A 123,576-nucleotide genomic window follows, 5' to 3' on the forward strand; every position below is an offset into this window, starting at 1 on the left:
GTTCACATCTAAGCTCCGCCCCTACACTATCACATGACTTTAGCTCACTTGTTCAAAACACACGTGGGAGACAAGAAAAAGCGACGATAATATGAGAGTTTGACTTTAACACGCCTATTGCATTCTTTAAAATCTATGTTTAGGGCGGGAGTATGGGCATGTCCAATTGAAACTAGGCAATCTACAAAGGTAACCAATCAAGCGCATCCAATCACTTTCGTCATTATAGAGTTACCCAATCGGCGAAGGGGAGATATTAACTCTTTTGACGAAAGTTATTCCAGCTAGCTGAAGAGGTGGTGAAGCGGTCTCACATCGATGAGATCGTCCATTCTGTTACTCATGCCTGTGTTCAAACTGTAGCTGGTGCGTATTTCCTTGTTCTGTGCATCGCAACGAACTGACTCTAAGCAACTGTGGATCCAACGGAACCGTTTTAAACTATTGCACCTAAACGGCGGTTGAAAGTCTTCCCGCATGGCTTCCCGATGATAAGCTTTAGTCGGTTTGATTGCCAGTTGGGGGACCGGAACTTTGTTCTTTTCCAATGCTGCAGGTGATCGGTTTACTCCTCACTGGTCTAGGATGGAGCCTGGAGCTGCTGGTGTTTTTGCTGGACTTGAATTACTGGCTCATGTCTTTCCTCTTCTCGCATTTGTTCTGGACCATCCGCTTTATTGTAAACTTGCCAGGTACAGTTACCATGGGGCTGCTTCACTTCTGGCAAGGTCTCCTAGGCCACATGGCCAGGATGGGGGATTCCTTCTGCAGTGTGTTGCTGGGTACATTGCAGGCAGTAAGCAGCGTTGTGAGGGGAGGCCTGCCTGGCTTAGATTGCCTTCAGCTGGTGTGGAATTTGGTTTGCCACACACTCCTTAGAAGTAAGGAAATGATGCAGCGAGGACTATTCAACATTGCACTTTCTGGACAGACGCTTCACCGCCTGTTTTGGGACGCCCTGAGCATTGCCGGTAGCTTGGTCGCCTACCTAGTGAACAGTTTGGTGAATGTATGCCTTATTGCAATACAAAATGTTTTATCATCCTTTCTTGCCCTTTGGATCTCCTTGGTTAATGTCATCACAGTTTTGCTCTCTCAAATCTCCAGCAATGCTGTGGCCATAGCGTTTTTATTGTGGAATCCGTGTCAACTGGTTCTAGATGGCGTGGCGTTGCTTAGCTGGGAACTGGGAGCAATATTCTTCAGGAATCTTTATAAAGTCATTCTGCTGCTTCTCCTCATGTGGGTTTGCCGGTCCCTCATCAGGCCTACTACTCCAGTTTTCCTTCAGTTACGTGTGAGAATCATCCGGTTATACCATACGGTAAATGTGTTTATTCTTGCTGTGATTTATTCAGAGGTTTGGAGCCAGGCCGCTGCTAAGTGTCTTCAACTTATAAGAATGTACAGAGGGGCTTGGGAGAGAGACTGGAACTGGAGGAGAACTAGGCCACAGAACATACCTGTGAGACCTAATACAGCACAAAACCCTCCCTCGCAGTCTATCTGGGTGCAGAACAGAGTACCTCTTAGACTGCATAACCCTCCAGTCAGACCTGCTTTAGGTCAGGATCTGGAACCTGTTGGAGTCCAGAACCGTGAACCAGGACCAGCTTCAAGTCTGTGCAATCCAGCTTCCCCCGCAGAGGCAGGCCGTGTATCAGAAGATCCTTGGAAGCTTCTGAAACAACAAGAAGAGAGCAAAAAGTGTGTGATATGTCAGGATGAGACCAAAACTGTTCTTCTGCTACCCTGCCGTCATCTGTGTCTCTGCGCTCCCTGCACCCAAATACTCTTGCAGCAGCCTATCCTTCAGCGTAATTGTCCACTTTGCCGGAAGATGATCTTGCAGACCTTGAACGTCTATATCTAATAAGCCATTCTACTGAGTTTATGCACTATTGAGACTATGCTGCGCATTGCGGACCGGTGTTGTTTGTTTCATTTATCTATTTAAAAAAAAAAAAAAAAAGTTCGTTGACCTTGTTTGTAAGAAACCATTTCATTTTTTTTACGTCGGAAGCAATTTTTGAGGCTGTTAAGTCAAGCTGTGAAAGGGGTCAAGGTGCGTTATATGAACTTGGGAATAACCTCACTGTGAGAAGGACACTTGCCAAGAATCTGTATTGTATGTAACTGCATTGTGTGAATTGCAGCGTTTCATTTTTTCTGAACAGCTGTTAATATCATTAAATCCGCAGTTCTGTTTTAGGTTCCTTTAAAAATTACATGTCGTTGGCCTTCAACGTAGATAGTAGATTATTTCTTTATTTCTGGGGTGTCAATGAAATACTTTAGGCAAGCTCTTAAGGCTTGAATTCGAACATCATCTGTTCTTGCCACACGTGAATCCTCTTACAACAAAAATACAAAAAGAAAATCATAGCCACATAATTATTAATGGTAGCCATAAAACACGCACACATTTAATATTTGCTATGTATTTTTTGGCACAACTTCTGTTCAGTCAGGAAACCAACTCTAATTTGAAGAACGCCATTAGAGAATTTATCAGTGTGGCCTTTGTAAAGTTAATGTCATGGCCTGGTTATTATATACCATTGTATGTTCTGACTTCCCAAACTGGGCTAAACGTGGCTTACAACCCCCTCTTCAAATTTTACTTTGCTGAGAGTTAGATAAGTGAAACATAAACCCAGTTAAAGTGGCAGATGTTAAAACAGTATGGAAGTTTGAACATGCATGGGATAGGCATAAAGCTATCCTGACTCTTAGGACCAATTAAGGTTTGAGTCTTACATCAGGAAAAATAGGCAGACTAGAATGTTCTTATCTGCTGTCAAATTATGTTTCTATGTATAATTTTTGTGTCTTTCGCAAGACCTGAACTTGGAAAAAAAAAACAGTTTGGACATGCTTATCTAATACCAAAACCTTATAGCCAATACTTTCTGTGTCAAAAAACAAACAAAAAACATGTACCATTAGGAACTAGACACAATTAATTTGTGTGATATAATAGACGAGGGGTTATGTCAGACAGGTGGATATAAGAGGAAAGGTCAGCTTTTTATTTTTAACCCTTTTTTTACAGTTTCACAATCAAGAGGTTCTTTTGCTTTATGGAAGAAAAATGGTGAGAAAACACCTTAGAACTAGCATATCTTTTTGGTCCTTCTGATCCTCATCAACCTTACAAAGGCAGACAGCAGTTACAGAAGAGACAAATAATTAACGCAGAAGAAATACCTTAAATTGAGAAATTGAAGTTTTCACAGAAAGTTACCAGGGCTGCTCCCAATGGGCAAATGTTTGGGGATGTATGTATATGTTTACATGGTCAAGAAAAAGTGACAAGGGTACAAGTGAAAACAATATGGTGAATTATTATGTAGACGTGACTCTTAGTGAATAATCTATCAACAAATTATAAAAAAGAAACGATACTTCCCCTACTGCACAGCTGCCACCCTAGAACAGCATTCGTTAGATGCTGATATCAAAAAACACCCTTCCACTTAGGGGCTCTCCTGTAAATTAGTGTAGCCAAAAATAAGATATAATTTCTCAATCAGTGGTAAATATTGCGCTCACGATATTTCTGTGATATTCAGGCTCTTCTCCAAAATTTTCACATCTAAAAATGGGAATGAAGAGAGAAAGGGAAAATATTGCGCAGTATGTCACCCAGATATAGAGGAAATAAAAGTTGATTACGCTTACAAGAAGTTGATCACATTCAAACATGTGCTAATGCGTCTTACAACTGTGTTCTCCAACAATCCTGGTTGATCCTAATTGGAATGATGATCTTCAAGTGTTTTCAGGTTCTCAAAGTGCTATAGTGCTTCGTTGTAGAAAAAGTGCCAAAATAAATCATATATGAATCAATGAACCAAAAGGGAAGAATCACAAAAAAGTGCATGAGCGGCTGCTGCTTGGCTCGTGATGCTGATTGCCTGCTTACCTTCCTCAGAAGAAGACTTAATGTTTAGTGCATTATTCTGATGGTGCATGGGTTCTTGTTGCTATGGTAATAGATGCTGTGTTGGTGGGATTAAAGCGCCAACATGCTGCCAGCGGATATATTGTGACATTAGGTACTGGCATACTAGTAAAATATATCCCATCACACCCCTTAAATAGTTAAGAAAACACTATAATTTAAAAACAACAAAAATACAAAAATTTTATGGTTGTTATAATCTAACGGTAGCAAAACAAGGAGAATTGACCTGGCCTTCCAAGATAAAAAATATACCCTGACCCCCAGCCAGTGTTCATGGCTCTAGCCTCTAGTCTATTTAGTATTTAACACAAGCTTTTAGGATCCTGTAGGCCCTTCTTCAGGTCCACTTAAATGAAGAAACAAATAATAAACAAGGGGCAAAAAAAGTTTGGCACCAACTTAAAAAAGGAACAGGTGAAAGCTCATTGGTTAAAAAAAACCCCCTGTGGCACGATTGATATTTTTTTTGATGATAGCGAGTGTCTGTGTAATGAATGATTGATAATGAATTCCTGATATCAATGTGCCAACCAAACAATCTCACAATCGATTAACTGGCAGCTTGCTGGCCCTTTATTCCATCCAATACGGCGTCTAGTGCTATGGTAGCAAGCAACCATATTAAGCTCTGTGTGAGACTTCCTCTAGTGGGGAAGTAAGATAGCTAGTCAGCTCTGTTGCTTGTAGCAATTACACACTGGGGATCCTACGGTGCAGAGGACTATATCAGTACGGGACCTGTCAAAACACTTGCAGGTGTGGGCGGTATTCCATTGCAAATTAAATTCTCTGGGATTTCCGTAGTTCCTGGTGAAAGGGACTATTGCACCTAGCTTTAATAGCCAAGCTGCAAAAGAATTTTCTTCTACATAAATTCTAGGTAGAATTACCTTCAAGCTTTACTGCATTTTAAACAGTTTTAGCAGTTGAAACTCTGTTGCCATGTTTAATTTTGGTGCTACTTTAGCTTTAAAAAGTTGTTACACCCTTTAACAAGCAGTTCAGTTTAAAAACAATGCAATGACATACTATTACACAGTTACCCAAGTCTGTCTTATTACAGTGATTGTAACTTTTCTTTTTTAAATAAAAATGCAAACGCATATCTGAGCTGCAGTCCAACAACGCGATTATACGAAAAATGAAACAAAGAAAGAAAAAAGAAAAGAAAACATAAATTATGATTGTCCTGATTGATAGACCATTGAATTTAATATGGAGTTTCATAGACAAATGGTACAAAGAAATGTTATAACAGTGTGAAGTGACAAAATACAGGAGATGGGTACAATTCTAAACAATCTCAAAAGTTAAACATGTCATCAAGTGCCCTAACTAAATTTAAAAGCAAAACTGTAGTAGGTGTACTACAAGTCTGCTAAAAAGTGTAAAACACAACAAAACCAGAAAGGAAAGTGAAGAAAATAAATTGTATGTGAAGCAGGTTACTCAGATCATACAAGCTGGCTAGAAGTAAAATGTACCACTCCAAATTGGTTTTGTCCAATGAAAGAATGGACTTTTCAATTTTAAGAAGGGAGTTTCTATTTTGCAGGTCACAACCTGCCTAGTCAAGGAAATTGTCACTGCCTGCTTGCAGACTGTCAGCTACTTGCCTACTTCACTCACTGCAGTGAGTGGGTGTGATTTTTTACCTAGATCAGGTGAGTGGATTCTAACTAGATCACTTCTATTGCTTGGGAGCCAAAAAAGCAATCCTCATTGCATGAACAGCGAGAGAAGATTGCTCCATTAGCATCTGTCAGACAGCTACAGAAAATGAGATGTATGTCGTTAGATTCACCTTATTTCCTGAAAATTCCAAAAGGAAATGAATGATAACTTAGAGATCAGGAGATTTCAAAGGACTAAATACAGGGTGTGGATCCCAGTCAGAGTATATGAGAAATCCAGTAAAGACACTGTCTGTTCCATCACTTGCATAAAGCCCTGGATAATCTCCTAGCTGGACCCACACTTCATCTCCAGGCTCCAGATGCAAAGCAGCACCTCCACACAGGCTTCCTGGCCTGGTTCCATCACCTGGCTGGAAAAATGAGGCCTGTGGGTGCCCATTCTTCATTAGTTGCAAATGCAGTGATCCACGGTAGACAGTGCCATGGAGGGAAAAGTAATAAAGACCAGGCACAACACAGATGAAACGGCCGGTTTCTGGATTGTAATGTCCTTGTTCATTTGCCAAGACTTTACCAAATGGTACTGGTTGTCCAGGAATAGGGGGGCTGCGGGATGCAGAAAGTTTAGCACTGAAAGCTGAACGTGGAGGAACAGCACAGTCTCCTTGCTCACCCTTATTGCCTTGTGCACCACTAGGACCAGTAGCACCCAGCAGACCACGAGCACCTGACATGCCTAGGTGGATGAAAAAAAATTATTAAACGTCTTCCTTGTCACTCAGAATGAGGAACACAATCTTCATAACTTCCCACAATCACTGATCAAATTAACGACTAAGTTGAAAGTACATAATGATATTCATCATATCCTGCATAATGACTGAGATATGAACGGATAACTGTGGTACACAATAGGTATGAAATAGGTATGTAATCTCATCAAGGGTGCCCAACAATTACAACAGATTACCAGGGTCTACTCTACAAAGATACCAATATGATCCTGTGCAGCACTGTTCCATGATAAAGAGCAATGGTGAAAAAAGTAAAAAAACATAATAATAAAATCAAAAGTTTTAAAAAGTAAAAAATAGTGCAAGACACTCATAACCATTCATACCTCTCACAGTAGAATTATACGTTTATTTTTTTTTTTTAAAACACCCTTTGCTGTCCACCAACCTAAATGTATTGCAAATTAATAAAAATAGCATAGTATGTAAGAGACTTTCTAGACTACAAAAAGACAAATGAAATGTCGGGCATTTCTTTACTACAGGATGTTGTTAAACATTTTCAAACCAAAGCCCCACTTGTCCAGAAAAAACAATATTTAATTTGCATGGGTACATTAAATTAGAAAGAGGGAAATCAGGGTTGAAGAAATAAAGCAAAATAAAATTGTTTGCTCCTATATGTATACAATAGCCTTGATCCTTTTGAGAAATGTATACATTGTGTTTTATTACTGAGTTTTCAAAAGACTATTGAACTATTTTCTTATTTAGTTTTCTCAGTACTATAATGCTCTTACGCATAGGAATATAGATTTGATAGCAGATAAGAACATATCAGTGTGCTAGACTGCTTTTTTTACCTGGCTCTCCAGAGTCGCCCTTTGATCCACTTGCACCTGGGGATCCATCCCTTCCATCCCTTCCATCTCTCCCTGGGCCCCCTATGGTGCCATGTGTTCCGGGAACCCCTGGGATTCCAGGAGCCCCACAGCAAGAGGTGAGTATCTGGTTATCTTCTCTCTGACAGGAAGATGATGCAAGAATAAGGAGGGTAAAGAACAGCATCATCCTATGAGACAGGTGAAAAAAATATATAGAATGAACCGGAGAAGACAAATCATTTTTACAGAGGTTATGAACAGTGAAAGGTTTAACATTGTGATGATCTTTCATTAGGTATAATGAGCTCATTAATAAACAATGTGCTTGTGCTACCTACCATCTTATACCAAGATCCAATGGAGGGTTGGTAAGGGAGACAATTACTCCCTGTGCTGCTCTGGTGTCAGTATCACAGACGTTTCCAAGCTCAGCACACAGCCACCAGGGACTTTGGACTGGACTTGTGCACAGGAAGCAAAATCGATCCCGCCAAAAATTCCGTTTCATTTTTGTGGCTTTAATTTTTGGGCAAAGTATTTTGTTTCCCAGCCGTTAGGCTCGGACAAAATTCGGGGACATTTTTTGATTTGGAAACAATCCTCCTAATGGAGAGATCCTCGACACCTTCTGGACTCACCTTTCACCTACAGCAGCCCCTCCCCAAGGTTAAGGAAGAGATCCACATTCACTTTTGCACGGCAGGACCACCAGCAACAGCAGCTTGATGCCAGTGGATACACACATCCAGCAGCAGGCTATGGGACTCAATTTCTCCAAAAACTGGACCAGCCGGATAAACTGATCCCTCAGAGTAAGGAAGGGGATATGGCAGCAGCAGGAGTAGTAGCAGTGGACTGGGAGTAGGTAGACACTGGCACATATACAGTCCCACCATACAGGATACTGAATGCCCACCAAAATTAGAAGAATATTTATCTCTTACAGTAAAGAAGTAAATTGAGCTGCAGTAGCAGAGGCAGGGCAGGCACTGGCAGACACATCCAATTCCAAGACTGTCCCATAATAGAAAAAAAATAATTTATCCCCCAAAAAAAGGAAGGTGAGAAGAAAGCAGCAGTGGTAGTAGTAGGCAGGCACTGGCAGATAATAGGCACATACAGCCCCTAGGAGCAGGACTGAATTTCCCTAATATTAGATATCATATATAGCTTATAACAGGGGCGTCCAACATGCGGCCCGCGGGCCAAATGCGGCCCGGCCCGCGAGACCTCGAGGTGCGGCCCGCGTAAGATCGGCAGCCAGGGCAACCGATCTTACGCGAGCCGTACCTCAAGCCCTGCTACTTACTTGTGGGAGGGTCTTCTGGACTGCACAGAAGAAGCGGAGTTCACGTGACATCCTACTTCCTCTGTACTTTAGCAGAGAAGGCAGAGGGAGGCCGCGCCCCCTGCTGAAGTCTGTGAGCGGCATCGGTGAGCTGCAGTGCAGGTAAGGGGGTGGGGAGGGTGTTTGAATGAGTGTGTGTGATTGAGGGAATGAATCTGTGAATGAATGATTATATGAATAAATGAGTGTGTGTGTGTGATAGCATGGATGTGTAAGTGCTGGAACCTAGGCATGATGGGACTGTGATTGCTGTTAGCAATCACACTCCTATCATGCCAAGTCAGCCAGTACATGCTGAAACCTGGCCAGCTGCCCCCCTTGTGTAGTGATGCTGCCAGCAGTATGGGGTCTGCACTTACAGCCACCCTGTACCAGCATGTACTGGCTGACTTGGCATGATAGGAGTGTGATTGCTAACAGCAATCACAGTCCCATAATGCCTAGGTTCCAGCATTTACTGGATGGATGTGTAAGTGCTGGAACCTAGGCATGATGGGACTGTGATTGCTGTTAGCAATCACACTCCTATCATGCCAAGTCAGCCAGTACATGCTGAAACCTGGCTAGCTGCCCCCCTTGTGTATTGAGGCTGCCAGCAGTATGGGGTCTGCACATCACTTACAGCCACCCTGTACCAGCGTGTATTGGCTGACTTGGCATGATAGGAGTGTGATTGCTAACAGCAATCACAGTCCCATCATGCCTAGGTTCCAGCATTTACTGGATGGATGTGTAAGTGCTGGAACCTAGGCATGATGGGACTGTGACTACTGTTAGCAATCACACTCCTATCATGCCAAGTCAGCCAGTACATGCTGAAACCTAGCTAGCTGCCCCCCTTGTGTAGTGATGCTGCCAGCAGTATGGGGTCTGCACATCACTTACAGCCACCCTGTACCAGCACGTACTGGCTGACTTGGCATGATAGGAGTGTGATTGCTAACAGCAATCACAGCGAGCACAGTCCCATCATGCCTAGGTACCAGCATTTACTGGTTGCCTGGGTATGATAGGAGTGTGATTGCTGTTAGCAATCACACTCCTATCATGCCAAGTCATATTGCTAATTTTGTCCAATTGTGTGTTACCTACTTTTATTAAAAATGTGAGTTTTTATTATTATTTTTAAAGGTGGGGGTCATTTTCAGTTTTGGCTAAGTGAACCCTGAATGTTTTGGTCCAGAATTTTCATTTTAGTTCATCCCTAGAATAAATCTAGGGAATCCTGAATTTGTAGTCGCAAAACTTTCTAGGCCCAGAAATCAGTGAGAGGAAGAGTAAAGGTTTTGTGTCATTTTACTTTATTTTAATCTGCATATTTTATTAAAGGCCATATTTTTTGTCACAGTGAAAAATGAGTGCGGCCCGCGCACGTATACAATTCTGATGAAGTGGCCCACTGCAGAAAAAACTTGGACACCCCTGGATTATAACATGCCCCCCAATTGTCTCGATTTGGGCCCAGTCTCCTTACTTACCCCGGGGAATCAATAATGTTTGGCAATCATGTAGCTGGAAGTGCCTGTCTTCCAGTGCCTAACCTCTGCCCTGTCTCTGCAACTCAATGGCGGCCAATTCTTGTTCTTTTTTTCTAACATGGGGGAGGGAATTAAAATATTGGGGAAAATGTGGTCTTATATTATCCTGTACAATCTAGATGTTTCTGTCAACCCGTGCCTGCCCTGTGCTCTGCCATGCCTCTGCTGCTGCAGCTCAATGTCCTTCCTTACTCTAAGGGAACTGTTCTTTAAACATTTTTCTACTTTGGGGGAAATTTGCGGCTGCTTTATCACCTACCTTACTTTGAGGGATCAATTCACCAAATGGTCCAATGTTTTGAGAAATTGAGTCCCAAAGCATGCTGCTGGATGTGTGTATCCATGGGTGTATTGCTGCTATTGCTGGTCCTGCAATGCAAAGTCGAGTCTGAGAAGTTTAATAGTAGTCAGGAAATTGTTGTGCAAGAATAAACAGTGGGAAATTATTCTGAAACCGAAGGAAAAATGAAAGTTTTGGAATCAGTGAAGACAGCTGCCTCCTTCCACAAATAATCATTCCATACTGCCCCTCCCTACACCCTTCTAATTAGACAAAGAAACAATACGTTTTAAACCAGGTGCCCTGTACACTTCCCTGGTATTTACTTATTATCTTTCATGGAACAGATCTATTTTATTTATTTTAATTGTTTTCTGTCATATAGTTTGTCTTTATGAGATATGTTACTTGGTATCCCTAGTCCCCTTCTTATCTGCCAGTTAGACTAATTGATACACAATCAAATGTTTCATTGATCTTATCCTACTCTCTGTTTACATGCAGTTTGTATTTCAATGTTTATTTTGATTAATGATATATTGTTTTTGATAAATACTCTGTTTCAGTCCATACTTACGCTATTCGATTGTCCATCTTGGGCTTCTCGTGTCTGCCTACTTTTTTCTGCTATGACGTTCTCCCCCATTCCCCTCCTTCATGAGTCAAACTATTTGATTAGGGAGCCAAAAACCACAAGGGAAAATATCTGCAGAACAGAAGGGGGGGGGGTTGAGAGGGGAAGGTGAGAGAGTAAGAAAGTAAGAGAGTAATTTTAAATAAGCAGTAAAAAAAAGAGCTTGGAGGGTAGATATGAGAAAATAGAGATAAAGATGAGATACACTAACACAGAGCTAAAAAGAGGAGAAAAACACTTTTCTTCCATTTTCTTTATTATACAGCAAGACTGCACAAAAATCAATGATTTTTTTTTAAATTTTATTAGTTCCACAAAAAGAAAAGGCATAAACCACCAAAAACAATCAGACATTCACCTATAGGCAAGGCTACTATATACAATAGTAGTTCTGATGATTTTGACCTCAACCTGGTCACCATATCACACAGAACAGGAAAAGGAAAAAACATAGAAGTTGCCCCCAAAGCACTTACTGGGAACCTTTAGAAAACATTGGCCAACAAACCACAAAAAAAGAAAACCAACCCCAAAGAAAAAAATAGTTTTTTTGTCCTCATTCTTGTAAGTAAACAAAAATCCGTGGATAGGCTACGTCTTTGCCCCTTCGCGGAAGTGACCAAAAGGCCAGAATATTGGCTATGTGCACACACTCTGCCCCTATTGGAGGAATAAGGCTCCGCCCTGTTGCGGAAGAACTACACCAGGCTAGGACAATGCAGAACAGAAATAAATGAAACCGCGTGCCAAAAAGGTATAGAATAAGTGAATAGTGAAATGGAAAGATAAATACTTCCCTTGATTTTGATCGGATTTTACAGCAGCAACCCTATAAACATCCTCCACGGAATGTTGAAAATATGGAACAAGAAAGACTTCTGTCTAGGGGCGCTTGTAACTCGCGATCTTAATAGCTCAAACAAAAATACGGAAAAAAATATAGTGTAGTTAAGTAAAAACACTAGGGAACTTCAGGAACACAACTTCAATGGTTACACTCACAATGTGTATGAACCTTTTAAGCCTCCAAAAGCAACTCCTTGGTGTGTGTGAAAATTCTTCACTCTCACGGACATAAGGAAAGAGAAATATACCATAGGATGATATCTTTCTAAATCAATGTACACGCAATAATAGAATGCACTCACATTTAAGTAGATGAACCGCGCTTATCAGATGTAAATCTTGGAGTTGTGATGGTATTGGATGAAGTTCTGGATCAGGACAATGCAGACCCATCTGTAGAGAAAGAGAAGCGTTTCTGCACCTTTCTTTCTCTCCGGGTACGTCTGCATTATTCTGGCCTCTTGGGTTACTTCCGCCAAAAAAGGATGGTGCCATGGCAATTGACAGTTAATAAGTTCAAAGTTTTGCTTAATTGACCTCCTTAAACGAAGGAAAGTCATGTAAAATATAATCCATTAGGCACATTTTACCCATTCTGTTTCCAGAAATGGCAGCAGACACATAGATTTGCTTTATATTACAGACCATATTGGTACTAATGAAACAAAAATGTGTACAGTTCCTATATATGTATTCCTCCTGCTACGGGGGACAGTTCTTACAGGATTGTAATTGATGGCCCCTATTGACCTGGGGAATCCATTTCTCTTGAGGAACACCTGTGTGTCTCTATCCCACTCCTGTGTGTCTCTATCCCACTCCTGCATGTCCCTATCCCTGCTGGATGCTAGAAAAGTAGATGTATCACTGTCTCTTTACATAGCTTTAACTACTTTAGTTGTGGCTCTGGAAGATGTGGAGTAGGATATCTCAGACAGATCTTTCTCAGTGGATCAGAAAGATGGAGATGCCATGAAATGTATGACATCGTTTTTTAAATCCCAGAGATGTTATGGTTTCTCTCAGCTTCTTGATCTAGGTCCTCCCATTGAACCTTGTATAGCTGGAGAATGTTTTGTTTGTGACCTATTACCTTATCCTCTACCATGCAGAACATAGAAACATATGTCCTATATAAAGATTTTGCCTGTTTGCATTTGGTCTGGAGCTAATATCGTATTACGTACAGCTGGCATCTTTAACATCTGGACAGCAGGCTCGGCCACAATAGGTGGTGCAGCGGCTGCATCTTCACAGGCACTGGACTGAGATGGTGTTATCTTACCTGAGGCCAAGTTTTGGACAGCTGGTTGAGTTTGAATGCTATCTATACCTGTGATAAATATTATTGTTGCATTTCTTTAACATGCTTTGTGAAGTTACTCACTTCAGGTCTCTTACGTCACCACAGGGAACACAGTGCCGTTTGTATTTTGCGGGTGTTTCAAAGATGGAGTTATGTGTTGCTGGTGATTGTAGATACCTGCCCTGTGTGGATATGATGTTGTTAACAGTGGGAAATAATGCATTGGTATGTCATTGATACTGTATGTTGATGATATATGTGTCCAGATAAATCCATATGCATTAGATGGTAAGGGCATGTAAACACTGAAATGTGGTGTGTCCATTTGGAGAATGCAGTGATAGTGTCATGGCTTATTTTTTTTATTGTAAAGTACATTTGTACATTAAAAGAGAGCATTGCATTGACAATTGTATACCTTTTTCACATGTGCATGGTGTTAATTTTCATAATTACATTGTATGTATAAGATGTTTATAGTCCACAATTCTCAGGTTGTCATATGCTAGTACAGTAAACCAAGGATAGCGGTATCGCAATATGGCCCATGAGGACGGGGCATGCTTTTGCAAGCTAACAAGGGAGATGGGGTCGGATGGTGCAGAGCTGCAAGGCCTCTGTGAACTGGTTGCAAATCCCCCCCCCGTAGTCAATATAATTAAGCAGTCGATGAAATACAATGTAAATGATGAAAGACCAGTATGTATAAACCTATTACAGCACTAGTGACCTCTATAAATAAGTGTGAATAAATTAACTAAAAAACTAAACAAATGATGATGAAGTTTAAAATATATACTATCTAAAAAACATGTTTTCCAGCTTGCGTAGTTGCTGTAAAATTGATTATTAAATATTAATCATAAGTGACTAATTAAATGAAAGGTTAGAGACCCTTGTTTTAAAGCATGTTGGGATCCTGCTCCTCCATTATGTTCTTTTGTATTAGCATGCCTTCTTTTTGACTGTTATCTTGTGGTATCACATAGTGTGGTTAATTACTCATTGAATTTGAGATTATTTTCCATCAGATTTATTTAGCTGTATGTGCAGTTGAATGTATTCTCTAAAGACCTATAGTTTGAAGTGGCTGTTGCTGTTATTTTTTTTTTCATTCAGGGGATTAAGGAATGACTACTGCATCAGAGTTTAATAATTTCCCTTGTATGGTAGAACATGATTGTGAACACATTTTTGTCCTCCTAGTTATCTCCTCTCCGGTGTTTCTTCCTTCTTCCCCCAGCTATTTATTCCCAGCTCTGCTTTAGTAACTTTCTCACTCCATTAGCCATTCTCTGCTCCATATTTCCACCCCTCCTCTCCCCTTTTAGCTTTATTTCTTGTTCCTCTTCGAGAATAAGTTTGTAGCAAGATGTGCTACAAGGGCCTTGAAATAAATTGGAGAATGTTAGAATAATAGTCAAACGTGAAGATGGTCTGTTAGCTTATTTGGTAAATGCATAGTATTAGTAACACTTTAGTAAGAGGTGTTAGCCTTGTGCATGACACTTTTTAAGGCTTCATTGGTTTAGTGGATATAGTGGATAACTGTAAGAAATAAATAAGTAAGATGCCAAATTCTGTTTCTGTGTTTAAACATGGTAAAAATCAATTTGGTTAGCATGGTAATAGCTGCTTATGATTAAGCACTTCCTGTGCCTGTCTATGTACCTCTTGTTTTGATTTTATGGTCTATGGACTTGATAAAATTTTGATATATTTTACAGTGGATGCTTCCTCTCTATTCCTTGGTGTCAGCTGGCAACCTGTGATCCTTAGCATGACAAAATGAAAAGCATGCATATATTTAACACGAGGAATCAAATATTTATTGACATCAAAGTTTTGCTGAATTTACCTTCTTAAACACTTGTAGTAGGTGCTCATGCCAAACCATATGACTAAACATTGTATATATCTGCAGATGGAGGCTAGTAGCAATGAAAGGATTACAACTAGCACCCAATGGATCGAGAACTACTGAAATGCTAAAAAATAAAGATTATGTTGTCAATCTGTGGGGTTTCAAATAGGTAACAAAAAATACAGGTCCTCTTAGGGGATGACACAGTCAGGTTGTTGGATCCGTGTAGGAAATAGGTCACAGTTAAAGGACCAGGGCAACCCTAGCTGATGAAGCTGGGCCACACAGAGGTATTCTGCATTAAGACAGACAGATCGGCATGGCTGTAGAGCACCCCCATCTGCTGAGCAACTTGGAACCAAAAGAGCACAGAAAAATGGCCGCAGAGCTGGGAAGCACGGCAGCTCCTGAAGGATCTGTCAGGAGAAAAAGATAAGTGTGAGTTGATGTCTAATTGAAGGTAATTTGCGTGTTGTGTCACAACCCACGGGAATTAAAGGTCCGTATCTGCAGCTCTCCAGTTGGACTTCATTGGTTGATGGCAGATGAGCCCCCTGCTGGTGACCAATAGAATCACTCGTACATCCTGGTGCCGAAACTCGGCCGAATGGTCTCCCTGCTCCAGGAGTTAAAGGTCCATACGAGCGGCCAATAGAGTCGCTTGTACGAACCTTTAACTCCTGACAGCAAAACTCCGCCTGGGGAGACCATTGGTCATTCGCTCCAGGAGTTAATGTTCCGTACGAGCGACCATTAGAGTTTCCCCAGGCGGAGTTTCGCTGTCAGGAGTTAAAGGTCAATAAGAGCGACTCTATTGGTTGCCGGCAGGGGCCTCCTCTAGCATCAACCAACATGGAGATTCTTTGTGTTGTATGTCTTCATCTTCGTGTACATTTTGCCACCGCCATGTTCGTTTCTTTGGTATTTGGGAAGAACAACGAAAACACACCCTTTGTGTGCGTTTTCATGTTCGCCCGAATACGAATGCACAAGTCTAATATTGGCATCTTTAATCATTCAGATCAGTTAAGGAGCAAAACTCCTTGCTCTGGAGGCTCAAAACACCTGCACACGGGGCTAGCCTTTTTTTGAGTGTTCCTGTGATGTGTCCTATACAGGTTTCTCTTTGTAATGGATATGGTTTCTAAAGATGATCTATATCATACAGACAACATCACAATAAAGCTTGTACTGAGGATGTTGGTTACTGACCAAATATCCAAGTAAATTAACCAATGGTAACCAGGGCTGGTGAGACTTCAACCATGGGTTAATCATTCAACTGTAAAGAAACATGTGACAAAAAAGATCCAGAACTCTTGCAGATGGCTAGGCCAAGATGGCCACTGAGTTTTCTGGGGCGCCTGCCCGGGACTTAAATTAAAGTGAGATGGGGCAGAGGGGGATCAGTGAAATGGGGCAGGGGGCAGTGAGATGGGGCAGAGGGGGGGCAGTGATAAAGGGGGAGAAGGGATAGATAGTAAGAGTTTTGTGAGGGGAGTTTTTTTTTTCCTTTCTTTTTTTGGGATGGGGGCGCCAGAGGAGTAGTCCGCACAGGGCGCCAGAACACCAAAGGCCGGCTCTGATTGTATGATTGTCATGAGTAGCTTTTATTTCTAATGTAGCTAAATATTTATCTAACTGTAAACTGTAAATTGTAACTAACCTTTTTGATATATTGCTTTAACATTTAGAAGTTTAAGTAAAGTATACCACTCTATGTTACAACCGTCTTTGTATTTTATTACTCATATATTCCACCAATATACCTTATTTAATTTAAACAATATTATCGTAGTGGCACAATTAGTGATCTGCGAACAATACTCTTGTTTGAACTTAGGACAAAGTGATCATCAGCAATATGTGGCATTGACCATCCTTAATATAACATATACCTTGTATCCTTTCAGTAGCTCATTTGCTGCTGGTTGATCATGGAGTGACATCCAAAGATTGGGGAACACAGTGAGAGTATAGGAGAAGCCTTTACAAAGAGGAACACGGAGGGGCTGGCATGGAGTAGCTAGAGGAGGAATGGGAAGAAAAAGGAAATTTAAAAGTCTCACCATGCCAGTGTTAGGTTTGTTTAGATAAAATCAGATTTGACTTCCACATCTAATGACTTCAAAGCTCCTGATGTCAAAATTCTAACCTGCCTCTGGATCCTGTCTATCTGGACAATCCAGCTCATCTTTCCCATCTGGGCAGTCCACCCAGCCATCACAGACCAGCTGCATAGACAGACACTGACCACCACCACACCTTAGCTCATTGGAGTCACATTCATCTGCAGAATAATACAGAACATAGTGAGTTGTTTTAGAACAATTATAAGAATGCAGTCACTTAGGAAGCTAAGTAGTTGGAAGGGCTGATCAAACATGTATTTATGCAAGATAAAATATTGCAGAGATCATAGTGGTAAATTATAGTCTAAGTGGAATACAACGCAACTCACTTGCTGAAGCATTGATAGATTCATATGTGGCATAGAATCCTAGACCTGATACTTCTTCATCTGCCACAAACAATATAGACATCTGTGACCCAGAGGAAGTTAGAATGGGTGGTAGCTGAGAGCCACAGAATCTGGAGACAAAGAAAAGTGTGTTTTTACTTAATGCATTAATACATCAAAGTACTTTGGTGTACTTTGTTTTACTGACCTTCCCATGATATTGGTAGTTCCGAGACCAGCACCGTCATGGATCTCCACATAGTCAAATTTGCAACCCCTCTCCATCTCCAGGCTAAAGTTGTGAAACTGAATCCGAATGAAGAACCCGTCCGGGACAGTAAGAAGCCACCGACAGACCACCTTTCCTGGGTACTGTTCAGGATGATTTGGAGAGTAAAAAGCCCCTTGAAAGCCACTTAGGGATCCACCACAATCTGAGTACAAAAACAGTATTTTGTCCCTCTCTTTCTGTCTATAGTACATTTGCCCATGCCTCATCATTGCTGTTATCTGATATATTTTGTGACCCTCTTTCTAAAGGCTGGTTTTGCCCCTGGTTCATTTACTTTTACCCTTTAGTAAATGTCCCTTTTCTATTGTTGTGTTTACCCCTATATCTACGTGTCCCTCCCTGTGGTACCCCACTGTTTTTGGCTGCAGTTCTTTTCATCCATCTGATCTGTACAGTCTGGTATTCCATCACACAGTGCTGGCAGCAGAAGGCAACGACGTTCATCACACAGAAACTCATCCCATGAACAGCTACCTGCGTATGGTTACAGATTAGTTCAACCAAATTATTCTAAATCTATTCCCACAATCCCCACTATCATAAACCTTACCTTGACTTGGTACTATCATCCGGTATGTAGCTAGGAAGCCCATAGCACTTATGCTGTCGTCGGATACAAAGCTGACCTCTAGCCAGTGTGAGTTTGATATAAAAGTGGTAGGAGCAACAGATCCACAGAACCTGTTATATATCATAAATAAGATATAAGAATAAAACGGCACCAATACATATTATACAAATAACATTTATTTTATTTAGACTTCTTGATTTTCTTTCATGATTTGTTATGGGAAAAACAACCTGCAGCTCTCCAGTTTTTGCCATCCAACACCCAGTTTCAATAAGAGTGGGGTGGATATTTGCGGTATTATAACATGCTCAGGTCTGATTTACCATTAAAATAACAACTTTACTCTGATAGCACAATATAGTGGTGAATTGCGTAAAGTAGCTTCACGTTCAAAGCTTTAGCTGTGAAATAATTGTTGTCAATCACAATAAGCTAGTGTGATTTTATTGTTGTAAGCCAAATTGAATATGTCTTTTCTGATAGGGTGTAATATTATACCGGTACTTATTAGAATAGTTACCAACCCCATCTCACTTATTCATTTATGTAAAATCCTAACAACTACACATTTGACCTTGATAGTGGATCTGCAATTGAGATTTTACCGGTTTGTGGTATTCCCATCCTTTAACTCCAGCCAATCTAGGAGGCAATTACCATGCCCCTCTACATCCAACACCACAATCTTCAGCTGGACAAGATGCCCCTCTCCTGCCTCCAGCACCCATGCGCAATGAGATTTGGGTGGATACAAATGGGGATAATTTGGAGAACTGAAGGATCCTTGTGAATCGTTCAACAGCCCGCCACAACCTGGGACAAGCAGTTGATAAAAACAAAGTTTTATTTACAGCTTAAATATTTTGTATATTCGTTAAAAGGTTTTTGTGCTAATAAGTGATACGCCCTCTCATAATGCACATTTTTTCCGTATAATGGATAAACAAACAACATAACGCCTTCTGTAAATGCAAAGTAATGTAATTTTCATCACTTACTGGAAGAGGCTGTTTCTGTAAATCCCAAAGTAATATCATTTATTCCATGGTAAGGAGATGTGAGGTTTCCTTGGGATGCAGCAGCTTGGCTTAGATCTGTTTTATGTTCTAGTCAAAGACAGAAAAACTTACAATAAAAATAGGATTTATTAAGAACAAAGTGACTTCATCTTAAAATACATGCTTATTGGTGTAAATCAATCTATGATTTCATCATTTACTATCGATCAGGACATATTCGGCATTAGACTTGTGCACAGTGAGCAAAATTGATTCAGACACATTTTTGTTTCATTTTTTTTAGTTTCCTGACCTTTTAGTTCAGGCAAAATTCTGAGGAGTTTTTAATTTCAAAACAAGCTTTGGTGAAATATTTTTCATGAAGCCATCTCTGCCACCTTCTGGACATTTCAACCATATTTACTTCAAGCAGCAGCATCTTAGGGCATCAACTTGTTTAAGATGTTGTGAGACAGCTGTGTCTCTGCCTTTGTTCTGAAATGCATTACATTTTATTTGCGTCATACTGCCTCAGAACATCTTAAACAATAGATGCAGATATTTAACCCTCTTCCTTTTCTCTCTCTCTCCCTTTCCTCTTTTTCCACCCTCTCTCCCATCTTCAACTCACCTATAATCTCCTTACCTATATTCTTTATATTTATTTCCCTCACATCATCCTTCCTCCCCAATGTAATCACTTGGAACCTGGCCCACAGTGTCTAGGACGTCATCCAATAGTCAATTACTACATTTTACATTTTATGACTGGAAAATCTGGGCCCGGTTCCAAGCGATTAAGTTAAGGAGAGGAAGGATGAGGAATAAATAAATGAGCAACAAGTGGGTTTCTCGTTCATATGTTTCGTTGGAGGTCCCTCTGTGTTTTCAGAGATTTGTATGAGTGCTTAAATTAGGCAAAATTTGTTAAAAAAAATATTTTGTATAAATATGAATGCTTCAGTGATGAAGCTGTCAGGTTAAATGGTTAATTCCACTAAAAATTTCCACAAAATGTTTAATTCAACAGTACTCAAGTTTAATACCCCGCTTTACACACTTGGATTACCTATTTACTGGGCAGATAGGGAGTCTAAGCCCCACAACCTGTGTGCAGGAATGTAGGGGCATATCGATATATATCGACAAGGTTGTTTAGCTACAATATTCTTTGGAAACAAGGTGTTAAGTATTTAAATTGTGCCAGTGATGCCCAATTCTTTACCCCATACCATATACAAGCCTATTCCTTATTTGTTTTTTTCATCCATTTTTATTTTGGGGATCTTTAACCAAAATAAATAACAGCAATGCAATTTATCAGGATTCTCATTGAATAATTTGAATTAAGAAATTGTGTGTTTATGTGTATGTGAGCATAAAGGCAAAAATTATAGGCAAGGCATTTGGATGGATTTTGTTGATTCTATAAATGCTGACTGAGCTTAAGACATTTTATTTTCTTTTTTTAACACCCACTGAAGAGCAAGATTCCCAGAGTGAGGCTAAAAACCAGGACCAGAAACAGGACAGTGATGATGATGATGGTTACACGTCTTGTCCGGATTCTCCAGAAAGGATAACTTCTACTCTGTAAAGAAACTGATTGACAAAGAAAATAAATTTTAACTCAATTCTATTCAAATACACCAGATATAACATTTACTGACAGTGTTTTACTTCTGAATTTAAATGTTTTAAAACATTCTTTTTCATTGGTGGAAAAATAAAATAACATTAATACTGACATTATCAATAACATACTGGTACATAAATATTACAGGGCTCTCTTCTTGCCAGCTTATGATCTATTAGGAGGTTGAGGGAGAATAAGGGAGAGAGGGTGAAAAACTGCTTGGAGAGAATGATTTAATTGCAGTTAGGATACAATTTAAAAAACACAAGATGCATACAAAATATTGCTGTTTAGATAAATTTAATGTAAAAATACAGATTGCAAACGTATTAATGCTTAATACATAGTAAAAAGTTTGCCCAATTGCAAGATGCCTCAATTTTCTGGTAGTCTTTGTTGCCTTTTTTAAATTTTAGATGTCAATTGAATGTAGTTAGCGTTGTGTGGATTAGCCTGTGGCCTGGAGATCTCAAAGGACTAAAGGATTAAAAGTATAGACAGTGTGCATGAACCAGTGGGGTTTTCATGATACGGATGATAGGGAAAAAAAAGATTAGCTCATCACAGGAACATATCTAGAGTATTAGACACCTGAGGCGGATCTCCTTTAAGCAAGGATAGGACATCTTAACTGGGACATAGGGAGAGGAGAGAGGTACCGAAATCCTCACATGATTCAGGGAAAGGAGGGCAAAGGTACATAAGAGACAGACAAACATAAATACAGGAACTAGCCTAGGACTATAGGATAACAATTGGAGATTCCGTCACATCATATGGCCATAGTATGCTTAGCCCACCACTACGCCAAAGTACTCCAATATTCGGTGGGTCCTAACGCTAAACCCTGCTTACTCAATTACTAATAAACATTGAATCCAAACACAGAACCGAGAAGGACATACCTTTAGACTGCAGACTGAGACAAACAGAACACACGGGTGGGGCACACCTTATAAAGGAAACAGAGCTGAAGCAAAGAGCAAGACTGGAATCCAGGAATCACAAGTTCAGGACAGAGCATATGGAAATCCAGGAATGGATTACAGCAAAACAGCAGCCTGGATGGACCCTGACAGAAGGTGGCACTCACAATCTGTTTAGGGCTAAGGTGGAACTGTGGGACACGTTGCTTGGTGAAGTTGGGGGGGCCTGTTTTTGCACCAGGGCCATGTGGTTTCTAGTTAGGCCCCTACAAGGAGTATTCTTGGTAGGCACTGTGTTTTGCCAACCACATCTCCTGCAAGCTAAGGAGCTAGGTTATGTGGAGAAAGGCAAACGCATAAAGGGGGTTCTGCAGATTCTCTCCATGCTTTTGCAGGGGGGTTATTATTAAAAGGGATCATTCAGCTATCATATGCATTAAAGTGGATTTAATGTCTGGAGTGTCCCTTTAAGTTTTAGTATGTTTGTATCATGAAGTCCAAGATTGATTTAAATCTGCAGGCAAGTTTCCTTTTTTCTAGAAACCACTGCTAGTTATGCCTCTCGCTCTTACCTGTGCTTGCCTGGCATGATTCTGAAATGCAATCTGTGTCTGTAGGAGATCCTAGATGTAATAGCTCAGATATAGGATCAACAATCAGGTTGCAGAACTTTACCTTTAAAAAGAGAATGGTTACAATGCAGTGATAACAATGGTGGAAACTTTTGTGATGAGTTAATGAAGTTACTTTGAAAGACTACTCATTCAATGTGAACTGAACTAGAATGTGACGTAATTATGCCTTCAAAAAAATCCCTTTCCTGCCCAGCATTACAATTACTGTTACCCTCTCTGCCCCGACCTGCCCCTCTAGTCTGACCTCTAGTATAGTCATCACCTTTTTACATCAACATGTCTAATTAAAAAGGGGGGGGTAGAAAAAATAGGTGGAGGCAGAAGGGAGAGAAAAAAGAAGGAAGATGAAAGAGTAGTGGACAAAAGGATAGCAATGGAAGAAAGAGGGATAGAGAGAGTAAAAAGAGAAAGAGGAAGAGGTAATGAGAAGAAAAACAAAAAGGAAGAACGAAGGAATGAAGAAAGAGTGAAGAAAAAAGAGGCAATGAAAGAAGACAAACTGAGATAAGAAAGAAGATTAAGAGAGAGGAAAGAGGGAGATAAAGAAAGGATGAAAGGAAAAAGGAGAGATGGGACAGAAGGAGGGACAGTAAGAATAAAAAAGAGAGTGAAATAGAGATGGAGAAAGAAAGAAAGAAAGAAAGAAAGAAAGAGGGAGAGAGAAGAAATAGTGCACATAATTTTAATGACAGGTGTATATACTAAAATAAGCAAGTATATCTAAATCATGCTTAAAGGAACCTAGAGCTTACATATGCACTTTAGACAGATGCAATATTACCAAATCAAACAGTAATAATGTATGTGGGATTTGGGTACAGACAGAAAACCTGGCTTGTTGAACAATAAGCAGGAATGAAAAGTATCTCATGAAAAGACGAAGCAATTAATTATATTTTAAATGCGATACGTCATATTTATAGAAGATCTGAGTCCATTTGTGTTTAAACAATGCTTTCTTTGCTTTATTAAAGGAGATATACATGTTGTCCAACTGTTTGTATTGGATATCCTATTTTTCGTCTTTTTATTTGCCAACTCATGATTTCCATATATACTTATCCTAAATAACCCTGATGGTACCAGCATCCCATCTTTTAGTACCATCCTTTTTGCCTCCAATTTCTATTCTTCCTTTTACACTGTTCAGTGAATTTTTTTAAAATAAAAAATAAGAAGTGTGTGGGTTTTTTTTTTTAAATACTTCTAATAATTACATTTTTTTATTTAAAAATATTATATTGGGTTTCCTTTTCAGAATACAGGAGGGTGAGCAAGACCATGGGCTTGACATGTCAGACCACTGTTCACTTTCATAGTAACGTAGAAGAGTACGGCCTGCACTTTTGTACTCTTGACAATCCAGGCCAAGGCAGACATTGGCACACTGAGCTAGTATTAAAGACAAAGCAAACGTTTCTTTGCGCAACATAATTCATGTATAAAGCATTACTTAAAGGTTTTGATAACAAGCAAGTTTGTGTTTAGTGTGTTTTTTTTTCTCTTTTTTTGCCCATGACCTCCACTGTAAATGTTAAGCACTGCCTCTTACCACATCTTCAGAACCCTCATGGAGAGACACTTTTATAGTTTCACACTTTTTCTCCTCTTGCTCATCTCTAGACTCACTATTAATTGACTCAGAGTTTAAGGGGTGCAGAGATGCCCAGCCTTGAATGTGGCGTGTTATTGCCATTGTGGGTTACAAAGCTCCTGCAAGACAAACACATTTTAGGCTAGGAACTTTTTACCAAATTTACTGACTTATAGCCATAAAGAAAAGTATCTAAACTGCTGTTTATGGCACAGTCAACATCTTGACTTAGCAAAAATGCAAGCACATGCAGAGAAATTATTTTTAATCACTAGTTCTCAGTACAGGAAAGGCTTTAATGCAAGGTAAGAGAGGATAAGCTTAGGTCCCCCCAGTATTAGAAGGATCCTGCGATGGAGGTGGGGGTCAGTGCAGCAGTTGGCCAGCAGACAGGTTAGACCTTTCCCTTAGTAATTCCACGATCGTGGCCTGTGCCCCATCTGACGTTAAGCCCCCGTGCTCTATAACATCGGATGGTGGGCAACCTGCAAAGAAGGGATGACCACCACCCGATGTTACAGAGCGTGGGGGTTTAACACCAGATGGGGCACAGGCCATGACGGAGAAATTGCTAAGGGAGTAGTCTGTGCTGACTGCTACACAGACCTCCATCATACTGTTGCAAATATGATTGAGAGGATCAGTAGAAGAGGGTGCCCACCAGTGATGGCCTGTCTAGGACCCTATTATTAAATATATATATAAATGAACAATATACAAATTGACAATAAGGTTAACCACTGTTAGGAAATATTGCCTGCTCTTGCAACCTTTTGCTCATAACATCCCATAAAGGGAACAAGAACCTGCTTTACTGCCTATACACACTTAACTTAATGACTTGTACAACAACCTACTGTTGCAAAATATATTAACATGAGATAAAGATCATTTTTTATTATCTATTGATTGAGAAAATATAATAGAACAAAGTAACATAGTAATTTAGGTTGGAAGAATACCTAAGTTGTGTATAAAAGTATCTAACACTAACGGATACTGAGTGCCCTGAGTGCTAACTTGTGCTGTGTGTAAAAAATGCTTATCTAATCATGACCAAGAACTCTTAATTTTATTTCTATATCAAATAATATATCACCATTAGTTAGACAGCAAGGTATCGAAACATATACATCTAGATAAAGCAGCACAAATGTCATGTGTCATCAGAAAGATTTTTGGAGCTATGACTACCTTTTTAAGGTAAAATCAAATAGTGCGTGTGATGGATAAACAAAACATAGTTTTAGATTTGACATATATAACCAAATAATCAGCTTGTAAATCTTGAATAATGATACTTATAGAATGTCCCTGTTTAATTGGTTTGAAGCTCACTGTACAGTATTGGGTGTACTTTACTCTCAATACAGCTAAACAGTCAACAAATATTCTGTAAAGCCCCCACATTTTTTCAATACAAACAGACAAAAATAACAAGAATAAACATACTACCAGTTTTGGATTCCAGTTTCCTCAAACCTTGTTTAAACGTTTCTTAGTTCAGATTGCCAGAACAGTGAGGGGGCTACTAAGAGAAAATCCAGACAACCTAATCCCAGTCAGGTGAGTGCCTATATCCCTCCCTCAATTACTGAGGAATCTGCCACCAAAGCAACATTAGTACATAACAAACTACAGTGGTCATATTAAACGAACGTAGAGCAGAGCCAAGGCTCCATCCTATCCTGAAACATTATGCATAAGACATGTTTCTACACCACTTACATTAATTAATTCCCCCAAAAACTGGCTGCTGATCTGAATGAAGTCCTCAGAATGTAAACAAAATGTTATAGAAATACACTGAAACCACCATGTGGGAGGTAAATATGATTATAACTACAAACCTATTCGACAGGAGAATACACAAGCAAGTAATCCAGTTATCTCAGTACTTTATTGTCCAAAGTGAGGAAAATGTATATGAGCGCTCCCCAAAAAAGGTAGCTCTCTTTTTTATTAAGCTTATGAAACTCTAGTAATAATATTAAGGAATCAGGGCAAATTCCAGACTTGGACTGGCCATAGGAAACTAGACACTAGAAAAATGTTACAACTGGGTATTTATGAGACCTACTTTAACTGCATGTAAGGTTGTACTATAATAGGGACAACATACTACCTCTGGCACATATCTCTGTCACTCGCTCCCCTGCATTGGTGCGCAGTACACAGAGCTTGCATAAAATGTCATATCCTGAACAACTGTGCTGTGGAGTTATGCCAGAAAAGGCACGAATTTTGCAGTCACCCTGGTGGACCACCACCGTTAGCCCCCTATGCAAGACAAATGTGAAGAGGTCTCATAATAAAAAGCACAATTCTCTGATTTTTTGTTGTTGTTTGGTGCACTGGTGAATGCTGCCTGAAGTAAAGACATTTTATTAATGACTGTACCAGTGCTACTTATTTTGTTTTGCCTTGTTCTCACCTTTTTCGAAATAAACATACACTAACCTCAACCAAAATTTGGGCGGGACAGTCCTGATTTTGGGACTCTGTCCCGCGTTCCAGCCTATCACCTTGGGCACAGCCGCCCAATCAGCAGCTGCAGCCTGCAGGCCTTGTGGGGGACATCACAAAACCCCTCTAACCTCAGACCTTGGCTTCCGTGCTCCCTCATTACTACTCGCCAGCAATTGATGCCGAGCGCCGGGATATGACATCGTACCCCGCGCTCTGCATCAATAGCCAGCGCATAGTCATGAGGGAGCACGGAAGCTGACGTCTGAAGTGACAGACCCCGCGCTCCAACCACAGGATGGTGTAAGAGGTAAGAGAAAGAGGTGTAATGTCAGAGTATGTGTATATATGTGTGTGTTTGTAAGCTTGTGTGTGTGTATGAGAAGGTGTGTGTAAGAGCAGTGTAGGCATTTGTAAGCGGGTGTGTATGGGCAGTGTGTGTGTAAAGGCATTATAAGGCTATTTCCAAACAATTTAAAGTCTATTATTCTACAGTGAGAACAATTATTGAAAAAGTGGAAAACATTCAAGACAGCTGCCAATCTTCCCAGGAGTGGACACCCCAGCAAATTCAACCCAAGGTCAGACTGTGCAATGCTCAGAAAAATTGCAAAAAAAAAAGAGAGTTACATCTACAGGCTTCAGTTAGCATGTTAATTGTTAAAGTTCATGACAGTACAATTAGAAAAAGACTGAACGAGTATGGTTTGGAAGAAAGCCTCTCTACAAAAAAACACGTCAGTACAGCTTTGGTTTACAAAGTTGCATCTGAACCAGTAGCGTACCTAGCGGGGGGGGCGGTCCGCACCGGGTGCCGCTCATCAGGGGGGTGCCAACTTGCCGGCATCCCTCCAGAGACGGACAGCAATGTCCGCCGCTGGAGGAGCAGGCTCGCAAGGGAGTGGTATCGGAGGTCTTTAACAGACCACCGGCTCCCTTGAGTGATTTTAAGCCGGTTCAAGGATCTCCCTTGAACCCGGCTTAAAATCACTCAAGGGAGCCGGGGGTCTGTTAAAGATCTCCGATACCGCTCCCTTGCGATCCGCGCGGCAACAGCTGTTGTGCGCCGGGGTTTGTTGTCAGATCCCGGCGCACAACACTGAAGCCACGCCCACCGCTGTCCGTGCCCTCTGAACCCCGTGAAGACAGAAGAACTGAAGAAGAAGAGGAGCGAAGAGCAGGAAAAGGAGCTGTAAGGAGAAAAGAGGAAAGGTAGGAAAGCATACAGTGAGAGTGGATTGGTGTTTGTGTGTGTGGATTGGTATGTGTGTGGATTGGTGTATGTGTGTGGATTGGTGTATGTGTGTGGATTGGTATGTGTGTGGATTGGTATGTGTGTGTGGATTGGTATGTGTGTGTGGATTGGTATGTGTGTGTGGATTGGTGTATGTGTGTGGATTGGTGTATGTGTGTGGATTGGTGTATGTGTGTGGATTGGTATGTGTGTGGATTGGTATGTGTGTGGATTGGTGTATGTGTGTGGATTGGTATGTGTGTGGATTGGTATGTGTGTGTGGATTGGTATGTGTGTGTGGATTGGTATGTGTGTGTGGATTGGTGTATGTGTGTGGATTGGTGTATGTGTGTGGATTGGTATGTGTGTGGATTGGTATGTGTGTGTGGATTGGTATGTGTGTGTGGATTGGTATGTGTGTGTGGATTGGTGTATGTGTGTGGATTGGTGTATGTGTGTGGATTGGTGTATGTGTGTGGATTGGTATGTGTGTGGATTGGTATGTGTGTGGATTAGTATATGTGTGGATTGGTATGTGTGTGGATTGGTATGTGTGTGTGGATTGGTATGTGTGTGTGGATTGGTATGCGTGTGGATTGGTATGCGTGTGGATTGGTATGCGTGTGCATTGGTATGCGTGTGAGAGTGATGGGTGTTATGCTGTACCATTTCCAATGTATTTTTCATTATATAATTATGCTCTAAAGTACATCATAACTCCCATCACTCTATACTGTTCCATACAGTGGCAGAGCTGGGAGACAGAGGCCTTGCACCCCCACCGCAGGACTCCTGAAAGGTAAGTGAACTTCAAAGAGGGAGAGGGTAGATAGTTAGGAGGGGTAGATAGGGAGAAGGGAGTGAGAAGGGGTAGATAGGGTAGAAGGGAGCAAGAAGGGGTAGATAGGGCAATCATACTCCTATCATGCCAAGTCTCCTCCTGGAATCTGGGGATGCCTGGGCATGATAGGAATGTGATTGCTGTTAACAATTATATATATATATATATATATATATATATATATATATATATATTGTTATTTAATTGTTTTGTCCTATTTTGGTGTGTTACTTACTTTAAATAAAAGTGTTAGATTTTTTTATGGTGTGTGTGGGGGGGTCATATTCAGTTTCGGCCAGGTAGTTTTAAAGTGTGTGTGTGTGTGTGGGGGGGGTGCCACATACAGGATCCGCCCCGGGTGCCAAATACTCTAGGTACGCCCCTGATCTGAACAAACCTCTTTTGGAACATTGTCCTTTAGAAGGACAAGACCAAAGTGGAGATGTTTGGCCATAATGCACAGAGCTACGTTTGGCGAAAACCAAACACAGCATATGAGCACAAACACCTCATACCAACTGTCATGCACTGTGGTGGAGGGGATATCATTTGTTTTGCAGCCTGGGAACAATGCAGTCATTGAGTCTATGATGAACTCCTGTATACCAAAGAATTCTAGTGTCCAATGTGTGGCCATCTGTCTGACAGCTAAAGCTTGGCCAAAATTGGGTCATGTCGCAGGACAATGATCCCAAGCATACCAGCAAATCTACAACAGAATGGCTGAAAAAGAATCGAGGTGTTGCAACGGGCCAGTTAAAGTCCAGACCTCAACCTGATTGAAATGCTGTGGCAGGACCTTAAGAGAAGTGTGCATAAACTAATGCCCGTGAACTGAAGCAATGTTGTAAAGAAGAGTAGGTCAAAATTCCTCTACAACAATAGTGAGAAGGGAGGGAGAAGAGGGTAGATTTGTGTAAATAAGTGAGAGAATAAATGATTGTGTAAATTAATTATGTGAATGAAACTGTGAATTAGTGAGTGACTGTAAAAGTGTTTGTGTGTATCATAGATGTATAATTGATTTGTGGAAAGGAAAAGATGGCACAGGCAGGGTGTTTATGGGACAAAGATGGCATAGGACGGGCTGTTTGGGGACAAAGTTGACTCATGCTGGGCTGTTTCGGGACAAAGATGGCAAGTCCTATGTGTGTTATCTGGGTGCTGGCCAGGTTCTATGTTGGCAATGTGGATGCCAGGGCTGGCTTTGGGTTATGCAACCTGGGATCTATTCCTGTAATTTAGGGGGTTTTATCTATACCTTAAATGCTGAGTTTTTATTTGAATTCCAATTGATCTATACCTGCAAAGCTGGGGTTGTGTGTTATTCTGTTGATCCATATCTGCTATGCCGTTTCCATGTGTTTATTTGATCTATTGAGTTTACATGTGATTTTCAGTTGATCTATACCTGAAATGCTATGTTTCCATACACTATTGTATACCTGCAAATACAGGATTTGTATGTTTGATTCTACGCCTTCAGTGCTGAGTTCACATTTAAATTTGTGTGTTTATTTGTTGATCTATACCTACTATACTATGTTTCCATACATTATTTATGTATAGCTGCAAATATAAGGTTTGTATGTCTTATTCGGTAGATCTATACATGCAAGTGCTGTTTTATGCGTTGTTTATTTGATCTATACCTATTTTTTGGTGCGGGAGCAAAGGGAGTGATTGCATGCTAGGGAGTGTGGAGCGGAGCCCAAGGAAATGCTTGCGTAGGGTCCAATTTATTCAATATAAAATGTATTGGCAGCAGGGTCTAATAGTAATATATATCGGCAGCAGGGGCTAATATTAAAGAAACTGCCAGTTCAGCTGTTATTTTGAAATCATATTTCAATCACGGTCAAGAGATAAGTACATATTATGTACATATTATGTAGTTAAAAATGCATGTCTAACGCATATATATATATATATATATATATATATATATATACACCACACCGACACGCAAACACACACACTAGAACAGGCTCTGCCACACGACACCCAAACACACACACCAGGACACGTTCTTCCACGCCAACACCCAAACACACACACCAGGACAGGTTCTGCCACACCGACACTCAATCACACGCACCAGGACAGGCTCTGCCACACCGACACCCAAACACACACCAGGACAGGCTTTGCCACACCAACATCCAGACACACATACCATGACAGGCTCTGTCACACCAACATCCAGACACACACACACCAGGAGAGGCTGAGCCACACCGACACCCAAACACACACCAGGTCAGGCTCTGCCACACCGACACCCAGACACACATACTAGGACGGCTCTGCCATACTGATGCCCGCATCAAGACGGGCTAAGCTACAATACTAATATTTTTAAAAAAAAATTGACAGCCCCTTTTGTGTTTAAGCCCCCTTGTGTATCGTCCCCGGCCAGCACTATGTGTATTTATGCCCCAGCCTGCCCCTCCCTTTAGTACTGATTTAAGTAATTGCCCCAGCTGCCCCTTTGTGTATTGATACCACCAGCCCAGATAAAATGCTGTCCTGCAGAATAGGGGATGTATATCTAATTGGTTCCCTTCCATGAGTCCATACATCCCCTATACTACAGGGCAGCATTTTATCTGGGCTGGTCAGCAATATGTAAAAGTTATATGCGTCCTGGAAAACATGGCCGATGTGGTCGCCCTAATGCCCTTGTGTATTGTCCCCAACTAGCTCCATTTTGTATATTTATCCAACCACCCTCTCCCCCCTTTTAGTATTGATTTATGTGATGCTCCCAGCCAGCACCCCTTATGCCCTTGCATACCCCCCTTTAGTATCATGTCAGCCCTGGCATCCAGAGGACCTACCCAAGCACAGGACTTGCCCAGTTTGCTTCCAAACAACCTGCCTGTGGCATCCTAGCCTCAAACAGCCTCCCTGTACCATGCCCCCAACCACTTACACATCCATGCTATCACACACATATTCTTTCATTTACTGAATGCCCTCACCCCACTATTCCGGGTAAGGTTACTGCCACCCCAGAGTTTGATACATTCATGGTAACTTACATGAATAAGTTCACAGAACTCCCCCCTAGACCCAGGCCTGGTCAAAGATCAGGTACAGCAGGGCTTATGCCTGTTAGGCAATGCCAATGTGGCAATATCAGCTGAAGTTGGCAAGGCAGCACTGTTACGAATAGACTCTCGTCTGGCTGATATGGCTTATAAGGAATTAGGCCCCTTAGCTGAGGGCAAACTTTTTGAGGCTGCTTTCATATCCGAATTGCGCAAACATGCTGGTAACTATACAACAATAAAGTGGCGACTTCCCTAAAAAGAGTCTTTCAGACACAAGTTGTTTTTCACAGGGCCGGCGGATAGCGGGGCCGTGCTGCCAGCCGTAGATCATTTAAAGGCTCCAGATACAACTTTAACTATGGGCCTAGTCCTTCAATCCAATACAATCCCACCTTCCGGACCCCATTTCCGGCTTCCAGAGGGTTCCAAGCAAGGGTGGACGAGGACAAACAAGATTCTCATCAGGTAAGTCCTCCAATACCGTTTAATTTCTTGGGCTCTTGTGGCTCGTCTCACATTCTTTTCCCATTGCTGGCACCTCATCACTTAAGATAGCAGGGGTTTATCATAGACTTCATGACTATTCCAATTCAATCACACCCTTTTGGGTCTCTCTGTCGACCACTAAGGCTCATCGATCAGGAAATATCCCTTCTCAGGGACAAGGGTGCAATTCAAAGAGCTTCGGGACCTCCAGGGTTTATCAGCAATGTGTTCCTGGTTCGCAAAAAATCTGGGGAACGACTTCCAGTTATAAAGCTGGACACTTTTAACGAATACGTGGTCTACAGCCGCTTCAAGGAGGGAATCCATTTCCTTCGAGACCTTCTAAAAGATGGGGATTGGTTCACCAGACTAGATCTGAAGGAGGCGGTCTTACAGAGTTGGAGTTAGATGTACTAGGACTGTTGTTTCCGATTGGTTGATTGGTTTACATGTTTTTTTTCTCCTTTGCTGCTATGAGGTTCAGTAAAGAAAGATGTGCAAGATATTCTCCTCCTGTCTTTAATAAAATTCCAAATATTCGGTCACTATATTTTCCAGCATAATAAATCCACAGATACAGCGGTATAAACACTGTCTAATACACATAAATAACTTTAAAAACACCAGTGAACCCCCAATTAGTGCAAAATACCAACCAGGAGGATGATTAATTAGAATCCCAACTAGAAATCAGTGTGTAATATATATATATATATATATATAAATATAAATAAAACTGCTTGTCCTGGAAGAAACAACCCCTTAAAAATAGAAGAGTCTATAGCAGTGCCCCTCAACCCTCTCCTTAAGGCACACCTAACAGTCCAGGATTTAGGTATTACTCAGGTATGTCTAAGGCGTTTTTGTTTTTTAAATTTGCAACACCTTAAACTATACCTAAATCCTGGACTGTTACATGTGACTGGAGGAGAGGGTTGCGGAGCACTGGTCTATAGGAAACTAATAACTCGCTGCACAGCGATATCCAGTGATTTATTTAAATGTTTCAAATGTGTATGTATATATGATAGATATATATATGATAGAGATAGATATAGATAGAGATAGATATAGATATATAAATTTATTCAAATAACCACAGTATTCCACTTGCTGCTGTTGACAAAAAGTGGTATTATTATAAACTTCTGTTTGGATAAATATGTATTTATTTGAAACAAATACTCAAACTGCAGAGAACAATTAAACATTGCGTACAGGCATGCAATGTATGGAGTGAGGGTGAAGCACCCTTTAGTGAAGTATTTTTGCTTTGTTACAAATGACATAGCATAGGACCCACATTTTAGGATTAGGGCAAGCACATTTGTGCTTATTTTCAGGGCATTTATACATACCAATAAGCAAAAGGGCAGCCTGGTCACCATTCCTTAACAGGTTAGTATAATACTTATTTAAAATTTAGCGCACAGTCTTCACTAGAAGACCACAGATACACATTGTGTGTGATGCTTGTCATACTAAACACCGATAAATATAAAGCACTAGCGTGAGGGTTGTGTACATGTTACAAAAAGCACAAGATTAAGTAGCATGTACACAAACAAAAGACAGGAGCCACTGATGTTTGTAATAGAGTGTAATTGGATATGTACATGTATGGATACAGAGTCCCCTTCATACAAATCTTACATGGTAAGCACCAGTACAGTAAGGCCCGACGAGTCTTGTGAGCCCCAACAGTATCCACTGCTTGAGAATCATTATGCGCAACCATATTTTCAGTGTACTATTTAAATATATGTCATACATGTCACTTAGGCACACTTATATACACTACACAGATTGTTGTGTACATCAGATAAACATTACTATACGTCACAGTTATGCATTTATTTGCATAGTACCAGCAGTACTCATGTACTTCGAAAGGCACACAGATGAGTCATACCAAGTATACAGAAAAATACATTTTATGTATATTACAGGCATTTCATGGAGTGAATAAATATAAAATAACTGTGCAAAAATGATTCCATAGGCCAGGGATGTGCAACACACAGCACATGTTTATCTCTAGCATCCTTCAACAGCCAAACATTGGCTGAAAATAGTTTCAGATGTAGACAAACCCTGGCAGGTCACAAGCGCCTTTGCTGTGGCCAATAGGTTACTTGTTTCCTTGGACTGAAATCCAAGTTTGTCCTCAAACATCCACATACAATAAATCCAAGGACATATTAGTCCCTTCTGAGCTGAGGGTTCCAGTTAAATTACAGTTAATGCATTCATAAGACACACACTGCACGCTACAAAAACAATCATTATGTACAGCATTGCTTGATGGGAAATCTTACCACCCTCCCTTGTAATCCTTGATATTGGAATCCTTCCAAGCTTTACTGCTGCTGCAATCAGCAAAATTTGATTTTTTATGAGTGACATTGCTAAGTAAGAAAGATTGTGACCAGTAAAAAAGAAAATGAGACTTTTACCTATTTCACAATACTTTTTCTTGAAATCAATTACTGGCACTGGTTAAAAGTAATTAAAAGTAATTTTCAAGTGAGATTCCTACTTAAAGTGTGCAGTGTGGGATCAGCCTATTAACTAAGACTTACAATGGTAATACTGCTCAAAACCAGTAGAGGGCGCTGGCTCAACTTGCTTCACAAACAACAAGATAACCATGCCTTTATTAATCACTTAAAGCCAAAGGTAGTTTTCCTTCATTAACTTATCGCTACTAGCACAATATATTTTCAGTACTGAGCCAATAAAGGGCAATAGTCCATGCCCTTTGTCCAAGGTGATGAGACAGATGATGTCTCTGTATAAAATGCTGGTGGTTATTTGTCCCCATGTGTGCACTTCACAATCAGGATAGTAAAAAAATAACAGTCCAGTGGCTTTCTGCGGTAAAAGTGTGAGTCCAGGCAAGATGTCAGGACTCCAGTTTACATTCGAGAGGAAGGACCGGACAATTCATAGAATAAAACATATGCATCGCTGCTTTTAACCTGGCTGGAAGACATTGGCGTAACTCTGAAAGAGAAAGAAGGGGTTCTTATTCAGGTGATGGTGGATATACAAGAAAACATTATATGAGAAAAGTGGTGGGTGCTTTATGACAACTGAAAGAAAGTAACGTAAACAGGGTACCTATATAGTTTTAGATAAAAAGGAAAAAGAGAAAAAGGAAAATAAAAAGGAAGGCATATGGAAAAACATATGAATTACCTTGAGTCATTAAAGGTGTACCATTCACTGTTATTAGGGTTCTTGCAGTATGCGGTGTAATGTCCTCCCATGGTAGTACCCGAGTGATTAGACACAGCATACAGATTATATTTAGCTTGAGCTGCAGGATGATGGGATAGGAGAGGTTAACAGACGAAACTGAGAAAAACAAACACATTAAAAGCTAAATGGATAGCCCAAGGGAAAAAAGCCATGGACTGAGTTTTAATTTCTATGAACTTACAGCTTGGTTCAGATGCAAATTCACGCAAGTCCAGATCTCTAAGAGGGAAATTTACAAACGAGGAGAGTTTACTGCTTCTGATACGAGCTTCTGAGAATCGCTTGAGATCTATAAGAGGCTTCGGTCAAGGAAAAGAACGTAAAAACAATGGGATTCCCCATAGTAGAGAGAAGAAGAAAAAGTTATGCATACAGGTAAAAGAACAAGTGTGACCCTTAAGGATACGAAGCACAAGGAATTTAGGAAATCTCTGGATGGTGAATTTCTTGGTGCATCGTCTTCTAGTTTTACATCTGCAGCATGTCTGTTATAAAGAAAATGCCAGACAGCAAGTATGATTTTTGGAAATAAACACACATAGTAGCATAACCCAAGCCTCATTGTGAGACAATAGAAACATTAGCCAACTAATTATGTGCTTAGATCAACCATATACATTGAAAATGATACTCAGTCTTTTTTACACCCTTTACATCATTATTTCATCTACTAAGTTATGTATTCTTTTTGTTAAGTTACCCAGTTTGCTAGTAGCTGGTTTATTGCGACTGTTCCTGTAAGGGTCCAGGAGTAACTTTAAGGTAGGAAACTGATCTACTAGTACTGCCACACATCACGGGCTATGAACATATTCCACTAATTTTAAACCAAATAATTCGAGAACAATTACACAGGAATAACAAAAAGAAACAAAAAAGTATAAGCTGATAATCACAGGTTTCAAATAAAAAATGATATCTACCTGAAATCTGTGTAATTATTGACAAATAGGATAACTATACCATTTTAATTAGTAAAACAACAAACGCAAAGTTTCCTTTAAGGAATTCACATTCTCAGCATCTTTGGGCGCAGAAGATGCACAAATGCAGTACAGTTCACACTTACTGGCTTTTCTTCTCCATCTAAGACATCCTCTTTGGTAAAGAGACGGATGCAATCCATTAGGGAAACTTCAGGTATACTCTTCTGTAAATAGGAAAGCAATTATCAAAATGTTGCAAGGATATGTGGCGCACGATATAAGGAATCTTGTGGCAAATCATTTTTGAGCAGGAAATAGCAACCATAAAAATATATAACAGGACATTTATTTGCACAGATTGAGGATATGGATTACGTGAAATCATGTGTTACTATGTGCTCAGACTCAATGAAAAAACAGGAAGAAAAAGGGGAATAAACAAAACAGATACTGCACAGCCTACTAACGGAATACTTTCAAACTGGCTGGGCTAGTTTCCTGAAAAATCGACACAATTATATACGCCTGCATCATTATTTGTATACTTTGACCGTGTCAGCATATTCATCAGCATTCCTCAGTATTCCTGAGGTCTGCTACACAGAGTATCTGCCACTTCACCCAAACAACTGGCTTCAGGAGACGCGTGTTTCGGCGCAGGTGGCTGCCTAGCAATATGAGAAGCTCTAACAAACAAAGATTCCTTCAACACCTCACCGTACACAAGGGAGAGGCCTCCTTGTTACACTATAATTGCTATTTATATATAAACACATTTACAGACACTCTCGTTAATAACCCCATTTTAGAAACAGTAACTAAAAAACATACATTAGCTTTAATAATGTGATGTCCCTGAAACTAAAGGCAGGTCTTGTCACTTTGACGACATCTGTTTGCCAGTGCTTCAAAATAATAGCTTGTAATATGTGTGCCACATTTGTCGATAGTGGATTCTCTAGCGAGAACGTACCTTGGGAATGGGAAGCGACAGGTCCCAAAAGGGGTCAAACACGGTAGAACAATATCCACACTCCATACAGGTGAGGGAACTTTTCAGCTGCCCTACGAACAGCTCTATAGAGAAGAAAACAGAAGAAAGAAAAAAAGTTACTACTGCACATTTGTAAAAATAATGCCAACATATTCATGGACCTATTCTGCGCATAACATTTACACATTTGCAAAAAATATTTCATGAACATACTTTGCTGCCTACTTGCTACAATAACGCAGATATTATTATGTAAGCACATTTTGGCAAGAAAACCAAGTACCCTTCCCCAAACACATGCCGTATATGACAGTACATTATAACCATCTATCCAGACACTTCATACTCTAAATTATCTACACTTTTGTATGTGTGCGACTGTTTATATATATTATAATTAATTATGTATATACATACACACAGTAAATGTTAGCGTGTGGACTATAAAATGCATTCATAGGTTCTCGTGAAAAGTACCTAAGCCAATTCACTATATTAAAGGGAAAAAGGCCTATTTTATTAATTTCCAAAAGTAGTATGTATTTTGAGGAGTTTTGAGAACAAGTGGGCAAAGATCAGTTTGTGTCAAAATACATTTGATTCATACTTCAGTAAATTACAGTATACCACCGAGGACAATATATTTAAGAAGAGTCCAGGAGAGGGTAAGACTAAAAGTGATATTGTCTGGGGAGACCATCTGTGAGGTTCAACCCATTATTGAAATAGAGAAACTTATTAAGATTCATAACTAATGAAGATAGTCATCATGGTCACGATAATGGAGAATGGATGCAGCTTTAAGCAGAAACAAGTAACTTATCACAGTAATGCTAAAAATTAGGAAGGTGTACACTCATACATGCAAAACATAAAAAATAAAACAATGAAAGCAAGTCCCATGTTTTCAAAATGGATTTTGGACCGTAATGTGCCCACATCCATCCGTTTTAATGTTTTCTGTGGTTCTTAACGCTTTTCTCATATACAACTTGCCTACAATCCTGCTGTCTTCCCTCTCCAAGTATCGTTTCCACATTTGTTTGGCCTTTTCAGTATCACTGGTAAAATATTAGAAAAAGGGAACACAGGATTAGAAGCAAGAAACATCAGACACGTTACCAACCAAACAAGAAAGGGATTTGTGAATTATGAAGCATTATAATGCAACAGCAGCAATACGTTCTGCATACTGGCATCTATAATCACCTGACATATGGTTCAAGGTCTAAACAAAGGCGTTACAAATCCTCAATGGTTACTTTTTTCACCAATATATTAAAAAGTGATGCTACCGTTTTTCAAATTTGGCAGTGCATTGAACTAATAATTGTGTTGGGCCTATATGGAATAACTTAATAAATGATAAAGACCAGCACGAGAATCACAAAAGCGTGTCATTTTGTATGGTAGTTAAGAAAAACAATTGTTTTTTGAGGGGGGGGGGTTGATTTTTTTTTTTTTTTTTTTAAAACCCAGTAGAAAATGTGGCTATAGGCACATGGCATACACAATACAAAACATGAGAAATACAAGAAGGTGTTGCTTTATAAAAGTTTGTATGTGACAACAGCAACAAAATAAATCCTGTTTTGGATTTCCATCTCAGCATGACGGTTCCCCAGCGCACAAAGCAAGGTCCATAAAGACATGGTTGGCTGAGTTTGGTGTGGAAGAACTTCACCGGCCGCACAGAGCCCTGACCTCAACCCCATCAAACACTTTTGGGACAAACGAAGATTGCGAGCCAGAACTTCTCATCCAACATCAGTGTCTGACCTCACAAACACCCTAATGGATGAATGGGCAAAAATTCCACAGAAACACTATAACATCTTGGGTTGCTTAGAATACATATTAAAGTACTTACAAAGTAGTTAAATGTGCTTTCTTTTGTATTAGATGCTGTACACACCTGCTTAATTTAGAACCAATATTTCAGGACAACTATACATATTTTGTACGACCGATTTTGCATACATATGTCCTATAAAAAAGGAAAAAACGAAAGCGTGCGCAAGTTTAAGAAAAATACCCTAGAACAAACAAAGCTATTCCTTTGTGCTTTTGGAATTAACAACAATCTTTGTGAACTATCAAAAAAAAAAAACTACTGCAGGAGCAGTCCATGTCGTAATGAGAGGTCTCTGATTTGAGGTTAGAGGAGAAACCCGGTGTTACTCATTTCTTAGATAATTATTACTTTTAGTTTAGTGATTAACAAATGCATGTTCATTTTGTGAGTCATTGTCTTAATCAAAGGATTGATGCTTTCACGTGGAAGCAGCATCAGAAGCTACAAAATGAATAGAGGGAATTGATCTTAGCTATTAGAAGAGCTCAGCTGGATTGAGTTTATTTCATCTAGAAGAGTAGTAACAGGTGACCTCTTCATAACATAGAAATATAGACAAGGCACGTATGAGGACCTTGCAAGGAAAACGTCCTCCTCAGACAGAGCAAATAACAGGCCTCCTGTCATAATTAGAGCCGACACGGGCAGAAAAGCTCTGGAATGCACTACCTACAGAGAAGGTGACCGCAATCTGTCATGCAGGAGCTGAACACGTCTCCTGCCATGTAACACGCCAGGGCTGGTTTGGTGAACATCACGTGGGAGGGTCATAGGGAGACCCCATGCACGGAAAGCATTCCAATCAATTTTAATGGGAGTGCTTTCCTCCCACTGAATGGCTGCTTCAAGCAGCCAATCAGTGGTGAGAATTGTCAGATCTTGGAGGAGGAGGAGCAGCAGCTCTTCTCTAAGGTATGTACTTTATTAATTATAATAAGTACATACATATATTACATTAATATTCATTATGTTTTGGTGACATTTCTGGGACGTTATACTGTCCATTAAGGACCCATTTAGTTCATAGCCCCTATAACTAAACCATAGGTTTTATATATATGGTAAAATATTAAAATACAACAAGTACAATGCCAGTGGTTTTAAAGAGAACTTGAAAGTTCAGTTATGATGTAACAAAGAATTAGTGAGCAGGAAGGAACACCAGCAGCTCTACCATTACTAATTACATTAAGAAATTCCAGTTACGTAACAAGGAATGAACCCGTGGACAATTTTGGCAGGGAGAGCGATGAAATCCCAAGTATGGCAGAACTCCAGGTACTTAATTTGTTTTGTAAAGTTTCTGGTGCCACTGTGTGCAATACAAATTATCCTTACAACAACATAATATATCTCAGCAAAGTTTTTCAAAAACGACATGGACTATTAAAACTTTTTTTTTTTGCATTTTGTTTGTTGCAAAACCGAAACTTCTACATATTTCTACTTTGGATATACGATAAGCGCTTCAGCGTTGTAATATGCTATTAGTTTTTGCAACGTGCTAGTTGTTTTAATGGGGACTTAATATATTATGAGCTATGTCTAAACACCTAGATGCAATTTTTGCACCATGGAAATTTTAAAAAATGTTTTAACCCCCCCCCCAAAAAACGTGATAAAACTTTTTTTATTTTAAGTTAAACGTTACTAGCCAGTATCCTAACAGTTCATTATTATTTTTTTTAATCTCCCGATTAGTCTCTACCATATTTTGGTCAATGTAAATCTGTGTTTGGCATATACGAGTTCTTATTATTAAACTCTATACTCACGGCATGTGGTCAAGGTCCTGGCAGGTGGGTTTGGGTCGGACGGTCACCCTATTGACCTCGTTATGCAATCCGTCCAATAGAAATCTTAAAAATTCCTGAGCATCCTGCTGGCTGTAGGACGAAAAGATCAGCGTTCAGCGTATGTGGGTTATTATATTGCTATGAACTTAAATCTGATATCAAGAAAAGCCTGGATTTTGCTGGATGTACGTCCGGTTTATCTTGTTTATGAGGGACTTTTGCAGGAAAGGGCCAAACATACATTTAATAGAATCCAGCCTTGTAAAAAACATACCTATAGATGTGTTTTTATGCTACACTACAAATGCTGGCCACGTAGGCGATACATAGCAGGCAAAGATGGCTCCAAATTCCAACAATGTGTTGCCTATGTGGTGGCACTTTGTTTGGGTGCTGGTTCATTGGGTGTTCCTTAAAAATTCTCACAAACTACTATATTGGGATGAGATTCTGAAAACAATTTTTGTTGCTTACTTGTATCCCATGAAGCGTGGAGCATATTTCTGAATTTGAGTTTTAAACTCCGAGGGGCTGACAATTTCATTGATTGAACATGTCCACATGGCACGAAGAAGACGAGCAAACTCTGAGGGAAGGAGACAACAGAGCACATAAATATAAGGACATGTTTATTAAATCTAAGAATATTACATGTTACTGCAGGGATTATTCCAGCTCCTACTTTTGTTTGTGTTCATCCCTGACCTAAATGCTATACCCGCACATCTCCCTAAACGTACGTCCCGCATGTCAATGTTTTTATATTGCTTTTAGGTGTGTCCATGACTCAACCCTTGTCGTCCTAGTTACTGTTTTTTGGATATCCCTCATAACAGCTAGGTGCGTCTGTGTGTATGTATGCTGCAGCATGTGTCAATTTGTTTGTGTGACTCACTAGAAATGATGGCAAATATGAGTTTCATATGTACATCTGAGTGTATGCTCCATTACGTATTTTTATAGTTGTGAAAGTATGTCCGATTTTTTGAATATTTTTCGTGCCTGTAGATATATTCCTACTAAAAATATCAATGGTATCCACGCTCCTTACTGCCTCTGTCAATCTATACAGTGGCTCCAACAACCTCAGATGGATAACATGTAGAAATTCACTCTTCACAGATAATAAGAATTATACATAAAGGCTCACAATTGTCTGTCTCTCCATCTATGTCTAGATTTTGTAGACTTTTATATTACAGTATATATATAAAATATATTACAGTTATATAATAACAGTTATATAACACATGCTGTACAAGTATTAGCATATACAGTTTGTACATTTGTGTGTCTACAGCATACCCTCCATGATTGCACTATTACAGGTTTTTGAGTTAAGGTCCCGTCGATAAGTGTTCTGCAGACAATAGTCCCTGAGATCCTTGGTGTTACTCAGACATTGTAGTATGGAGTTCATGAAGCACTGAAATATAAACACACAGTGTCAAAGTGCAACAGAATTCGGATTTAGGCTAACAGGAAGTCATTTTGGAGACTTCCTGCCTGCTCTAAGATTGCATTAAAATTCCTATTAATCGCCATGCTGCAATTCCTCTTACTAAATACATCCCAAACGAGGTCCTTCCGCTTCCCCACCAAGGAGCTGGGCTTTTCTTTCCTCCTCTCATTCATGCTTACAACACCGTCTCTGTAAAAGCTAAGTGACCTCATCCTTGCCTGACAGTTTATCCCCTACTACCTCAGGTAGTGAAAGAACATACTGTCCCATACTCTTCCTTTAACAGATTTTGCAAGCCTTCTTTCCATGCATTTGTGAGTTTCTGCCATTTTAACCTAATCACTCACCAACCAACCCCCCCAGGTATAATATGTTTGAAGAAGAGGCGTTCAAGGTATCAGATATATAAAAAGGTAACATCTTTACCAAATTTGCTCTTCAATCCCTCAGTAAATATCATATCCATCAACTCATAATTCATACTGAAATATTAAGACTAGTTCATCTGACACGCCATCTTTGAAACCAATTAACCAATTACACTTGTATTTCCATTTATCAGAGACTGTATATTTGTCCTTCCCAAATTTCTAGTATGTCTTACTTTGTAAAGTTAATCTGCGTGTATTGGCCGAATTTACACTGCTGCAGATAATGACGGGGTTTCATAAATAATGGGGGGGAGGGGAATCGATAATCAATAACTAATGGGAAAATCCTGTGGCACCAAACTCACCGTATTTCCAAGATTCCTCAGGCCAACCAAACCCTGTACTGACTTCACCGGCTGAAACAGAGAGAAAAAGTGTTAGAGATGCAAAATTCAATCTGATTATGGAGCATAAATCAAAGAAAACAGTAAAAAAGTTACATGAAGAAGTACAAAACATATTGTGATAAACAAAAAATTGCGTGAAGAGCAAACGGATGAGTAACGACTCATAACACAGGCATAAAAAACTGCTTTATCATCCAGGTGCTCGGAAAACATGATTTTTTTAAAACAATTTTCAGATAGACCAGAGACCAAGTAGAAACAGCATTAAAAGCGGGTAAAATATAGAGAATCTAGCACACCGTGGTGCATTCTTGTTTTCTTATATAACACACTAAATGTGACAACCAAATAGGCCATTCCAAAACACCCCATAGGTTCCTCTCTTTACGCAGCGGAATTGATATTGTTATACATAACCTCCATGTTCTCTTTGTACAGTATGGACTTTCAGAATGTTTTCCCAGATAAAAGTCTGTATGGCGGTCACGATATAACACAAAAATAAAACGCACAATCAAAAAAAATCTTAAAATAGTCATTGCCCCATTAACCCTTGAAACTGCTGTGGACTGGCTCCCATAAAGCTCAGCCAACCCATCACATGAAGTGTTTCATTAGCTGCATTTTTAAATTGAATATGAAGCATTGCGCTGCGGCTGTTACAGTTTTGATCGGCATTATCTACTCTTGACACAACTCGCTCACTGGGAGCCAGCAGTATTAAAAGTGATACTCCAAGCATTAATTACACTCACTGGTATATTAAAGCAAATGAACCTTTTCACAGAGTTGTAATTTTTGCCTGAAAAAAAAATTAACTTCAAATTTCTATTGGAAGAACAATCAGTGCCTGCTGTGTCACATGACAATTAAGTGTTCCCAGCTAAAACATGAAGTAGACGATTAGCATCTACATGATAAAGAGTTTAATCAGATCCTGGTAGCTCCTAGACTTAATCTGCTCACCTAACATTCAGGCCTCCTTTCTAGAGTCTGGAACTGGAATCCGCTGGCTGTAACAAGAGCGCCACAATGTCACGGAGTTCACATTCCGCAAGAAGCGATAAAGGTTCACTAAGGCTGACCGCATTGGATTAGTCTATAAAAAGTTCATATTCCATACAAACCGTGACATTCCACCGATATAATCAGAGGGGGCTGTAGGTCAGCAAATCTAAATCGCCTAATAAGCAATTTAAACCATGGGAAATATACCAGTATTGTTCTGCAATGCGAAGGGTTAACCACGCATCTCCTACATGGCTGACCCAGCATAATGTAAAGTTAATATGAATTATACAGGAGCAGCTTAATGCTTTCATGGAAACTTCCAGTCCAGTGAATACAGCCCGGCGAGCCAGGAGTTTTACTGCATTTGGGCAAACGCTGGGGCCGTATAACCAGAAGCGCAGTCTTTTAGATTTTATTTGGGTTTTAGGACGCTGATCGTTTTTATTGAGAAAAGCACTAATATAACAAAGTGGAATTGAAATCCCTGCTTGAGCAAATGGCTTCAGAACAACTTTACCCACGGCCAAGAAAAAGGCTTTCATCCTAATGTATTTGAAAGCATTTGGCTGCCACTACTCCAAAATAATCTTAGTGATGGACTTTTAAATGGTTCTTCAGTAGTTGTAGCTGCATCATTACATTTATTCAAATCTGGGCCGTGTCCGGTGAACCCATTGGTGAAGATGCGCCCATCGATGACATGACACCAGATGCAAAAATGAAGCGGGACACACATTTCTTTTCATTACTAGTGTTCATCATATATTGTTTGGCCCAGACAGTCCAGAGTAAGTAATATATGACACCACCCGCCATATTGCTGTTGGCGAGAAAATTTGAAAAAAATTGAAAATTTTGCTATATATATATATATATATATATATATATATACACACACACATATACTTACAGCTGTCACTTCTCAATAGCAGCTATATGCACAATTCTCTGCTTCAAAGAAAAAAAACGGGGTCTATTCACTAAAGGGGGAGTTGACAGGAGAGTGGCGTTTCAGCGCTTTGACTTCAGTATACATTATGAAGGTCAAACATCAGTGAACCTCTGAAGCAGGAAGAGATCTGCTGGCCCTGTACAATGTATTGTCAATATACTATACACTGACAGGTCTCCTTATACAGGGACAGCTATGCCCTTGCTGCTGCTATTGGCTCTTCACGGTGAAGTGAGGGGGATAAAAGCAAACACTCTCCTCCAATCTCTCCCCTTAGTGAATAAAGCCCATTACGTCGCGCTGCGTTAGTTCGGACGGTAACCTGCGCCGCAGACCGGAGATGATACGCGGGAGGACGGGGTTTAATGCGCCGTCAGTGTAATAACTGAGGACGGATACATTTATCAGGCACTCTGGATTTTCTCACCTTGGTTCTGTGCAGCATAAAGTCCACGATATTGGACAGTATGACGGTGCCGGGGACATGGTGGTCTCTGCGGCTGCTCAAGCCGTGCATAGCGAGAGTGTAGGAGCGCATGGTGCGAGCTGCTGGCCGCTACGGCTGGATTACCGTAGGCGCTGCCGGTCACTGCCCGTCCATGCTTCACTCTATTCCCGGGCTTAGTCTTGTTTCGGGTTTGTTAATTCTGGTTCCGACAGGCGGATCGCTCCTGGTTACGGGTCGAGGTTGGATCGCTATTCCGTCTCGCTGTATCCTCCGGTGAAGTCTTCGCTCCGGGACTTCTTCCTCCTACCGAGCTTTACAGGTGTCTGACTTGGCAGGTGCAGCTGGCAGCACACGGGCCGAACTCTCGTTACACTCTGCCTCTGAGGGCTCGCTGAATGGAATTTGACATGCTTTTGACGTCATGACACGGGGAGGAGGCTCGCCCAGGTCACACACTGTTCTGTAGCACACTGCAGGTGCATGTGTAATACGATCTGTAGTATGCACTGACGCCACGGCTGTACACAGGTATACGAGAGTGATATCACTGCTCATTCCGCAAACAACAGTAAAGTCATGAGAATAACACACGGAGGAGCTGCGTTACCCGAGAGACTCGGCGCTCGGCAATGTCACGCACAATTATTCAAAAAAATGCGGGCCCCCGGTCACATTCACAAATGTATGGCACAGAAAGGGAAAATATGATAGAAATGTTTCCTTCTAATAGTCTCCCTTTCTAAAAAGCTCTGGCTTGCTCAGGGTCAGTTGCGGTGGGGTCGCGTACTGTGGGCCAGCGGTATTAGCGCGGCTGCTCAGTCTGGAAGCAGCTAAGGAAGGAAAAGCCCCTGCCGAGGTGAGGAAGTGGAGCTGTGAGGGAGTGTGATGCAGTGAGGTGTGATGACAGAGTGAGAATGTTTGAAGTGTGTATGTTAGATTGAGTGTGTGTTAGTGTTCTAGTGAGTGTAGGTTTGTCTGCTACTGCATATATTACTTAGTGGGGGAACTTGGCTTTAAAGAGGCAACCTTCCCTCTCCCCTCCTTATTCCTCCTTTCCCATCTTCTCCTCCTCAATCTCTACTGCCCACCTTTCCCTAAATATCACAATGTTTGCCCCGACCTCACCGTCAGGTAACATATCAGTAGCTGCCCCATCTGTCCCTTAAATTGCCCACAGAGGTACCGCGTGGATATAGATATACAGTACTTTAGTGATGTATATGATCTGTTAGTGTCATCCTTTGCAAAGACTAACATTTTAAAATCAAATTTGTGTGTTTTTTTATTTGGGTTTTACTATCACTTTTTTTTCTGGTGTCCCAGCAGCCGTGTTGGTATCACCTCAGCTCTGATTGATCATGCTTTAAGTATTACGTGTTAATGGGCTGTCACTACAGACCTTGCAGCTAAAACCAGGCTTATATCCTGAGAAGGCCACCAACACCAGATGCTGTCTGCTCAGACTACACATCTTCAGATCACTCCTACGGCTACTTTGGTTCTTCTTCCCGCAGCCACCTAACTTGCAGTAAACGAGTGGTGTCATGGCGAGCCCGCAGGACCTCCTTGACCCTTGTATCATGGTCACATCACAGGGAGATACATTGAAACTTTTTTGAGTAACTTGCAGAGCTACACCTTTAATGTCACCTATAACGTGAACAATTAAATTGCAAAACAAACTAAAAAAAAAAAAACTCACAATAACCTGGTTGCATAAGTGTGCACACCCTTAACCCCTTAATTCCCCTATGGACGTACCGTAAAACGCATCTCAAGAAACCCCTATGGACATACCAGTACGTCCTGGCCTTCTTGCAGGGACACATCTCTGCTGCTACACGGGAGATCAGGCCTGGAATCCCCCTGATATCAGAAGCCCAGAAAACTGTTACAGTTTTAAATGCCCGATCGCGCGATCAGACGTCACTTCAATACAATAAATAATTATTAATAAAAGAAAATAAAGTGAGTTAAGTGATATCATTGTGACATCACTGGCATTAATAACATGTTCAAGAGGTTCCTAGGAGGACCTCTTACCATAATGCACTGATATCACTGCAATTTAAAAAAAAAAAAAATATATAAAAAATAATAATAAAAAAAAGAAAAAACCCTTTCATCTCATTGCCCTAACACATCTAAAAGGTATAACCCTCCTGCCCCTGTTCACAACCCCCAAACCCGTTAAGCCATAAACATAAATAAATATAAATAAATAAAAAGTATTTAACCCCTTCGTGACAAAGGCTGATTTTACTTTTTGTACCCTTCGTGACAATGGCCTTTTTAACATTTCTGCGCTGCTTGTGTTTAGCTGTAATTTTCTTCTTTCCCGTTTACTGAACCCACACACATTAGATATTGTTTTTTTCAGGACAAGAAGGGCTTTCTTTAGATGACATTGTTTTGATTGTATCATATTATTTACTATTAAAAAAAGTATAAAATATGGTGAAAAATTTAGAAAAAATGACTTACTAACTTTTAGTTGAAAAATCTTTTACTCTTCTATAAAAGGTAATGAAAAAACCTGCTAAATAGATTCTACTATTTGTCCTGAGTTTAGAAATACCCAATGTTTTTATGTTTTGTTTGCTTTTTTCTACCCATTATGGGGCAATAAGTACAGGTAGCGTTTTGCTATTTCAAAGCCATTTTTTCCAAATCTGGTAATTCTTCCCCCCATGTGCCATTTCGGGTATCTTTGAACCCGGCCAATGCAATTTACCCCATCAAGTCATATATTTTTGAAAACTAGACACCCCAGGGTATTTCAAATGCTAGAATTTTAACTCTTTCCATGCACCATATCTACCACCAGTCTTTGTCAAACTTTGTGGTAGTCATTTTTTTGCATTTGTTTTGTCACACACATTTTACTTCAGGTATGAATTAAAATGTTCTCGTTTATGTCACTATCACAAAACACCCCAATATGTGTTCAGCAACATCTCCTGAGCGCAGTGATACCCCACATGAATGATTTTGCCTGGCTGTTTGGGGGCAAAAGGGCCACATTTGGGGCATGCACATTTTTCAATGTCGAACTTTGGCATTTGGGGATCCACTGCCCATGCCCTATTTGGTACATCTTTGAGCCGGGCCATTTCAGTGTGCCCAACAAAACCATATATTTTTGAAAACTAGACACCCCATGGTATTATAAATGCTGGTATTTTAACTCTTTGCATGAACACATAAAACCACCAGCATTTTTTCAAAGTTTGCAGTAGTATTTTTGTGTGTGTATTTTTCCCACACACACCTACTTTATGTATGAATTTACAGCTCCTGGTATATGCCGCTGTCACACGACACCCCATAATGTGTTCAGCAACATCTCCTGAATGCAGTGATACCCCACATGCATGGGTTTGTCATTTTTTGGGGGAACTAAAAGGCCACATTTGGTACGTGTGCATTTTTCTAATTGGAAATTAGATGTGTGGCCATCCTTCCCCCGGTGTTAATTGGGACGTTGTTGAACCTGGCCAATTCAATTTACCCCATCAAATCATACCTTTTTTAAAAGTAGACACCCCACGGGCATTTAATATGCCAGGATTTTAACTCTTTCCATGCGAGAATTGTTTTAAGCTAATATGCTAATTTTAGGACTTGCTCACAAAAATATATTTTTTATATATATATATTTATTTTTTTTTTGCCTTTTTTTAAAAAAAAAATTTTAACATTTTTTTTCAACTTGGAGGTTCCCCTGATAGTGACATCAGACTGTGATTAGAAAGCTGGGCTCCATTGACTTGCATGGTGAATGCAGTACCTGTATTCAACCTGCAAGTGGAGCCAGAGTTCTCTAGATGGTCTGGAGACCATCTAGCGAACTTTTAAAACTTGTTTGTTTCTGTTGCAGGGCGGCGGCCATCTTGCTTGATGGCGAAGATCACTGGCAGCTGCGAAAGGTAAGTGTTTGGTGTCGCTGGATGCCTCCTGATCGAGGCATTCCAGCGACACCATTTAAGTTTAGGAGGCGATCGTTGATCGCCTCCTAAACGCTTTTAAAACGGGCGTCCGCCGCCATACAAAGTATGGCGGATGTTGACGCCCCGTGGAGGGGCCAGAGATGGCCCCTTCGTGCCGATTGCGGCGTTGCTGAATGCCTCGAGGTCGAGGCATTCAGCAACGCTTTTTGGGTGCAGAAAGCGAAAGTAGATCGCTTTCTGCACCCGTTTAAAGACGTGCCGGTCCTGGCACGTCAATTGTCGTAAAGCACATGCTTTTCCGTGTCGTGCCAGGACCGGCAATTGTCGTTAAGGGGTTAAAGTTCGTTAAAAAAAAAAATCTACGACTAATGTACACCTTATAGTATGTTCCCTATAAGTGCCGGGAAAGTATGGAAAATCTATATAAATTAGGTATTTCTGAAATCAGGACACTTGAATTGAAAAACTTGCATGGGATTTTCCATCACTTTACCTAATTTTGTGAGGATTCAGAGGGGAAAATATATAGAAAAATTCGGGGTTTTTTCAAATTTTTGCTAGTTTTTACTAAATTTCTCATCCCAAATTTTCAGCTAATTATCTAACTATGGTGTCAAAAGAAAGCTCTATCTCTCCTTGAAAAAAACAATATATAGTTTACATGGGTACACTATTCACAGGAAAAGAGAATAATTGCTGAACTGACATACCACAAAATGGCAAAATTGCTCTGGGCTCTGAGGTACCAAATACCCATGGGACTGAAGGGGTTAAACTAATACTTTGTTGAAGCACCTTTTGATTTTATTACCGCAATCAGTCTTTTGGGGTAGGAGTCTATTAGCATGGCACATCTTGACGTGGCAATATTTGCCCACTCTTCTTTGCAAAAGCGCTCCAAATCTGTCAGATTCGAGGACATCTCCTGTGCACAGCCTTCTTCACAGATGTTCAATTGGATTCAGGTCTGGGCTCTGGCTGGGCCATTCCAAAACGTTAATCTTCTTCTGGTGAAGCCATGCTTTTCTGGATTTGGATGCGTGCTTTGGGTCGTTGTCGTGCTGGAAGGTGAACTTCCTCTTCATCTTCCTAACGGAAGCCTGAATTGTGCCCAAATTGCCTGGTATTTGGTACTGTTCATAATTCCCTCCTCCCTGACTAAGGCCCTGGTTCCAGCTGAAGAAAAACAGCCCCAAAGCATGATGCTGCCACCACCATGCTTCACTCTATGTATAGTGTTCTTTGGGTGATGTGCAGTGTTGTTTTTTTGCGCCAAACATACCTTTTGGAATTATGGCCAAAAAGTTCAACCTTGGTTTCATCAGACATAACACATCTTCCCACGTGCTTTTGGGGAACTTGATGTTTGTTTTTACAAATTTCAGCTGGGCTTGGATGTTTTTCTTTGTAAGAAAAGGCTTCCGTCTCGCCACCCAACCCCATAGCCGATTCATATGAAGAATACGGGAGATTATTGTCACATGTAGCACACAGCCGGTACTTGCCAGAAATCCCTGCAGTTCCTTTAATGTTGCAGTAGGCCTCTTGTAAGCCTCCATGACCAGTTTTCTTTTTGTCTTTTCATCAATTTTGGAGGGACGTCCAGTTCTTGCTAATGTCTCTGTTGTGCCATATTGTCTCCGCTTGATGATGACTGCCTTCCATGGTATGGAAATGCTTTGGAAATTCTTTTGTACCCTTCTCCTGACTGATATCTTTCAACAATGAGATCCCTCTGATGATTTGGAAGCTCTCTGCGGACCATGGCTTTTGCTCTGAGACGCAACTAAGCAAATGTCAGGTAAATCCTACTAGAACAGCTGAACTTTATTTGTGATTAACTTCAAATTATGGCAGGTGTGTAATGACTTCTATTTAACATGAGTTTGAATGTGATTGGTTAATTCTGAATACAGCCACAGCCCCATAGTTTTTATTCTCCCTCCTCAAAGATTTCAGATTTTTTTGCAATTTAATTGTTTACTTTATAGGTCACATTAAAGGTGGAAAAAGTTCTGACATTATTTATCTTTGTCTCGTTCTTTAACATCACAAGAACCTGCCATTTTATCAGGGGTGTGTAGACTTTTTATATCCACTGTAGATGCAAGTAAATTCACATCATATATTCACAATTTAGTGCAAGGGATAGTGCTCCACTGTCTCAATTTGCAGGCATTAACACTAAAGCCCAATGATTGGCAGAATCTATGTGGGGCTCTATGCCACCTTTCTCCATTACTCATACACTATGTAAGGGGTTTGAAAAAGAGAGGAGCATATGACGCTAGAAAAATAAAACATATCCCTGCTGAAATTAAAACTTAACTTTTATTTATATATTAAAGAAACTCTTGAATAATTCTTTCCTGCTTTCACACTAGTAAGACCCTGTCCTCTACCTAAATACAACGAATAGTGCTGCTTATTGCCTTACATACTTTAAACTGAGTCTTCAGCACAGTGTCCCCTTTCTCGCTGAAATAAAGACTAAATCTAGATAATCTAGACTAAATATAGAAGCACTGTGTGCTTGTAAGGTCCTGTACTTTCCTACGTCTCCACCATGATGGTATGTGATTTCCTGGTTTTCTTTTCTTTTTGACATTGGTCACACCTGACTTGGCTCCATCTTGCCTTGTGGCCAATCAAACAATTGGGGACATTTTAGGCCCAGATGTTCCTCTCTCTTTCTCTTGGAGTTCTGGATTTGACTGATTCATTGGCTGACCTATTTCCTGATCTCTGGCTTTTGCATCTAGTTTGTCCTTCTGCGTTTGGACCAATATCTGGCTGTGTCCCGGCTCGTTCCTGTCCTCTGATGCTACTTGTTCTGACGTCCCTACATCTGAGTTCCACAAGTTCTACCCAAGGCTCACATACAGATACAACTCTCTTGTATTATTATTTCCATCACACACCACATCAGTTTAACAAGATTGGAAAACACATTCAGGTTCTCCCCATTTAACAGAACAATTTTTTGTGTTACTGGAGTGAACTCTATACCTTTCTTGGAAGCCAAAAGAAAAGGAGGGAACCATGATATTGCAATAAAAATGGACTCTTATCAGAACTATGCAAACAAATATCACTGTTCTCAGCGTATGAATGACATCACCTTTCTGATTCAGGCACGTTTTGAGGTACTAGATTGAAATGCCAACTCTCATTGAACTTATGCTCACCACCTCCTGTTAGGTGGAGATGAAATAAAAATCCCTCTTCCCACTCAAATATACACACATCAACACTAATTCCAAGCTCAAACTGAGATTGCATAGTCATAGTTGTATAAAAAGTTTTGCACTTGTATTTCTGTCTATTCTACTCAGCTGGTAATTGTCATGTTTATTTTGGAGAAAGACTCACTTTAAGAAAAATGGGCACAAGACCACAGGCGTTTGTATCAATAAAATGTAACTTAGACTGGGGTATTTCAGGGGCAGATGAAAAAGACTTTTTGGCAAAAAAGATTTTGGAGAATGTTTTTTGACGAGCAATAGATTCAATTAAATGCAATTCATAAAAATTAAAATAATGATTTTGCCCTTTCTGAGACAAATAGTAATGTACAAGATAATTTGCTTTTATTTTCAAAAATGCCTTTGGAAGGAGAAATAATTAGGAAAATAGATGTCTGAGCTTGGAGCTGAGAAACCATTGGTTATTGAGCGGGAACTAACAGGTTGCCCACTACATTAGAAAGCAGCATGTACTGTACAGAAATTAGAAATATTTCAACTGCTGGAAAGTGTTGGTAAAAGATAATTTTGCTTCATATATGCCATCATAAATAATGTAGATTTTATAATGTAGATATTGTGTATGATATGAATAAGAAAGAAAAGAAACTTCACTCACCTGCTCTTCTTTGCTGTTGGATTCATTATTCTGTTCATGTGGATAAGTGAAGCGTGACTTCAAAGTTGAAGTGACTGGTTCTGGAGCAGACACACGGGGAATGCTATAGCCATTTGCACCACCCCGTTTCTTGCCACAGACATCATAGACATCATTGCTGTTGGATGATCGCGAAAGTTGTGTGGTGTTATCCACATTTAGGCGAGTACGTGTTAATGCAGGGCTGCGGGAGTAGTAACTGTCTGAGGCACGAAGCTCAGAAAGTCCATGAGAAAGGTCTGTATGGCTGGAGGACTTCCTACGAGACAAAGATGTGGTTGAGGAGGTTGCAAGTGATGAATATGTGTTACTGTAACCAGAAGAGTATGTGGATAAGCTATTGGTCCCATATTTAGACGGGGAACGTGCTAGAATGTCTGTCCTCTTGTTGGTTACATCAAGGCGTGGAAGGCTTCGTTCAAGCTCTGGGTAGGAGCGCAGATGGGAGTTTGAGAGGTATGAGCTACTGAAGCTGGATTTGTAAGGGAGCCTATCTCGATCAGTGTAAGATGTGCCAAGGCTGGATGTGTAAGAGCTGAGGCCTCCATAACCTTTGGTATATGAGGTATCCACATATCTCTTGAGGGTGGAGGAAGTGTAAGACATACTGCGGTTCAATAAGAGCAATAGGGTTCCCCAGCATGGACTGCAAAAGAAAAGAAGAAGCACTGATAGTTAGGTCTGGCAAACAAGTAGAGTCTGTTTCTGATCTAATACAACAGAATTAAAATATCCCCCATGATATACAGATTACCGTATTTGCTCGATTATAAGACGAGGTTTTTTTCAGAGCAAATGCTCTGAAAAATACCCCTCGTCTTATAATCGGGGTCGTCTTCTAATCAGACCTCAAATAGAGGTCTGATTAGGAGACTAAGATCCAGATCCCCCGCACCGCTGCAGGGGACCTGGATCCTCCTGTCGTCGCCCCCCCCCCCCACACACACACACTTACCGGTGCTTCCGGAGGTGAAGTTGGCAGCGGGGGTTTGTATGCGTCCGTCGCAAATACCTTCCCCGACTGTCAGAGATCAGAGTTCAAGAGTTCCTGATCTCTGACAGCCGGGGAAGGTATTTGCGACGGACGCATACAAACCCCCGCTGCCAACTCCACCTCCTTCCGGCTGCCGCGGAATGAGACGTCAACCCGCTGCCCCGGCAATACAGCAGGAAATTGGAAGCACCGGTAAGTAAGTAAGTGTGTGTGTGTGTGTGTGTGTGTGTGTGTGTGTAGGTAGGGCATTTCTGGAATGCCTTACACCCCTATATGCCACTCTGGCACTTAGGGGGTTAAAAGGCATATTATGGGGCAGAGTGGCATATAGGGAGGTATAAGGCATTTCAGGAGGCAGAGTGGCGTTAAGGGGGCATTTAATAGTGCACTCTGCCTCCTGAAATGCCTTATACCTCCCTATATGCCACTCTGCCCCATAATATGCCTTTTAACCCCCTAAATGCCAGAGTGGCATATAGGGGTATAAGGCATTTCTGGAGGCAGAGTGCTCTATATAATGCCTTTTAACTCCCTTAATGCCACTCTGCCTCCTGGAATGCCTTATACCTCCCTATATGCCACTCTGCCCCATAATATGCATTTAACCCCCTAAATGCCAGAATGGGATATAGGGGTATAAGGCATTTCTGGAGGCAGAGTGGCACATAGGGGGTCAAAAGGCATACCATGGGGCACAGTGGCATATAGAGGGTTAAAAGGCATATCATGGGCCACAGTGCCATATTGGTGTGGCAAGCCTGGGGGCAGATGTGCGTAACTGGGGGACAGGTTGGAAAATACAAGAAATAAAAACAAAAAAAAATATATTTTTCTCAATCATAGCTTTTATTAAAAAAAATAGTTTACATGAAATAACATTTACTGGTAAAACTTTTTTCCTTTAGGGTCGTCTTATATTCAGGCTTTTTCTTTTTTTCCTAAGTTAATATTCAGATTTTGGGGGGTCGTCTTATAATCAGGGTCGTCTTATAAATCGAGCAAATACGGTAATTAACTACAATGAACTAATTGCCCCCTGGCCTACACTGATTAATTATTTGGGGGAAATTATCTTGGATTGTATGGATAAGACATAAATGCCAGATGTGTCTTGGGCTGATTTATTATTGGGATAGTTGGGTGGACATAACCACTGGGTTGAATGTTACCAGCCCTACTCTGATATACGAGTATTCCCATCATATGTAAAAGAGAGTATCTTATTTGGCTATCAACCTCTCATTAAACATCAATATTGAAAAGGGGTTGCTCTTTGACTCATGTTATTCCATTATATACATTGACGAGCAGATTGTATCTCAACAAATCACAAGTAAACAGTGAGGTAGTATCTCAAGCAATGGAAAATAATCCGCCTGTTATTTTTCAGATCCTATAAATGAGAAATAATTTACATGAAGTGCTCAGATATCATAGGAGCTGTGGTTTACCAAAAGTTGGAAAACATTAAAAATATCACAGTGACATTTAAGAGGCTTGTAAGAAAACATAATATTTGATATTCTGACAAAATACTTGTGGTCATGGTTTGAATATTCAAAAGCAATGTTTAATTATTTTTAAAAAATGCCTATTTTAACCTAATATTGTTTCTCTACTAGCCCATTTTTGCTATTCATGTGCATCTCACAGGTATTCGCCGCCATGTGCAGAGGCACCTATATTACAGGGTCATAGATTGGGTTAGGATCGCAGATCGGAGAAAGGGGTGCAAGCATAGTGCAATGTGCCAAAGTGTAAGAAGGCTTTGATGAGCCGCAATGATAGATTAAGTGTGTTAGATAAATATTTCCAATGTTTTCTAGGGATTTTCTAATAATGTGTGTGTTTGCGTGTGGGTCAGTAAATTATTATACCAAACATTTATGAAATGCGTAGTATAATAAATAACCTGTTTTTACAAGAAGAGAAGATGAAAAGTGTACGGTGAACAGGATCCCGCAGGAGCCTAACCCCCCCATAGGGTCATTGGTTCCGTATTCACGTATTTCTGTGTTCAAAGGGTTTTCAAGAAACCTAACCCCTACAAATAGGGAAGATCAAGTGTAACTGGAAACCTTTGAAATGAGTACACACTTTCTATAATTGTGGTGCACATCTCCAGCCCCTAAGGGCCAAAATCAGGCCAGGAATTTCATATATCCTTGCCTGCAAACTATTAATTTCATGAAATACTTGTGCTCCAGTTGAGATCAAAACTATAGGCAATGTAGACGCAGGCCTAGGGTGCAGTTTAGTTGTGTTAGTTTGAGTATCCGGGAATCTTTGTGTTGGTTTCTGGTTGTGTATGTTAGTGTGTGTGCATGTGTGTTAGTATGTGTGTGCTAGTGCTGAGAGTCCAGTTGTGTTGGTGTGGGCGTCTGTGTGCATGCATTAGTGTGAGCAGTGAAACAGAGGCCTCGTGTTCCCATCAGAGGACCTCAGCAAGGTAAGTGATGGGGAGAAAGGGGAAATATATATTGACAAAGGGGAGAGATAGTAATACAAACGAGAGATGACAATGGAGATAATGAGGAGAAAGGGGAGAGATGGGGTGAAGGGAAATATAATGAGAAATAAGTGATTAGAAGAAAAGGAAGAGATGGTATAAGTTACTGAGAATCCAAGTAAGGGGAGAGATAATGAATATGAGTAGAGAATGAGAAGAAGCAGATATATGGACAAAGGGGAGAGATAAAGTGAAAGGAGATAGGAGATAAGAGAATAGATAATGATAAAAAGTCAGAAGAGAAAGAGGGGATCAAAGAAAGGGGGTAGTGAGAAAAGAGAATAAGCAGGGAAAATAAACAGAAAGACAAAAGAAAAAATGAAAGGAGAGAAAGAGAAGTAGTAGATAAAGATAGACAGAGAAGTAGAGGTAATGAGAAGGGATTAAATAGTGGGGGGGGTAAAGAGAAAGAGGATAGAGGGAGAAAAGTGTGGCTGAGCTTGTCTTGGTGTGCGTGTTTGGGTGTCGGTGAGGCAGAGCCTGTCCTGGTGTGTGTGTCTGGGTGTCGGTGTGGCAGAGCCTCTCCTGGTGTGTGTGTGTCTGGGTGTCGGTGTTGCAGAGCCTGTCCTGCTGTGTGTTTGGGTGTCGGTGTGGCAGAGCCTGTTCTGGTGTGTGTGTGTTTGGGTGTCGGTGTGGCAGAGTCTGTCTTGGTGTGTGTTTGGGTGTCAATATGCAGATCTTATCACAAAGGTATAGTCACAGAAACTTGGATGGTGTTTGGGATCTTCAGAGTCTGTGAAACCCAATTTAATTGTAAGGCCTGATTTCATTATGCTCTATAGGGGACAATTTCCTGTCCTTCCCCCTTAAGGTAGAACTGGAACTTTTTCATCTAAAAGTTTTTGCAGTAGCAAATGTTTTGATTCCATTATGTCTAATCTCTGTAACTAATTTGGGCCTTTTAACTTTTTTTGTTTTGTGGGATTTTAATACAAATAATGTGATAAAAATGAATGATTTATAGTTATTTGGATGGCAAATAGTGTGACTCAGGTATGAACAAGGGCTGCGTGTGGGTACAAGAGCTCGACCACGAGATAAAATATATGAGGCTGGTGTCCAAATGTTTCCAGGGCTGCTTTTCATTTCCAGTCTGGCTCTGGTCCTATGGGTGCTGGGCCAGTGCTGTGGATGCAATCTCTGTGCTAGGGCTAGTCTTATGTGTGCAATATGGGTGCCAGGGCTGGCCTTTGGGGTGTGTGACCTGTAATCTATGCCTGCAATGTAGGTGCCGTCAATGCACGGGGGGGTCATGTGCATAGAATTAGGGAAGAGGTTAATGAGCATCATGTGCATGATGCTCTCATATGACTCTGCCCCAAATGCTGGTATTTTAACTCTTTGCATACACACATTTTACCAGCCTTTGTCAAAGTTTTCAGTAGTATTTTTTTGTGTGTATTTCCCTCACACACATTGTACTTTAGGTATAATTTTACAGCTCCTGGTATATGTCACTATCACACAACACCCCAATATGTGTTCAGCAACATCTCCTGAGTACAGTGCAGTACCCACATGCATCGGTTCGTCGGGTTGTTTGGGAGCTAAAAGGCCACATTTGGAACGCGTGCATTTTTCAAATTGGAAATTTGACATGTGGTCATCCTTCCCCCAGTGTTAATTGTGACATTGTTGAACCCGGCCAATTCAGTTTTATTCAACATCAAATCATACATTTTTTTAAAGTAGACTCCACATGGGCAATTAACATGCCAGTATTTTAGCTCTTTCCATGCAAGAATTGTTTGAAGATAAAGCGCCAATTTTAGGACTTGCTTATAATAATAACTTCTTTATTTTTTTAAAGGACATGCTGCCATCTTGCGAGTGGCAAAATCCCTTGCGGTCCTGAGTGGCCACAGCGTGTCCTGGGGTAGGTGTTCGATGTTGCTGAATGCCTTGCTATCGATCTCGGCGTTTCTGAGTGCCTCAACATCGAGGCATTATGGCAACACTGTTTGGCTGCAGAAAGTGAACGTAGATCGCTTTCTGCGCCTGTTTAAAGCCATGACGGCCCTGGCACGTCAATTGTGGCTAACTGGATGTTAGTGCATGACATGCCCGGACCATCAATTGTCATCAAGGGGCTAATATAAGAGTCAGTCCTTCCTTCATTATACATATTTATAGACATATTGCACTATTATTTTGTCTCTTGCTAGTTTATTTATATAAGGGGGATTTTATACCTATTGGAGTATATATCTCTTTACAATACACAGTACATATAATTTTATCCGATTGTATTTCACTATACTGATATATGCGCAGTCATGTTTGTTTTTTAGATTACGATAACATTGTCCACAGTCGAAACAAGAATAGGTGCTTCAGACCAGAGAGGAAACAAGGAGGCAAAACCAAAAATGTAGAATTACAGCTGAGATTAACACACCAAGGCACACATCAATAACGCTGGCTCCTTACTTGTGCACCTACCAGGATATTGAAAGGGTCGTTTGTGTCACCACAAGAGAATGGCTTCATCTGAGGGAGTGGGGCTACAAAAGGAACCAAACAGGAATGACCTACAAGTTCTGGTTGGCTAAACTGGGAGAATGGAACAATCAGGAGTAGTTGTGGTTGCGCTAGCTGATTGTCTGGCAACAGGGTTATATAACTGCTATAAAATTAATAAGGGGATTCTTTGTTAAGAGACTAAACAAGTTTTATTTATATTTACTAGTTATGGGATATTATAACATTGTATAAATATAAGAGATCTCCTGTAACCTTTTCATTAACAGAAATGTACAAAGAACCAGAGGTTATTCTCTCAGACTGGAATTCTTTACAGTAAGGGCAATAAAGGAATGGAATTTACTACCAAGATAGGTGGTGCTATCAAATACAATGGATGCCTTCAAAAAGGGTCTGGATATTGTTTTAGAAAAGGAGAACATAAAAGGCTGTAAATGATAGAATAAAATTAATATTTTAGAGCTTCTTGAGCCAAGGAGAAATCTAATTGTCTTTTGGAGTCAAGAAGGAAATTTCCCCCTATGGGGTTATTTGCCTTCTTCTGGATCGAAAGCAGGAAGAATAGGTAGATGGGTTGATGGTCTTTTTTTAACCTAAATTGCTATGTCACAATGAACGAAGCCCCATGATACTTTGCATTAAATGTTTGAATGAACCAGTCTTGTGGTTTATGAATGAATGAATAGTGAGTTGACCAATTTCAAGACTCCACCTCCCCTCTCGAAAGGTGTGAATAGTTGGCAAGTAGGCTGTCCAATCCCCATTGTGAGGAAGTGACTTTGATTTCCTTTAAGTAGCGGGGATATTTATATATTTGGTTCGCATGATGAAGCGGTCGGTTAGCGAAACGTGTCAGGCTTTTTGTTTTGTAGAAAATTTAAATGGGAGCATAATCTACTTTTTGCATTCTGTCTTCTGCCTTTAGACATGACCCCTTTACTAGGTCTTTTCTTTTTAGATTATATCTTTTAAATTAACCTAGGGTTGAATCAAATAAACTACTAGAATACAACTACTATCTAGGGAATAACTACAACCTTAGGTGTGAACCTAGGTGTGTGGGTTTTAACTTATACACTGCCATGTAGCCATTAGCATATTTTAGTTATACTATTAGGACATTCTTAGGACATATTAATAAAAGTGAAGTATTAATTTGGATATTTTCTTTTCTCTTTTCAGCATTTTGTTTGAGGATTTAGTTCTTAGTTCATATTGGTGGTTTTAGTTTAGTACATTTCTATCTTTCCTTTTGAATACAGGGTCTCTGTGTTTGACGTGGTAATAACTCAGTAATTAATGGGGAAACTCAAATCCTAAATGATGTAATACCCAAGTTATGTAATAAAATCACTTGAGAGGAATATATTAATATGATAAACAAAGACTAATCAATGTAAGTGATTGTGAACTCAGTGAAGATGAGAGACAGGTGAATAAAGATTACAGTAGAAAAGGCAGCGTAAGGAGTAGCGATTGGATGGCTGCAGCCCTGTGATGGTGGTCTTGGAAAAAATAAAAAAAAAATAAAACAAAAACAGGTAAACGGATACAAGATTAGTCTGCTATAAAACTACATTATTTTACAATACATATATTTCATATGCATATTACTGAACCCCTTCAAACTAATTCTTCCAGGATCTTAAAATCAAAATGCTCAAGGAGAACTTCAGAAATACCCAAGACAATACTAATCCAACAAGAAATACACTTCACTAAACCGATTGCCACCTATTGGAAGTATCATCATGTTAGCCACTGCATCTCTTCATGGAGACAATCTTGGGAGAAGGAAGAAAAGCAGGGGTGCAAGATGCACTCCATCCATCCTAGTTCTTTATGTGGGGAAATGTATCTATATTTGTAAAGGAAGGATGTATGTGTCTGAGAATTTACCTCCATTAAGATTGTGGGGAAAATCTGCCACCCATTATATCTTTTAAGACTTTTTTTCTGAAATCTTAACCACTGACTACCGTGTTTACAGCTCCTGTTTGTTACTATGATATCATCAGTATATTCCTTATATATTTTCACTGATGTCATGGTTGCATAAATTGCCTCATATTTATTTGCATAGGGAATTATTAAAAAGTGTCACAAAATCTTGAGTTTAACTTAACAGTGGCTACTCCCTTTGCTTATGTAATAGGATAGGTCAATATGTAATTTGCTAGTTTAATGTATGCAAATTATTCAGTTACAAAATGAATTGCCATTTTGGATCATTTGAAAAACAAAGCTTGTTTTAAAACATTACAGCACATTTTTCGTAGAGAGAAAGAGAGACTTTATCTGCCAATGAAACCTTAAGAAATTATTGACGGAGCTGTTGTGGTGAGGCAGATTATGAGATGATACACAGATACGTTGGCTCTTTTAGGTTTATTCACTAAGTTGTTATTGAGGTGTGTGGTTCTTGTGGTTTCAAATATATATTATGCAGCTGACTCAACTCTTCTGGCAGAGTAAATTGCAACTCCTCTGTCCATATATACCCCTTTATGTAATATGTAGCATAGAAGTGTGTCCTTCAGGTTATCCTTATATTTTGCTGCTGTCTTTATGTTGTGTGTATAGGCTAACAGTATTAAAGCTAAACCCTTTTCATACTTCCATGGCAATATGAAACAGAAAGCACACACTATGATTGCACATCTTTGCCTTTTTACTAATCCAGCCTAGTTAGACACGTTAGAGACAATAATCTTGGTAAACGTTATAACCGGCTAAATCTGGATGGACTTTCCACCCTCAGACAGAGGTATGCATAAGAAACCCTTTACATATCTTGGTGCCCAGAAATACATCCAGAGCCCTCCATATTATACCCAACGGTAACCCACCTTAGTTTGCAAAGCCTGATGGACCTTTGTTATACTACTTATATAGTTACATAGTTTATAAGGTTGAAAAAAGACCTAAGTCCATCAAGTTCAACCCTTCTACCTAACCTTCCTATTCCTGATCCAAAAGAAGGCAAAAAAAACCCTAATTAAGCTACTTTGAATTCTGCCATCAGGGGAAAAAAATTACTTCTTGACTCCAAGAGGCAATCTGATTTCTCATTGGATCAAGAAGCTCTAAAATATTAATGTTATTCTATATATATCCCTGTATATCATGCCTTTCTAAGAAAATATCAAGGCCTCTTTTGAAGGCATCTAATGTATTGGATAACACCACCTCCCTTTGAAGTGAATTCCATACCTTAACTGTCCTCACTGTGAAGAATCCCTTCCTTTGTCGTCTATGAAACCTGCGCTCTTATATTTCTGTTAATGAACAGGTCACTGAAGAGCTCTTTATATTGGCCCTGCATATATTTATTTAATGTTATCATATCCCCTATGAGACGCCGTTTTTCCAGTGTATATAATTTTAACTTTTTTAGTCTCTCTTCATAACTAGTATCTCCCAATCCCCTTATTAATTTCGTAGCCCTCCTTTGCACTTTGTCTAATTCCATACTTATATATTTCTGATATAGTTGACACCTGACATGTAAGAAAAAAAGTACCACCTACGAAACTTAATATAGATATTGCAAGTTAAGTCTGGGTGTTTACTGACAAAAGTGGGAGTTTGCAGTACAGATGAATATGATGGATGGAATGTCCTTTTAACTAAGGGAGAGTCCTTGAAAATCAGTTCTTGGTCTGAAGTATGCATACAGGGCCAGCTCTGGCCTTACTGCAAGTGAACCCTTCCAGAGTTGACCATTCATAATGCAGAATGAAGTCAAAATTGAAGACCCTCCTGCAAATCCCATCTTTAGTGGATAAACATCTTTCCACTTAATGTTTTGACCGGATTCTGAATGGGCAACTCATCAATAACTTTGGTTTGTTTAATCAATACATAGAATTGAAAATAAAAAGGTTTACCACTTAATGAAAGAGACAAATAAGTCAAAGTAATAAAGTTCCTGAGGCATTAACAGCAATCTCTTGACTACACAACAAAAGAAATAGGGTTTCCGTGTATCAGGCATCTATTGCAAGTATATTTTTCAGCATTTTTAAATATTTTCTTACATGTTATTACATGTGTCAGCATATTCTCGTATTCTGTACATGACACTATATTTGATTTTGTCTTACTTTAATTATACATATTTTGCATATAGCATAGTACTATGCAGTATCTCTACGTTTTATACTGTTATACTAAATGTATTACTACAATACTATTGCATGTGAATATATGGCTGATCAATCAATGCAAACAATTTCATGCATGTCATTGGTTTGCTTTTTGTTTCATATTATTTTATTGTAATATTATCATATTCTGTGCTGTAAGATAGTAATAGGTCTTATGTCTTCTAAAAATGTCTATGGATTCCAACAGAGGTGGCAGCATAAATGTGCATTCCAGCTACAGACAACTATGCTAACGAAGACCACTAGAAGATACATCTATCAATCACTCATAATAAAGTACTCACCAATCCTTTCACTTGGTTGTGTGACTTCTTCCCATTCCTGCAGAATGTTACATTCTAGAGAAAAGTGTTGTCTTCGCCTTTCGTTTTCCGTAACCAGTTCCTATCACGCTTATATATTCCCCTGCTAATACTTATCTCTTTTATTCTTTTCTTCTCTGCTCCTCTATTATCATATCCTTTTGTGCTATGTTACGTTGCCTTATATATTAACTGTTAATCATTTTTCTGTTCTACACACTGCACTCTTAAATTCTTATGCACATTATATTACTCCTTGCCTATAGGCTTGTTTTTTTTTACTTTATCTAAATTACTTTACTTTTACTTTACCTCCCGATTACCCTCTTACATCTGATCACTGATCTGTAGACATTCTGTCCTTTCCTTTTACTACTTTAGTTTTATTCTGGCTTTTCTTTCTCGCACCTGCCTTCAATAATCATAAACATTCCTTTTTGCCTCTCTTTGTCTTCATTAAATCTTTTCTGTTTCTTCTTAGTTTTGTGTTCTTTTTTCTGTTTCTTCGGAATTCTTTCCAAATCTGTTGTTTTTTTTGTCTGTTTCGTTCGGTTGCTCTCCTTGTTTTCTCTTTCGCTCCTGTAAGAGGAGCCGAGCTGTCTCACATGGCTGTTGAGTCCGTTACCTTGGGAATGACCCTGATTACAAACACTTTTCAAGCTGCTCATTGAAGGAGCTGCAAACATAATGACTTCATCTGGCCTGTGTTTACTAAGTAAAAGCATGCACAGGCCTGCCCTGCAAATAAGATGGGGGGTATTTTCTGTAAAACAATTCAATAGCACTTGGAAAATGCCATATTAATAGTTGGCGTACATACTAGGATTGCCAGACATGCCTCTTTTATAAACAGAAGTGTTGTTCCTAATATGCATAAAAGCGTGGATAAATACATACCACTAGTAGACTGAGAAGTGGTTAAATTATATGTAGAACAGTACAGAACACAAAATGCAATTGTTTAAATAAGGTCTGGACACATTTTTCACACAAAAAGGTTGGAACAATTTTTGCAGTTTTGCTATAGGTATATTTTTGTGACAGCCTTACTAAAAGCTTACATTTTATCTATGGAAACCTATGCTTTAATTACAGAAAAGCATAGGCCATTTATGAATTAATTGAATGATTTATGAATTAATGAATAATTTATTGCAAACCATGGATCACATTGACATTCACCTGATTTTTTATTTGAAAAAATATGTTTTCATTAAACATATTTTCCCACAGTATTTAAAAATATATTAAATTGTTTCTTCAAACACCCCAAGCACACCCCGGTAAATTAATCCAATATATGTGGTTGTACACTATAACATTTTGCTCTTGTGTGGCTTGTGGCTCTCATACCCATCTTCATCATTTTGTCCAAAGGTGATATATAGTAGACTTGTGCATTCGTTTTCGGGCGAACATGAAAACGAACATGAAAAGTGTGTTTTCGACGTTCATACCTAAAAACGAAGAAACGATGGTGGCGGCGGTAAAACATAGACAAAGACACAAATCTTCGTGTTTGTCTTCGTCTACTAATCTCCCTGGTCCCTTCCCCATCTAGCCTACCTTATCTACGCAGCATTGCAGGGGTTGACGGAAGCGGAAATCCGTAGGTTCGTCGCCAGGGGTTAAGGGGCTGTGCGAATGACTGCTCACCTGCAGGGTGCTCCTCTGGCATCAACCAAATGGCTCACTCGCGCGACCTTTTTAACTCCTGACGACGAACATACAGATTTCCGCTCCTGTTAACTCTTGCGAGGCTGCGTAGATAACGGGAGCGGAAATCCGTAGGTTCACCGTGAGGGGTTAACTTGGTGCAACTTGGCCAGCAGAGACCATTGGTCTCCCTGCTCCAACAGTTAAAAGTCCGTACGAACGACCAATAAAGTTGCTTGTACGGACCTTTAACTGTTGGAGCAGGGAGAGCAGTGGTCTCTGCCGGCCAAGTTGCTGCACCAGGATTTTAAAAGTCTGTACGAGCGACTCTATTGGACGCCAGCAGGGGGCTTGTCTGCCATCAACCAATGAAGTACAGGTGTACTTCATTGGTTGATGGCAGAGGAGGCCCCTCCAGGCGACCAATAGAGTTGCTTGTACGGACATTTAAAATCTTGGCACCAAAGCTGCTGTGTAGTCCGTACCGCGTTAACCCTGTATTAACCCCTTCTACAAAAAACGGAAAAATAATAAGAAAAAAAATGAACACGAAGAATGTACACGAATATTCGCCGGAACCGAACGCAGGAACGATTTTTTTCCCCACAAAGACAAACAGGAAGACGAACACGAAGAGTTGGCCGGTGTCCAAGTCTAATATATAGGTTATATATTTATGAAACTGAACATGTGGCAAACAATAAAGGAAAATATACTTTTATTTCTTGGTCTTCTCTGCTTGTTCTTTTCCACGGAAGAATAATGCAAATGGATCCAAGGAGAAAGCGACGTGCAGAAACACAGGACCCTTCCTTCATTTTCAGGCATAGGTCTATTGTACAACATATGACCAAAGGTATGTGGATACTTGATCATCTCACTGATAAGCTTGTTGGACATCCTGTTCCAAAATCATGGACATTATATGGAGTACCACCTTATTTTGTTGCTATAACACCCAAAACAGCATATGTGAGGTCAGGCACCGATATTGGATGAGAAGGCCTGGCTCGCAATCAGCATTCCAATTCATCCCAAAAGGAGTTCAATGGGGTTAAGGGCTCTGTACAGGCCACCTGAGTTACTCCACTCCAAATTCTTCAAAGGGCATTTCCTAAACCGGTGCCACAAAGTTTGAAGCATACAATTGTCTAAAATGTCTTTGTATGTTGTAGCATGAACATTGCTCATCATTGGAACTAAAGGCCCTAGTCAAATACTGAAATACAACCCCAAATCAATATCCATCCTCCATCAAGGCACTATGTGTTCCAGTAGGTGGCGTTCTCCTGGCTGGTAGGGTGACAATCACATGTGAGCTACAATATCAGGGGTGGGGAACATCCGGCCCGCGGGCCGAAAGCATTCGGGCAATGGGGCATTAATTGACATGGGGACTAGCTGGGGGCATCACATAAATCAATACTAAAGGGAGGGCTGTCTGTGGGATAAATGTACAATATGGGGCTAATTTTTAAGTTGAAAAAGTTGTATGGCCCAATAATAATGTTATAAATGGCCCTTGAAGGAAAAAAAGATTCCCTACCCCTGCACTATATGGACATAAGTATTGGGACACCTAACTTTGGTGACATTGAATTCTAAACACATAGACATTAAAATGTAGTTTGTCCTTTTTTGAAGCTATAATAGCTTCCACTCTTCTGGGAAGGCTTCCCACAAGATTTTCAAGTGTTCTGTGGGAAATCATTCCCATTCATACTGTAGAGCATTTGTGAGGTCAGGTAATCTTGGACGAGAAAGCCTGGCTCGCAATCTCCGTTCCAGTTCACCCCAAAGGTTTTTGATGGGGTTGAGGTCAGGGCTCTGTGGGGTCCAGTCAAGTTCTTCCACATCAAACTCATCCATCATGTCTTTATGGACCTTGCTTTGTGCACTAGGACACAGTCATGTTGGGATAGAAAAGGGCCTTCTCCAAACTGGTGCCACAAAGTTGGCAGCATAGCATTGTCCAACATGTCTTGGTATGCATTTTCCTTCACTGGAAGTAAGGGACCCAACCCCTGAAAAAAACAGCCCCAGACCATTATCCCTCCTACATCAAATTTTACAGTTGGCTCAATGCAGTCAGGCTCATAACGTTCTCCTTGCATCTGCCAAAACCAGACTCACCCATCAGGCTGCCAAACAGAGACGTGTGATCCCTCAGTCCACAGAACACGTTTCCACTGCTCCATTGTGGAAGTTTGGAACTCTTCAGCTATGGAATCAGCAGAACGTTGGCAACTTTTACGCATCATGCGCCTCAGCAATCGGTGACCCCGCTCTGTGACTTTACGTGGTCTTCTGCTTCTGCTTCATAATTTCATGAACTAACTTATTGCAAAAGTGGCACCCTATTGCAGTACCATGCCTGGATTCACTGAGCTCTATAGAGCCATTTTTTTCACAAATGCTTGTAAATCCAGACTGCATGGCTAGGTGCCACATTTTCTACATCTGTGGAAATGGGTCTGATTGAAATACCTGAATTCAATAATTAAGGTACATACATACATGGGTGTAGGAACCAGAAAATCATGAGGGGGGGACAGATCCCCCCAATCTAAATGCTGTACGGCATCCAGGCGGAGGAGAGAGAGGAGCGCCAAGCAGTTGCTCATGAAAGAGTTTTCAGCAACTGCTCAGCGCCCCTCTGTCTCCTCTGCTCCAGCCGCCACCCGCCTCAGCGCTGCCCGGACTGCAGTGGTGTGAGCACGAGACGTCTGTCTCGGGGCCGGCGCTTCTTGCTGAGCGCCGGAATATGACATCAGATTCCGGCGCTCAGCAGTGAAGCCGTGCGCACCGCTGCAGAGCCGCGAGACAGAGGCCTTGCGCTCCCACCACAGGACTTCAGCAAGGTAAGTGAACTACAAAGGGGGGAAAGGAAGTAGATAATGAGATGGGGTAGATGGTGAGAAGGAGTGAGAAGGGGTATATAGTGAGAAGGGGGTATAGATAGTAAGAATAAGGGGGTAGTAAGAATATTGAAATAAAGAGTGAGAATGAGAGAGAATGAATGAATGAATATGTGGATGAATTGTGTGAATGAGTACGAGAATTAATTCATGTGTGGATGAATTGAGAAATTGAGAGAATGAATAAATAAATTAATGTGTGGATGAATTGCTTGAATGATTTGTGAGAATGCATTAATGGATATGTGTGTCATGGATGTGATTTGGCAAAGGCAAAGATGGTACAAGCAATGTATTTGAACCTTGGGGACCAAGATGGCACAGACAGGGTGTTTATGGGACAAGGATGGCACAGAGCGGGCAGTTTGGGGACAAAGATGGCTCATGCTGGGCTGTTTGGGGACAAAGTTGGCTCACGCTGGACTGTAATATGTGTGTGTAATCTGGGTGCTGGCCAGGTTCTATGTAGGAAATGTGGATGCCAGGGCTGGCCTTTGGGGTGTGCAACCTGTGACCTGTGCCTGTAATTTAGGGGGTTTTATCTATACCTTAAATGCTGAGTTTACATGTGATTTCCAGTTGATTTATACATGCAAAGCTTGGTTTGTGTGTTATTCTGTTGATCTAAGCTGCTATGTTATGTTTTCATACATTGTTATTGTATACCTGCAAATACAGGATTTCTATGTCTGATTCTGTTTATTTGATCTATGCCTTCAATCCTGAGTTCACATGTGAATTTCAATTGATCTATACAAGCAAAGCTGGGTTTGTGTCTTATTCGGTTGATCTATACATGCAAGTGCTGTTTACATGCGTTGTTTATTTGATCTATACCTGAACTACAGGGAGGAAGGAAAATGGGTTCGTGGTTTAGTGAATGAGGGGACAAAGGGAATCTGGGGATGATTACGGGGGAGAGGCTCTCTCAAAGTCACGGTAGGGTCAGAAGGAGGCAAGAAGGAGGCACTGCAGTCAGTGTGGCAAACATTTTTTTTGGCGTGGGAGCGGGGGGAGTGATTACATGCTATGGAGCGAGGCTCGATATTTCAATATTTTAAAAAAAAATTGTTACAAAGATTATATATTATTGTACTAGTTTGCAAAAAAAGAGATAGGGAGAACGTGGGGTAAGGGAATAGTGAGGAAAGAGGTATCTGATGGGGAAAAATGCTATCCCCCCAGATTTGTAGGGGTTCCTACGCCCATGTCTACATACATATGTCAAAATGTGACCAACATATATATATATATATATATATATATATATATATATATATATATATATATATATATACACACACACACATTTCCTTATGAGATTAAAGAAACTTTTAATATATATGTTTTACTGATTTTATAGCCTAATGTGGACAGTATAATTTTTTCCTAAAGTAAATGTATAGTGTAATTGAAACGTTCTCAATTCTCAGTTAAATAAATACCAAACAAAAGACACAAATTATCATTTTATTTATTTATACCTCAATGGGATAGAGAACATAAGGATATATGTATAAGGATATGACGTTTCCGTGGCTTAGCAAAATTAAAGGTTGTAGTATCACTGTTGTAGTTCTATTATACAACAAAACAGTAGAGGGAATTCAAAGAGCTACAGGTTTGATTTCTATTAAATCACTTTTCCCCATACAAAACCACACATGTCCGTCCACTAGTATTTACTACAATGATTTTCCCCTAATAATAAATACTGTATTTTTAAGTCCATAACCCTTTAGAGCCACCTCCAAATGTTTTTATTATTGCAAAATGTTTTGTAATACTTTTGTAATAATATTTTTATTGTCTAACTGGTGTCTTATGAAAGAAATTCCTTTACGGCCTGGACATTGTGGTCTATGATTTAAAAAGTAATAACAAAATCACATGAGAAATAACAATATTTCTCCTCATTAGTAACAATAGTCCCACCTTACCAATCCCTTCACTATTATTTTATGTTGCCTTATATATTGACAGTTTTCAATCCTAAATGCTGCGTTCTAAAATAACTAATTTGGCCTTATAACGATACGTTTCCCTCCAATGCAAATAAAAAATCTACCTCTGTATTCAAATTGACTAATTTTTCCTTTTTAATTTAAATACCCAAAATATTGTTGAGCCATACATTTAGGATGGGTGTACAAGAAAAAGTCAATTTAACAAGAAGAAGTCAATTTACGTTAAATGGGAGGCAGTAGAGGTAGGACAGGATTTAATAGTCATGAGTAAGAATGGCTTCAAACATAAATGTGTTAAGAGGGTGGGGTAGCATAATCACCTAAGATAGGCATACTCACTTTATTGTTAATTAAAGACGTCAGGACCGGAGCTAGAGGCTAAAATCACTTCTGCCATCATTTCAAACAATTATTTGTGCGTGCCCGCATGCCCCGCTAATCCAACTACTAATATAAGAATATTAAATAACTCAAACAATGTTTTACAAAACCGCAGGAGTGCTCTGCACTGAGCAGTCATGTCGCAGCTGTACAAGATATTTAGAAATATATTTCATTTGTGTGGTTTTCAGGCCATTTTCTGTTGTTCTGCAATATGCTTTACTATGAATTTTAGGTCATAAATTGGTAAAAACCCTCCTACACAGCAAATATTAATGCCTATAAATGATTGTTATAAGGAGAAGAAAGAGGGACATGGGTCCCAAGGGGGAATATCCCTAAAGAGTGTAACTGGAAGGTATGCAATTTATCCAAGTGGTACAATATTTTTGTTTGGAAATAGTTTGTGTTTTTTTTTCTTTTCCAAATTTAGGAGATTTTTGGTCTAAAGAATGGTTTGCCACATGTTCTGAAAGTTGTGGCTCACTAAGACACAGCAGGAGGCATGGATTACTTCTACATGATTGACTTTATCTTCATTCTTAATAATGTTGCTGCGTTTTGTTTGTGGGGAGGGGATAAAAATGTACAGGCCTCAATACTGCCTTCTGCCTCCTATAACTCAACTCAACCATTGGCTTATCCATTCAACTATTTGGGCATTCATACCCATAGACTGCAATTTATTTCTGAGAGACAGTGTCAAATACTTTACTAAAATCTAGATATATCAATAGGTTCTCCCCGGTCTATTATCATACCTCGGAACCCTCAGGAGATCTCCGGGTAAAGCGCCGCTTCTCCGGCTCAAGACCCGAATCCTCTGGGTTGCAGGAGCGGGGTCTTGACACGTCCCGCTAATTTTTCCCTTTAAATGGGGGTGTTGATGTCAGCGGGCAGTCCTGGCCGCGTCCCCCAAGGGAAGGCACCAGGTAGCCGGAGCTAAGAAGTTCCCAGGTATGTCTATTATCTTAGTTACCGAGTCAAAAAAATTGATTTAGTTTGACAAGATCTTCCTGTAGTAAACCCGTGCTGTTTGTGATCATGCAAACCATTTTCTTTCAGATATTTAACAATCCTACCCTTACTGATGTAAGGCTTAAAGGTCTATTCACATTCTGTCCTATATATTACATACAAAGATAATGTAGTAATAATAACATAAATAAGGCATCCCTAGAAGCCAGCTTTTAATTAGATTAACCCTTTTGCATGTAGGAGCCCTGTTTATTTTTTTTTATCTACGCTTTACTTATCTTACTCTCTTCATGTGTCCTTCAAATTTACTAACTGGGTTTTCTTGAAATTGGTGTCCGCCACTATATAGGGTATTTACTATAATCCAACCGTTTCTTACTAGTAAATATGAATACACATGTAAACTATTTTTTTCATATTTAATAAAAATTATGATTGAGAAAAAATTACTGTTGTCTAGTGTGGTCACCCGGTGGACGGCTATGCGATGCTGCAGCTCCAGGCCCCTACCGGAAAATAGGCCCAGTCAGGGCCGGACTGATTGGGCCTATGCGTGGCCGATGCGGCCGTCAGGGCCGTCTTTAATGCAGGCCAAAAGGGGCCCCTTGAGCCTGCAGCAACTGTGGTCGCGGGTGTCGCAACTGCAACTCATGCATTTACTGCATATCTTATTAAAAAGGATTGGCTGCACTAAATTGTGGCTTCAGGCGTCTTGTGCATGATGATATTCTTAGTGTACTGATGTACTCCCAATTTCATCACATATACTTATACTATCTGTACATAGTATAGTATATACATATACTTATACTATCTGCCTCGCACTGATGTTCTCTTCAGTACACATGGATGCAGAGGAGTTAAGATTCTGCTTATTCTCTCTATTTTATTTATTTCCATAAAAAAGCCCCCCAAAAAAGCCACCAAAATCCTCAGCACCAGGCCCACAATGCTCTTAATCTGGCCCTGCATAGACAACCTCTGCAGCTGCTCAGCTTTTCTACCGGGGCTTCTATGACAGAGCGACGAAAGGTCATGTCACGCTGATGCTCCGTCATAGCGCCCACCGGCTGATCCAGGTCCCCTGCAGCGCTGCGGGGGATCTCTATTTGAGGTCGGATTATAAAACGAGGGGTATTTTTCAGAGCATTTGCTCTGGAAAAAACCTCATCTTATATTCGAGGAATCCAAGAACCTGATATCTGCAATAGAACTAACATGAACATGCAGCCTAGGTATCATTACAACTTGTGACGCACAGAGAATGCAGACTTTGCAAAATGAGATCATGTACAGACCCCACAAAAAGCACTTAGCCATAGATAGAGTGCATAGGAAATTAAATTATTCTTACTGACAAGACACCTTCAGAAACAGTTGGTAAACGAGTATACAGTATGTCGGTGCTGTAATTTGTTATTTACATGAACAAGAAGTAATTTAGATTGGCACAGTATGAATTATGTCTGTATGATTATAGAAGCACTCAGGCGCTAGATTACCAAAGGCAGTAAACTATAATTATCAAAGGCAATAGGTTGAGTCAACATTGAGTTTGGAGCTGGGTTCATATATGGAATTAAAACTGATCTGCCACAAATAGTATGGCCAGGTATACGGGTAGGAACATTTATAAAATGTGTCTGTTTAGTTAAATGCACAAATAAAATGTTCTATCTTTGTTCGAAACAATAATAACAACAACCATTAAGTTCAATTAGCTAGACAGGAAGGTGTTTGAAATTAAGTGAGTTAAACGACTGGATACTGAATTTATGAACTGGACTAAAATAGTAAATAGGTAATAAGGAATTATCTATATCTAAAGGCAGAGAGCAGTTGTGATAGTGCTAGATGAAGTAGTTCTTTCATTAAAAAGTATATAGAACACAGGGGTCCTAGGAGAAGCAGAAATATTTGGACATGGTCACACTTGCATGACATGCTTACCTTCTTCTTAAGCAGCTGATTGTAGTTCTCAAATCTTAATCCCATCCAAAACTTTTTGGGGAAAATCAGATTCAAAATGAGAGTTCGCAAAACAGTTCTTAGCCCCAGGCAAGTTTAAAGGTACCTGCTTTCTCAAGATGTCTCTTTCACAATTGCTGTGGTAGTTAGTGACAGGTCCCAAGAACTGCTCTGCCCCCATGAATCTTCAGCTCAGATTACTAGTGGTATAAATATAGCATCTGACTCTACTATCTCAAATTCCTGTTCTCAAGGCAGTTAACCTCTCATCTGCCCAGTCTGTAGTGTTATATATATATATATATACCTTCTAAATAATATATATATGTACCTTCTAAATAAATACTCTAATTTTGTAAAATGCCATCCAGAGACTGAAATGTATGAAATGGAACCTTGTAGCAACAATAACATTAGGCCCTTTCTTTATAATTGAAAGCACAGAAAAACAGGCAATATTTTCCAATGCAGGATGCAATGAAACTCAATTGATATCAAGGTGTCTCATATATTTGTTAATGACAGGCTTTTAACCCTTTAAGGTGAGTTATTCAGCACTGCACTGGGAACATATATGTGTATGGCTAAATCTGTGGGACTATTTCAGGAGACGTTTGTTTTAGAACGTCTACATTTCTTCCCCCCAAAAAGCTTATCACATCATAATTTATAATACTAGCAGGACACGTTTTAGGGTGTGTAATCTGGACTCTGCCGTAGGCAGGATGGGCGCAGTACTCTCACCACTATAGTGACCCTAAGGTCTGTGTAAAGCAGGGCCGGACTGAGGAGGACCCGGCACTTTAAGGCTAGTGACCGCCTAAAAACGTAAACACGGCCGTCATCTGAATATGACAGGCTGTTACGTTTTTATGCTAACGTGGCAAGTGGCCGTTTTACCAATTTACCAAGTTACCAATTTGTTAAAAAATGCACATTAAAGTACTTTCTAAGTGCTTTTGGTAAGGGTGTTTGTAACAGATGAGCGTTACATAAAAGCAGCTTTTTACTGGCCCACTTGCCGCCCTTTGGCTTAATGCTTTCCCTGATGCTGAGTAAATCTTCAATACGGTTTGCTCCCCTAAAATAAAAATGTTCAGTTAAATTATAAAGTCCTTTATTTTGTATTGTTATCCTCTGTAGATACCAACGTATTAATTGTTTTGGCATTCATGGAAAATAACCAAATAAAAATAAACAAAATACTTTTGAAACGCATAAAAACAAGCAGTCGGCTGCGTGACACTGTTGCTACAAAATGTAATCCTTCATGACGTGACTGACTTATTGACCTATCAGTGTGCTAAGGAAAATGAGTCATGTTTTAGTTTTCTGGACTAATAGCAAATTCCAGCTGATCAGCCGCCTTTGTTTATCATCCTGACTAATGAATTTCTGTGCAGAGAAAAACTCAGCAGAATGCTCTTCTGTGGGTGGTACAACTGACAGCCATATTGTTGGAAGAACTTTATCTGCTCAGTGATATTAAAGAGTTTAATAATTACACCTATACCTGCTGTTTACATGAAGCAACATACACTGGCACCTTATGTTATTAATGGGAGCCGGGCCTGCTACTCTGGGGATGCAGGCGCCCACTGTGATTGCTTGTCCGCATGCTTAGGCCCATGATTTACTGCTGTAGCACTTTCATGCTGTGCAAGCAACCTTTTTTGTACCACACAGGGGAACAGGAGACAGTCTGAATGAGTGAATGCATGAATAAATGAGTAAGTGAATGAATGTGGGAATGAGCGTGTGTGTTAGCGTAGATGTGTAAGTGTTTGTGTGTTAGCGTGGATGTATAAGTGTTTGGGGCAAAGATGGCACAGACAGGCTGTTTGGGGTCACAATGGCAATGGTGCAGGAGACAGTATGAATGAGTGAATGCATGAATGAATAAGTGAATGAATGTGGGAATGAATGTATAAGTGTGTGTTAGCATAGATGTGTGAGTGTTTGTGTGTTAGCATGGATGTATAAGTGTTTGTGGGCAAAAAAGGGACAGGCAGGCTGAGGAGCTAAAATGACAAAGGCATGCTGTTTGAGGGCAAAATATGACACAGGCAGGCTGTTTGGGAGGGCCGAATTGGCACAGACAAGCAGTTTGGGGCAGAAATGACACAGGCAGGCAGTTTGGGGCAGAAATGGCACAGGCAGGCTGTTTGGGGGTCAGAAAATCACACCGGCAGGCTGTTTGGGGGTGGGGTAGAAATTGTAAAGACAGGCCATTTGGGGGCATAAAGGCACATATCAGCTGTCTTGAGGGCAGAAATGGCACAGGCAAGATGTTTGAGGGTCAAAGGTGGCACTCAACTGTTTGGGGCAAATGTGGCAAAGTGGGGCATGTTGCTTGTGAAGTCTTGGTATTGGCAGTCTGTTCCCCAGATACTTATTTTGGTTCCTGGGATTTTAATAATAATGTGGTATTCTGTTGTCATTAAGGAACAATTTAATTTCATTTGAAATATATACACACATATATATATATTTGGATGGCAAATAGTGTGACTTAAATAAGTATGTATCTGAGCTTGACAACACGCTTACATTAAGAAGCTCTAAAGAGTTTAGATATGGGACATGTTGCTTGGGGGTAAGCGCTGGGGCAATTTTTGCACAGGGGCTGTGTGCAGCCATGCAAGTTCAGCTTGCAGCCATACACACATCTGGCAGCCACTGACCGTAAAGTGCCAGGGTCGCCTCATGGCAAAGAACTCTCTGAGGATCTGAAAAAAGAATTGTTGCTCTACATAAAGATGGCCTATGCTATAAGAAGATTGACAAGACCCTGAAAGTCAGCTGCAGTACGGTGGGCATGACCATACAGGGGTTTCACAGTACAGGTCCCACTGAGAACAGGCCTCGCCATGGTCGACCAAAGAAGTTGAGTGCATGTGCTTAGCGTCATATCCAGAGGTTAGATTACTGGAGCCATGTCCTGTGGTCCAATGAGACCAAGATAAACTTATTTGGCTCAGATGGTGTCAAACGTGCGTGGCGGCAACCAGGTGAGAAGTAGAAAGACAATTGTGTCTTGCCTACAGTCAAGCATGGTGGTGGGAGTGTCATGGTCTGGGACTGCATGAGTGCTGCCGGCACTGGGGAGCTACAGTTCATTGAGGGAACAATGAACGCCAACCTGTACTGCGATATACTGAAACAGAGCATGATCCCCTCCCTTAGGAGACTGGGCCGCAGGGCAGTATTCCAACATATAATGACCTCAAACATGACCTCCAAGACTACCACTGCCTTGCTAAAGAAGCTAAGGGTAAAGGTGATGGACTGGCCAAGCACGTCTCCAGACCTAAACCCTATTGTGCATCTGTGGTGCATCCTCAAACGGAAGATGGGGAGCGCAAGGTCTCTAACATCCACCAGCTCCGTGATGTCGTCATGGAGGAGTAGAAGAGGACTCCAGTTGCAACTTGTGAAGCTCTGGTGAACTCCATGCCCCAAGAGGGTTAAAGCAGTGCTGGAAAATAATGATGGCCAAAAAGAATATTGACACTTTGAGCCCAATTTGGACATTTTCACTTTAGTTGCCAAGGTGTTAGGCATTAATTGCTGTGTGCTTGGGAAATTGGTCAGTGTGCTTACTAGGGACCAAGATCTAATTTTGAGTAAATTGTCATCTTGCTGAAGCCCTAAGAATATAAAAACTGTTACTTTTGTTAACCCCTTAATGACAAAGCCCGTACATGTACGGGCTCAAAATGCATTGTGTTCAATGGGTTTAGGGACCGCCCATTGTCCTTAAGGGGTTAATTTCTCCTGTATTATTTTTATCTGTTTGGAGTAAATAATCTGTTTATCATATATTTACAATCATATCATAACAATGTATGAAGCTTTCAAGTAAGTATATAGGAGTCTCGAAATTATGCGCACCCTTTTCTAAGGATAAGTAAATCGATGAGCCGAAGGATATCAGCTGAAGTGGAATAAGTGATCTCCGAGAATAGCGTGTAAAGTGGCAGGGTCACACCGCTATACTATATTAGTTATCGTCATCAAACTGTAAAAGAGAACAAGTTGAACTGAATGAAATATGAAGTAGTAATATCAGTGAGAAGATTAGCGAGGCTGCGGGTATTATAATAAGTGTAAGGTGAGGAGTTGAATAAATTAAATAGTATCTGCTAGGTAGCTAAAAATAAAGATTATGAGATATAATCTATGATGTGATAATGAAAATGTGAATGTAATGGTGTGACTTAAAGAAAAAAACTTACCTAACTTATATGTACAAAAATACAATGTGAAATTGATATTCCCCCAAAAAAGTAGTCTTTATATGTATGACATACAGCAAGTATAAATAGTGCTGGAGAAGACAACTCAGAAAGAAAGCTAAAGACAACGTTAACATAGCTGTGTGCATATTCAATGACGCACCAGGAAAAAAAGGTATGTGTAGAGACATAGTGTGAAATAGTATAGAGGCTCTCATACTTCAGAAATATACCAGAAGGTGATCTGAAAATTGAGACATAGAGACTCACTACATTGTAGGGAGATATCCAAGTACAAATGTAGTATTTCATTAATATCAGTTTTATCCTAAATTACAACTATTTTTGTCATGGCAATGGGCACCAAATTCACACCCAGCTACACCAACCTGTTTATCTTATCAGTGTCATCCTAACGCCCATAAGCCTGTTTATGCCATATTAGCCCCCAGCTGGACAGTGCCCCCAAACAGCTTATTTGTGCCATTTTTGCCCAAAACAACTGGTCTGTGCCATCATTGCCCCTAAACAACATGTCTGTGCCTTCTTTGTGTCAGGATCATCATATTGCAGCCCTTAACTGGATGTTGGAGTCCAGAGCGCAGGAGTGTAAGAACGCAGTGATAGAAACAAACTTCACAAATGACACAAGCGGAATGTTTGGTTATAGGTATATTACACAAAGCAAAGCATACATCTCACCATAAGCAGCAGAGTAGGAGACATATCATGTATACAGACTACTGGAGAGTATGAAGGTAGAAAAGTCCAGGTAAGCATCCAAAAGGGTTTGGGACAGGTAGCAAGCAAAAAGGGGATATCCAGTAGGCAGTCCAGGTCAAACAGGTAACAGGCTGGCAAAGGGTTAATCCAAAAGGCAGTCCGGGTCAAAGAGGTAACAGGCAGGCAGGTAAATCCAATAGACAGATCCAGAGTCTAGCATGAACTGTGGCTCCAAAGAACTTAATGAACTCACAACTCTGTTACCTGTCTAGGCTTCAGGTGAGGGAGGCAGGTTAATAACATAACAAAACACAGCTGAACAGAAATACACAGCACATTCATTATAGCAAACGAAGGGTAAAACTTTAACTATCCTGCAGTCAGGATAGAATTCTGACACTTTGCCCCTTCCCCCCTTCCAACATACACTCGGGCACACATATGTAAACACACACAAATTACACACACTCATTCATACTCACTAACACACATTCATTCTAACACACACTCCATCTCACCCCACTTACACATACATGCTCACACACGTACCTTTTAATATTTGTTTGTTTTTTTGTATTGCGTTTTAACTTAGTTTATATAGAAACATAAAAACACAGAATTTAATTACATGTCATGTGCTCGTTTAGCTTTTCTTCCCTTTTTAGTTTTTTAGTGTAGAGTGTATATTCCAATCCAAGCATGTTTAAATATCCTTGCTGTGTTGGCCTCTGCTGGTGGAAGATTGTTCCACTTAGAAATAATTCATAATTGATTCATAATAATAATAAATAAAGGGTAGAAGGGGTCACAAAAATGTAAATACATAAATTAATTTAACAAAGTACAGAAGGGAAGTTTATTTTAAGAGGAGGATAATATGCAGAAGCCCTCTAGTGGGGTACCTTAGGAATTTGCACTAGCACAGATATTTATTAACATATAAGCTTAGAATTTAATGGAAGATAAGAATCATTTAGCCTATCTAGTCTGCCCCGATTTAACAACTCCATTTATCTTCCATCATCTTAGTAAAGAAAAACTTCCCTACATTAAATTTTTTTCTCCTTAATTTTTATTTATTTCCATATTGTACAGTACATTTAAATGTTTCCATAATTTACAATATGATTTTCGCAAAACAATATTAACAAAGAAAAATAAAAATATTACACATTATAAAAAGACATTACACAAGCAAGGTATAGTTGCATCATTCATGCATCATTCATGCATTGACGATGGGATTCCCATAGGGGAATGTCTAATTTATTATTACAAGATAGAAAGATTTTCCCAGGGTCTCCAAATATGTTCATAAAGTTTATGTTGACCTCTTACCCTAAAAAAAGCCAATTCCATCTTCTTTTGATATTCAAGTTGTGTAACTACTCTTTTCCAAGTCATTTTTTCAACTGATTTCCGTTTTCTCCCTATACATATTTTAGTTGCTATAAACAGTTTCGATATTAATATTTTTTGTGACTTATTTACTGGCGGAAGATTAATATTAAATAAGAAAGCTTCAGGTTTAATTCATTGGTTTATTTTTAACATTCGAGATAATATGTTCTTCAATTGTTCTTTCAGGGAATCTAATACTGGACAATCCCACCATATATGGAGCATATAACCTAAATCATTTGAACATCTCCAACGCCGATTTGAGTTCAAACAGATTACTAATTCTATACTGTTTAATAATTTTATTTGCCCAAAAAATGTGTGATGGTAAGGGACCAAGTCAATTGATTCAATTTCATACCAGCCAAAAAGTTTTGAATTAGGATTTAACCAAGCTAATGAATGCATCATAGATACTTCATGTAATTTTATTACATCAGGATATGATATTCCTCCTTCATTCGTAAACATTGTGATATTCTAGATTGTCACCACAATAGTGGTGATCGCAGGGTCACTGCTGCTGCTGTCTGCCCAGGTGTCTGGTCCCTGGGTTTGCAGGGACCTCCAGTGCTGGTAGAGGGGCCATTCTGCCTCTCTCCTGTTGCCAGTATTTTGGCTGTGGTGGTCTGAGCGGGCACTGCTGGAGCGTTACAGTCAGACTTAGGAACAAGGAGGAGGGGTGGGCAGAGATCAGTGACACTCTGCCCTGATGCCAGCGCTTCTGCTGGGGGCTGGGGATCTGGGCCAACTGCTACCCAGGTGTGGAGACCGCAGTCCAATCCACAACCACAGTCTTTGGGGCTGCCTGACTGGACCTTACAAGGTTGCTGTGGCTCGGGAAACAGGGAAGGGAGCAGGCAGAGGCCAGGGGCACTCTGCACTGATGGCAGGTCTTCTGCTGGGTGGGTGCTAGTGGAGACCGCAGTTCCATCCACTACACCCAGAAAGCTTTCTTCCTTTTGCTGGGAAGGGAAGCCAATTGCATGCCCTCCCAGATCAACATCCTCAGATGTAAAATCAATTAAATCCACAATCTCTGGATCCGGTGTAAAGTCACATAGCTCTGGTATAGGATCTGAGTTAGCTGCCCAGTATCCCTGTGACTCAGGGGTGGAGACCGCTGTCCCATGCACCCCTCTTGGGTCAACATTCTCAGATGACCACTCAATAAAATCCAAAAAATCCATGGTCACTGGGGCATACTGTTGAACACAGCTGAACAACTCTTGATATGCCTGTTTCAGTTCCAATTCTTGTGTGACCAAATAATCCAGGTCAGCCCAGAGCTCGGGCACATATGGGAAATCCTCCGCCCTTCACATCCTTTTCTATACTTTCCAATAATAATCCTGGGCAGCAGAAGCCATAGCCCTCTGTGGGACCTTCAGTCCTGTGTACCACCACAGAGCCTGATATCCATCTGTCTGGACCAGCACCTCCAGCTGAGCCACCCATTCCTCTTTGGGCTGCTTCCCCGAGAACTGCATCAGCAACTGTTACAGCTACAAATGGGAGGATCAGCTAAATATTAATGTCTATGTATTTAGAATGCAATGCCATAAAAGTCCCCGTTGGTGTAATCGCCGGGTGTCCGTTATATTTTATTCAAACATGGTGAAAAACAATTGAATTCTTCAATTTAAAGATTGTATTCAATCTTAATAAATACAGATTAATACTGAGAGCACTTTATTTTTGTGTAGATTTGTTTTTTTTTCAATACCTTATTTACCTTACTTTATTTTGTATGCAAGTTGTGATGATTGTAATTTGTCACATATAAATTGCCCGTGCTAAGTTACATGTCTTTATAAATCTGGTCTATTATTATTAATGTCCTTATTTTTTATCTACTTTCCTCAAAACAACCTTTGTAAAAATAAGGGGGGGGGGCAATTTCTTCTTTCTTTTTTTCAGGCGCAAAAGGAGCTAGCTACGGATTTGTGTGTAGCATATGGCGTTAAGCTCCCTGCCTGACAGGGAGGGAGAAGAGCGTGAGGGAGAAGAGCAGTCTGCAGGAGAACCTCAATAGCTTTCTTCTACCTGGTCACGCACGTCCTTAAAAAGTGGAATTATTACAATTGGCCAAATTCGACTCATTGTCTATCTGTGACACTGACTCCTAGGGTAGACTAAAATGCTCACAGCCTAAAAACTGTGAACAACCTTTCAACAAAGCCAAATAAATAGTTAATTCCCAGATTCTATGTTTTGGTTCATTTTTGCCTAAAAAACTGCTATGGCTAGTGTGTGAGGCTTTACCATATGGCTTGGGTGTTGTCCTCTCCTGTGGGATGCTGATTGGGTGGTACACCCAGTTTATTTTTCCTAGACGGAGCAGCATTAGCCATTGCATGGGGATATAGAAAAATATGTAGAGAAGGAATTTTACATTGAAGAATCACCACTAACCTTTGCTTTCAATTTTTTATCCCAGTAAAACTCATCCACCTGTCCACAGCAATCCTGTTAGCACTTGAGTGCAAGGATCAAACCACATTTTTCCCCATGAGAGGCCAAGCAGTGGCGTCGCCAGAGGGGGCCATGGCCCCCCCTACATTATGCTGTGCCCCCCCAATTGAAACGCTATACCATTGACCCGGTGTGCCGGAACACTAAGCTCTAATTGCAGCCGATGCGGCTGACAGTTTCAAAGCGGCTGTAAAACCGCCTCCACTGGCTGCTTAATGGATTGCCGGCATGCCGATCACTGACTGAGGCTCTTCTTCCCGCCCCTTTGAAGGGGGCGGGCTCTTACGGAACAGTTGCTTGTCACTGCCTGACAGGGAGGGAGAAGAGCGTGAGGGAGAAGAGCGGTCTGCTGTGTTACAGTGGAAGAATGAAGGCCAGCAAAAAAAGTATTTTATTTTAAATAAATAGTGGAGGTGACAGAAGGAGGGACATTAACAAGGGGGGGCTGCATTGAGAAAATTAAATAATACAAAAAGATGGTGGCTGGGGACATAATTGCACATCAGGGTGGTTAGAAGGATGTCACATATATCAATACACAAACGGGGGGGGGGTTAATACACATGGGTATGGGGGCCATTATATTAACCAGTACAAGGGGTTGGTGCATCAATACACAAGGGAGGGGGGCTGGCTGGGGGCATCAAATAAATCAATACACAAGGGAGGGGGCTGGCTGGGGGCATCAAATAAATCAATACACAAGGGAGGGGGGGCTGGCTGGGGGCATCAAATAAATCAACACACAAGGGAGGGGGGGCTGGCTGGGGGCATCAAATACACAAGGGTCAATACACACAAACAGCAAAGCAATGTGGTAGGCATTTTATATGGTTATCCCATCCTGATGTGGGGGTCCATGTGGCAGCAGAGCCTGTCCTGGTGTATGTGTTTGGGAGTCAGTGTGGCAGAGCCTGTCCTGATATGAGTTTGGTCATCTGTTTCCTGGCACTTTACTTGCTGTAGAGGGTTAAATAGAACATTGTAATTTTTATTTATCCAGATTTTGTGGTCACTTCAGAGGACAAAACTTTCTAGGCCTAGAAATCAGAGGAAAAGTAAAGGTTTTGTGTTATTTACTCTTATTTCAATCTGAATATATTATTAAAAGTTAGATGTTGGTTCAGAGTTTGAGAAACTCAATTCTTGATTTCATTATACAGGACACTATTCCCCTTTGGTTTCACAGGCCTTCACAGACCAAGCGGTACTCAGCTTAGTTATATGCAGCTGTATGCATTGTGTTATCTGTGATGAGGTGTTCATTTGGTGACGCAGCGCTAAGATGGTTGTGATGCATTAATGGCTAAAAGTTTTGTTGAAGTTTCCATTATGTCTAATCTCCTTAATTTATTTGGGCCTTTTAACTTTTTTGATTTCTGGGATTTTAATAATGTGATAAAAAAGAATGATTTATAGTTGTTTGGATGTCAAATAGTGTGTCAAATTCTGTTGATCTGTATCTGCTATGTTTCCATACATTATTTATGTATACCTGCAAATACAGTTTTTTTTTTTTTATCTCATTCAGTTGCGTGTGCTGTTTCCATGTGTTGTTTATTTGATCTATACCTGAACTACAGGGTGTAAGTAAAAGAGCGGTATGGTTTAGTGAATGAGGGGACAAAGGGACTGTGGGGATGATTACAGGTGAGAGGACCTCTCAATGTCACGGTGCAGTCAGAAGGAGGGAACACTGCACTGACTCTCACTGTCTTCCCCTGATCTGCAGTCAGTGTGGCAAATATATTGGCAGCAGGGTTTAATATTAATATATATTGGCTACAGGGGCTAATATTAATATATATCGGAAGCTGGGACTAATATTTATATATATCGGCAGCAGGGGCTAATATTAATATATATTGGCTGCAGGGCCTATTATCAATAAATATTGGCTGCAGGGGCTAATATTTATATATATTGGCTGCAGGGACTAATAATATATATCGGCAGTAGTGGCTAATATTAATATATGTTGGCAGCAGGGTATAATTTCTATGTATATCGGCAGCAGGGTATATTAGTATGTATCCGCAGCATGGGCTAATATTAATATATATCCGCAGCAGGGGTTAATATTAATATATATCGGAAGCAGGGTGTAATATTTCTATATATCTGCAGCAGGGTCTAATATTTATATATATTGTCAGCAGGGGCTAATATTAAAGAATGAATAATAACTTTAGTCACTTTAGTCACTATATGTATTTAGAGATAAATACATATTATGTAGTTAAAAATGCACGTCTAACGTGTGTATGTATATATATATATATATATATATATATATATATATATAGTGTATATGTACCGTTTTATAATTGGCCCCCCTACTTTGGTCCCTGGCCCCCCATGTGCCCCCCCTAAATATGAAAGCTGGAGACGCCACTGAGGCCAAGCCAGTTTTTGTAGTTTTGCTATAGTTATAGATAGGTTACAATGTTATAAACAGCTTAAATGTATATAGTTTCAGGACAAGTTAAGCTATAAGTAAGGATGAACACATGCCCTATCATGTGCATCACATGATATAATGGTACAATAAGAAACATAATTTTTCTTACCTTTTTTTTTTCACATCAATACCAAATCAAACAGAAACTAAATACCGGTAATTTTATTAAAAGTGTTTGTGCAAGGGAAATATATAGAGTATTCACACACACACACACATTAGACACCATCATGCAAGTCAGCATATGTAGATATATGTATGTGTGTGTTTGTGATATACAATATTTATATAGTTTATATGAAAGCATTACTGTGATACATTTGTCATTTTAAGAAATTGATTTTGTTTCTTGTTTATTGCCTGTGTTTTCTACCATGTAGAAGCTTCTGGGCCAGAGGAAATGTCTTTGATTGGTGATGCTGGGTAACAAGGGCAAGCCATGCCATGAAAAAGGGATGATATCTCTGGTCATGTTGGGATAATATTTTTTTTCAAAGAATGGTCCTCAGAGATACAGAAATCCTCCAGCTTGGAGCAGAGGCAAGGAGAGAAGCAGAAGAAGGGGCCATGATGTGCTGAGGTTGAGCGTGCTGACTCCTCCACATCTTTCTAATTTATCTATATTAAAAACAAAATATTGGTCACACACACAATGCCAATGTATACACTTAGAAATGGCAATTACTTAACACAAAAAACATAAACTAATAGCTACAGACCAGTTAAAAATATTAAGATGAGTTTGGATGGGGGAACCAGGCGTAAAGGATCTTAGGGGGGTAGGTTAGGAATTTGGTCATATAAGCAGAAATTGGAGCTTCTCATGAGTCTTTAACTGGAGGTCTTCCTTTCTCGCTTTGTGTGGGAGCAGGGAGAGGATGAAGCACTACATGGTATAGGAACTGAATAGTGTTTATGCTCATAAACTGTAGTTATAACCATAGCTATGTACAAAGACAAAATCACAAACATTCACTAGAAATGATTTCATTTGCTCCAGTCACCAAATTAACACATTATAAAAATGTACAACATGAAAACAAGCATATGCCATCCATACTATGTGCTCTCTGCTTCAGAAAGCATATATAGCAGACATATATGTGCACACCCCAATTGGCAAATAATACATACAATGTAAACACATAAACTTACACAATTTTTCTCATAACTATATAAAAATCACAAAATTCCAAGTGAACACACAACAAACATACACAGGTAAAACATCTTTACTGTTGCAATTGTTACATGCTTCAATTTTATGATTACTATTTTGTATTCTGTATGCCCTTGTGTGTATTCTTTATCCCCTTTCCATTCTATAACATAGCTATATACCGTAAATTAGTGGTTTTCAACTCCAGGACAGGAGGGCCATTAAACTGGCCAGGAAACCTTATCTGAAAACAATAATTTCACCAAATTTTATTGAGAGGCCTGTGCCCAAGATGGAATATATTTAATAAAATATGGCCCATTTGTAGCTCTGTGGATTTTTTTGTTTGTTTACTGAACTGTAAAATAAATATGCAGTAGAATATACTACCACATTGCTCTTTAATTAAAAAAACTTGCTTTATTAAATTTAAGATTCTGCATATATCAAAATATATAAAGCTCCTCTTTAGCAGTGAAAATAATAATTTAAGATTTGATATCTTGGTTCTTGTCTTGAACACAATAATCCCAAACACTTCCCACTGATCTCAATGGGGCACCCTTATTTATCAAATTATAGTATTATTATCTGTAAACATCTTTAAACTTGACAGGTTAAACTATCTGATGTCAGGGGCAACCAAATAGTACACTATATGAACTAAAACAAAAAAGTTAAACACTCGGAACAGTGTTGCTAGCAGTCAGACATTTGCATGACACATCAACAGTGCTTATGTTATGATCAGGACAACTGGACAAGGTGCTCCATGTGTAATTCAGTAATGCCTTATTGTCTATAATGTGTTTTTTCTAAGCAGACTTAATAAAATGTATTAAATAAATCTTTGTTTCGAACATGGAGCACCTTGTTGGTATGTGACTTTTTAAATGGATGATTAAGATATCTTGTTGTTAATCCTACTATTGTGGTTTCTGATGAGCTTTCTTTTCTTTTTTTTACTTTGTGCATGCAACTAATTATTGGTGTAATTGATCATTTCTAAATTGATAATATTATTCAGTTCCTAGGGCCTTTTTTAATGTTTCATCATTCTGGACACATTGGGGCTATTCAGTAAGAAGCTGAGTGGCTAGTCCAGTTAAGGGTTAACTCAAACGATCAGACTTGATTGAAGACGCATGTCCCTGTTGCTAACAATCACAAAACAACTTGCAGATCCACAATTCGTAGGTTTGTTGCAAGGGCTTGTGAGTGTGTGTGACATTACATTTTGTGAGTTATGGGTAAGGGTGCACAACTTCAATGTTAACTCTCAAGTCCTTGCTTGTAACTTGCAAACTAGCATACATTAAAATAGAAATATTGTTTTTAAATGGAGGCCTCTAGGACTATTGCTGGGGTGGGGCAGATGATTGCCTTCTATTCTCCTACAAATGTGCAGTTGTGTGGGGGTAATTTAAAATGTCCCTTTATACCCCCTTCTCCCCATCCTGTCCCCATCTGAGCCTCGAGCCTCCTGCCATCTGCCAGTCCCCATCTGAGCCTGCTGCCAGTCCCCATCTCAGCCTTCTGTCAAATTTCAGTCCCTGCCTGAGACCCCTGCCATTTTCCATCTGAGTCACCTGGGAAGCATCCACCAGCCCCAAAATGAAGGGAAAGGGCTACAGCAGACAGTCATCTTTATTCAGAGACTCCTGAATCAGCCAGCCCCAAGCATGGCCCTGAACAAGCACCTTTCATCCCACCTAATCTAGTACCTGCAGTTATGACTTATACAAGCTACAGATTAGATATGATAATGTAATAAAACCTATCACTGACATGAGTGACATATTACGATCAATAAGGTAGCAGCATATTTGCATACAGTTTGTGTATGAGCTTTCATCACTCCACCTCACCTTTCTGGACCTTGATAGAGGCTGTCTGGTTAAGAGTCAGGTCACCGGGAATATTCAGAGCACAGGTATAAAGGCCCACATCTGAGGCATTGAAGCGCTCAAGATAAAGCTGGACTAGCCCACGGGAGATGACCGAGCTGGCCCTGTTATGGTATCTTTCACTGAAGAAGTTAACGTTTATGGTACTAATGATTGATTGAGGTTCTCTATCTTGTTTGATCCTGAACTCATAGCGCAGTGGATTGTTTGTGATGTTTTGGTATCGGCAGTCTATACGTAGCTGAGGGCCTGGTCCGCTGAGGCAGGCTGTGAGATGTGTGATCTTCTGGCAGTATCCAGTGTGGAGTACTGAAAAGATATAAAGAGGAAACAGTACATACAATTACAGACAAGACTATTCTTCTCCAAGTGTCCCGATGACTCATGATTCTTCTGTGTGGGACACAGTATCAAGGAATATCATTTCATCCCATGTAACTTGAAAACATACTGTATGTGCTGATACATACCCGCTAGCATTATTGTTATTGGCAGTAAATAATTCATTTTTCTTGTCCTTATTGGCACCTAAGGAAAAAATATTTTATACATATTTTATTAGTAATTTCCATGTCACATGAAAACTTCCATCACTTGGCTACATATTCCATTGAGAACGTTCAACCAGTAAAAAAAAGTGTGCCTTACTAGATCTATGGAGCACGTATGTTATTGTTTTACAATCTGGACACCAAATCGTCCTCGATCAATGTAATGTAAAATATGAAAAAATATTACATATGTTAAATATAAGTGTATTAGGATGAAACTCAGGACATCATTGCTGGCAAATATTAAGGGACGCTGGAAGACTTCAAACAGCAGGCTAGGGATGTTATGTCGGCCATTTTTTCCAGCACCCATCTAATTTCTACATGCTGCTGACCAACACTTAAAGTGGTACACCGCGGTATTTATTCACAAAAGAAAGTCAATTACATTAATATCAAGCTTATACATCTCCAAGAAGACATGGGATCATTTAATTGGTGATGGTCTGCAGCATGTAAAAGGGAGATGTGTCCAGGACAAATGGCTGTACTCAGCCCTACTGGACTTATTATATAGGTTATTTATAAAGAGGTTTTCTGGCTAAAGTTTAAATAACGGCCCTTTCAGCGACCAACAGAATGGTGCAATCAGCAAGAACATTTCAATGCTATTGGGATTAGACCACTTCACAAAGTGAACAAGTACAAATTGTGCTTTTTGTTTTTAATGGTGTAATGGCTTAAAAAACGTCTGGTTAATTTAAGGACTATTATATCGCAGCGCAGCAGACTTTGGTGGTTGTGTGGTAGCGCCTAGCGCCAATCACATGTGCAGCTACCTGAAAACTGACAATGGCTTTTTTCATTTTAACCCCTATCTCTCTTCTGTGAACTGTGATCATGTAAATGATCCCTCTGCAGCTGATCATATCAGGAAACCAGTGCAAACAAGTAAATAGAAACGTTTTTGTTTAACACACAATAAGTAAAGTGAAAAAATAAAAAAAGAATTAAGAGAAAAACAAACCTCAAAGGTGTAATAGAAATGTAAAAAAAATCCTTACTGCCCAACAAGCCAAAAGTACTATTAGTTGTATACGTTTTTAAGTTGTGTAGCGTTTTGATCCTTTATTTCTCTCCAAAGCATAAAAATATATTAATTTGGGGTATTACTGTACAAAGGGGATATGGCTGCATGTAAAACAGGGTTGTTTTCACCAGCAGCACCTATTTTGTGTTGGCGATTGTAAGCAAAATTGCAAACAGTGTGCAAACAATATGCAGTAATTGTATTTGTGCCCACATTTATTATGAGAATGGCTGCATGATAAGTTGTAGAATAACCTTTGTCAGCCAGAGCTTTAATTTGCACCTTCTGTGCCTGATTCTGGTGTACATTACATGCAACCGCAAAGAAACCAACCACAATGTATTCAGCTGCATCTCAGCATTCTGCATTCAGCAGAAATTTCCCACATTTTATGGATTTTGGAAGTTTGGGGCACACTAGAAGACATGCTCATTTCACTACACAATAGAACCCAGAATCGGGCAGGGTAAGCACGCAGAAAATAGGGTTAAATGGCACTATACAAACAGTTTAGATTTAAAAAAGAGATTTTCACAAGTATGCCAGCCTTTTGCTTTTTCTAGTGCATCTGCTTTTGTAGCCAACTCCTCTCAATCTTATAATCAGCCTCACTGATGGTGATGGGAGTTGTAGTACAGAGAGTCATCAACTCATTTTTTAAAAATGAAAATCTTTATAAAATGCGAGTGTAGGGTATATTCTCTTATTTTTTTATTTGTGATAGATTTTTTCTTGCAGGCGGGGAGGTGGTTGGCTGTGGCATAATGTCTGATCCCTTGCATTACAGTAGAGATCAGACAGTTTTTCCAGTGTGCCAGCCAGCTGATCTAACTTAAACAACATGCATTGATACATAATTCATGACGTTGAAGGTTTTAATGGGTTAATATAATGATAAATAACGGTGTTACTTCTCAGCATTTCAAGCCCAACAGTAACAGCATCCCAACATAGGTAACAGCAATGAATCCCCAAACCCTTCCACTTGAGGATACCATTATGTGACTCCCAATAACTAGTTTATCATCCCAAACACCACACCTGCTTCATTCCATAAGAATAACAATAACTGTAAAATGGACCTCTAAACAAGAAAAAATGGGGGCATTATGGCAAAATGCATTAAAAAGCTTAATTTAAAGAATAGCATCCTCAATGCACGTAGTGGTGCTAGCACTGGGAATGCACATTGGAGAAGGAATATACAAGAATAGATTAGTATCATGTTTAGTAGTTTATGCATGCTGTGTTTTAATTTATTTTAAAATGTAACCAGCATTGCAAGGGTTATCAATCAATTACTGTGTCAGCACTGCAAGGGTTATTCTAAAACCCCTTTTGCTGTCTTAGCTAAGAGGGTGTTTTAAAAGCGTGTACTTGTCATTGAAGTAGCCATTCGGGACATACTAAAACGAATGACAAAATGGAATGCCCATAGACTATAATGGGGAGGAATGCCCATAGACTATAATGGGGAGGAATGCCCATAGACTATAATGGAAGGGAAAAGAATAATTGATTTTGAAATAAAAGCTTAAGAAATAGCATTTAGATCTTTGTCACGCATACTCCTCTAGCACACACATGTGATCTAAAACTCAGATTACGTTGGATTATAGCTGTTTTCTATGGAATGACAGGTGAATGACAGTTTTGAGTGGATGCCCATAGGATATAATGGGAGAAAAATCAAACCTTTTTTTAAGACACAACCCTCTGAAAAGTCATATAGATCTTTGGCACACATACTCCTCTAGTACAGATACATGATCTAAAACTCATATTAAGTGGGATTATAGCTGTTTTCTATGGAATGACAGGTAAATGACAGTATTGATGGAATGCCCATAGGATATAATGGGAGAAAAATCAAACCTTTTTTTAAGACAAAACCCTCTGAAAAGTCATATAGATCTTTGGCACATATACTCTCCTAGTAAAGATACATGATCTAAAACTCATATTAAGTGGGTTTATAGCTGTTTTCTATGGAATGACAGGTGAATGACAGTATTGATGGAATGCCCATAGGATATAATAGGAGAAAAATTTAACTTGTTTTTTAGAGAAAACCCTCTGACATATCATATAGATCTTTGTCATGTATACTCCCCTAGTACAGAGACAGGATCTAAAACTCATATTATGTGGAATCTAGCTGTTTTCTATGGAATGACAGGTGAATGACAGTTTTGAGGGAATGCCCATAGGATATAATGGGAGAAAAATGTAACTTGTTTTTTAGAGAAAACCCTCTGACATATCATATAGATCTTTGTCATGTATACTCCCCTAGTACAGTTATAGGTTCCAAACCTCATATTAAGTGGAATTATAGCTGTTTTCTATGGAATGACAGGTGAATGACAGTTTTGAGGGAATGCCCATAGGATATAATGGGAGAAAAATGTAACTTGTTTTTCAGACAAAACCCTCAGACATATCATATAGATCTTTGTCATGTATACTCCCCTAGTACAGAGACAGGATCTAAAACTCATATTATGTGGAATTATAGCTGTTTTCTATGGAATGACAGGTGAATGACAGTTTTGATGGAATGCCCATAGGATATAATGGGAGAAAAATGTAACTTGTTTTTCAGACAAAACCCTCAGACATATCATATAGATCTTTGTCATGTATACTCCCCTAGTACAGAGACAGGATCTAAAACTCATATTATGTGGGATTATAGCTGTTTTCTATGGAATGACACGTGAATGACAGTTTTGAGGGAATGCCCATAGGATATAATGGGAGAAAAATGAAACTTGTTTTTTAGAGAAAACCCTCTGACATATCATATAGATCTTTGTCATGTATACTCCCCTAGTACAGTTATAGGTTCCAAACCTCATATTAAGTGGAATTATAGCTGTTTTCTATGGAATGACAGGTGAATGACAGTATTGATGGAATGCCCATAGGATATAATTGGAGAAAAATTTAACTTGTTTTTTAGAGAAAACCCTCTGACATATCATATAGATCTTTGTCATGTATACTCCCCTAGTACAGTTATAGGTTCCAAACCTCATATTAAGTGGAATTATAGCTGTTTTCTATGGAATGACAGGTGAATGACAGTTTTGAGGGAATGCCCATAGGATATAATGGGAGAAAAATCAAACTTGTTTTTTAGATAAAACCCTCTGACATATCATATAGATCTTTGTCATGTATACTCCCCTAGTACAGTTATAGGTTCCAAACCTCATATTAAGTGGAATTATAGCTGTTTTCTATGGAATGACAGGTGAATGACAGTATTGATGGAATGCCCATAGGATATAATGGGAGAAAAATCAAACCTGTTTTTCAGACAAAACCCTCTGAAATATCATATAGATCTTTGGCACATATACTCCCCTAGTACAGAGACAGGATCTAAAACTCATATTATGTGGGATTATAGCTGTTTTCTATGGAATGACAGGTGAATGACAGTATTGATGGAATGCCCATAGGATATAATGGGGGAAAAATCAAACCTGTTTTTCAGACAAAACCCTCTGAAATATCATATAGATCTTTGGCACACATACTCCTCTAGTACAGAGACAGGATCTAAAACTCATATTATGTGGGATTATAGCTGTTTTCTATGGAATGACAGGTGAATGACAGTATTGAGGGAATGCCCATAGGATATAATGGGAGAAAAATGAAACTTGTTTTTTAGAGAAAACCCTCTGACATATCATATGGATCTTTGTCATGTATACTCCCCTAGTACAGTTATAAGTTCTAAACCTCATATTAAGTGGAATTATAGCTGTGTTCTATGGAATGACAGGTGAATGACGGTATTGATGGAATGCCCATAGGATATAATGGGAGAAAAATCAAACTTGTTTTTTTAGAGAAAACCCTCTGACATATCATATAGTTCTTTGGCACATATACTCCCCTAGTACAGTTATAGGTTCCAAACCTCATATTAAGTGGAATTATAGCTGTTTTCTATGGAATGACAGGTGAATGACAGTATTGATGGAATGCCCATAGGCTATAATGGGAGAAAAATCAAACCTGTTTTTCAGACAAAACCCTCTGAAATATCATATAGATCTTTGGCACATATACTCCTCTAGTACAGGTATAGGTTCTAAACCTCATATTAAGTGGAATTATAGCTGTTTTCTATGGAATGACAGGTGAATGACAGTATTGAGGTAATGCCCATAGGATATAATGGGAGAAAAATCAAACTTGTTTTTTAGAGAACACCCTCTGACATATCATATAGATCTTTGTCATGTATACTCCCCTAGTACAGAGACAGGATCTAAAACTCATATTATGTGGGATTATAGCTGTTTTCTATGGAATGACAGGTGAATGACAGTATTGATGGAATGCCCATAGGATATAATGGGAGAAAAATGTAACTTGTTTTTTAGAGAAAACCCTCTGACATATCATATAGATCTTTGTCATGTATACTCCCCTAGTACAGTAATAGGTTCCAAACCTCATATTAAGTGGAATTATAGCTGTTTTCTATGGAATGACAGGTGAATGACAGTATTGATGGAATGCCCATAGGATATAATGGGAGAAAAATCAAACCTGTTTTTCAGACAAAACCCTCTGAAATATCATATAGATCTTTGGCACACATACTCCTCTAGTACAGAGACAGGATCTAAAACTCATATTATGTGGGATTATAGCTGTTTTCTATGGAATGACACGTGAATGACAGTTTTGAGGGAATGCCCATAGGCTATAATGGGAGAAAAATGAAACTTGTTTTTTAGAGAAAACCCTCTGACATATCATATAGATCTTTGGCCCATATACTCCCCTAGTACAGTTATAGGTTCTAAAACTCATATTAAGTGGAATTATAGCTGTTTTCTATGGAATGACAGGTGAATGACAGTATTGATGGAATGCCCATAGGATATAATGGGAGAAAAATCAAACCTGTTTTTCAGACAAAACCCTCAGACATATCATATAGATCTTTGTCATGTATACTCCCCTAGTACAGTAATAGGTTCCAAACCTCATATTAAGTGGAATTATAGCTGTTTTCTATGGAATGACAGGTGAATGACGGTATTGATGGAATGCCCATAGGATATAATGGGAGGAAAATCAAACTTGTTTTTCAGAGAAATCCATCTGACATATCATATAGATTTTTGTCATTTTGAACACTGGTGACACTTGTAATATGTTGGTCACCAGAATGAGGAATCTGCACACACACCAAAGGAACTCTGGTGCTTAACTGCGCCAGGAAGGGCCAGCTCCCCAGTAGATCAAAATAAATAAAGGCTCCAGGCACTCAAGGGTTTCAGCTCAGGCAGATTTATTAAAGGAAGACAGCAACAACGTTTCAACCTTACAATGAGGTCTTTATCAAGTTGATAAAACTGTTGATAAAACATAAGTTTGCCAGTTGGTAACAAGCAGCTGCAATAGACAATAATATGTCACAATTTTATTTTGCTCTTTCTTTTTCCTCATGGAATCTATGACCATCACCTCCCTGGTATTAAAAAGGATTACACCAAGGCACCAGTGCTGTCCGCAGCCCCAGGAATCCGTGTTAAAAGGAACCAACAAAATGTCTTTGTTTAAGGCGACATTTTCCCCCAAGAAGCTGTAGAAAATGTCTGCTCTTCCTCGCACCAAACTTTGGTAAATGTAGGTGGGCACATCAAAATCTTTTGTGTAAGATTTCTCTGGCAGATGAAGTTGCTTATGGCTTCTTCAATAGCTTCATCACAAAGCCATTGTCCGGGATCCAGTGTTTTCAAAATCTGTTCTTTTACTGTTTCTAGCAATTTGTTATCTGAATCTGTTGGTGGCAGGTTCCAGGGGGTTAAGTCATCCCATGCAACAAGTTCATTCATTTCATGCCCATCCTTCTTTGGCGTTGAGTGTTTAGGCAGTTGGCCCAAGGATTTGATGGAAATATCAAACTCAATTATGGCTATATGACTTTGTGGCCAGTATAACTGAGCTGCAAAAGCAAATTCTGCATTTCTCACCACTAACTAAAGTAAACCATCTCATACTTACAGGCAATAGGAAGCAACTTCGAATAAAGTAAACATTGCCCTAGTAAATTAGATAAATGGTTTAAATGTTATAATGAGGCTTAAAGTGATATTTATTAATTAAAATAAACTGAGATAGTGGGTTCTATCCAATTATGTGAGATAAATCAGTTATTGTTTTTTTGACTAAATAGGTTGTATTTCCGTCTATGGTATTCAATGAGCTGAGATAGATTAATTTAAGCCTCTGAATAGAGCCGGATATTTCAATATGCTGATTTAGACATGTGTTAAGCTGGACCAAACTAGGTTTATTCGGCTGTTAAAACATTTCCAAATTAGCCCAGCATAATACATAATTAAATTGGTAAGATTTCTTTAAAGGATGTGATTAACCCCAGCGTCTATTTTACAATGCTTTCCAAAAAAACTACCAGATAAATTTCCATCTTTATTCATCTATAATTTCCTACCAACTCATTCAGTGCATCTCCACAAATTATATATTGAGTTTTTAGAGGACAAGTAGGATCTAATATACACAAACCATTTAATATTGAAAACAAATTCGAAAAAATACCATTCTTTTCACAGTTGCTTCTATTAAAAAATATACATAGCCAGTGTAAAGTAAGTAGAATAAAAAATCTAACTTTATTTAGGTATTTACCTTGATTTTGGAAACACCTCCTATGCCTGGTATTTATATTTATTTTGGTAGTTACTGGGTATATTATATTATATAGTTTGGCCCCAAAAGTATAGAAAAAGCTATACTGCTGTATAAAGGTATTCAGTGCCCTTCACTAAGATTGACACACTTTGTAAATATGAGCAAAAAATGCTGTGAAAATTTGTCTTGACGTATGTTTCCATTGATAGTTTACATTTTTTAGTACATCTGGGTGACTTGGAATAGGAAGTTGTTCAACCATGACTTCCTGTTTCACAGGGGTATAAATATTAGGTAACACATAGGCCAAATTCCCTATTGATCATAATGGGTAAAACCAAAAAATATGGCTGTGATGTGGGGCAAAAGATTGTTGAGCTTCACAAAATGGGAAATATTTTTATTAGTGATATTGTTGATGGAAAGGTATGTCTTTTTGCAGATGACAAAAGTTTGCAACAGGGTTTATGTTCCTGGAGGGATAAGCCAAATGGCAAATGATTTAGATAAACTGGAAAAATGGTCAGAGCTGTGGCATTGATAAATGCAAAGTAATGCACCAGTGCAAAACAACCCAAGGGCAGAGTATAGAATATTTGATACGGTCCTAACCTCAACGTGTGAGGAAAGGGATTTAGGGGGTAATTATTTCAGAGGATATGATTTAAGTTTTAAAATACTTAAAGGGAGTTTATTTAAAAGGAGAAACATCAGAAAATATTTCTTAACTGAAAGGGTAGTGACTTCATGGAAGAGCCTTCCATCAGAAGTGGTAGATGTTAATACAGAGAAGGTGTTTAAGAAAGCATAGGATAGGCATAAGGTTAAGCTAGATATAAGATAAGGCCAGGTACTAAGGAAAGTTTTAAGATGTTGGGCAGACTGGATGAGGCGAATGGTTGTTATCTGCCGTCACTTTCTATAAGTGGCTTTAAGAAAATGGCAAAAGCACTGAAAATGCCTACTTCCACCACCAGCGAAATAATTAAGGAGTTCCAGTCAACTGGAAATGTTATGAATTAAGGAACCTGGAAGGAAGAGTATGTGTGTCTATATTGTCTCAAAGCACTGTGAAGAGGATGGTTCTAGTCGCAAAAAAATCTCCAAGGATCACAGCTGAAGAATTGCAGAAATAAATTGCGTCTTGGGGTCAGAAAATCTTCAAAACTACAATCCAACGTCACCTACATCACCACAAGTTGTTTGGAAGGTTTGAAGAAAAAAGTTTCTACTCTCATCCAAAAACAAACTCAACTGGCTTCAGTTCGCCGGACACTACTACAACTTCAGATAGGATCGGGTTCTATGGTCTTGTGAAACCAAAGAAGAGTTTTCTTGCCAATAAACACCAGTAGTGGGTTTGGCGCACACAGAGAGGTAGCCATATGGAAAAGGACCACATGCCCACAGTTAAATATGGTGGTAGCTTTTTTAATGCCATCGCTGTCCATTGATTTGAACTCCATAGACATGTGGACAGTCCACCAGCGTCGACCTTGAAATTTAAAAGATGGGGAGAGATTTTGTATGGAGGAATCTGAGATCCCTCGCCATGTATTCTCCAACCTCATCGGGCATTATAGAAGACTTAGAGCTGTTATCTTGGCAAAGGGAGGTAAGCACAAAGTATTAACTAAAAGGGTGCCGATAATTCTGCCACACATATATTTCATTTTTATTTATTTTTTTTAAAAAAAACCTGTGTTGTGTTTGCAATTGTTTGATATCCATGATAGCAGAGCATTTCTGTGTGTTATTTGAAGAAAAGATGAAAGGGTTAAACAATAAAGACAAATCTTCACAGCATTTTTAGCTCATTTTAAACCAAGGGTGCCTATGTTCGTGGAGGGCACTGTATACCTTTATACAGCAGTATAGCTTTTTCTGGCCACTTTTGTGGGTTAAATATTATATATATCCCAGTAACCCAGTTTAGCCCAGTAACTACCAAAATAAATACCAGCCATATGAGGTGTTTCCAAAATCAAGACAAATACCTAAATACATTTTTTTTTCTTACTTTGCACTGGCTATGTATATTTTGTAATAGAATAAACTGTGAAAATTGATTTTTTCCTATTTTTAGAATTTTTTTTCATATTAAATAATGGTTTATGTATAAAATATATTTTTTTCAAATGAAGATCCTACTTGTCTTCTAAAAACACAATATATAATTTGTAGGGATGGACTGAGTTGGCAGGAAATCATAGTTGAATAAAGATGGAAATGTATCTGATATTTTTTTTGGAAAGCATTGTAAAAAAAACCAAAAAAAAAAAAACCTGGTCATTAACGGGTTAATCATAGCCTTAAATAAATCTTACCAATTTAATTATGTATTTTGCTGGGCTAATTTGGAAATGTTTTAACAGCCGAATAAACCTAGTTTGGTCCAGCTTAACACATGTCTAAATCAGCATATTGAAATATCCGGCTCTATTCAGAGGCTTAAATTAATCTATCTCAGCTCATTGAATACCATAGACGGAAATACAACCTATTCAGTCAAAAAAACAATAACTGATTTATCTCACATAATTGGATAGAACCCACTATCTCAGTTTATTTTAATTAATAAATATCACTTTAAGCCTCATTATAACATTTAAACCATTTATCTAATTTACTAGGGCAATGTTTACTTTATTCGAAGTTGCTTCCTATTGCCTGTAAGTATGAGATGGTTTACTTTAGTTAGTGGTGAGAAATGCAGAATTTGCTTTTGCAGCTCAGTTATACTGGCCACAAAGTCATATAGCCATAATTGAGTTTGATATTTCCATCAAATCCTTGGGCCAACTGCCTAAACACTCAACGCCAAAGAAGGATGGGCATGAAATGAATGAACTTGTTGCATGGGATGACTTAACCCCCTGGAACCTGCCACCAACAGATTCAGATAACAAATTGCTAGAAACAGTAAAAGAACAGATTTTGAAAACACTGGATCCCGGACAATGGCTTTGTGATGAAGCTATTGAAGAAGCCATAAGCAACTTCATCTGCCAGAGAAATCTTACACAAAAGATTTTGATGTGCCCACCTACATTTACCAAAGTTTGGTGCGAGGAAGAGCAGACATTTTCTACAGCTTCTTGGGGGAAAATGTCGCCTTAAACAAAGACATTTTGTTGGTTCCTTTTAACACGGATTCCTGGGGCTGCGGACAGCACTGGTGCCTTGGTGTAATCCTTTTTAATACCAGGGAGGTGATGGTCATAGATTCCATGAGGAAAAAGAAAGAGCAAAATAAAATTGTGACATATTATTGTCTATTGCAGCTGCTTGTTACCAACTGGCAAACTTATGTTTTATCAGAGAAGAGTGGAAGGCATACTTGTGTGAGGACTCAATTCAACAAAATAACAGTTTTATCAACTTGATAAAGACCTCATTGTAAGGTTGAAACGTTGTTGCTGTCTTCCTTTAATAAATCTGCCTGAGCTGAAACCCTTGAGTGCCTGGAGCCTTTATTTATTTTGATCTACTGGGGAGCTGGCCCTTCCTGGCGCAGTTAAGCACCAGAGTGCCTTTGGTGTGTGTGCAGATTCCTCATTCTGGTGACCAACATATTACAAGTGTCACCAGTGTTCAAAATGACAAAAATCTATATGATATGTCAGATGGATTTCTCTGAAAAACAAGTTTGATTTTCCTCCCATTATATCCTATGGGCATTCCATCAATACCGTCATTCATCTGTCATTCCATAGAAAACAGCTATAATTCCACTTAATATGAGGTTTGGAACCTATAACTGTACCAGGGGAGTATACATGACAAAGATCTATATGATATGTCAGAGGGTTTTCTCTAAAAAAAAAACAAGTTTGTTTTTTCTCCCATTATATCCTATGGGCATTGCCTCAAAACTGTCATTCACCTGTCATTCCATAGAAAACAGCTATAATTCCACTTAATATGAGGTTTGGAACCTATAACTGTACTAGGGGAGTATACATGACAAAGATCTATATGATATGTCAGAGGGTTTTCTCTAAAAAGCAAGTTACATTTTTCTCCCATTATATCCTATGGGCATTCCATCAATACTGTCATTCACCTGTCATTCCATAGAAAACAGCTATAATTCCACTTAATATGAGTTTTAGAACCTATACCTGTACTAGAGGAGTATATGTGCCAAAGATCTATATGATATGTCAGAGGGTTTTCTCTCAAAAAACAAGTTTGATTTTTCTCCCATTATATCCTATGGGCATTCCATCAATACTGTCATTCACCTGTCATTCCATAGAAAACAGCTATAATTCCACTTAATATGAGTTTTAGAACCTATAACTGTACTAGGGGAGTATACATGACAAAGATCCATATGATATGTCAGAGGGTTTTCTCTAAAAAACAAGTTTCATTTTTCTCCCATTATAGCCTATGGGCATTCCATCAATACTGTCATTCACGTGTCATTCCATAGAAAACAGCTATAATCCCACATAATATGAGTTTTAGATCCTGTCTCTGTACTAGAGGAGTATACATGACAAAGATCTATATGATATGTCTGAGGGCTTTGTCTGAAAAACAGGTTTGATTTTTCTCCCATTATATCCTATGGGCATTCCATCAATACCGTCATTCACCTGTCATTCCATAGAAAACAGCTATAATCCCACATAATATGAGTTTTAGATCCTGTCTCTGTACTAGGGGAGTATACATGACAAAGATCTATATGATATGTCAGAGGGTTTTCTCTAAAAACAAGTTTAATTTTTCTCCCATTATATCCTATGGGCATTCACTCCAAACTGTCATTCACCTGTCATTCCATAGAAAACAGCTATAATTCCACTTAATATGTGTTTTAGATCCTGTCTCTGTACTAGAGGAGTATGTGTACCAAAGATCTATATGATATTTCAGAGGGTTTTGTCTGAAAAACAGGTTTGATTTTTCTCCCATTATATCCTATGGGCATTCCATCAATACTGTCATTCACCTGTCATTCCATAGAAAACAGCTATAATCCCACATAATATGAGTTTTAGATCCTGTCTCTGTACTAGGGGAGTATATGTGCCAAAGATCTATATGATATGTCTGAGGGTTTTGTCTGAAAAACAGGTTTGATTTTTCTCCCATTATATCCTATGGGCATTCCATCAATACTGTCATTCACCTGTCATTCCATAGAAAACAGCTATAATTCCACTTAATATGAGGTTTGGAACCTATAACTGTACTAGGGGAGTATACATGACAAAGATCTATATGATATGTCAGAGGGTTTTCTCTAAAAACAAGTTACATTTTTCTCCCATTATATCCTATGGGCATTCCATCAATACTGTCATTCACCTGTCATTCCACAGAAAACAGCTATAATTCCACTTAATACGAGGTTTGGAACCTATAACTGTACTAGGGGAGTATACATGACAAAGATCTATATGATATGTCAGAGGGTTTTCTCTAAAAAACAAGTTTGATTTTTCTCCCATTATATCCTATGGGCATTCCATCAATACCGTCATTCACCTGTCATTCCATAGAAAACAGCTATAATCCCACATAATATGAGTTTTAGATCCTGTCTCTGTACTAGGGGAGTATACATGACAAAGATCTATATGATATGTCAGAGGGTTTTCTCTAAAAACAAGTTTAATTTTTCTCCCATTATATCCTATGGGCATTCACTCCAAACTGTCATTCACCTGTCATTCCATAGAAAACAGCTATAATTCCACTTAATATGTGTTTTAGATCCTGTCTCTGTACTAGAGGAGTATGTGTGCCAAAGATCTATATGATATTTCAGAGGGTTTTGTCTGAAAAACAGGTTTGATTTTTCTCCCATTATATCCTATGGGCATTCCATCACTACTGCCATTCACCTGTCATTCCATAGAAAACAGCTATAATCCCACATAATATGAGTTTTAGATCCTGTCTCTGTACTAGGGGAGTATATGTGCCAAAGATCTATATGATATGTCTGAGGGTTTTGTCTGAAAAACAGGTTTGATTTTTCTCCCATTATATCCTATGGGCATTCCATCAATACTGTCATTCACCTGTCATTCCATAGAACACAGCTATAATTCCACTTAATATGAGGTTTAGAACCTATACCTGTACTAGAGGAGTATACATGACAAAGATCTATATGATATGTCAGAGGGTTTTCTCTAAAAAACAAGTTTAATTTTTCTCCCATTATAGCCTATGGGCATTCCCTCAAAACTGTCATTCACGTGTCATTCCATAGAAAACAGCTATAATCCCACATAATATGAGTTTTAGATCCTGTCTCTGTACTAGGGGAGTATACATGACAAAGATCTATATGATATGTCAGAGGGTTTTCTCTAAAAACAAGTTTAATTTTTCTCCCATTATATCCTATGGGCATTCACTCCAAACTGTCATTCACCTGTCATTCCATAGAAAACAGCTATAATTCCACTTAATATGAGTTTTAGATCCTGTCTCTGTACTAGGGGAGTATACATGACAAAGATCTATATGATATTTCAGAGGGTTTTGTCTGAAAAACAGGTTTGATTTTTCTCCCATTATATCCTATGGGCATTCCATCAATACTGTCATTCACCTGTCATTCCATAGAAAACAGCTATAAACCCACTTAATATGAGGTTTAGATCCTGTCTCTGTACTAGGAGAGTATATGTGCCAAAGATCGATATGATATTTCAGAGGGTTTTGTCTGAAAAACAGGTTTGATTTTTCTCCCATTATATCCTATGGGCATTCCATCAATACTGTCATTCACCTGTCATTCCATAGAAAACAGCTATAATTCCACTTAATATGAGGTTTGGAACCTATAACTGTACTAGAGGAGTATACATGACAAAGATCTATATGATATGTCAGAGGGTTTTCTCTAAAAACAAGTTACATTTTTCTCCCATTATATCCTATGGGCATTCCATCAATACTGTCATTCACCTGTCATTCCACAGAAAACAGCTATAATTCCACTTAATACGAGGTTTGGAACCTATAACTGTACTAGGGGAGTATACATGACAAAGATCTATATGATATGTCAAAGGGTTTTCTCTAAAAAACAAGTTTGATTTTTCTCCCATTATATCCTATGGGCATTCCATCAATACCGTCATTCACCTGTCATTCCATAGAAAACAGCTATAATCCCACATAATATGAGTTTTAGATCCTGTCTCTGTACTAGGGGAGTATACATGACAAAGATCTATATGATATGTCAGAGGGTTTTCTCTAAAAACAAGTTTAATTTTTCTCCCATTATATCCTATGGGCATTCACTCCAAACTGTCATTCACCTGTCATTCCATAGAAAACAGCTATAATTCCACTTAATATGTGTTTTAGATCCTGTCTCTGTACTAGAGGAGTATGTGTGCCAAAGATCTATATGATATTTCAGAGGGTTTTGTCTGAAAAACAGGTTTGATTTTTCTCCCATTATATCCTATGGGCATTCCATCAATACTGCCATTCACCTGTCATTCCATAGAAAACAGCTATAATCCCACATAATATGAGTTTTAGATCCTGTCTCTGTACTAGGGGAGTATATGTGTCAAAGATCTATATGATATGTCTGAGGGTTTTGTCTGAAAAACAGGTTTGATTTTTCTCCCATTATATCCTATGGGCATTCCATCAATACTGTCATTCACCTGTCATTCCATAGAACACAGCTATAATTCCACTTAATATGAGGTTTAGAACCTATACCTGTACTAGAGGAGTATACATGACAAAGATCTATATGATATGTCAGAGGGTTTTCTCTAAAAAAACAAGTTTAATTTTTCTCCCATTATAGCCTATGGGCATTCCCTCAAAACTGTCATTCACGTGTCATTCCATAGAAAACAGCTATAATCCCACATAATATGAGTTTTAGATCCTGTCTCTGTACTAGGGGAGTATACATGACAAAGATCTATATGATATGTCAGAGGGTTTTCTCTAAAAACAAGTTTAATTTTTCTCCCATTATAGCCTATGGGCATTCCCTCAAAACTGTCATTCACGTGTCATTCCATAGAAAACAGCTATAATCCCACATAATATGAGTTTTAGATCCTGTCTCTGTACTAGGGGAGTATACATGACAAAGATCTATATGATATGTCAGAGGGTTTTCTCTAAAAACAAGTTTAATTTTTCTCCCATTATATCCTATGGGCATTCACTCCAAACTGTCATTCACCTGTCATTCCATAGAAAACAGCTATAATTCCACTTAATATGAGTTTTAGATCCTGTCTCTGTACTAGGGGAGTATACATGACAAAGATCTATATGATATTTCAGAGGGTTTTGTCTGAAAAACAGGTTTGATTTTTCTCCCATTATATCCTATGGGCATTCCATCAATACTGTCATTCACCTGTCATTCCATAGAAAACAGCTATAAACCCACTTAATATGAGGTTTAGATCCTGTCTCTGTACTAGGAGAGTATATGTGCCAAAGATCGATATGATATTTCAGAGGGTTTTGTCTGAAAAACAGGTTTGATTTTTCTCCCATTATATCCTATGGGCATTCCATCAATACTGTCATTCACCTGTCATTCCATAGAACACAGCTATAATTCCACTTAATATGAGGTTTAGAACCTATACCTGTACTAGGGGAGTATACATGACAAAGATCTATATGATATGTCAGAGGGTTTTCTCTAAAAAACAAGTTTAATTTTTCTCCCATTATAGCCTATGGGCATTCCCTCAAAACTGTCATTCACGTGTCATTCCATAGAAAACAGCTATAATCCCACATAATATGAGTTTTAGATCCTGTCTCTGTACTAGGGGAGTATATGTGCCAAAGATCTATATGATATGTCTGAGGGTTTTGTCTGAAAAACAGGTTTGATTTTTCTCCCATTATATCCTATGGGCATTCCATCAATACTGTCATTCACCTGTCATTCCATAGAAAACAGCTATAATTCCACTTAATATGAGGTTTGGAACCTATAACTGTACTAGGGGAGTATACATGACAAAGATCTATATGATATGTCAGAGGGTTTTCTCTAAAAACAAGTTACATTTTTCTCCCATTATATCCTATGGGCATTCCATCAATACTGTCATTCACCTGTCATTCCACAGAAAACAGCTATAATTCCACTTAATACGAGGTTTGGAACCTATAACTGTACTAGGGGAGTATACATGACAAAGATCTATATGATATGTCAGAGGGTTTTCTCTAAAAAACAAGTTTGATTTTTCTCCCATTATATCCTATGGGCATTCCATCAATACCGTCATTCACCTGTCATTCCATAGAAAACAGCTATAATTCCACTTAATATGAGGTTTGGAACCTATAACTGTACTAGAGGAGTATACATGACAAAGATCTATATGATATGTCAGAGGGTTTTCTCTAAAAAACAAGTTTAATTTTTATCCCATTATATTCTATGGGCATTCCCTCAAAACTGTCATTCACCTGTCATTCCATAGAAAACAGCTATAATTCCACTTAATATGAGTTTTAGATCCTGTCTCTGTACTAGGGGAGTATACATAACAAAGATCTATATGATATGTCAGAGGGTTTTCTCTAAAAAACAAGTTTAATTTTTATCCCATTATATTCTATGGGCATTCACTCCAAACTGTCATTCACCTGTCATTCCATAGAAAACAGCTATAATCCCACTTAATATGAGTTTTAGATCCTGTCTCTGTACTAGAGGAGTATATGTGCCAAAGATCTATATGATATTTCAGAGGGTTTTGTCTGAAAAAAAGGTTTGATTTTTCTCCCATTATATCCTATGGGCATTCCCTCAATACTGTCATTCACCTGTCATCCCATAGAAAACAGCTATAATCCAACGTAATCTGAGTTTTAGATCACATGTGTGTGCTAGGGGAGTATGTGTGCCAAAGATCTAAATGCTATTTCTTAAGCTTTTATTTCAAAATCAATTATTCTTTTCCCTTCCATTATAGTCTATGGGCATTCCTCCCCATTATAGTCTATGGGCATTCCTCCCCATTAAAGTCTATGGGCATTCCATTTTGTCATTCGTTTTAGTATGTCCCTAGCCATTCACCTATATATTGTGCTTAGCAGTTACACCATATGGGTGAAAATATAAGTGAAATCTAACATTTCCCCACGCTACCTACTAACAATTACAATCATGGCTGCTGGGTGGAGTGTGCGTACTCTGGGAACACAGCGCGCAGGCAGTCATATTTAAAGCACCTGAAACCAGCAATTTCACTAGCACAATGTGTGTATTATTATTATTACATTTTATTTACAATATAGACCCAACAATTTTCACAGCATTTCTTACAGTACATACATTCAAAGGGTTAAGAAGCAGTACTCGCATGTTTACATATATATATGTGTATCTATCTATCTATCTATATATATATATATATATATATATATATATATATATATATATATATATATATATATATATATATATAAGCAATACTTACCGGCAGTGGACCCTCCCATCCTATTTTGAGGTCCACTTTTGTATTCTCTTGGGCTTCACCACACAAATGTTATTGCTCACCTTGTTACAATGTTGCAAAATTAGTAGGAAATAATCACGTCTAAAGTGTGATGAGAACCTCCTATCTTTTGCCTGTAATGGTAATGTTTTCCACTAAAACACTCTGAAGGTCACAAAGATGCTGCTTGTCTGCTCCTGTAATGCTATGAGATATGACACCCTTTTATTAGATTTTGCATGGTAGTATAGAACAGACTATATTCATTATTAAAGTTAACCTTGACTCCAGTAGATGTTTGAAGTTAGAACACATTTATTTTGATATTGCCTGTAATGTGCTACAATAAATGTAAGTTATGTTACTGGATATTCAAACTCCCTCTGCAATCTACTGCCAGAAAGTGCATGCATGCCCTGAATGGGCAGGTAGTGCGTCTGCTCTGTCTACAATGCAGAGATTTAGCAATTTGCTTAGCCTGCTTGTGGTACTTTGTGAAGGTGTCCAAATGACAGCCTCCTGGTTGCCCCAGTTTACATATTCCATTCAATCAGAATCAGTCTATCCATCTATCGGTCTGATCTGCAGCTGTCTGTCTCTCCTGTGCAGCAGTGTGACACCTCTGTATTCATGGTTATTATACAGTATAACATGCATCGGCCCCCATGCAACCTCGCACTTGTCTCCTGCAGCTTGCTTTACCTTCTTCCCTGAGTATGTCCGTCTTCCGCAGCACTCAGTGTCTCCGTGTGCCGCAGTGCTCAGCTGCTGTCTCTGCAGAGAAGGGAGGGGAGTGCTGGATGGCTTCCAGAACTGCAAGGAAAAAGAAGTGGACTATCCCATCCAATTCTGGTGGGAGTGTCAGAGAAGGATGGAAAGAGTTAAAAACTAAAGGATACGGAAATAAAACAGCATTTATAAGAACCAGGAGCACATCTAGAGCCATGCAGTTTATATAAATCCCACGTCATAAGTTACACTTGCGTCAGACTGATGCTAGACACGATAATTATTTAATAAATACAATTTCCACATATAGTCTTTTAGAAACAGTTGATTTATATTTACATATTAAAAAATGTATAGACATTGCAAAATATCAATTCACACATTTTAATCTTTATCATTATATTTTATATTGTCGTTTTTTCCGTATAAATTCACCCACAGATGGCAAACACGAAGTTTGCACATAGTATAGAACACATTAACGGATCGGTACTTTTTACTGAAATATACGAACATAGATATGTACTATTATCTGATCTAAGAGAGTTTTTCTTTATCTTTCTGCTTCCTCCTGACGGAGTAACGGTCCGATGTTCCGATGGCATGGACGGCTCCTCTGAAAGAAACAGCTGAAAGAGAACATGGTATTTGAGTTTGACGTTCCGTGGCAAGAACATACCTACACCGAGAAACAACTTACCTGTCAGGACAACGTCATCGGGGGACACACTGAAGTGAACCCGGGACCTTCACCGGCAACCTGAGGAAGTATAAAAGAAGACAACGGGAGAGAATGGATCAATGACCGATACCGCTGCCTTGTGAGCCTGCTCCTCCAGCGGCGGACATTACTGTCCGTCTCTGGAGGGGTGCCGGGTGACCCCTGATGAGCGGCACCCGGTGCGGAGCGCCCCCCGCTAGGTACGCTGCTGGCGGCAGCGGTACGCTAAGGCGGCGGCGGCGGACCGCGCGGCGGCGGTGGACCGCGCGGCGGCGCCCCCTGGAGTGTGGCGCCCTGTGCGGTCGCACAGGTCGCACACCCCAAAGGCCGGCCCTGCATTCATCTTATTCTAATTCACACCTGAATTATACTCACATTCATTTGGGTTATTTAAGAAATACCCACATTGGTATTTCCTATTTGTTTTTGCATTTTATTTTGATCTTTTCACACATATACACGTATACTTTCATATCTCCACCCAAAAATTCCTTAACAGGAACCACACAATAACCACCACAGCCCGCACATGTGGACACCAGTTCACCCACCCTCATGGCCCAAAAAAGACCAACACAAACGCCACTCTGAATAAAACTTCCTCATATACAGACCTGCAAATCCCTGGCAGGCTCCCACAAAGGGCCTGAAGAATGTCAAATGCCACCAGCCTCATCTCGTAGCGAGACCGAAAACCTCTCCTATATCCCTTGGAAGGTCTACCTGCCCAAGCCCTATGATAGGCCATCCAGGTTGTGGAAGCCAAGGATCGCTTCAGGAGAGCTAGGACTGCACGTCTCTGAAATTCTAAAGCCGTTCTGGACAAATGTGGCTCTGCAACGCTGCCTCCTGCGCCAGCTGATGAAAAACGCACCCGTTGCTATCGGGACTAAGCATCGTCAATACAATTAGCGACACCAACAATGTGCACCACCCTGATGCACATATTCAACTGCAAACATCTCAACACCATGAAGTTAAAATGTTATTAATAGCAGAAACCATATTGTCACATCAAAACCTGATATGCTTGTTCTTCAAGAACTCACCCCATAATTCCATGGCCACCAAATTCACCAAATTCCTGACCAACCTGTTGTCCATCCACGAGCGTGGCCAGTTTTCCACACTTCATCTACCATGAAAATAGACCCCAAAACCCTCCGCACCCGCAGCATCAGTAAATAAACTGATTTCTTCATTCTGAACCTCATCCTCCAGCAAAACTGACCAACCATTAAAGTCACTGAGAAAACTCCCACATGGCCAATCCTCAATCCTCTGGTCAACCTGATAAAATGGTGAGGAGCCTTAACCTCAGCTGTCGCCTAAGCCATTTGCCTACCAACAATGCGCTCCATGGAAATTATGTATCAAGCAAAATTCAACTTGCCTAAAAGAGCTGGCATTTGCTTCAAAGTGAGTTTCTTAAGCGATCGAAAGAAGCCTACTCAACGCCGAAAAACCCATGCTGTCCATATCGATTACAATCTTCAATTAAGCACTCGGACCCTCTGCCTTCTCAGGAGCTAAAGGAACACCAAACCTCAGAAGAAAACATGTTGTAATGTAGCAACACAAACCTCAGATGTGGCTGGTCTAATACACAAAAAAACATCCAGCTAATGAATGAGAGAAGGAACCCCAGCCTGTCCCTAAACAACCCATTCCAAAAAATAACTGAACGTCTCAAAGTATGCACGTGATATGGGTGATACAGCCCATGGGGTGGCTCCGGCCTCAAAGGGCTGCCCAACAGCCCTAACTGGGGCAGTGGCCTTCAATCATAAGGCAATGTCCTTAAGATCCCACCTAATGCCTTGCGCTGAAGAATCTGCTGATCGTAGCGCAGCCATGCCTGCCCCCAGATAACAAAAGTAACCATACAGTTATCTTGAGCCTTTTCCACGATAATGCTTGCTAAGATGGTGAAAGCATGCAAACAATTCGGAAATGTTCTTGGAATAAGCCTGTACCATCTCTTTCCCTCCTCATCCTTCTTACTCTTACCCTTATCCAAATTGAATCTTTCCAAGGGGAGCAGGGAAAATATTTCAGCATACTCCCCTCTCCAAATATTTTCTTTCACTTCCGGATTAAGGTCCCAAAGAACCCTCAAAACAAATATACAGCTCCTCATGGGCCAAGTCAGACACCTTAACCTGCTTTATTTCCCTTTTCACTGTTTACTTTTTCACTGTTACCACCAACCCCCTGTATACCCAGGCATGTGTGACTGGAACGCTGGCCTATACTCGTGGAATCAGTCTCCACCAACAACTCATCAAGCTGCCCTCCTCTGAGTAGAGCAGCCACAGGCCCTCCTATCTGGCTCCTAGCTGCCAAACCTGCCCTGGAAAACAACTTCTGGGATGCAGACACCTGGATGCCCTCAGTTACACAGGTAGGTCACATCCGCGGCCTGCTCCACCTAGATGAATGGGCGATAGACTCGAGGCTGACCGCTGTCTAGACAATTCCCTGCTCCTCCGACAGCTGCAGCTCCTCCTGGGATGCCTCCCATCATCTGGACTGCTCCCGCTCAACACCCTGACTCCGACCGCCATCTTGCCTGGAATGCATGGGTGATCCACCTTCTGATGACGCCTTGAGGCCGCTCATGACTCTGTACCGGGGCTCCAACATGCCGGAGGCCTGGTCCTCTTTGTGTTGGGCAGTTTCTTGGTCCCCGACTGTAAATACAAACACAAGTGCAGGGCATTCGGTGGGGGTCACCCAGCATTAGATTTAGAGTTAGATTGTTGGACAAAGGAGTCCAGTCCAGATATACAATTGTTTACAAAGAATTTGACACTCATTGAACTGTTCCCCATCATAGTAGCTTTGGAAATCTGGTGGACTAGTGTGGCCAACAAGTCAGTAGTAATTTGGACAGATAATCAGAGTGTTGTATACGCCATTAATAACCTATTGTCAGCATCTATTCCAGTCATCAGGTTTATTAGACACTTGGTCTTATTATGCATGAAGCACAATATTTGTTTAAAGCTAAACATCTGCCAGGAGTCAACACTATTGGTGATGCCTTGTCCAAGGGCAATCTAAGTAGATTATTTAAAGGCGCCCCAAAGGCATGCCGCAAGGAGTTTAACTTTCCCAAAAAACTTTGGCAGTTGGCAACAGTCGATTAGACCGGCTCATTGAAGGGGCGCTATCTAAAAAATCCTGGCAGACCTACACACGCGAATGGAACAGGTGGGTAAACTTCGCACTAGCCACAGCACAGACAAATACTTTTACCTTAGAAATATTGCTGCAATATAACGAAGAAGGTTTTTTTTTTTTTTAAGAGCCAGGGCGGTGTCAGCCTTAGCCGCTATATCGTTTTTTAGTAAAGTAAAGAGTACAGTAGACCATACTAAAAAAAATGAATAGTGCGAAAAATTATGACAGGTTGGAGGAGATCATAAAAAGTAATAGCTGACAAGGGACCGCCGATAGACACAGAGTGTATGGAACTGTTAGTCGTAGAATTAAAAATTATGTGCCTAAATACATATGGAAATGCTCTATTCACTGCAGCTTTCTCACTTGCTTCCCATGGAGGATTGGTAAATTGGTAGCCTCCTCCAAGAAGGCAGCTGGGTCAGGGCTGTTACTAAAATATGTAAAAATATCTGACACCTCTGTGAGATGCCTTGCCCTTCTTGGTCTAAAACCGACCAAGAAGGGCAAGGCAGATGGCTAACACTATGAGCGTCATCAGGTCCAGCATGCCCAGTAGGGACAGTTAAGGCCTTTTTAGAAGTTCGGCTTAGAGGGGGAGACTTGCTTCTAGCACATAGCAATGGCTTCCTTCTTACAATATTGCATTTCATGGCAGTCCTGAACAAACCTTTAGCAAAGGCAGGGTTGGATCCCAGGCTATTGGGGCCCATTCGTTTATATTAGGCAAAGAGACATCTGCAGCCGTGGAAGGTAGATCCTCAGAATTCATACAATGATTGGGCAGATGACCCTCCACCGCTTGCATGAGATACATAAGACCAATCAGGTAACAAGAGGCAATCTCGCTATGTTGTTTGTTACTCCTGTGTTAAAGTAATAGTGCTAACATTTGTTCTTTTTGTCAAGTTTTTCCAAGGAAAGATCATTGGACACTCGTTTATTCACTGGGCCAACGTGAGGGCAGCAGATCTTACGGGTGCCAACTGGGGATGTCACGGGAGAACATGAATATTCACTGGCTTGGGAGGAGAGGAATGACATTGAAGGACCTTCCTCGCATGCTAGACCAGGCTGAAAGAAATTGGGGTAAGCAGGACCTCGTTATTATACACACCGAGGGTAAATATTTCAAATCCTACAAGTCAGTTGACTTAATCATCCGATTACAAAGTGAGGCCGAAAAGCTACTGCTGATGTGGCCCGGTGTTACACTGGTCTGGTCAGACATTATCCCTAGCAAGGTGTGGCGAGTATCCTACCCCATAAAGTCAATAGAAAGGGTGAGAAAGAGGCTTAACAGAGCAATGAGGTTGTTTGTGTGTTCCTGTGGCAATTCCCATTTGCCTCATCCTGACATTCACCCTATTTGTAGTGGCCTTTAGAGGCAGGATGGGGTGCACTTATCCGACATAGGGCTAGACTTATTTAAAAACGTGCAGAATTTTATGGAGTTGTGGAAAGAGGGGTAAACGGTTAGCAACCTATTTTGGTAGCGATAATGCGACCTACCCTCCTCTCAAGGTTGCCAGCAAACACCCTCACGGTTTCGATTCAGGCCAGCACTGGGCACTGACTTTGTGGTTGGGCCTCGCAATGGCATATGGCTGGGTGCAGACATACCCCTCCGCACTGACTTTGTTTCTCAGGGCTGTTTCCACCTTGTTTCTCAGGGCTGAATGGGGCTTTTTCCAGAGGCATGCCAGGGTGCAGATGGGGATGGCCATTGTGATAATGCCCCGACGATCCTCTGTTATAGCAGCTAGGTGGGGTGGCCCAGCTCACTATCTGTTTCTCAGAGAGGGGTGGACTGCTAGTTGAGCTCCTAGCCTGCCTCTCGGACCCACACTTCATACCAGATGCAGGTTGTGCACGGTGACTCAACAGTTGTCCTCGGGGAGAGGGAATGTGCAATAAATACATGTGTAATAAATAAAGAGACTTCATTTGCCACAATCCTTGTTTTTTGTGTTTATTGTTTCAAAGTTATTTCACATGTATGAACCATGCCAAGGTTACATATGAGGTGCAAGGGATATGCACCTTAATCTAATTTCACAACAATGATATCATAGCTATTCTTTTTAAACTGATTTACATTCTTCAAGGGGGTGCCAGCAATCATGCCATGGCAATGCTTCCATTTTTATACTTTTTCTTCCCATTTGGATCAACTTTAGAACTTTAGTGGTATGTATGTCTGAAAGGTTGAACTTGATGGACTGAAGTCTTTTTTTTAACCTACTATATTATACTATATTAATTACCAGACTTGGGCGCCAGCCAACTCTTCATGCTCATCTTTGTGTTCGTCTTCGAGGGGGAAGAAATATTTGTATTCCACGAATATTCGCCCGTTCCTATGTTTCCAAAGTACGAGCAACTCTATTGGTTGCCTGCATGGGCCTCCTCTGCCAATAGACCAATAGACTTTCAAAATCCTGGTGCCGCAACTTGAGTTAAAGTGCCTTATGAATGACCAATAGAGTCTCTCGTATGGACCTTTAACTCTTGGAGAAGGTCTCCCCAGGCCAAGTTGGATGAGGATAGGTTTTACCAAGTGCTACCTATTGTTAGACATGCTATTTCTTGGTCTGTGTATACATATAGAAAATAGTTTGTATATTTATAGAATTATTGGAGGTTTTCATTTGGGAACTGATGTATGCAATCAATCTTTGCATTGCTTTCTGTGGGGATAAATCTATCAAGAGATGTATTTTTCATTGTGTCCCATACTTGGTAACTATCTATGTTTCACCTGGAGACTCTGAATGAAGCGCAGATTTTCTGTGTGGCCTGGATACTAGTGATGCCCAGTTTATGAACAAATCATTCTTTTGAACCGATCCTTTTCAATGAACCGGATGAATCAGTTCAGTAGACTGAATGATTCATTTGTAACCGTCCAGTCTGTGAATCATTAACTGCACTGGTAATATGATCCTAGAGTGCATCTGCACAGCACACAGACTCAGGGATCAGGTTACAGCTCAGCTCATCATTCCAGTGACTCACTGAATAGTTCAGAGCAACTCTGATTCATCAGTTCACTGAATCAAACACAATTATACTTTAAAAAATAAATACAGGATTAATCTTCACCCAGGATCTAGATTCCCGTTTAGTTTTCCCCCTTTACCTCTAACTTAACCTTATTAAATTAATTAAATTAACTCCTCAGTCCTCACCATTAAATTAAACCTAAAGACCATTAAATAATAATAATTAACCCCCACCTCCCCTAACTTTCAGCACCCCAAATATTAATCTTATACTTACTGTAAGTTTAGTTGCTGAGTAGTGTGGACACATATTACATTGCTATAGAAGGCAGGAGGATTCATAGACTATAAGGAAAAAGGCGGGGCCAAATATCAGTGTGACTGCATGGAGTGACTTGGAAGCAGTAAATGCTGTGAGTCACATTGAGTGAACCGATTAATTGGCTCATGAATCGGTTCATTTCAATGAATCACTCAAAATGAACCGATTCACTTTACTGATCCGAACTTCCCAGCATTACGGGTTACCACTGAGAAACTCTGTCACAGGAAGGGTGTTGTGGCATGCCCCCTTCCCCGCCCACTTCCCCTCCGACCACGGCCTTTGCCTGCATGTGGGGCTAGCCAGCGCATGCAATGTCAGTGGGAACATCCTCACTGATCTCAGAGGGACCGCCTACTCGCATCCCGAAACGAAAGGGCTCTGGGTAGCTGGAGCCTGGATGTTCCCAGGCATGAATATTACAACCAAATACAAACAAAGCCATTGAACAGTTTTGTGGATACTAGTAATAAAACCAAGTCCCAAATTCTTAAAGTGCTAGTAAGCTTTAAAAAATTATTTGGCGTCTTCAAAAGTAGAATGAATAAATAACAAATGTGAATAAATAATCATTGAAACCAATCAGCATAAAGGATAGTTTTCAAATATTGCCTTAATCATAATTAGTTAAACCCATCATGGTAGAAAGGAGGTTTCTCAAAGGACAGGCCTAACTCGTATGCACTGTGAATATGAAAGAATGAAGAAATAATGCTAAAAAATATGCTTAGCTTCACCATATTTATGAAGGAATACTACCTAATATGGCAAAAGGCATTACTCTTAGTTCATAGACTTATCAAACAATAAATTAGATACTTTATTTGTACCACTCAATCATCACCATACAAATTTATTTTGTATCTTAGAAAAAAGTAATATCATCGCATTCATTTAATCTTACAATTAGTTGTACAGCAGTGCCATCTGCTGACTACACCTGGCAATTACAGGTGGACAAGTTTTCTAGTGTACATAATAGTAATGTGCAGTTCAAAAAATTAAATCAATATAAAAGACTATAGCTAGTCTATATAACAGACATCTCAACTTTTTCGGAAGTTAATAGCAGCTCCATGAAGCCCGCAAACTATAAAAGACATTCCTGAAACTGATTTTCTTTGAGAGAAAGCACAAGAGGGAGTTCAATTATGACCATCATACACTCTCTCGTGCTCGCTCTCAAAAAAAAAAATCTGTACTCAGGTTCTCCTCTGTGGCCTCTTTTGTGCTAATTATTTAGCACAAGAGAGACCAGGACATGTACTGTGCCACTCACTCTTTCTGGTTCTCCAAAGCCCATCTATCACAGAGGAGGACCAGGGCACAGGACCAGTGCTTGTTCATACATGTCTGGTGGCTGGGGGGCGGCTTGGCACAGTGGCCGGTGAAGCCACCTCCTTGAGTGTCGTGGTCTGGGCCTGCATGAGTGGCCCTGGGAAGCTACAGTTTATTGAGGGAACCATGAATGCCAACATGTACTGTGACATACTGAAGCAGAGCATGATCCTTCGGAGACTGGGCCACAGGGCAGCATTTTAACATGATAACGACCCCAAACACACCTCCAAGACGACCACTGCCTTGCTAAAGAAGCTAAGGGTAAATGTGATGGACTGGCCAAGCATGTCTCCAGACCTAAACCCTATTTTGAATCTGTGGGGCATCCTCAAACGGAAGGTGGGGGTGCGCAAGGTCTCTAACATCCACCAGCTCCTTGATGTCCTCATGGAGGAATGGAAACCATTGATGCTCTGGTAAACTCAATGCCCAAGAGGGTTAAGGCAGTGGTGGAAAATAATGGAGGCCACACAAAATATTGACACTTTAGGCCTAATTTTGACATTTTCACTTTTGTTGCCAAGGTTTAGACATTAATGGCTGTGTGTTGAGTTATTTTGACGGGGACAGCAAATTTACACTGTTATACAGACTGTACACTCACTACTTTATACTACTATATATATATATATATATATATATATATATATATATATATATATATATATATATATACAGTCGTGTGAAAAAGAAGGTATATACAGCCTCAGATAAACAACAACACATGGCATATTACACCGTGTCATGAATTATTCAACTTAAATAAAGCCAAAATGGAGAAGCCATGTGTGAAAAACTAAGTACACGCTTACTGTTTCCATAGGGGTTAAACTGCTAAGTAGCAGCTACTAATCAAAAGCCCTTGATTAGTTGATCATCAGCAATTGTGACCACTTATAACACCCAAAGTTTTAGCAGTTCACTGGTCTGGAGCATTCAGAACACAATGCAAAGCACCCCAAACACTTTAACGGTAGTGTATGTTTATATACACTGCCCCACTTTATCTTGATCCGCCCCTTCCCATCACACAAATCAGCTTCAGCCACCTTGACCATCTCAAACATTCTCAAATGTACACTTAACACTGACACAAATGCACAGATGCATACATACAACTATCAGCAAGAACCGACACACACTACTCGCATCAATAAAAAAATGAGCACTTTTAACCCCTTGATGACAATTGCCGGTCCGGGCACGTCACCGAAAATCAAGTCGATAACGACAATTGACGTGCCAGGACCGGCACGTCTTAAAACGGGTGCAGAAAGCGAACTATTTTCGCTTTCTGCACCGAAACGGCGTTGCTGTAATGCCTCGACCTCGAGGCATTCAGCAACGCCATGATCGGCACAAAGGGGGCATCTCTGGCCCCTCCCCGGGGCGTCAACATCCGCCATACTTTGTATGGCGGCGGACGCCCGTTTTAAAAGCGTTTAGAAGGCGATCAACGATCGCCTCCTAAACTTAAATGGTGTCGCTGGAATGCCTTGATCAGGAGGCATCCAGCGACACCAAACACTTACCTTGGGATGGACTGTGACAGCCGCCGCTGCAGGTGATCTTCGCCATCAAGCAAGATGGCGGCCGCCCTGTAAAAAAAACAATAAAGACTAAAAAGTTCGCTAGACGGTCTCCAGACCCTCTAGAGAACTCTGGCTCCACTTGCAGGTTGATTACAGGTACTGCATTCAACCATGCAAGTCAATAGAGCTCAGCTTTCTAATCACAGTGTGATTAGTAAAAATAAATTAAAAATGAAATTAATAATAATTAGGAAAAAATAGTTAAAAACCAGTAAAATGTAAAAATAATTTCCCACTGATGTCACTATCAGGAGAACCTTCAAGTTGAAAAAAAATGTAAAAAAAAGCAAAAAAAATATATATATATATATATATAAAAAATATATTTTTGTGAGCACGTCCTAAAATTAGCATATTAGCTTAAAACAATTCTCGCATGGAAAGAGTTAAAATACTGGCATATTAAATGCCCATGGGGCGTCTACTTTTAAAAAATGTATGATTTGATGGGGTAAATTGAATTGGCCGGGTTCAACAAGGTCCCAATTAACACGGGGGGAAGGATGGCCACACATCTAATTTCCAATTAGAAAAATGCACACGTACCAAATGTGGCCTTTTAGTTCCCCCAAAAAATGACAAACCCATGCATGTGGGTGTACTCAGGAGATGTTGCTGAACACATATTGGGGTGTTTTATGATAGTGACATATACCAGAACCTGTTTATTCATACCTGAAGTTAAATGTGTGTGAAAAAACAAATGCAAAAAAATTACTACCATAAAGTTTGACAAAGGCTGATGGTAGAATAAGTGCTTGGAAAGGGTTAAAATACTAGCATTTGGAATACCCTGGGCTGTCTAGTTTTCAAAAATATATGACTTGATGGGGTAAATTGCATTGGCCGGCTTCAAAGATACCCGAAATGGCACATGGGGGAAGAATTACCAGATTTGGAAAAAATGGCTTTGAAATAGCAAAACGCTACCTGTACTTATTGCCCCATAATGTGTAGAAAAAAGCAAAAAAACATAAAAACATTGGGTATTTCTAAACTCAGGACAAATAGTAGAATCTATTTAGCAGGTTTTTTTTATTACCTTTTATAGATGAGTAAAAGATTTTTCAACTAAAAGTTAGAAACAGTCATTTTTTTCTAAATGTTTCACCATATTTTATACTTTTTTAATAGTAAATAATACGATACAATCAAAACAATGTCATCTAAAGAAAGCCCTTCTTGTCCTGAAAAAAACAATATATAATGTGTGTGGGTTCAGTAAACGGGAAAGAAGAAAATTACAGCTAAACACGAAAATTACAGCTATTGTCACGAAGGGTACAAAAAGTAAAATCAGCCTTTGTCACGAAGGGGTTAAACAGGCAGGCTGCTTCAGGGGCAGCGGTGGGACAGTGTAACGGTGAGATGAAAGGATCCCAAGGGACTGACACAGATGAACACAGGAGAAAAGCTGGCTAAGTGAACCAGCAAACAACGGGTATGACAGCAGGCAGAAAACAAAGTCAGGCAAGCCGGGTAGAAGAGCCGAGAATCAGATGCCCGCTGAGCCAAATCAGGAACAAAACACAGAAGAAAGAGCAATTCAAATGTATACATTGTGACCAACCAAGGGTAACTGGCTAGGAACAGATGGGGTTTAAATAGTGGACTTCCGGGGTCAGCTGAGGTCAAAATACGGGCAGCCTCCTGGCCTCAGTGACGTCACCGAAGCGACCGCGCCCCGCAATCAGTACATTTGGGCACTCCAGCCGGGTAGACGCAGCTGCTGGACAGGTAAGTCCTTACAGACAGGCAGGCTACTTCAGAGGCAGCAGTGGAACAGGCAGGCTGCTTCAGGGGCAACGGTGGGACAGGTAGGCTGTTTCAGAGGCAGAGGTGGCACAAGCAGGCTGTTCAGGGGCAGATGTGGCACAGGCAGGCTGCTTAAGGGGCAGAGGCCTACCACGTTAATGTCTGCCTTAGTGTATAGTGTTGGAAGTAATGCTGTACCAGACCTGTTCAGTAAATGTTATTTATTTAAACATATTTAATTTACTTATAAGTTAATTTTATTTTTTCAGATTTACATTTTTTCCCAGTTGACATACAGTTTGTGAAATAAATATTCTTACAAACATAAATTTTTTTTGTGTGTGGGGTGCCATAAACAGGATCCGCCCCGGGTGCCAAATACTGCTTGCGCTAGTAATGCTTATACTTAGTGGTTATTGAGGTGTAAATTGGGTCCTGTGTTTCCCAATCCAGTTTTTCCTAGTTATGTCAACATAATTTGCCTTCGCCATCTCTCCTTGTATATTTGATTTCCTCTTCGCTGGGCATCTCATTCCTAAATATTCTCCAGGTCGTTTCATTTTCCAGTTTTAGACTTTAGCTTTTTTCCTCTGTAGCAGCTTTAATAATGCAGTATGAAACAGCATTTATAATAACCTGTAGCTTTATTAGCCCCTGTCCATTCTGAGCAGAATGAGGGAGAAGCTAAAGACAGCTCAATTTTTATTACTTATTTAAAGCATAGCCCTTAGAATTTGGGTGGCCTTTCATTTTCCAGTTTTAGACTTTATCTTTTTTCCTCCATAGCAGCTTAAATAATGCTGTAATCAAGTCATCTATATTATAATTACCTGTCTGGGGTGTGCTCTTTCTGGTGAAATAGTTAACCTGTTTCAGGACTTTGTGAATTAAAAAGGTCACCCAAGTACAACCTAAACATGTGTTGGAGATGATAAGACTCCTCCATTGTAAAACTGTCAGTTTAAATGAGCACATCAAAGCATGCAGCTTTCAGAAAAACTGATTAAACTGATGTTATTAATATGAGACCTGTCACAACAGTTCAGAGTTGCTACTCAGTATGCTAGCGGGGGCAGAATACTCCCCTCAAAGCACAAATTACCTCATTTTATGTTAAAATATCTTTAGTGGAAATCCTGTCCTCATTTTCTTGTGTGATGTATCAATGATGTGACGCAAAATTCAGGACCCACATTTAGGGGGTGTCCATGCTTTTACACATTCTAGCAATGAATTACATATGGACAGTAACCACCATGCTAAAGCATTCATAGTTAAAGAAAACCACTGACATATATGCACTAAAGAGGTAGTTGGCACAAGAGTTGTCGTTTCATCTCACTGACTTCACTTTGTGCGTTCCAGCGGCCAATAGGGTGGATGCATGCGTTCCACCATCCAAGTTGGTGGATGCAGAAATCAATTAAAGGGGAACCGGCGCCTGTGTCCAGGTATCACCATATCCCATAGGATTCTTCCTCCTATCCCCCTGGCAACTAAGGCATGCCTTGGATACCAGGAAGTATAAAAACCATTTGCCTTTGTGTATAGATATCCCAGTGTTATTATACCTGTTGCAAGTTCCTGGTTCCTGCTCCTGTTCCCGTTCCTGATCCCAAATTGTTCTATACGGTTTACTCGGTACCTGACTTCAGCTATCCTTTTTGATCTTGCTACCTGCTGCCATCCTTGACCTCGGTTCTGTCCTTGACTACGGCTTGTCTGCTCCTCCTGTTGTGACACTTTCTGAACTACCTGAACCTCTTTTGGCTCCTTACCATCGGGTTCCATCCTCAAACGCTGCGAGGTTATCCTCCAGATGTAACAGGCATGGTTTTTTTTACTTTTAAGGATATTGTTCCACTTTGACAAATTGATAATTTACTCTTGGGTATGTTAAGCAAATATCCGCTTAACAATGCCATTTTATTCCTTTCCCTGAAGGTTTATTCGCGTTAAAACAACACAAAAAACTCTTGAAAAGATTTTCCATCACATGACAAGGTAGAAATGGACTTTCTAATGCTGCATTTAGCCACTAATGTGTTAAATTATGCAGAACTACATAACAATATAGGGGATGGAGGGAGTAAGGGAGAAATGAGTGACCATCATGGCTCCCCAAAGGCCAAAACAATCTACACACCTCCCAGTCAACATGGAACATTTATTTCATTGCATTAAGAGAAAATTTTGTGTTTTCTTAGGTCACACGAACAGGATCCAATCAGAGCATCTTCAAAGGATGCTAGATGTTCTGTCCTGAGTGCCATAAAATCCTACAGTGGTTACACAGAGGATGTAGCAACTAGCATCCTCATGTTATGATTTGAGAAATATTGTCCTTTTTCCATAGTAGAATCATGACATGAAGATGGTCAGTGTGCTGTACAGTGTGACCTCCAGAATGATATGAAACATGGCAGGAGGTGGTTAAACTGGGCCTAAGCAATAACATTAGGTGAACTGGCTGACAGGTAGATAGGGGATGTTTGGTGCTTGTATGTTAATAGTACAAGGGGGAACGTGATCACCTCATAGTTATTAACGTACAGGGCACTGTAACAACAGCCTTACATATTCAAATATCGAAACTTTGATGTCAGGCAGCACTCGACAGTACAGGTGCTGCAGTTCAACTCCATCCAATCTCAGCACTCAGTATCTTATTTTACCACAAGTAGCAATATTTTGGTCCTCAAAAGGATAAATAAAGGTTGATAAACCAAAATGTTGTCACTTGTGGTGAAATTAGGCACTACTACACAGAGTGCTGAGTAAAAACATTTATTTTAAGTACAAACTATGCTGCCAGGCCTTACGCCCCAGATCATTAGGACTGCATCAAAATGCCTGGGCTACACACTTCCCTACCGTTGTGACTCATATAAGAATCGGAATCTTTCTTTGATAAAGAAAAAATAATTTCCTTTTATTTTTGTACGAGGAACTGTAACATCAGGATATTCCCACAAATTATTTTACTTTTTAATTTGTGTGAGATTTCTGTGTTTTATCCTTGTTTATGTACTGTTTGGCATGTAGTTTGTATGTCTCTTATCATTATTTTTGTAAAAAATAAAAAAGCATTTAGATTAGATTAGATATAAATTAACCAATTCTGTCTGTTTGTGCTCTAATTTTAAACTCGTAGCTTTTGGGGATAGCTGGTGTTATCTAAATCTAAGTTTCACCTTTTTGACTACATTTTGTAGAGTTTGAGCAGTTCCGAAGGCTACCTAAGGCTCCTTAGGTATTTCTAAAACCAGACACAGAAACTGGTGGTGGCAGCATATAAAGTTTTGTGGTAGTGGGGTTTGGTGTAGACTCTCTACTCCCTGCGGAGACAGGGTGAGGTCTTTCCATTATTTTTTCCATTTATCCTTTCGTGCCCATGTTCCTCCTTAATGTCACAGTGAGAGACGACAGGCTGGTGGTGGAACTTCTATGATGCAGAGAGGCCGGGCCCAGTACACCAGCACAGCTTGTACCCCCTGATAGCGGTCCTGAATGTATTTTACCCCTGATCTCAACTAGACAAAGCATAGGGTGTTGAGGGGGGTATAGGTATGATCTGTGTGACTAGATTATCTTCATGTGTGTATTTAATTAGCTGGTTATCATTGTACAAGATCTAAGTAAAAATTTAAACACAGATTTACATTGCTAGTGCTGAATTTTAGAAGTAGGTTGTGGAGTATTCATCTGCACATGTAGGTCATTAGATGACCATGGTTGTAGTTTACATCTATGGCAAAAATAATTCCACCTAACATCAAAACGTAAAATTTGATGGTCTTTAATAAGTCCTTGGTCTTTGTAATAAATATAAATCAATTATTAATCTCCAAGGACAATAGCTGACTCCCAACACAATGGGATTCCTCTTGAG

At 39.8% G+C, this 123,576-nt stretch overlaps 5 protein-coding genes and 1 long non-coding RNA gene across 8 annotated transcripts; 2 read left to right on the forward strand and 4 right to left on the reverse strand.

Annotated features, from left to right (window-relative positions):
• The first annotated feature begins 300 nt into the window (after nucleotides 1-300).
• On the forward strand, nucleotides 301-2,225 carry RNF26 (ring finger protein 26). The gene has a single exon (XM_053451795.1). The coding sequence runs from the start codon at nucleotides 548-550 to the stop codon at nucleotides 1,871-1,873; it is 1,326 nt and encodes a 441-aa protein (XP_053307770.1). The 5' UTR covers nucleotides 301-547; the 3' UTR covers nucleotides 1,874-2,225.
• Nucleotides 2,226-5,624: 3,399 nt separating this feature from the next.
• Nucleotides 5,625-11,010, reverse strand: C1QTNF5 (C1q and TNF related 5). Its single transcript, XM_053451924.1, has 3 exons — nucleotides 10,969-11,010; nucleotides 7,205-7,413; nucleotides 5,625-6,343 (listed from the first exon to the last, which is right to left on the reverse strand). The coding sequence occupies exons 1-3, from the start codon at nucleotides 10,983-10,985 to the stop codon at nucleotides 5,814-5,816; spliced, it is 756 nt and encodes a 251-aa protein (XP_053307899.1). The 5' UTR covers nucleotides 10,986-11,010; the 3' UTR covers nucleotides 5,625-5,813.
• Nucleotides 11,011-14,991: 3,981 nt separating this feature from the next.
• On the reverse strand, nucleotides 14,992-25,667 carry MFRP (membrane frizzled-related protein). The gene is made up of 13 exons (XM_053452047.1): nucleotides 25,607-25,667; nucleotides 24,113-24,273; nucleotides 22,498-22,600; nucleotides 20,843-20,965; nucleotides 19,364-19,471; nucleotides 18,971-19,178; nucleotides 18,345-18,475; nucleotides 18,143-18,268; nucleotides 17,711-17,936; nucleotides 17,503-17,633; nucleotides 17,197-17,331; nucleotides 16,940-17,067; nucleotides 14,992-15,457 (listed from the first exon to the last, which is right to left on the reverse strand). Exons 2-13 carry the CDS (start codon nucleotides 24,254-24,256, stop codon nucleotides 15,233-15,235), a joined length of 1,788 nt encoding a protein of 595 aa, XP_053308022.1. The 5' UTR covers nucleotides 24,257-24,273; nucleotides 25,607-25,667; the 3' UTR covers nucleotides 14,992-15,232.
• A 9,208-nt stretch (nucleotides 25,668-34,875) lies between these two features.
• USP2 (ubiquitin specific peptidase 2) lies at nucleotides 34,876-74,029 on the reverse strand. Of its 3 annotated transcripts, none has more exons than XM_053451837.1 (13): nucleotides 73,885-74,029; nucleotides 53,538-54,222; nucleotides 43,271-43,321; nucleotides 42,378-42,498; nucleotides 41,547-41,658; nucleotides 41,052-41,162; nucleotides 38,418-38,482; nucleotides 37,401-37,504; nucleotides 36,571-36,651; nucleotides 35,908-35,986; nucleotides 35,683-35,790; nucleotides 35,439-35,559; nucleotides 34,876-35,243 (listed from the first exon to the last, which is right to left on the reverse strand). In XM_053451837.1, the coding sequence occupies exons 2-13, from the start codon at nucleotides 54,180-54,182 to the stop codon at nucleotides 35,156-35,158; spliced, it is 1,686 nt and encodes a 561-aa protein (XP_053307812.1). In that variant the 5' UTR covers nucleotides 54,183-54,222; nucleotides 73,885-74,029; the 3' UTR covers nucleotides 34,876-35,155. The 3 variants fall into 3 exon arrangements, with proteins under 3 accessions (XP_053307812.1, XP_053307813.1, XP_053307814.1); XM_053451838.1 differs by lacking the exon at nucleotides 73,885-74,029 and adding an exon at nucleotides 64,017-64,881; XM_053451839.1 differs by lacking the exons at nucleotides 53,538-54,222; nucleotides 73,885-74,029 and adding an exon at nucleotides 45,703-46,103.
• An 11,436-nt stretch (nucleotides 74,030-85,465) lies between these two features.
• THY1 (Thy-1 cell surface antigen) lies at nucleotides 85,466-107,879 on the reverse strand. Its single transcript, XM_053452362.1, has 4 exons — nucleotides 107,736-107,879; nucleotides 88,737-88,794; nucleotides 88,228-88,575; nucleotides 85,466-85,818 (listed from the first exon to the last, which is right to left on the reverse strand). The coding sequence occupies exons 2-4, from the start codon at nucleotides 88,771-88,773 to the stop codon at nucleotides 85,706-85,708; spliced, it is 498 nt and encodes a 165-aa protein (XP_053308337.1). The 5' UTR covers nucleotides 88,774-88,794; nucleotides 107,736-107,879; the 3' UTR covers nucleotides 85,466-85,705.
• LOC128470471 (uncharacterized) lies at nucleotides 99,173-99,993 on the forward strand. Its single transcript, XR_008346034.1, has 2 exons — nucleotides 99,173-99,212; nucleotides 99,825-99,993. It is a non-coding gene; the product is annotated as an uncharacterized LOC128470471 (long non-coding RNA).
• Nucleotides 107,880-123,576: the final 15,697 nt, after the last annotated feature.

Source organism: Spea bombifrons, chromosome 12, assembly GCF_027358695.1.
Source record: "Spea bombifrons isolate aSpeBom1 chromosome 12, aSpeBom1.2.pri, whole genome shotgun sequence".
NCBI lineage: Eukaryota > Metazoa > Chordata > Amphibia > Anura > Pelobatidae > Spea > Spea bombifrons.

Excerpts from the sequence above, each read along its gene's own strand:
- RNF26 (XM_053451795.1), top strand. The coding sequence starts at position 548 with ATGCTGCAGGTGATCGGTTTACTCCTCACTGGTCTAGGATGGAGCCTG.
- C1QTNF5 (XM_053451924.1), bottom strand. Across the intron at positions 6,344-7,204 it reads GGGCGACTCTGGAGAGCCAG|GCATGTCAGGTGCTCGTGGT; the intron begins GTAAAAAAAGCA and ends TCATCCACCTAG.
- MFRP (XM_053452047.1), bottom strand. The coding sequence starts at position 24,256 with ATGGCAATAACACGCCACATTCAAGGCTGGGCATCTCTGCACCCCTTA. Across the intron at positions 18,269-18,344 it reads GATGATAGTACCAAGTCAAG|GTAGCTGTTCATGGGATGAG; the intron begins GTAAGGTTTATG and ends AACCATACGCAG. Across the intron at positions 17,332-17,502 it reads ATCTATCAATGCTTCAGCAA|ATGAATGTGACTCCAATGAG; the intron begins GTGAGTTGCGTT and ends ATTATTCTGCAG.
- USP2 (XM_053451837.1), bottom strand. The coding sequence starts at position 54,182 with ATGTCTTACACTTCCTCCACCCTCAAGAGATATGTGGATACCTCATAT. Across the intron at positions 41,163-41,546 it reads CCACGCTTCATGGGATACAA|CCAGCAGGATGCTCAGGAAT; the intron begins GTAAGCAACAAA and ends TTCGTCCTACAG. Across the intron at positions 37,505-38,417 it reads GGAAGACAGCAGGATTGTAG|AGCTGTTCGTAGGGCAGCTG; the intron begins GCAAGTTGTATA and ends TCTTCTCTATAG.
- THY1 (XM_053452362.1), bottom strand. The coding sequence starts at position 88,773 with ATGAATTATTTACTGCCAATAACAATAATGCTAGCGG. Across the intron at positions 88,576-88,736 it reads AATAACAATAATGCTAGCGG|TACTCCACACTGGATACTGC; the intron begins GTATGTATCAGC and ends ATATCTTTTCAG. Across the intron at positions 85,819-88,227 it reads CTCTATCAAGGTCCAGAAAG|ATAAATTAGAAAGATGTGGA; the intron begins GTGAGGTGGAGT and ends TTTTTAATATAG.